A 133,558-nucleotide genomic window follows, 5' to 3' on the forward strand; every position below is an offset into this window, starting at 1 on the left:
GACAATAACAGAGATTTTCAATAGAAATGTAGAAAGTGTCCTGCTGAGAAGAATCAGGTGAGCCTGGCTTACCTGCTCTGTAAAGGCCTTCACTGGCATTAACTCATTAACTCACAAATATAGGACAGCCAAATTTCGGGTTTGTCCTCACAGTACCAAGAACATACTGATTCACATGGGTCACGGGCAAACTTGGACAGCAAAGCCCGGGGGCCTGTCTGTGAATAATGCCTACAACATCAGGTTTGTATCTCAGGGATGTGACTTGCGAGCTCTTTGGGGGATGCTGTTGCTGAGCAATCAACAGGATTCTGCCTGCTGAGTGCTGCTCTGAACCTCAGCAACTACGACTGAAGTCACCAATAAATAAATTGATCGCTATCCTTCGGCAGGCAGCCGCAGCGTGTTTTCTACTCTGCCTTTACAAGTCTTCACTCAGTCATGAGACCTGCTGACTCCACATGCCAAGACAGTGCCCAGATGCTGTGGATTTGCCTTTATTAGAGAGGACTTCTAAAAGTTAAGACAGAGCTTAAACAAGACTGAAGCAAACTATGTGTAGGCCAGATCCTAAATATAGTTGGAATACCACCCCTTAATTGGCTGTCAAGTCTCTCCAAACCAAATTCTTCTTCAAACGCGTTTTTAGTTGTTGGTAGACATTCAGCCCAAGTATAAACCAAATTGAGTTGTTTTTCAAAACACATTTCTGCAAGAAGTGGATGTGGGCACGCAGAGGAAAAACTACCCTTGTAGCTGCACATTTGATTCTCTTACACTTTGAGAACTTGCTGCATCAGACAAAAGGCAGAAAGTGAGACTGCCCAGCGGCCTCTGCTAGCATCTGCCTTTTTGTGACGTGCTTTTAAAACCCATACGTAATCATCAACTGATAGGAAAACTGCCTGAAAGTTTGTCACTGCCAGTTGTGGTCATTTGCACTACGTGCAGTGAGCCAGCCGATGGGAAGTGGTGAATGAATTCCTTGTTTTGCTTTGCTTGCGTGCGTGGCTTTTGCTTTACCTATTAAACTGTCTTTATCTCAACCCACGAGGTTTTGCACTTTTACCCTTCCAATTCTCTCCCCCATCCTGCTTGGGGGAAGTGAGCGAGCGGCTGCATGGTGTTTAGTTGCCAGCTGGGGTTAAAGCATGACATACAGTTTTCAAATTGCTCCTGCAATATTGATCCAGATACTGCTTCGGATTACCTGAAGATACTGGGGGTGTGTGGTATGTGTGTACTTCACTGTAATAGACTTAAACCTAATACAAATAGATTTTAGTCTTTATAAAAAGTCCCAAATCTCATCCTGTCCCCAGCTGTCAGATAAAAATGATAAAGACACTTCCCCAAACAGCCTCACTTAAAAGCTTGAAAAACGGCTGCAGTGTATTGATTTTTTTTGGTTTTCCCCTGATCTGAGAAATTCAGTTTCTAAATTCTAGACCAGATCATTCTTGGCTGCCTCTCAGGCAGATTCAAGATGCCCCAAACAACTCCAATGGCACTGAGGAAAGCAGAGTATAAAGGACAATACGCAAAGCAGCACAAAAGCCTGAAATGTTCTATTTAAAGTGACTTTATTAAAACATTGTTAATATAAAATGTGACCAAGTACATTTTTTTTGTAAGAATGTTTAATAAAAACATATTAAAGAAAGAAGGAGCATCAGCTCTTGTCAAAGCACAGGAAAAACCTACCAGGATAAGTAAAAAGTTCTGCAGCATGTTCTACCAGCTGGTCCCAATGTGTATTAGGGTTGAGTTAGCCGATGGAAGAGACAGGCAGCCCAGGTTCTTCCCTAAGAAGCTTTAAGGTATTTAGCAGAGGTTTAAAATAACACTCCTCAACAGTAGGAGACTTTGCTTTCAGATCTCCCCATATCAAAGTAAGATTATAGAATGTGCATCTTCATGTTGGATTTATAACTTTTCAGCAGCTGAATGTACAGAAAATCAGATTCACTGGTAACTGTAAACCCCAGGGTTAACATTTGTCAGCTTTGAAAAAAAGGTGCAAGTCAATACTAATTATACACCTAAAGAATTTGTGCTAAAGTCGTTCTAAGCTATATTAATGCTGGATGCTTGTAGCAAATGCTAAAAAAGGCCAGCTAAGAAAAAAACCAGCAGTTAAGTCCAGGCTGGTAGAAACAAGTATTTTCTGAACTGCTGAATGCAGAGACAATATCCACGAATTACAGGAGTTTGTACATCTCAGGAAGCATCTAAAGCAGCTTTCAGAAGTCTATAAATAAGGCTACACAATGACTTATACTCTGTGGCAATCTTCCCCTTTAGCTAAGAAACCTTTTAAGAAAACACTAGAAAAACTGGAGGTTTTGGGCTTGGTGGTTCTTTTTTTTGGCGGGGGAGAGGGGGAAGGGGGTAGCTTACAACATTTTCCTTGATGAAAAGGTAAGTATTAATGCTCCGTCAGCATCCTCCGCTTGTTCAGAGCAAGCAGCACACCAATTAGAGGCAAGGATTCTTCCAGGACATCTCAAACTCTTCCTGTAACAGGCGGAAGAAAATCCTGCAGCATCCAATTCTGCACATTTAACTGCCCCTGGCACTGAACCAACTGTCAAGTGCTAATCCATGAGAAGCCTAGCACAATTATGGTCTAGGAGATGGTGACCTTCTTATAGCCTTGGCGGGGACCCATTAGACGCATTAGAGCCCTGTGTTTTGCCTTCTACCCCAAACAAATGCTATGGGACTATTGCTGAGGTAAAGGGAAAGGTCAGACCTTTGGCATTGGAGCAGACCAGTCACTGGCTGTACGTAGGGGGAATTAAGGCTTCAAGGTGAGGTAAACACAGTGAGAGTCAGTGTGTAAATCATGCTGCATTTCAGAGACGACAGATTCAAACGACAGCTAGTCTTGTTCTCTACATTTTAAACACCAAAGATCATTCGAAAGCAGAACTGGAGGCAAGTCTGCTGAGGGCCACCTTGAGATGCCTCTTTGCACCTTGGGAACAAAATGTAACCCAGATGTTGAACGCTGAAGAGAATGTACCCACAAGGAGGAAAAAGCACCAAAGTTGATGAGTCCTTGAGACGATAAGCTGCTTAAAAAACAAAGAAGCCTTATACTGCTATGACCTCCCATAAACATAGTGGTTTCCTGACACAAAGGTAATCTACACTCCAGCACCTCCCAGTGCTGTACTTCCAGCACTACTATTATGAAGAGTTATGCTCTAGTAAGGAGGCAGTGAAATCATTAGGCTTGTGTTCCCTGAAGACAGTTTCTCCCATTCATTAGGTGTTGTCCCATGCCCCTCCACCCACCCCCAAGTCTTTAAGCCAAAGACCAGAAACACCTGTCATTTCCCCAGGTCATTTTTCTAACACTCTTATGCTATTTTAGCAGATTTGTAGGGTACAAACACAGTGCTTCTTTGGATCCATCATTTTGGCAATGCCTTTGCCCTCTTCAAAAGAAAAGTGTTTTCAAATAAGTGGTACAAAAGTTACTTTCAAACTAAATGAAATGCAGAAGTCAATGCAATTCTTCCGTATGCATATTTTTCATACTGTTTTTGCTAGTTATCTGAAGTATGGAATTATTTGCTTATTTGGAACCATTGCATGTGCAACGCTATTTCTTACAAGCCATGCTAGCAAGGTTTCGATTGAAAATAGCGATCTGGTCCTGTAGGTTCCATTTCTAGGATATGGAGACTCTCATCTGTTTTTCTTTAACATGTGCATGGTAACTTCTCCCATCCTCTCAATACAGTAGCTACTAAAAATTTTAACAGATACTAAAAAAATATCCAAATGAAACCACACTTCTATCACTGTTTAAAAAACAAAAACGCATATGGTATTACAAAAGTTTATATAAAGGCAACATTTAAGACTTTGAAAGTTACTTCTAGAAAAAGACACAAATGCTAGTAAATTAACATACAAGGAGATATTCCACTCCTTCCCCAAAATTGGTTTGATCTATTTTGAAGTATCTTTTACCAGTTGTCTAGAAAATCAAAGCCAGTCTTCAAGATAACATTGCTTGTACTAGTCTGCAAGGAAAAAAAAGAAATAAGATGTGGTTGTTAATTATGGTATTACAAACTCAGTACTTGACTGCCTGTCTACAAAAGAAAGTTTAAAATGTTGTCTGCCTATATTTCAAGTTCTTCACCTTGCTCTAGGATACCTATGAATCTACACCAGAAAATGCTAGACATGGAAAAATACTCACAATGACCAAAAAGGCAATTCCAGATAAAAATAAAATCCTTATAGTGGTCTGCAGGCAAAATGTTATTTTTTTCCCCATGGAAAAATTCATAAAGATCAATTTTTAGACTAGAGTGGGAATTGCAGAGAATGAAACAAACACAGAATGTAAGCATCACTAATTCAATGGATTGCCTGTCGCAATGATAGCCAGTTGTTTCCAGAAAACTACACAGTTTAAACTTTGTTGACAAGTTATTTACTAGGCTATCAGGAACATGCTCACTCCTGCAGTGCTGCACTTTTAGCCATGACATTTAAGGTGATTTTAGTGTTCAGGAAGACTATTCAAGGGACACAGCTGAGTCTCTGGATTCTCTTCCTACAGCATGGCTCTCTTCCCCAGAACAGGGAAGCTAATCCAGAAAAGAGGAAACGAAGAAAATTCTGTCATATTATCTTCTCTGCTACTCTGTTCACATTTTGACGTGGGAGGATTGTTTCTCCACAGAGAGAAAAATCAGGCTTTTCAAACTATTTCAGTTAGCTAGAAAACATTCACAAAGGAATTAAAACTGTAACAAACCATTAATTTGTAGGAAAATGTGATAAAGCCTTTAACTAAAATTAAAGGACTACAGCGGTCACAATTTGCAGCAAAACAGCTCAAGAAGCATTATGTCTTAGCTTCAGAAAAAAATAACTAAACATAGGGCTCCAAATACTGAAGTGGCTGAAGTATTGTTCTCTCCTAAGTGCTGCCACTTACTTCTCTTGCAAGTATTTACCTCATCCTGCATCTTTCTGATCTTACATCATCTTGTTCGGAATTTAAACAATCACTGTTGGAAAAATATGGTAGAGAAAAAGCTATGCGACATGCTTAAGGTGTACAGTAATATGTCAGGCTTATGCCAGAGTGATGCTACAGATTCCAAACAGAATGGCACAGCTCTGTTTGAAGAACCACTCCTCTACTTGACAGTTTTCAGGCTTCAGACCTCTTCCTTTTCTTTCCCTCACCATGTCATATCCTGTTGCTCCTTTTCTTTTCTCACAGATCAGCATCTGCTTTTTAAATAGCTTCAATTGGCTATTGAGCTGCTTACAGTTATTTTTTGTTGTTGGGTTGTTTGGGTTTTTTTATTAAAAAAAACATTGAGAAGGCTAATTCTGGAAGCTCATTCCATTTCCATTTTGGACTTTAAGAGAAAACACATTTGAAAGCAGCCCAGCTGCCTGGGACAAAGCACTGGGAAGTGGCTGTTGGGCTACCGCTTAAAACAGCTGAGAAACTAGTTTGCCATTCACCGCTATGCTGCGTGTACCAATAAAGTATCCTAGACTCTAGTTTATGTACTTTCCAAGTTAAAAAACTTCTTTTTTCCATTAAGTGTTTTGCTGTTTCAAGAAAAAAAAACCAACCGCTTGTACTTGATATAGCAAGCTCTTTACCCTATACTGTTAGGTAGCTTGCTGTCAGTTAGCCACCAGATGCCATGTCAGCGTTTCTGGTACTATATTTAAAAGATGCCTTTATCCTATGCACTTTACTACATTAAAAAATACTTGATTGAAACAAACAATAGCAGTTAACGTGTTGGTTAAATAGACTTCTTTAAATTTCCAGGATAAAAAGCCAGCAAGCTTAGCTATGGCTTAATGCTTTATGGAGTCCCTAATCTTCCAGAGTGGCCTAGTCAGATTTTACTGTGCTATACAGTTTTTAAATCTAAGGACAGTGGATATAGCAGTCCTTACCTGTCCAGGCATTTGTGGATCTGTAAGTATAATACCATCAGTATCTTCCTTGTTTGTCCTAGAAGATGCCAGGTCCTGTGGTGGGTCAGGAAGAAAGAAGTCATCTAGAGAACTAGCAGGGAGTTGAGTTGGTCGAGGTTTCTCCCATTCGAGAGATACAGAAGGTAGGCTTGGGGCGACAGACTTTTCTGGTTTAGTTACGCTGGGCTTCTCAGCTTTTGCCATCTCCTTTGGAGCAGACTCTTGTCTGTAAAAAGAGGGAAGGGGTTTCTCTCCTTTCTCCATGGACTTGATCTGGCTGGGAGTCAGGGACTGGAACTCAGACTTGTCTCCTTCAAACTTTGAGCGCTCTGCATTTATCTTCCAGAAAGAAGATTCTTCTTCCTTTCTGGACGCTATCAACCCATCAGAGCCAGGGGTCTTATTGGCCTGAGAAGATTTAGGGACTTGGACGCCAGGTGCTGCTTTAACGGGCTGCCTCTGTTCATTTTGCAACTGGGCACCACCTTGTTCTTGTATAGACAGAGATGCAATGCTGAACTCCATCTGACTCTGTTCAGGGTTAAAGAAAAACAGTATTTCAAAGCCCTTCACAAAGACACACTTTCGAACTTCTGATCTTGTTGCATATAGATAACACCTTTGCCCACAGCTAGACAACTCCCAGACAGTAGATACCACAGCAAAGCTAACTTATTTTCTCCATAAATGTCTATCTTCGTAGCTACCTAAAAATAATAATTTTTAGAAGTCTGAACTGCAAGCAAACGTAAGAGTCCTAGACCTGCTGCAGAGGAGTCAGAGAAAGCAATCGTATTCGAGTTACTCGGTGCCATCCAAGACAGCAGTGCATAGCATGCACAGCACTAAAACATTAGAATAGCGGCACTAAAACATTAGAACAGTTGTGGATGCATTTTGAAAGCCATAGATGTTTTACATGAAAATATAAAGCAAAAAAGCTTTACAGTGTAGTTTAAAAGGCAATCTTCCATTATAGTCTTTGAAATAGTTGGCAACATGTTACAACTCCATCTACTTCCAAGATAAAGGATTAGATGTAATGGGTATGCGCTGATAAGTGTTTTTTACAATTCTAATGCCCCTCTGAAGGAAGAGAAACAACTCCAGCAGGACCAGTTCTTCACTTATTCCAGAGTCCTGTTTTGTTTTTACTTGCAGTGCAGACAGCTGTACTCATTTCTGAGAGGTAACACTGGGTCAAAGAAGCAAGTGACCACAGTTAAAGCATGATACAGATCTTGCAAAAGCCACCCAAAAGCGAACAGTACTTCAAAATGTTCATTTTACTTACCACCACTTCAGTAATCTTGATCGTCACCTAGCTGGACACTCTTTAGGCTAATAAAAGTTAAGCCTTATTTCACTCTGAGGAACATGTAAGCGTTACTGTATTTAGGAGCACAGCACCATAGCAAGTGCTAGCAAAGAACAACCTAATGTCTAGACTTTTGTTTGTAAAATGGAACAAACAATACAAAAAAAAATTAAAAACTGCATTTACTGTTAGAGCTACACTGTTGTCATTATGGGCCTAATTAGTTTTGAAAAAATTCAGAGGACATTTCAAATGCTAGCTTTTTGCTACAAGCGGTTAATAGATACTTTTGAAGTTCATTACAGATTTGTGATATTTTCCCCATTCTACTTCATTACCTGGCCTTTCCTGAATAAAACTGCAATAGCATCTACGGGCCTGAGTCTAAAACAAGTCCTAGTTGCATATCATTTTCACTAGAAGTGTTTGATCTCGAGTCCTACATTATTGTGCATGTTAAGTTCAAAGGGACTCTAGATCTAGCAGGCCTCACACGCCTAGTATTTAATATTCAGAAACTTCTCATCAAAGTGCAAATGTTAACTCAGCAACTGATTATTTATAAAACAAATTTTTTTTAAACCGTCAGCAGCTGACTACACGTAATTTGATTCATGGACTAACATCTGACCTTTCTAAAGAATTAGATACATTAGATATTTTTCCAAGGTTACAGGCAAGGAAGCACCAAGTTCCATGTTTTCATTAAGAATATACTGTGTTATCAAAAGATACAGAACATAAACAAGCTGTAAGTAATTATAGCTCAGCTAGAATAAGGTGAGTGCAAGGATACATGCAAGTCTTATCAAACAGCTCAACACCCCACCCTGCCTGCAAAAAACTAAGAGGAAAAACCTTAGTGCTTCAATTTTTTTTTTTTTTAAAACAAAAGTCATGACGTAAAGAGCAGGAGATTTTTCCTTAGATAAATTCTGCATAAACAAACTATGGACGCAATGGTGTTGAGGATTATTTACAGTGACTGCCATTCCTCATATTAAAATATAGGGATTTATTTCCCTAAGCTCATTTGGCAATACTACCAAATAGAGATTTACCACCCTGAAGTTAAGATGCTTTAAGACTTCGGAACTGATAAAATCCCAACTTAAAAAACCCCACAACACAATGTAAAATAGACCTGTACTTCCCCAATATCCAAGGGGGAAAAAAAATACAAATAAAAAAAAAATTTCCATCTTGGAAGACTTAAGTGCCTTGTCATGTAGGAATTAAAACAGTGCTACTTTCTATCCTTCAACAGTCTTCCTTCTTCTGAGTAGCCTGTCCCAAGGCTCACGCTAGAGATGACAGTAGCTAAAGGCCACCACAGCAGCAGTCAGTTTCAGTAAAATGATTCCTTCACCCCCCAGCCCAAGAGAGAGGGAAGGTCAGTGCCCAGAGGGCAGAGGGGCCATCACAGCCCCAGATCCACCAGAATAGCGTTGGAAACACAATCCAGGAAAAACACTGATGGAAGGGAAGCAGGGGTCTGTTAGAACAAAAATTAGAAAAAGGAAAACTAACAAGATGGCTTTGCCTTTCAACGGCAGCAAGACAGACAAGCAAAGCCAGTCCTCCTAGGAAGTTCTTATGCTGTGGAGCAAAAGCCACTGCCTGTGGTCATGTTTTATGTTCTTTCGTATGGGTCCAAATACCAATTCAGAGGTCTGGTTTGGAAGCGGCAGACTGCTTCTAGTGTAGAGAAGAGCGTTACACTGCAGCACAACTTCAGGCAGTTGTACCCTTTCCAACCCACTCGTGGATCCATGTTCTGGAGAGGATGCCTTCTTTGTCCTTTTAGAACAGAGACCATGGGGTAAACCTTTCCATTTCAGAAGACAAGACCACCCAACATCTAAGATTGCATATTTGTATCACGGTATGCTTTGGAGATCAAACAGTTCATAACCTGACATGGAATAATCTGAATAAAAATACTTCTTCAGGAGTTTCCTTTCTCCCCCAGGGAAGGCGAAGAAGACAAGACTACCCCGACAGGTTCTGAAAGCACTGCGTCTCAGCATGATGTATGTACAGCCCCAAGAGGTCAGATGTATAATTCTGCTTCTAGCATTTAGCTCAAGAAGCCAAGAACTTCTGTGGACCAGTCACAAGTTATTCTATTTTCCTTGAAATATATAATGCTTCTATTTGACTTTCAAGGTTACTTAAGACATCTGAACACCTAAGAAATGTAGTTGATGAAAGAAAATTATTAATCTGCAATATCTTTCAAATCACTAAATTGGCAATAAAATACTATAAACACCCTCCCTCCCACCAAATAAACCAACAGAGCAGCAGTATAAGTAGGGAGATAATTTCACGTAGAGATGGAGAAGATCCATGTGCAAAACACCCCATGCTGACATCTAAGTCATGAGTAGCACTGTACATTCTAATGAGTCACTAGACACTAGAAGCGTGAGTTTAATCAGTGTTCTGCTCTCAATTTCTTACATCAGATTGCAAATTGGCAATTGATTGGGTCAGCAGGAGAGGGAAGGAAACGACATTTAAAAGACAGTTATCCCCCCAAAAACATTTCCTTTTCTTTAGATTTGCCAGCCATGAGAATATCTTGATGCATCTCTCTCCTGGCCCCAATCAAACTTACGGTAGCAGCCAGTCCGTAAAGGGCCGTACCGCACGTTCGCTTTCCTCGGGCTGAGGCAGAGCTGCTGTGAGCTGCAGCTGAGCATTTAGCAGCAGAACTGCACTTGGGGCACTCTACCAGCTGGCACCTTGGGGAAGCAAACACTGAACATTGCGGTAAGATTTGATGGTCAAAAGTGAATTGTCATTTAGGCACAGTTTGGGATTCTAGAGATAGGGTTTGAGTCCCCAGCTGCTTTCATAGATTTTGTGTGACTTTGAATGAGCTGCAGTTTCTGTACTTTAATTCCCCATCTAAGGAATAAAATAATAATACTTTATTTTTCCTACCATTTGTCCAAATTGTATTTCTGGGAACTGTTCAGCCCAAAAAGTCTCAAGAGTTTACAGACAGGCTAGTACAGTCCCAACTGCAATTTCTAGAAGTTATCAGAATTCAAATAAAAGCTATTAACAGCAGTAGCGTTTTCAAGATATTGCAAGAGCAAGTCATTCTCAACACATTAAGAGAGAGACAGTGAAAGCACGCACAAAGTAGTATTTTGAGGCAGAGCAAACCTAGAACTCTGTATTCTTTTCAGTCTTATCCCTCTGGTCCCAAACCACTGCAAGGGTTAAAATAAAGGATGCCTAGGTCTTGGATCATCTTTCTGTCTAATAAATATAAGTAATATTAAAAATTGCAGGTTTTAGGAAGTTACGTGTCCATCTTTCCTTAAAAAGACCATAGGAAGGTATTTAGGAATTTTATTTTTTTGATTAAAAAATTTAGACCTAACTTAAATCTCAAGGCAGGGATAATCCACCAAATCGTAATACTGGCTGTATATACTCATGGGAAACAACGTATCCTAAAAGAGAGGCACCACACACTAAGAATGTAATGATCTAATAATACTGTATAAAATCAGGTCTCAGTTCATAAGTCTATATTAAAAACAATATGACCACAAAGAACCCAGGACCTTTTTTTTTTTTAAGCATCTTATTCACTCATCAGGAATGTGTAGTATTTTACTAAACAGTCAAGCAAACACAGCCAAAACAAATTGTTTTGCTTGGCAGCCTGAAAAATCCAAATTGTTGAGACAAAGACTGCAGAAACACTGTCAAAAGCAACTTGTTTTAAGCACAGCCTGCTACGTGCAGAGGTAAGAAAGCCAAGTTTAAAATGATTTAGAAGATGTCTTTGCTTTGCTGAATGGACAAAACCAAAATAAATACAGGACCCAAAGTAGTTGCAGTTTTTGCTTTGTTTCCTGCACACACTGTGCAGGATCTTTTCAGAGTCAGAAAGAAATCCCTAGGTCAGCAGAGACCAATTGCAAGGGCAAAAATAGAGCAAAGCACTCAAAACCAATCTAAGTAATTTTAGTCTATACAGAAAGACAATGCCGAAGATACATAGTGTGGAGCTTCGGAGGGAATTTCATGATCTACTCTTTGGTGATATGAACAGCATTCTAGTCTGCCACTGTTACTGGCTAGCCTGAGCAAACTCGTACTGACAGTATCTGGTATGTGCATGGTTTTACGTTCAAAAACAACTATCTAAAGATTGATGCAGGTAATTGAATCCTTAGCCAAGAACATCTGGCCATGCAGATTAAATAAACCTTGAACACAGCTACTATTACCACAAGTTGGGGTTTTTTTTGCTCAGGAACTAATAGTCAACAGCAGTCTTACAGCACTGTGTTTTAAACATCTGTAGTCTAGATCAAAAAGGGAAGGGAAAACCCAAAACCTCAGGCATCACTCTTCTCTCCTTCCAAGGAAGCATTGCCATTTATGCCAGCTTGATAATCACACCAAAGCACAGTTTGTAACAAACGATTTTAATACAAGGCTGCTAAGGAAGGAGGGAAAAAAAATTCTTTTCTGCCACTTTCTTCCTATTAAAAAAAAAAAAAACCAAACACAAAACCAACTAGGACTTGTACAAAGAAGGATACTGAAGACTGTCTTTTAGTTTTAGATAAAGGAAACAGTTTGCAAAGCATGTTTTTTAAGTGCAACATTATTTTTTTCTTTCTAAGTCATCGCTGGATCACTTCTGTAGCAATATAATTAGGAAATTCAGACAGGGAGGCAGCAACCAGATTATTGAAGGGATTGAAGCTTGACACTTTCTCTTTTTTTTTTGTTTGTTTGTTTATTTTTAAACACACCTTGAAGGCATCTCTTTTCAACAAATATCTGAGGGCCTGTTGAAAGAAGAGAGTTGAAGGAAGAAAAAGCCAGGGGTTAAAAAGAAAAAAGTACAAAAAGGACTCTCTAAAGCTACCTTCGCAACTATTCTACCTGTATCAAGACCAACAAATTTTTAGATGTGCATGTGATGATTTTAAGCATTTGAAATAAAAACTATTTTAGTTAATAGCATGAATTAGAAATAGATTCCAACTTATTCCCATGCTGCTCTGTGCATTTAATGTGTTAGCTGAGGTGGCAGACTGAAATTATATTTTCTGCCCACTACTAAATTAATTTTCTTTTAAAAAAACCACACCAAAACCAGAAAGTTCTGAGTTCAGGAAGAGTTGCAGAGAAATTTTATTTCCAAACCCAGGCATGATTCTTGTTTTCCATTTATATCTTGGGGTCTGTGTTGAGTTTCACCGAATTTTTACTTCAAACAAACCAAGAAACCTCAAAGGCTAAACTCAGCCAAAATGTTAGCTTTCATCTCACTTAAACCTGAAGACATAAATAGAATGCCCTAAATTCATAAACCTGGCTTTAGCTCCAGTTAAAAAATGTAACCCACATTTCAAGACGTGTTATGTTCATGAGGACTCCACCCATGAACCAAATCACTCCCTCCAATTCAATCTCTAGTTTTAAAATGTCAGTTTATTTGCAGTGCCACCAGAACTCATTGCTTCCCAAGTAGTTTTCCTTCTGAGAAGTGCTACAGTTTTCTACTAAAAAAAATAGTATTTTAAATGCTGTCTAACAGCTAACTCAGCAATTTACATTGTATTTCTGCTTTTTTTGCCTTGTTTGAGGGTTTAAAAATAAAGAGGTAAGACAAGAACTTTAAATACACGTCAAACAGCTAAAAATGGTGGAGATATTCATGCAAGTGTTTGCTGTGATATGAACGACTTAAGCCATATCTCACATTTGTGTTTAAAATGAGAACACAGAAAGGTTTTTTTTTGACAGAATTGAAGTTATCAAGCCCTTCAGCAATGTTCTGCGCAAAATGACAGCAATTTAGTGCACTGTTCTCTGGATAAGTTTGACAGCCATGGAATCAGGGAATCCATTGCACTAGCTACCGTGAGAAAAATTTGTCCATACCTAATCAATTGGAATCACCATTGGCATCACTGTAATAGCTGAGAGAGGCTCCAGCTTGCAGAAAACATGCCCTCCCCTCTTCTCACTACCCTCTCAGTTTTCCTGAAGTTAGTTACAAATACTGATTTTGCTGCTTTATTTTTCTTAGTCTTAATGTTAAAAAAACCCCCAAACTATTGGTTTTACTGATTTACATCTCTGCTTGCTCCTTCTCTGCAAAAGCAGAAAGTGAACACCACATTCCCTTCCTTAGGTAAGCCAGAGCACATTCATGCAAAGCTGCAAAAGAACAAAGGAATTTCATCATCAGGGCACTTAACACGCAAAAAACCAAACCAAACCAAACCAAACACTCTGTATTAAAGGGAGATCAGGGAGAAGAATACTATGGAAAGAATAACCCATCATGGGGTAGAGCTCATGGAATGGAAAGAGCCTAACAGCCTGAAATAACAGTGGGAACAAATCTGGTTCACAAGACACCGAATGTGCATTATAACACGTCAACCTTATTAAACAGCTCATTCAGGTTTCTTCACTGTTTCCCCACGCTGGACCGATTAGGCAAGGATACTTTTTCCTCAGCCGGTACCTCATGGAGAAATTGCCTTCCAATATTATCTTATTAAAGTACTGGTTAGGGAAGAGATCAAAGAGTAAGCATGAAGCAAGACCTTCCACCTTTAGAAATGGAAGACTCAGCAGCTGAAGGATTTGGCTGAAAGACTGACACAATATAAGGCACTGGGGAAAAACCAAAAGGAAGAACCCACACAAACCAACCAACCCACACCCCATAAAACCAGACAAAATGGATTCTCTAGAGTTTTGCTAAAGGAAAAGGTCATGCAACTTTTCAGCCTACAGCTGAGGCACAGCTTTTATCTCTGGTCAGCAAGGAGGGAGGGGAGAAAGAGGGAAGCACAGCTTGATTAGCTGAGACAATTATTTCTAAAGCAACCTCCTCCCCACCTCACTTTTCTTCAGCAGTCACACGAGTGTTCCCATATCATTCTGTGATCCTCCATTCATTACAGAAGAGCATCTATCCATTGCGGTCCCTCATTTTGAGACACCAGGAGGATAGTAAAAATAATCTTAATCAGCAAGGGATAAACCACAGGCTGGGTTGAAAAACACTTCACTAGACATACAAGCATTTAAAAGAAAAGACAACTATCAATTAAAGAGAAAATCCATTTGAGTGAGATGCATCTCATCATGGATGACTAGTCAGTGCATTACACGAAGCACTATCTCCAGGAAGTTCAAGTATTCAGAACTTACAAAATCCTATCAAGACAGAGCTTAGAAATACAATTATAGCTGCCATGTTCCCAAAATTGAGCTTTAGGGTTTGCATCAAAAAGTAGGGGAGAGGCAACACCGCTGTCTCCAACATATGATTTATTGTCAATGAGGTCCACGCTCTTCTCACTACTTTTCTTTTCTTGGCAGCTTCACCCAAGTACATCCATGCTAAAAGCCTCTTTAGTATTATACGAAAAGCTGGTGGCTGCTTCTTCTAAGGGTCCTGAAAGATAGAAAGGCTTGCCTGAGCTACCAGGCTTCCACTGCAGGAAAACCTCCACTGACTCCTGAACCACCACAGCTTATAAGGGAGTTTTAAGGCAAGTGAAGACTGGCAATGGTTTCTCTTAAACTGCAGCACTGTAGGTTGCAGGGACCCAGGAGTCACATCAAGTTATAGGTTAATCAGCATCTGCAAAGCACAGATGGGGTGCTAGCTACACGCAGTGACCTTGAGCGGGGAAGGCTGACAAGTCGTCTAGGGTCAACCGAATTAATTTAGCATTCACTGGCATTTCCAAATAATTACTCTGCATTAGGCTAAGATTATATTCATAAGCTCCTACATGATAATCTACATAGTTCAAGGGCAAAAAATGGAAGAAACAGGGGAGAAGCAGCTTCCTCTGGCAGATAAAGCCAGAAAACACAAAGTCTGAAATGTGTGATTAAATTAACATGCCCACCATACCCGGTTGAGAAAGGCAATGAGCTAGCTGTGTTTTTGCTCCCAGATTTTCTTCAACAAGAAGAACTAAACTTGATTTCCCACTACAAATATGGCACAACTGTATTTCCTCACACTGCAGACTCAGAAAAATGGAGAACTCTGGCTCTGTGTTAGCCTTATGAGAATCCCATCGTAAGTAATGCTTTAACAAAATACCAGAGGTAAAGTGGGAGGGGGTGAAGGGGCAGAACCAAACCCAAAACCAACCCACCACAGAAAAATACATTATTTTTTGAAGGAGCTTCCTTTTGGAGAGGAAATAACACAATGCTTCTAGCATAGCCCCAGGCTAACAAGTTTCATTACATTTTAGTACATAACGAAAAGATGAAGCATCAGACAGGCTTTAAGAAAGAATCCACTGAAGTTACTAGGTATCTGTACCTTTCTCACCCCATTTCCTAGCTACTGTACTCCTGACTTCAAAAGTGAAATGCAGTTACGTCTATACAATATCTGAGACACTGGTCTTGCTAAACATGGAAAGTTGTTTAAAAAGTTTGCTAAACATGGGGAGTTGTTAAAAAATTTACAATTAAAAAAATCAAATAATTTGTAATGAATCAGTTTTACACCTGCACTTGAAGCCAGAACATTCATTAAGTACATTTTGTGTTTCTGTTGATGTAAATTAAAGCACACCAGTCCCATTTCATTTGCATGACGGTCACTTTACACAGCTCTCATAGAATAAAGGTGACATTAGTCTATCAAGTCACAAAATGAAGACAATATAAATGCACAACAAACAGTATAAAATGACAAGCCAACATTAAAAATAAAATTGCTGCATATTTACCTTCGTTTCCCAGGAGAACGGAGCTGAGTGTTCATCTTGCCAAGTTATGTCCTGAAATAAAATTCAAGAATGACTAAAAATCAGATGAGCAGCTTTACCTGCTCAGGAGCACCATACAGATGACATTACATTGCACTGATGGAAGCAAAACAACCACTACCACAGAACTTGCTAAAAAGTGAGAGCACTACTTACATTTTAAGACTGACTGAAAGCAAGTTCTCTGAGGGGAAGATTATCAATTAGTATACTAATCTAAGCTACAAAATATATGAAGGTTTAACCTGGTCTAAACCTCTTTAAACGGTTTCTCTACAAATAGCTTTAAAACATATTGTATTTCCAGTTTTCTACCAGGCATTTTCTTTGGTAGCCACTGGCAACACACAGGGACCGAAATAACAAGAGGAGCAGGGGCCTTAGGGAAATAAAGTCCCATTTCCTCCCCTCCACAGACTGAAGAGCACGTGTGCAACCAGGCAGTCACGTGGCAGCAAAACAGCTGTGCGTCCATCAGGCCAAGCCACAGCTGGATCCAGCCCTGACAAGACACATCATTACGTCACTTCAGTGACGATCAGTCTGAGATAAGTATTCAGTGCTGTTGAAAGAACCACAGGAAGTCCAGAGTAAAATCCCAATCTGAAATAGCTTCTTTTAAGAAGCTATTTTTCTGAAAATAATCCCAATTTGAGAAATTTAAATAATCTCTTCATACACGGCATGCCCTCCAGAAATACATGCGACCCACAGAGAAAAAAGGAGTGATAAATAAATAACTAAATAAATAAACGTTGTTCACATTTGTTCAAGACTTGCAACAAAATGATCACACTTCTATTCCTAGTCGTGGCTGAGACTCATTTGTACATTGGATGTTCACGCTGGTAGAGGTAATGAGTTGCGCCCTCCGTACTGAGTATACCACAGCTTGGCCACCCCAGTACATCAGGGGAGGAAGAGGAGTTGGAACACTGGATGGAAGGAGAAAGGCCAGGAGTAACCATGCACAGGGAAGGAGAGGACAGGACAAGACCTGGAGTGCTTGTTTCACACTCCTGCTGTTTAAAGAAGAACAGGACTAGACCATGTTTTAAGCTAACACGGGAACCCCACATCTTACCATAACTGCCCTTTTCTTCTTATTTCTGACCTCTGCCTTTATAGAAACACATTTCTCAGACATCTGATAGCATTCTCCTGATCTGCCATCTCTTATTTCACCCTAGGTAGATTTTGCTGGCCAAGGGCTATGAAATCACAATTAGAAGTGTCTGAAACCATCTCCTGAACATGACAATGTGTCATTCTCCAACTATTACTCATCTGTGAAACACAGGGTTTCCAGCAACAAAGTATTTGTGGTATATATGAGGGTGATCCCAGGCTCTTGAAAAGAACTGGGCTGATAGAGACCATCTGAAGCACGCATGACAGGAATCATGGTCCAGGAGGGAAGAGAGATGGGAGAGCCCAGGCACTGGATTGAGTCTCACACACAATGTATGACCGTAACCCTTCTGTCCACATGGGGTCTGGACAAATCAGTACTCGACTTCAACCACAGCAGTAAAGGACAGAAATGAAGTCCAGCAAACAGTGTGACACTCCTGCATGCTGTCACAGCACCTTAAAGCTCCAGACATGTAGGCATAGCTGTCAGTGGGTTTTACCTAAGGTTTGGCACCGGTTGTTAAAAAGTTCTTGTCAGAGACAAAATCTAAGCCTTTCATAGATTATTTCAAAAGATGGAAGTAGTAGACACTTGTTAGGCAGAAGTAGTTCCCTGAAAGAAAAGGACCATAGATTTTTCTTCTTAAAAGGATGGCTCATTGTATCTCGGGCTGCACAGCCCAGCACACCTTGGAGCCAGTAAGTCTGAGGAGCTTTGCCCACATTCAAGAGATCTTCCATAGGATCCAGCAAAGGATAAAATAGGATAACACATGGTTTCAGGATACAAAGCTTCAAGGAGCTGATGTCTGTGGTTACTTGAAGTGTACTTGAAGCTAGGATGAAGGAGACAGTTGTCAGGTTCTGTCCATTGTCAGGGAAGGGAAGGAAGTTTGTGGCCTCCACCTCTTGTGCCCTCACACAGAGGACATGCAGAGGACAAAGTGAGAAGCAGGAGAACACAGTTCAACAACTTCTTGTCTGATGCACCTGATTCATATTTATCACCAACAAAATTTGAGAAATAACTTTGCTTTCCGTAGAACAAACAAGTTCTCACACACTTGAAGAAAATGGGAGCAGAAGTATCAACTATTTCAATATTCACAAAAGTAAATTATGAGTGGAAATTCTAGAGAAAAAGGCTTCAAGGCTATTTATCATCAACACAGATTAGAAGAGATCCATATCTGATCAGCTTTTGTTTTCAGCACACAACAAAGCCTTCTTCCAGAAACAAGGCAAATAAATAAACTTTTGTTCATCAGCATTAAAGAACCTATTTGTAAGAAACGGGACCTCATACAACATATTTCATAGCTAAAAAAAGAAAAAAGAAAAGAGAAAGAGAGAGGCAAAAATCTGGTCATACACTTGACTTCAACAACCAGCTGCAGAATATACAAAAAAGAATCATAAGCTACGTTTGCTATATGTAGGCAGCCTGTAGCAAAACAGCATCTGAATTTCAAAATGGAAGACACTGGCAGAAACGTGCCAGTGTATCTTGACATGAGCATTGCTCAGAGCAGCTGACAGTAAGCAGGCAGTCACAAACCCACCAACAAATGCATCTTAGAAGTGTTATCAGAACAGGACTTGCCGGTTATTGGGGTTTAACTGCACTCAAAAACTGCCCTGCATTTTTCATTTATTAAAAAGCACAAGTCTATAACAGGCCCAACATAAAAGTTATTGCTATATTGAATATTCGTTGCTTTAAAGCATTTTTAAGTAGGAGATGAAAGGGTCGATCCTCTGGCTTGGTACCAAAGCTCTTAAGGCTAAGCAAAACAAATACCATATCTGCCTTCAGGTAGATAAGTCAAGCTTCCCTATTAAAAGATGATGAATGAAGCTAACCGAACTCTCTTACCTGTCTTTCCTCCACATAAAATGCTTACCGCTTCCTAAAGCACATGGCATTTTCTTCAATGAAAAGTTTAGTTATTTCAAGTCCAACTCTTTGAGCTGCTGAGTACTGCTCAAATACTCAATATCCCTTTAAAAAAAAAGAACTAAAAAAAAAAAGAAAAATCAGACCTTAAATCCATGTGTGTGTCACACACTTGTGGATAAAGAGGAACAGTATTAAGAGAAGAGTGAGAACTTGTTGTAAACTGAATATCTAAACTATCTTTCACTGAACTAAACAGGGAGGATCCAGTGGCATCAACCAACATCAAATCAGATGCTTAACACAAGCTGACCACTACAGCGGTCAAAGGGTGGTAGCCTCTCACACACTGCTGTTTTTCCACCTATTCCCCTCATGATGGCTCATAATTTATGGCGTATTTCAAAAATAGCCCATTTATATTACATTTATATTCAGTCCCGGATTCTATTTCCAGATTTTCCCCTGCTCAGTTAACCTTATTTTCGACCACTACGAGCATTAGACATAAATGGAGAAATGCCAGCAATTGGAGGCTTGTTGGGAAAGAGGAAGCTCTGCTTGAAGGTTGCAGCCTCCCAAAGCCCTCAGCCAGAAGGCCTAGGCTGTCTAGACACAGAAAATGATGGTGAAGCAACAAATAGTCTCCTGGTGCTGGGCCCATGTGCAATGATAGCAAGTCAATCTTCAGCAAACAGGACAAAGCTTTTTTCATGGGGGTGTTAAATGACCCTATTAGCCTAGAAGAGATGAAAAATATATGCATGACCTAGACCACACAACTCTAGAAAACAGAACAAGATAGAGAGGCAAGAGATGTTGGGTTTCGCTAGGAGGAGATGTTGGAAAATAACAAGGCCTGCAACGCCATCAAGGTTATTGAACTGGTGTATTCTGGGGTCTGTTTCAACTAGGAAGTCTTAACTTGACACTGTGAGGCCGATGGTGGACACGTAATGGCTGGTGTTAGCACCTGCGTGCATCCTCACCATGACAGCACGGTGCACACAGGTAGATGCCAAGTGAACTGGGTGCCGCCCAACCCAACTCAACTCTGTGCCTCAGAGAGAAACGCTGTTTGGGGAATCAGGGAGCCCGATTCCTGTACTTCCACTTCTTCCATCAAGCTTTTTGAGACTTTTTAAAATGCCTTCAGTTCTTTGACAGCAAGATGGGAGATTAAAAAAGCAGCTCTGGTGTCCTGGCACCGATCCTCTTTAGGAACTGCATTCACAATGCATGTACAGCGTCAGTTATTAACTCCATGACTGGCAATGCCGCAATGAGGATAAGATAATGGAAGAGAAGAAGCAGAGACACACAGCTGACTCTAGGCATTTGCTAAGAGTCACACATGGTGCTGCAGTGCTCTAGCACTACGAAATGACTGCATCATGGCTACAGGATGCCACGGTCCTGTTACTGCACATCTATTTTCTGTCACAGCCTTCCCACACAGCCAACACACTGAAAGGTGTTTTGAAAATGTAAGAGATGCTGATACTTTGAGAGGTTACAGTCCTGGGCTACCAGTTCAGGAGATGAGTTTGGTGTTAGAAAAGATATATGGGAAACAGTGGGGGTGAGAAAGAGGGAACCAACCGTCCAGAGATGGAAGACCACTACATATATCCTCTGGACCACCTTATCAAAGTGGTCACATGCATGAAAGTGGGACTGAAATGGTGAAAGTCCTGTATGGGTAAATCAGTACCTTCAGCATTCATCCTTGTTTTGCTTTCTCCCAAGTCCTCCAAAGAACACGAGATGAAAGAGATCAACTTTCCATGCTTAGGCAAGCACAGGTAGATCACTACAGATTTCAACATCAGTTAACAGGGAAGATGAGCTGCGGCTGGAAACATGAAGCTTTTGGAGCAAGGTGTCAGCAAGAACCATCATCAGACCAAAACACTGACACTGAAAGCGCTGCAACATCAACAAGTGATTCTGAGGTATGCAGACTACTCTGCGTTTCTTTGCCTCAGGATACCATACACCACCAGACAGGGACAGCAGCCAGGACCAGTCTAATTGCCCTGAGCGAGGGCTGGGTGACCATGGTATGTGCAGCAGTTACGCTTTACAAAGATGGCAGTAGTACGGCTCAGTAAGCTGTCAGACCAGAAGACAGCAAGATAATAAAGCTCTGTAGGCAAAGCATTTGCAAGCCTGGAAAGTTGAACCGAAATGGCAAGAGACGGGCCGCAGTGGCTCTGTAACAGCAGGACAAGGAGCCAGGGCAAATGCCCAAGAATCAGGTCGAATGCCAGCAAGGGAGCAGGAGGCGGGGAGAGGAAGCTATCAGATGAGGAGCCAGGAAAGGCTCCAAGGCTCAACAGTGCAGTTGGAAGAACTAAAATGGAAATGGAGGATGCCAAAATGAGTGGATTCTCTTTTTCTTCAGAAATACAATTTATATTAACTTCAGCTTGGAAGTCAAGGAGGAAGTCAGTTGAGGCAGATGCTTCCAAAATTAAACTCTTTGCATCAAGTATGTTGATGAACCATGCTTTCTTTGGTTAATGGCTACATAAACACCACCAACAACATTATTTGTATCACAGCTGTATTTCGGGGGAAGAGGGGAAAGAAAACAACTTGCCAAATTTCAGATGGACTCTCTAGACATTTTGTCAAGCGGGAAATTATTATTTCCATACAGCGCAGCACAACAACCTACAACAAGCTTGCTTTCCTCCCGGATCCACATAATTCAAAGCAGAAAGCATAGCAGAGCTGTCTGAGACTGGGAAAGCTGAACATACTTACTTTCCACAGTCATTAACCTAAATCCTTTCGCAACCAACTTCAGGTTTAGGTCTCCCTTCAAAGGCTGCTTGCACAACCAAATGTGCTGTCTTGCATCCTTCTATACCTCTTTTTCACCAGGAGTTATGGTCTGTTACTAGCAAATATTTACCCAGAATTTCTGGTATCACGGACTAAACAAAACTGAGCTTGACCATACGTTCTCTAACTCTAGATACGATGTGCGAGTGGCACATCGTCACACCTTCCTGACAGGTGAAACACAGGCAGCAGTCTTCTAGCACAAAGCTGGTTGGGAACCACGATGCCGAGTATCTATGTGCTTCAAACACTTCTTACAAATCCCACTGCAAGGGATATTGGTGAAGAGGCTAAAAGCAGCACTGTTCTCTTTAAACTGGATTGATGATTACAAATGCAGAAGCAGATTATTTTTTTCTGGTAGAAGCCACATAAGTTAATTAACAACAGGTCACTTTAAGATACTATATGAACATAGTGAAAGATACCGGCTCTGTAATCATACCAAGATGTAAAAGAAAACAAAACAAATGAAGTCTCATATGCAGAATAAGAGAGATACAGTATCTGAAGAGCACCGTCAGGGCTTTGCAAGCATTGTTAGACGTTCCTCTTCAATGGATCACACTCGGTAACATGACCCACTGCTCTGGAGCAGGTACCCTTATACCTATGGATTTCTAGAAGGGCCGCCATGCTTCACCATTAGATAGATGGCTCTCAAAAGCTTCAAAATCCATACTTTTTGCCATCTTATCTTTCCACACCCTTGTTTTTCCTGGCATGTGACATGGAACAGGCTGCATTTTTTTAAGGTGTCAAAAATACCAAGAGCTGGAATGTTTTCAGTGTTGTATTTTTAACTGTGTCTAAAATTAGACACAAAAAGGAAGAGATTTAATTCAGCATAAACATTCCCTACAGCCCATTTTCAGCACAGGACTATTTCCAGAGCTAGCCACAGCCATGCCCCGCTTTTGGAGGGAGCTGGTACCGGCCTCTTCTCTAAGTCTCCGCTTTGCGAAATCCACTTCAGAGTTACCTCTGCTTATCTCAGACGAACTCCGATTTGGTGCCTTTCCTGCTTTTACGGTCTGACCGAGTCCCCTCGCCTACAGTGTAACACCCCGCCCTCCTGCACAGTCACGGAGCGGGGAAAGAAATAAATCGCATCACCAGGGCAACTCCCCCGGCGGAGTGGCCAACGACGAGAAACGCCCGCTCCTCTCCACAGCCGAGCGCCGGCTCGGCGGCGGCACACGCGAGCAGGAGCAGCCGCGAAGCCGGGGCAAGGCTACGGCCACCCCACCCGCCCCGCCCGTGCGGCGGCGGCGACGGGCAGCGCCCCTCGCCCCCAGGCCCCGCCATGGCGGACCCCCCCCCCCCCGCTCCCTCAGGCGGCCCAGCCGCCGCGCCCAGGCAGTGCCGACGGCCCCCGCCCGGGCGCTGAGGCGAGAGGGGCGGGCCCCGCCGGCGCCCCGTTCCCCCCCCCCCCCGGCCCCGGCCGGTACCTCGTCGCCGAAGTGCACCACCTTCTGGCCCGTGTTGAGGCGGAGGCTGGGGTAGGAGGCGGGCGGCGCGGCGGGCCGGGCGGCGCCGCGGTGGGCGGCGTAGCGGGCCTGGACGTGCGGCTCCACCAGGCACTTGTCGATGATCTCGTCCTGCTGGCGGGGCGGCAGCCGCTCCCACTCGGGCCCGTAGCGCTCGCGGATCCGCTCCTTCTCCGCCATGATCTTGCGCGCCATGGGGCTCAGCGAGGAGAAGTAGCTGAACCGCTTGCGCTCCCGCTCGTCCAGCGGCCGGTTGCCGTTCATCACCGCCGTGCGGGAGGCGGCGATCGCCGCCGCCATGGAGGCCATGGCCACCCCGCCGCCGCCAGCCCCGCACGCACCGAGCCGGGCGCACTCGCACGGCGGGAATGGGAACCGCCTCCTCCGCCCTCCTCCTCCCTTCCCTGCTCCGCTCCGCTCCCCTCCTGCAAACGCCACCTCCCCTCGCTCCCTATAAAGGCCGGGCCGCCGCGCCGCACACCCCGCCTCCCGCACGCCCAGCGCCCGCAGCAGCCCCTGCCGGCCTCCCCCGCGGCGCCGGCCGCCCGCCCGGCGCTCTCGGGCGGGGGGAGGCCGCCTTTCTCCCTCTGCCTCGCAGCTGGCGAGGGACGGAGGCCGCCTCCCGAGCTCGCTTCGGTGTCGTTACGGTCGACAGCGTGGGGCTGACCGCGTCGGAGCCAGCCCCAGGCGTGCCGAGCCGGAGCCGCGTCCCAGGCTGCGGCCACGGCCGTGCCCGCCCGGGCCCCGCGGCCGTCAGTGCCCCTGCCCGTAGCGCTCCTCTCCCACAGCCCTTCCCCTCCCTTCCAGAGGAGGCAAGCGGCAGTATTCCCACGCTGCCGGGGCCAGGAGCACCAGGAAACGACTTGCCTCAGCTGGCAGAGCAGCGCCAGAACCAAGAACCCGCCTTTACCAACTCCTAAATAAGTCTTACTTGTTTCTTAACGCGATAAAAGGTCCGGCAGCTCCTGTCGGAAGAGCCATCATGCCTGGGATGGGCTATTTCATCCACCTCAACAGGTTCAGCAGCAAGTCGGTCTAAAGCCTCTATTATTTTGGTAAAATAAAGTTGCAGCCCGAGTGCAACAAGTCCATGCAGTAGGCATTAGTTATATCGGTAAAATAGATTTCCTATAGGCTGAAGGAACTAGGTTTTTTGGTCTTAGGTGTGCTGCAGGAGGAAGAAAGCTTTCTTCCAAATGTTCAATGAATTAGGAGAATGGGGGGTAGAAAGTAGTTGGTGAATAATTGCAGCACAACATCAACATCTTAAAACAATGTTTCATTGCCAAACTGTTCCAACTTTCTGAAATCAAGTTGCCAGCATTATGACCAGCTTGTGTCAGTAGTGTTCTGTTTAGCCTTAACTTTTTTCTCTGCGTCTATTTTTCTGACTAATGTACTTACAGGGAGATCCTGTGTTAAATCAACCTTCGCTCCAGCATCCTGCTCGTTCTGTTGGCCTTTCTCCATGCTTGGTGCTGTCTGAAGTCATCTTTATTGACCACAGGTGCCAGAGTTGTCCACCAGAACTCCCCAATACACCAGTATTGCAGAGGACAGCCCATCAGTGCCATGTAACATCTTTAAAAAATTCTTGACTATCTTTCCTGGCATATGCGAGGGTTTCTATATGCCTTTTCCACAGCCACCTGATCATAGCAGATTTTATTAGTTGCAACTTGTATTACCCGAACTTGGAACTCAGTATTTGGAAATTACAAAATACTTGGGATGAAATTGTATTCAATAAAATAATTTCGGGTACTTTCAAATGTTGAGTTCTCCCTGCTTGCTATTCTGTGCCTCATTTTGTTAACACACCCAAACCTTCCATAACCTGCAAATTTAATCAGCAAACTACACTAACTAGCCTTAGCTTGCCTGGCAGCCCACCACCTGGTTTCTCCCTTTCAGACAGCTCCTCATTCACTGTATGAACGCTCTCTTTTCCTGTATCAAGTCCTAACTTTGTGTGTGGTACCTCAGCAAAAGCTTTGCCAAACTCCCAAAAGACCCCCAAGTCTCCTGCGGGGGAAGCATAGTTCCTTTCCACAAAACCAAAGCAAGCTTACCAAAGACAGGTAAGTATGTCAGAAGATTTATCTGAGACTAAATCTATTTTGCCTTTTGTCCTAGGTAGTTGCACAGGAATTTTTATCATCTTCAAAATATATTACAAAGTCACACAAATATTGAGGTTCAGATTAATGGGTTTTCATTGCTTAGCCTAATTTTTTTTCCCCTCATTCTGCTTTCTTTAATATTATTCTTAATAGATAAATGGTTGGGGCTGCAATACATTAATGTTCCCATTTAAGAGTTCAAATGATATCGCTAGACCAGCTGTCTAAGATGACACAGAAGAGGATGGAAAATGATAATTAGATTTCTCCACATATCTGGTTCTTAGGAGGTAATTACAGTTCTCCATGTCATCACACACCAGCCCAGTTATATAATCCTGTTTTGTTTGTTAAACTTGTTTGAGAGCATTTGACTTGAGCTCGCTTTCTTTGTCATCTGTATCACGCCCAGAGAAACAAGCCTTTGAAACACGTATACACACACACACTCATAGAGGTGTAATACATGTTACATCTACCCTCCCTTGATCTCCCATTAATATCATCTTTTTGTCTGTCAGCAGGGGGGTGGGTACGAAGTCAGTCACAGCAGTAAGAGAAACGAGGAGAAGGAAACCCGGACAGCTGTACATGGTTTTTTTTGTCCAGGGAATTTTCTTCTTTCCCACCACCCCTTCTCCACTCCCTCTGGTCTAATCCCTGAAACAAGAAACTTCTTAATTAATAGTTCCAAGAACTGCCTGGTCAGTGCCAATGTAGTTTTCCCCTTTCTCAGTGAATAATACAAGGTATGAGAAAACTTACAGGCTTAAAGGAAAGATCATACTATTAGAATACACCCAAGGCATAAAGTTAGGCATCTCTTCCTGGCTACTGTACCTGTTTCTCCATCAGGCAGGCAGAAAATAACAATTCCTTTCCTCCCTTTCCTCCATCATGAAATCTAATAGAGGTTTTTGAAACTTCTAGACCTTTAAATAGAAGACACCACAGAAGCAAATACTGCTTACTTCTAGTGGGGTAGGGGAAGGTATTCAAGCAAAAAGAAGGGTGGGAAAATACCTTTGTCACAATTGGACAGCAACCCAATTCTTTCAATGAAAACTCACAAGCCCCTTTTATCCTTACTTGGAAAGAAATACCTACTTTTGTCCTTTACATAAATTCTGATCAAGAAAGTTTAAAATGCACGTTCATTAGTACCAGCCAGCCAGGTGATCACATTTGCCTTTATTATGGTTTGGTTAATGAACCTTAGGTCTGCATATGAAACTCTGCTGCTTTTTTGGTTTGTTTTTTTTTTTTGATGAGTTTTACTTACTCAAAATTATACCTATGTACTGTAACAGCAGTTGTTCTTAGGGAGGAAGAGTTACTACACAGCCAGCAACATTTGTTTCAGCAATAGATGGTAAAAGGCGTTAAGTGGAAGCAAAGCACATTCTTTCCCTACCCTTGTATTTTCAACACACGATCTTATATTCTAAGAGTTCATGGAAAAAAGTTCCCACGGGTATATATGCACCACTGGTTTAATTTGAATCGGGAGCACACTTTTGAAGCAAGTCTCCTCATCATCTCCACTTACCACGTTTTGGTTCACAGTGCAGACAGGTTTCAGAATACATGTTGTTTCATCCAAAAGACGTCCAAACTGGAAGATGCATTGCTAACATGTACTCCAAATGCAGTGAGCAGCCAGTTCATAAACTAGACAAGCAGACAAAAGTAAAGCCTCTGAAATGCATAAAATGTGGCAAGTGAGCTACTCATACTGGGTGGGATGCACTGCTTGCTAATATAGACATAGTATGCATCCACTTTCTGGGATTAATTTTCTATCTCTATGAAAGTCCTTCATACATGTAAACACTCAGGTCTCTCACTACCCATAGCTGTCCTATTCTGCCAGTGATCAACGTAACAAATAGTGAAATCTAACTTTAAATCAACAGGGCTTTTCTTATAATGGATGTCAGTATTCACAGCAGCTTCTAACTTACCTTGATGGCACTTCCCTCTGCCCGCCCCGAACTTAAACACACACATAGAGTCCACTTTGAATCTGATAAATACTTGTGTGGAACAATCAAGAAAAGATGCTCCATTCAATAAACCCACCCTGTTTTCAGTCCCACTATTAAAGTAGGTCACCTATATCAACATTCTTGATGCTTTGCTGCATTTCTTTTTTCTTTAAAGAGGGGATTGAGATTGCCCTGTTCTGTAGCCAGAGAAAAGCAACCACACCACTACTATTGGTATGCTTGGGGCATGCAGGATGTTTTCCCCTCTCACTTGGTAAATAACTTATTCTTTAGCATATCTCATATTACATGGTTAGGACAGATATTTGCAATTGCCCAACAAATCCCTAACCTCTGGAAAATTGGAAGCAAGCAAAGTAAAGAATAGAGTATTTGTGTAAAAGATGACAGCAACAGAATCACGGTTTAGACCATCAATATTAAACAGGTTGAAACCTATATCTAAAACATAACAGTTTTGTACACTTTCTAAAATGCTGAATATTCAGGCAGGAGCCACTGAGGAAACCAGACATTTGCCCCACCACTGCTTGCTGTTTCTGAAATCACTTAACCTGATAAAGACCTCTAAAGTCACAGAGCTCAAGCTAAAATGAGTATAATTCAGTTAGGACTCACCAGAAATAATATCATCACTATTACAATCAGAAACTGGTTCATGATACTGTCTGTGTTGTTTGAACTGAATTAGCCCTGCCTTACAGCAAGCCTGCCTTTCCAGAACGCTGCCAGGCCCTTCCAACAAAAGCAACCCAAGGAGCCCTGGCTAGCTCTCCCAATATACTGTCAATCTGTTGATACCTTTTGCCAATCACCACCACCAATGGGTACTTGGAAAGGGAGACTGATGTACAGTTGCTGTGTTTCTGATATTTACTCACCAAGAGCCTAACTCCAAATATGTCATTTGTTTGTTTTTGCTTCCAAATTATGTTTTCCTGAAACCCGTTCTTTTAAGCTGACATCTGTTCCTTCACTGATTGCATTACCTGAAATGCCTGTGTATTTACCAATTACTCACACATGTACAGCTCATGAAGTTTTCCATGCAGAAGACAGAGGCTTTGAAAAAAAACAAATGGAAAGTAGTATAGTGGTAATTCTGACACAGATTACTTTTCCCTTTTTTTTTTTTTAAATAAGTTTTCACCTGCAGTATGTTCAGATCATAACTGTGATCAAGTTTCTTAATGCCCTTCGGTTTGGCCCCTGAACATCTGTATGTCCTGTTAGAGTATGTCTCAATACAAGAAATCGGCTGCTCTACTTCTTTTTTCCTTTTTAATAGTATCGGTCATGGAAAGATTCCTTTTATTCTAGTGATAACTAGTCAAGTAAGTTTACTCTATTAAAACAAAACAAAATAAAACCATTTTGACCACAATTTCCCCTTCAAAATAATTTATGAAGCAGTACCTCTTGGCCTTTTATTTGTATAAATTAAACAACAACTATAGCTTTTTTTAGACAATGAGACGAGTCTGTATTTAGTACTTCAATCATCGTTCTCAGGGTTGGAAAAGTCTCTGATACTGATGGTAGGCTCTTGTAAGAAGGTGAAATACTGAAAGAGGAGACAAAAAGAAAATTATCTTTTGCTGAGTTGTATGATTTACCTGGAAGTTAACACATTAGCTTATACTTCTCTTCACCCCCTTCTCCAACAAATTTGGGACCTGAAGTCAAGAATCTGCTGCCCACAACCAGCTCTTGCTTCTCATGACTCCTCACTCACTGAGGAGTGAAGAGTCATTTCACAGAATGAAAATAATGACTACATAAAAGAACCTTTGGAAGTGGCAGAAGTTAAAGCAAAATTTTCTTGCTTTAAGTCTTCAAGCCTTACTTACCTTACCCACTATTATTCTTCTACCACAGACAAATTAGCCACTCAGGTTAATTACCTTCATATTATTACTTCAAGTCCTTTGAGCTGTGGTTCTACAGATATTTTTACTCAGCATCAAGCAAAGCCAGCTTTAGTATTTTCTCCACTCTGGCTCATTCCTCACCCATTAAACATCTCTCATTTGAGCCAGCAATACTATCGGTGGGACTATGCTACGAAATGGTCTCGCTTAAAAATAAATTTTGGTTTTGGCAAGGTTATTTTTAACACAAATCAGTTGCCTGATCTGGTTTGCTATGGACTCCCACAAATTTCAACAGTACAACTGAGAGGGTCAGAAACACATAGGTGGGGTTGAAATGGCTTAAGCTGACTTTGCTCCCAAGAGAGAAGTTTCCCTTTGGTAAAGATATGTCTCAAAAAAAAAAAACAAAACCCCACCTAAACCCCCAACAACAAAAAAAACAAACAAAAAAACCCCCCCAACAAAAAAACCCAAGAAACAACAAAACCACCATGAACAGAGGATTAAGAAAGATGTTGAGTATATAAATTGGGAGATTTACAGTAAAAAAATGTGGGAACCATAAATATTTTATATTTCCAAGACAACCAAGTCACAATATTTGTGCAGACTACTTTTAATAAAAACCACAGCTTGCTACACTGTAGTTTAAAAATGTCACTCCTTAATAAATGCTGAATTTGACTGCATTTACATGTAGATTTTTAGCCTGAGTCTGACAAAGAGGTCCTTGAGTCTTCTTAATAGCCACCTTCATTTAGGAAGAGATTTTATAGTCTAGTGAAATTCACCAGGCTGAGAACCACTGATAATGAAGTTAAACAACACTAATCAGTATGAGATATTTGGCACTAACAGCAGCTGCAGAGTTCCTCAGGCTCTCAGAATAACTCAGGTTGGACCAGACCTCAGGAGGTTTGTGATCTAACATCCTGCTCAAAGCAAGGTCAACTGCGAAGTCAGACCAGGGTATCGGGGCTTTATCCTGTCAGGTCTTGAAAATCTCTAGGGATGGAGACTGCACAGCCTCTCTGGGCAGCCTGCTCTGCTGCTTGACTACTCTCAGGGTGAAAAGATTATGCTCAGTCTAAACCTCATTTCAATTCATGCATGTTGCCTTTTGTCCTCGCACCAAGCACTGCCCGGCTCCATTTTCTCAATACTAACAGGTACTGCAAAGCTGCTTGTAGGTCAGAGCCTTTGCTTCCCCAGGCTGAACAAGCCCAATTCACTCCTGTTAAGGCATATGCTCCAGTGCCCTGACCATCTTGGTGGCTCTCTACTGAATTTGCTCCAGTTTATCATAGTCTTTACTGCAGCTTCCCCCAAACCAGATGCAGTATTCTAGGTGGGGTCTAAAGTGCTGAGTATCCCCTAAATCTGATTATCCAAACAGCTTTTTACCCATCTAGCTGTCCATTCATCCAAGCCATAATGTGCTATCTTGGTATGAGAGTATTGTGGGAGTCCTTGCTGAAGTAACAATAAATAACATCAATTGCTCTCTTCTCATCCCCAAATCTAGTCGTTTTATCACAGAAAGCAATCACATTGGGTCACACAATGTCTGGTAAACCCATGTTGACCGTCCCCAGTCACTTCTCCTTCATATACCCTGAAATGCTTTCCTAGAGGGCTCGCTTCATGAGTTTCCCAGGGACCAAAGTGAGGCTGACCAGCCTATAGTTTCCCTGGGTTATCCTTCCGGCCTTCCTGAAGATGGATGCAAGATTTCCTTTCCTGCAGTCACCAAGAATGTCCCCTGATGTGCACTGCCTTTCAGAGATTATAGATGGCCTTGTAAGGACATCGGCCAGTTCTCTCAGCACCCTTTAACTGTCTTGACCCTGACTTGAAGGATACTAAAACTGGTTTTGTCTCTGGCCCGGTTTTTAGATTTGGTATGTGGAATAACCACTAAGGGACAAATCAAATGCACCAGATCCATAATATTGACAAGGAATTGAGGTGTTCAGTATTAAAAAAATCCAATTCATATGAAAATCAAAATTTTAAAGCATTATACAAAAGTCATGCAGTTATACTAAGTAATGTAATTCTGTATATTCAAAACTTCCATCTACTTCAAAAATACTTATTCTCCAAATTAAAATAGCACTAAAGGATAAGTAAATGACTTTCGATATATAGTTTGAAGAGATCCATAAGAATGGAAAAAAAAGTTAAAATTTTCCCCTGCTTTGTTCATTCAATCGCCAGATTTACTAATGATAAAAAAATAATAATAAAAAGGCAAATTTGACCACTGGACAAAATGAAGAAAATATTAACCCAAATAATTTTCTCAGAGGATAACACTCACATAACTGAATGTCTAGACTACTAACCACTCTGCTAGACTAGAAATAAACTACTGTGTTTGTAAATTCAAATCTTATCAATTCCTAAACAGTCTTAAAAAATACACTGAATCATTTACTAAACTCATAATTTCTAAGTAGCATTTTTTAGTATAGGTTTAAATTTTACATATAAAGTCTTTCATATTTTATTTCCCCACCCCCCATCTGAACAAAAATATTTACCTTTTTAGATTCATCCAGCTCCTTGCTATTTTGCTAAAAGCTTCAGACCCTGGTGCTGTCATTGCTTCAAAATCAACCAGCTGAAAATGCAACAAAATATAAAAGATCTTAAGAAATTAGATAAGTTTGAAGTTCTCTAATTTCAGGAAGTTAATCCTCAAACATTCTTAACATATAAATTCAACTTTAAAAACACATCCTTCCTTTTGTGACAAAATCCAGTTATTTATTTTTTCATCTCTTAACAAGATGTTTATACTAATGAGTCAGTGCCAGAAAATATTGACTGTCTTCAGCCCTTTATTACAATGTCCAAATAAAATGGGGATATTTCTACATACTGTATTCTGCAAAATATTGTATCACGATTAGTAGATTTATATTGGACTTCCCAGGCCTTCTGTATTATTTCTTTCCACAGTGGGTTTTCAGACCAGTTTGACTACATATAGCCAAGAACTCTGTGCAACTTCGTATCTATAGCTGAAAATAAGTTTTCAGCAAAACAATGTTCAGTCAAAAACATTGGTTCACTAGTACTGAAACATTTTAGCTGACATGTTTCTGGTTCAGTGAACTTTGGCTGAATTCAAGGAAGGGTTCTGAGAGCACGCTACCTATATTCTTGGTAAGACAGGAGTAAGCTTACTAACTAGTCTGTGCCCAGACTACTTTGTCCCTCATCACCAGTTTGGAAGTCAGCATGCATGCCAGGCGCTAAAACTCTGTGGGTCTGCACACCCCAGCACAACCAATACTGGAAGCTACGCTGGCTGTGGCTACTGCCTGACCTGCCAGACAACAACAGGACTCTTGACTACTGGGCATCTTTGTCTTCAGAGCAGTCTGACAATGCACGCTGTCATAAGCTTGGGACTAGAAATACCCTTCTAAGGAATCTGGCAAAAAAAAAAAAAAATCCCAGTTTCATTCAACTGGGGAAAACAATTTCTTCCAGCTGGTGAAAACTTTTCTAAAAAATGGTTTTGTTCCAATTCAGGCACTCTGTTTCAGGAAAAAACCTCAAATGTAAAAATGTCCCCAAGGCTTCCCATAAGTCAGAAATCCTGCTTTTTAGTAATCCTGAAACTCTGCTTGCCTGCGTAAAATCAGTCAGCAAAATACACTGCCCTATTAAGTCCTAAGAAGATGCATAAGAAAACCCACATAAGTCTTTTACCTTAGCTTGAACTCTCACAGAACAGTGAAGATACCAGCTTAATGGCATACTGAAAAGGAAGCTTTCTTGCTACTAAGCAAGTGCTGTTTGCTCTTAAAAGCTACTAGGACGTCATTGTACTGCAAGGACAAACTTCATTGTTTTCACAGGGCTTTCTAGAACAAAAGGGAGAGTTGCTCTTTCTTCAGTTATCCACACAGGATATTTTCTTCAACAACTTTGACTCTCACTGGAATTTCACTGATGTTTTGACAATACATTAGAGAGAGAGGTGCTCTCACTCCTTTCATGCTGAAAAGGTAACACAGCTAACAGACCAATAGTTGAATAAAGAAAGGGAAGCCCTTTATTGAGCAAGGTGGTATAATATTCAAATGTAGTCACTTAAAAACTAGGACTTATTTTAAATTAAGCAGAATACAGAGGGGAAGGAGAAATCAAGAGAAATTGCAAATACATTTCTACTTACCAAGCCCTAAATGCTCTGGAATACATTGAGAGCAAAGACAGAAAATTTCTGCTGTGTGCTAGAAGAGTCACTAATTCTGCCCAGGTATTCTCAGAACCCTTCTCAAAGAAAGCTGGAAAGAATAGCCCAGCACACTAGAAACGCTTCAGTTACAAACACGTAATTACCGTGGGACACAAACCACTACAATTTGACTAACCAGAATTACTGCACATACTATCTCTAAGTCTCACCTGCTGTCAGAACAGAAATGAAATTTTCAAAACTCTCTCAGGCTGCAAGACTCCATAGTATGCAGCTAACCTATCTCCAGTAAACAGGTGTGCAACTTCTGTTCATTCTTACAGCTCCTTCCTCACATTTACAAGTATTACTTCCTCCATCAAGGCTGAACCAGTGTATTTTGATACTTGCCTTTCCTTTAGGAATTTTTCCTGATACTTCTTTTCCACTTGCCATTAGTGCTCCCATGATCACTGAATATGCTATCACACTAAAAAAAAAAAGAAAAAATCAAAAACAAAAAACGAAGTACAGTAAAAATCTTTCCATAATGCTATTTTAGACTACAAAACAAATAGAATATAGTAGTGTTTCATAGAAGGCTAGTAAAAATTACTGTGCTAGTTACTTTATTTTAGAAGTAAAAACAAGCATGAAACACTTAAAAAGTGAAATCACTGTTACTTTCCAACACCACTGGAATGAAGTTATGATTCTGTGGAGTTTAACTACTGAAGAGCACTGTTTCTACAGTAGTCAGAATCATAATTTCAGACTTACGAGTTCTTAAGACTCTACAGAGCTGAAAACAAAGCAAACTCCTGTTCCCAAGAAGCTTAGCTGTAGCCCAGAAGAGTTTATGAAATCTACTGCAACAGAGCTAAAGGCACTGTAAAGCTGTTCAGTTACTTAATTTTTTTTTTTTAACTGTGAAACTCAGACAGAATTTCTGTTAACTTTTATATTCTGTAAGATAAAGACAAAGTCTGATTATAAAAATGAAGTCTCAGGATTTTTTAAATTTTATTTTCTACTGAACTGTGTTTAATAATAAGCTTAAAGATCTGAAGTGCTTTGTGGAACAGAGATTCATAATAGTCTTGGACGTAGCCAGGTTTGAATTAAACTAGAATTTCAGTTGAAGAGATCTGTGACATATGGGACTTTATTCTAGGGTTTCATTTGGTGACCCTAACAGTTGCAAGAAATTACTAAAATAATATTTTAGTGTATTTTATTAAAATAAGTTATCTCAAAGTATATTTCATCTTAAATACATGTTTCGGTAAAGCTTCTTGAGTGAAATTACAGTGGTATAACATAATATGGATTAGGAACCCAAGCATTACAATTTAAAAATGACACTTCAATCTGTGAGCTGACGTTTATAAATACAGACTACTCATCATTTTAAATATACGTGCAGCTATGAATAGTTACCATCAGCAATTACAAACTAGCTTTTAAAACGGTACTAAGTCAGTACCCATCATCATGGCAGCACAAAATGAGAGACTGTGCAGGACACACAGCTCAACCCAGAGCTTTTTTAGCTTTTTTTATGTTAAAAAATATATTAAGATACTGCAACACACAGACATTTTACAGTGTGCATCCAAGATAACAGACATGATAAAGACAATCACTAACCTAGATCCTCTTGAAAGTGGCATTAAATTATAGAAGTAATAAACTAATGACAGGATCAAGTTGCAAACAGCATCTACTTCCTAAGCAAGAAAAAAAAGTGAATTAAAGATAATTTAAAGCCAGGTAATGCCATATAAAGGAACACATATTGGAAAGTCTTACAGTACTGTGATTTTTTTTTTTTTTAAAGAACCATTTCAAATGTGAAAAATGTCAAGCTGAGAAGTTGAAGTCTAATTAACATACATTTAAGCAAATTATTTTGTTATATCTTTAAAATTTAGGTGAAACACAGTTCATCTACACTGTGTTAAAGGATGAAAAATGGAAAGCACAGGCTCAAATGTGGTCAGGTACTCACTGCAATACAAATCAACACAAACACAATTCTAGTGCTTCTCATGAATTCGTGTTAATTCTCATCTTACATGTAGCCACCATGAGCCAAATCCTAAGCAGTGCCTTTAAGGATGATGAAACAGTAAACACAGACCCATGAGAAAAATAAAGAAAATAAGGCGGGGGGGGAGGGGAGGAACACACTGTGATATTGAGACCTTGTCTGGACTCTTTCTATTACTGCAGCAAAGCATAGCAAATTTTAAGGTAACAGATAGAATTATGGCAACTTCTTATGGTATTTGTCATAATTGGGTTTAAGCAAGCAGTCGAGTTTATTACTTAAGATGTCTGTTAAAAATTATTAGAACAGTGACTGTTAAACAGAAGGTATAAAAACAGAATAGAATTTTATCAAGGAATTCATCATTTCCATTAAAACAGCCTTACCCCCAGCTCTGCAGACAGAATCAGAATTTTTCCTTTAGCTGTTAGATCCTTATATAGTGCATCTATTTCTGCATGATACAACTGTGTTCTCTCTTCTGTTGTCTGAGTTTCTACCGAAAATAATATATTCCCCACTCTATCAAGTAAGCGAAACAAGGCAGGCAGTAAGAAATTTTCTGAACGTAACTTGATGCATAATCTAATATCCAGGGTAAGTTACAAATGTACTACAGTTAAATACCACGTCATAACCTTTTTCATATCATTTTTACTTAAAGCAGGAGGTTATGTGCATTGCCCCCCTTTTGGTTTAAAAAAAAAAAAAAAATCACTGAATTAAAAACGTTTTGCCACATTGTAAGTTTGTCTGAAAGAATACATAAAGATTGCTGTCTAATCACAGATGAAGTATTTCCATTAGTGTTTCACTTAAATGTAGGTAAAAAATGAGACATGAAATGTTAAAATATCTTCATGGGTTGAGATCTTTTTATAGAATGGAAAGTGTAGTTTTGTTAACTTTTAAATTACCAAAATGGAATTGTTTTGATATAAAAGCATAGTTACAAACTATGGATCAAAACAGACTGACTGATCCAGAACAAAGTTTGTGCAGAACAAGTTATATAGTTTTACTGACACCAAAATACTTTCCCCAAAACAGTGAGGCCATGTATTTAATGCCATTTCACTGTATATAGGCATATGACTTAGAATGTAAAATTAAAAACCAAGAGATATGTTAACATTTTAGAAGAGAAGTTTGGCTTCCATGCCACTCATTAGAAACACACAAGTTTTGGGAAAAATTCTAATGCATAGAATTTTAAATCCCATAAGCCAAAGTTTTCAGTTAGTAGTAGGACACAGTTTCTGAGTTTCAGATTAATGCTCATTCTTCAGGAAGACAAGGAGCCAGTATCCATAAAGTGAGAAAGTTACGCTCATTCTTCAGGAAGACAAGGAGCCAGTATCCATAAAGTGAGAAATTTACTATCTCACCTAAAGAGTGGCCCAAAGCCTCCTGATTGTACCCTCATACATTCATGTATGATCTAAATTGGCATTTGCAGATAGAAGGTCTGCAAACATCTCAAAAATAAACATAAAAAAAAGGCCAAAAATCCAAATAGAAGAGTCTCTTCCATTCTTAGATCATAGAAATTTCCATTCCATTCAGGACTTTTCAGTCACCATAACAGACAAGGTCTGACAACAAGAAATGTATTTTGATATGGATATAGACTGAGATTTTTGAGATTTTTCCCCTTTAGGCATTTTATAGTCTAAGATGAATAACAAGGTCTCTCTTCACTTTTGTGCTATATGTTAGAGAATCATTTCAACTGGGCCTACTCCATCAATGTTATCCATATTCCCTCTTTGTTAGGGAACACAACAGGAATCAGAAGTCCTCAAATGAACATATTTTTTAGTTATTTACAAAAATGCCACTTGTGAAAAACAAAACCCACTTTATGCAAGTAGAAATGGCATTTGAGAAGATTAACTGCTAATACTTCATCTTTACTTAATGTACCTGAACCCCTGAAAATAGCAAACATACTTATCTCCTGTTATTGTAATTGTGAATCCATCATATTCTTTCCCTTGATCCTTGAGGCTGGGGACTTTTGTGTTCACAGTAAATCCATCTCTTGTTTTACTGTTAAACTGCTTTCAAAAGAAAAAAAAAAAAGTAATATTAGAATGAACAGAGACACACTGCCTAGCTATTGTTTTGAAACACCTAAAATACATGGAGCAGAAATGGAAATGGACAAACTGAGGGCACAGGAAAAAGAGTTACTGTCAACTACATTATTTCATTTATCCTTTATTTCCTACTGAATGGAAATCATAAATATTGAATGAGGCATATTGACATTCAACATTATATAGCGAATATAAAGCAGCACTGTTTATGAAAAGCAACTGTACAAAGCAGTTTGAGTTGTACAGATTTCTCCCCAAGTTGCATGTTGATAGTAACCTTTTGGTGTAACAATGTAAATGCAAAAGCAGGAATTTGAGAGCCTGTTTTATGTTTACACGAAGAAGTAGCTGCGTTAGTCTAAGTGTGAATTCCAGAATACAGCTCACAGCAACAATTTAACCATGATCCCATTAATGTTTATCCTCCAATTTTACAAAGCTACATTATCTAAGTGTAATACTGTAGCCAAAGAGTTGTATAAACCAGGCAAAACTGTATTTAAGTAAAGCCAAAAGACCAGCTTCTGACACACAACATTCCCCAGCTACCCAGATAACCAAACTACATCAATACTAGCAGACATTCATTTTATACAGGCACTATTAATGACTATTATGCAATAGTGTTGAATTAATTACTCAGGCAATTATTTATTTTAAGACAGAACTTGTGATCCAGGATGTTTTCTTTAAAGAGAATCTGCATTTATTTTAAAGAAACCAATCTAAAAGCCTCTGATGAGAAACAGCATTCCACTTCGATACAATTCGGAATGGGATACAGGAGATTCAAACCAGAGCAAAATGTACAGCTTATGAAAACCATGAAGAATATTTGCTGCCAGTTGAAACATTTATTTTGAAATAAGTCATGTACAGTCCACTATGTTTATAAATTTTCATCATCCTCTTGGAGTAACCTATATTTTTAACTCCACTAATAGCATTTTTTCTGGCCTACAATTCAACAGTAGCCATATTAGGTGCTCTACAGGGCCCTATTTGCACATTTGTGTGTCAGCAGGGAACACTTAATTGTCTATCCACCCCAACATCTACCACCTCTTCATCACAAGTTTTTGTTTAGGTTCAGTTAGTATCCACTTGGCTTCATCTTTCAAGGCCAAGAACAAGACAGTAATATATAAAGGACCTCCAAAACTATGGTATGTTCTTTGAAGACACTTATATTAGTAATACATATTAAAAAAACCCATAGAAAAATTTAGTGCTTGAGCCACGTAGCTTCTGTAAAGATATCTGCAGTGCACAAGCAAGTAAGCACTACTACCATGAACAATCCAAACCCAGACAGTCTATCAGTAGTAGCAGTAATATATCTTCAGAGAGCTCTCTATGGCAATCCGTCAGCTTTGCTTAGATATGAAATTGCAATGTGGACACACCCGATAAGAAAGCGGTGAGTTTGTCTCTATTTAGAATGACTGTTTCTTCCCAAATTTTATTCTATTCTAAATAAAATTCTGTCCAATCCTCTAAAAAGAAATACTTTGTAACAGTGTTTCCCCAAACCCAAATACTTACACATGGGTCATCCTACATTAATTTGGGGGAGTGGGGGGGAGAGGGAGAAGACCTTTTACTTAAACCCAGCTCAAGCCTTATTACCTAAGTTGAGACAAGAGTATAAATCATTTTGCATGTCATATATCCAAAGCCTTTCTACAAAGATCGCCACCAGCCAGAAGAAAATGTAGATTTCCCCACTCCTTTTCTGACAGCCTTCCAAAGCACAGGAACATAAACCAAGATTTCATTTCAGATTAGCTATCAGTCACTAAGGGCAACTATTCCCCCATTTGCCCCTGCCAGCCCCACCATGTACTGACCTGCACCAGTGAACCCAACGTAAAAAAAGCTTCCATGTTCCTAATCTTTCAGACATATATCTTCAATTTTTTCCTTCATACTGTACAGGCATACTGTGAGCCCATTATGGTGGATCTGACCATAAACCCTCCTGGCTGATAAGGCTGGCTTCAAAGAATTACATTCAACATTTTGTTTTCCCATCATTTCTTTACCAATTTGCAGTTAGGCCAAGCCTTTCAAATATACATCACATGTCTGCATATATCAAAGGGAAGGTCATATCCTACATATGCAGATTTGAAATAACCTGAGTTAGTGTTTCCAGTTATTCATCTTAAGCTTATACACAATGGTTATATTCTGAGGAACTGGATATCTCCCAGAATACATTTTATTATTTTTATTATATTTTGAAGTTTTTCTTTAATTTACCTTCATTATGGGAAGAAGATCTTCTACTTTATGTACCTTTTCCAAAGCTTCTCGAACCTCTAATAGTCCTTTTGGATTATTAGCACTGGAAAAAAATTAAATATGGAATCGCAATAGTTGAACACATGTAGCATTTCTGGAAATCCATCTAGCTTTAACCTAATTAGCCATAGTGGAATAAGTTATTGAAAGTTATTTACTTATCTCTTTTCTGAAAATTAGTTCCTTCATACTTGGCCACATGCTCTCCTATTCTTCAAAAAGTAATTTCCTCCTATATCAGCTCAGCTTATTTTTTCAGCTTCAAGCCTCAACTTCAAACTCCAGGTTTATCTTACTCATTTGCTGTTGGCCACTCTAAAGCATTAAATAGTGTTTGCATGAGTGCATGTGGGCAGGGGGTTGTTGATGAGGAAAGATGGAAGAAGAATAGAGTTAATGTTAGAAATATTCTTCTCAAAATGTATGCATCTCTGTAGCCTCGAAGGTACGTAAATACTACAGATGCAGGCACAGCTGGACCATGAAGAAACCTATTGAACTAGTGCTCTAATGTTTATTAATTACTGTACCCAGATTTTAAGAACAAAATTATTTTAAAAATCACAGCACAAATTGCTCTGGTTTAAGGTCAAATGCTGCTGGCTCACTCTGAACAAACTTTCTCCCAATAGAGTATAGACTTCCCAGTTACTACAGAACCTAGGTATCTTCAGCAACTATCATAAATTTTCTAAAACTTAAATGTTTTCAACTGTTATAAGGATTTTCTGTGCTTTCATTTTTTTGATATTTAAGTAGCATAATGAGATTGAAAAACGGAACTCAATAATTAATAAAAGTTACCAGGCCAAAGAAAAATCAGGGGGTTTAAAGCTAAAAGAGTTTCTTAATTTTTAAAGTTATCAGAACACTGTTGCCACAAATGAGCCACAGGTGGGGAAGACATTTTACTCATAAAAAGTTGATCAAAGTTTGAAATAGATGACAACATCAATTTTCAGATTACCTTTAGTCACGTTCTTTCATTCAAGATTCTACAACTGTCTTCTGTTCCAGGACAAAGTCTACCAACCCATCTACGTAACAGGTAGTAAAGATTCTCTGCTCCTTTAAAACTACTTGTCAAACACCAGTTTCAATTAAAATTACCTTCCATATCCTCTTTTCTCTTTTTTCCTCACCCCTACTATTTAATAAATTAATCTCAATATTCAGAGAAACTGTACTCTATTCTACCAGGAGGAAACCCAACATCTTTAATAAATCATATTTTTAGAAAGAATTGAGATGCATTCATGCCAAAACTGTGGGTACAAATGCAACACCGTTATTAGTTTCTAGGTATACTGTAATTTACAACATTTTTTCCTATTAGTTTAAGTTTCTTTACATGGGAATGAATAGGATTTTGCATTTCCAATAGGAAATAAGACAATTATAAATACTAAGAAACTAGAACATACTAAAATTAAGAAAATATACCTCAGACTTTCTGAAATGAATATTATGTAAATTTCAAATCAGTATTACCAGGGAAGTGAAGCAGGGAAAAACATATATCAGTAATTTACCCGTGATAAACAAGGATCCTATCTTTGATAAAATGAAGAATTTTCTCAAAATATTCCAGGTACCGCATATTAATGACTTGTCCCCTACAAAGAAAATAAAAGGTTTTTTAAAGTCTTGGTTTTTAACCCAACATTCCAGGGCTAAGACACAAATATTACTCATTAATATTTGGCAGAATTATATCCACAGATGCTTTGTAAATTAAAGGAAAGAACTAGAGGTTTGTCTGATGTGGTGAATTGCCCATCCCCCATTTTGAATATAGATTCCATAGTGAACTTGAAAAAGCTCATGTATCATTAGTGGTGGTGTTCTCTGATAAACTACATTTCATGCATATTTCCCCATTTTTCAGTGTGCCCATGTCCAGTAAATCTTATCTATGTGATAATTACCAATTTGTACATGGATATAATCTTTCTTAGACAGTTATTTACACTTGTAGATATTGCAGAACTAGGAGAGAATTCCCAGTCTGCACATTGATTTGAGAACCAATGATCTCCAGTTTACATATTTGCCAATATATATGCTGATCTGCTCTGACAGTCCACATACATTTTTCCTCATTCACCTATGTTTCTCTATTGAAATAATTTTGCTTTGACTCCTAACAGTTACAAAAACATCAAAAGGGTGTTCTTTTTTCCATTGGACTACTAAGGAAAAAAATATACATTAAAAACTTGGTAAAAACCTGCTAGGATTATAACCACTCAGAGGAAAAATTACATACCATTATTGCATTTGTAGGAGTCCTTCCTCTTCTCCCAGTCTACAAAACAAGATTTTATAAAGCAAACGTTATCGCCCTCTGAGGAAGCAAAACCACTGTCAATCACAGGAAGATGTGTACACCTGGCTTTTTTTCCACTCTAAGTGATTTTTAGCAGCTTAAGTCCCTGTCTAATGTCTCACTCAACAGCCTCACACTTTAGTAGGCCTAGCCTCAGAATAATGGCAGAATCAGTCTTTAAAAACTGAACAGAATTAGAACACATATACGTATCTGCACATAGGAAAGGGAGGCAGGGAAAGCAGAAGGATGAAGACAAATCTATATACATAATTTGCCCTTGTTGTACGTCCCATCATTTTCCATCTGTATTAACAAAACATCTGTACAACAGGCAGAAGCGTGTCAGTATAAGGAACTGGATCTTTCTTTAGTGGCATCTTGGAAAATACATCCAAACCAGACCTATCATTCTGTAAGGCCATCTAGAAGCACTAGTACCAAGAAAAGACTTCTGGTGGGTGGTCAAAAGTGCTTTGTGTTTATACCCACTCTTTCTCCTTGTGTAATAAACACTACCACCAAGAATTCAAAAGTAGCAGTCTTCCAGAGAGTGTCTTCATCTTTTTTATAATAATATTCAGTATATCATTAATGTTTAGCTGATCCCTAATCCTTGTTTTGCCTATGAAAATAACATAAGCCTTCAAAAACATTTTCTCTATTTTAAATGAAACTTGGTAGCTTTGATCATTTAAGACAGAAAGAGATAAACCAAAGTCGCACTTGTCTATAGACCCACGAAGTAGTGACAGCCGATATACTTGCATCTTGAGAATGTTAAGATCTGGAAGTCTATCAAATATCGTGAAGTGCAAGATGTTTCTTATACACCTTTAACAAAAAGTCCCCAAATTGACTTAAAACAAACAAACAAAAAGTTTTTGTTTTCTGACACTCTCCAAACATTTTGCCACTCTGGAAAAGAATCTTTAATCCAGCAGCCACTGAATGCTAGTGCCTCCGTGCCAAGACTCATTTGACAGGAATCACTGAACAACAATGGACTTTAAATGCAAAGAATTCCGAGTAAAGAAAAAGATTAGGTTAACAGATACCTAATCCAAATATTTTTGCACACAGAAATTACTGGTGTACAATTTAGATCAAAGAAAACCTAGAGACAGCTTGAGCTCAGCATGACTGGATCTGTTACGAATACTAAAAGAACACCCAACTGCTATTGTTACACTTCTTATTTGACTGAATAACTTATATCTTTGCATATTTAATAATCATGAAGGCTGCCATTTGTCAACCTAAATAATCTACTGTTACACCTGGTTTTCACGTAGCCATGCTATAAAGAATTCAGCCTTAGTCATACAGTTATGAGAATAACTTTCAAATCGTAAGCCAAATATAAAGCAATGTATGTCTTCCTGAAAAACAGTCAAAAGACCATAAAGTGATCTCAATTATCAACAAAAAGGTGTTAGCTGTGTAGCCTATTAATATCTTCAATCAGCAGCCATTTTACAGTTGAGTAAAGCAAGAAGGAGATTATACAGATCTGTATAATCCATTAAGAGTAAATTGTCATTTAGAAATCATAATTGACTAGAACACGCTTCAAAAGTAAAATAAAATAAATAAAAAAAAACTATTAGCACTTAATATATTTCTTTCTTTTATCCTTCACCTCATGTGAAATCATTGGGAGTGAATCCAAAAGCAGAAACAAATCACTACGGAAAACTGACCAATGAAAGCAGCTATTACTTGGGATGCAGAATGATCAAACAAGTACGGGTTTCCAGAATCAAAAAGGATGCACTCATCATCCAGTACTAAAGTATGATCAACTCTTAAGGCAGTGGTATTTAGGCTGCTTCAAATCTATTGTTCCTTCCAAAAAAGTGCCAGATCAATAATTTTCAGAGCCACTACCTAGCTATCTAAAAAGTACAACCAAAATGCTGATGAGATCCCCAAAAGTCAAGGCTGAGCCAAAACCAAAAGGTTAGAATTAGATTCACTGTGGGCCTACCATTCTGAATGTTCATGAAGCTTACTTCAGATTTCTGTGAAATCACCACAACAGCTGGAACAGTAAATCATGAGTTTTGCTAGCATTCTCTGATGAGAGAAAAACAAGTAAAGTACTTTGGCCAGTGAAAAACAGAGTTGCTGACACAGAGATCCTGTACAGGGACACATCTCCCCAGATTAAATGTTCAATGTTATTTTCAGCATGGTAATCAAGTGTTGTTACATGAATGCCCTTCTGCCAGCAAAGATCACCTAGAAATTAAGCTTTTACTCTCCCATTTAAAATAAAAACAGGAAGAAACAGATGAAGTATGAAATGCATCCTTGTCTCAAAGTACAGATGGTTGCGGTTTCTGCCGCATCGTACGTGTGAGAAGAGAGAAATGCAGCAACAAAGATGGACAGAGCTTGGAGCCCAAATGTAACACTAGGCTTGAGGGAAGACAGAAGCCTGAGCTTGACTGTTCAAGAAGCAGCACATCCTGCAAAGCGACTACTGATCTGCATTGGAGTTTAACGCTACATTGTAACCACTCCCTAAAGTAAAGCCGAGGCTGCTACAGGGTTCATTCCAGAAACTGGAAAGAGCAGCGTGGACAAATTCTCATTAGCCTCTCTATGTGAACATTAGAATATCACTGGTTTTCTCTGCCTGAAATAATTCTTGAGAAGACTTTGTTTCCCTTATCCTCCTTTTTCCACACAGATTCTCAAAAAAGAAAGAAATAAATATAAAAGCAGAATGACAGATCAAAGATTCAATACTTCCCATGGCGGGGGGGGCAGGGAGGGAAATAAGATGAAACCTGGCTGCATATTTACTTACACAAACACACTCTGCTCCTGTGATTGACAGTGATGTTGCCACATTGAGTCTCTCACAATTCTACCACTTCATGGGAGGTAGCACTGTCATGACTACAATACTGAGTCTTGCAGCATGGGAGAAGATGGAACGTACAACAGTGGTTGAATCTTTTAAATTTTACCTTTGTTTGAAAGTGCAACTGTTACCTTTCACAGGTTACTTACTTTGTCATTTTTGCTTTACTTTGGCCTGCTTTGAAAACAACTAAAAGAACTATGTTTTTCCTCTCTATTGTAAACTGGTATTAAAGCTAATAGAACAGCATTGTTTCATTACTGCTGTCACTGTCTTTGAGAAGCAGCATTTGCAAAAATTACAACTGTGATGAACTTTTCCTTATATGTAAAAATTAGATCATTTGGGAATTAAAAACAGCACGTAAAAATATGCATCATCTGCATCCTAGTTAGATCTTGCTATAACTCAGTTGTACAATTGAAATTCAGGAAAAAGAGGAAATGTCATGAGGGAAAATTTGAGGTGCACAAACCCCAAATGTTCCATTAGAAAACATAAAATAAATATTAAAGCAAAATAATAAGGACATATACATTCAATACTGTAATATGCTGTTTCATGAACCGCCAGTAAGTTTGGGTACAATCCCTCAGTGTGTGGGGAAAGGCTGTTTGGTAAAACTCTCATACCTGATTAAGTTAATGTGATTATTGAAACCTCTGCTAAGGCTTCGAGCAGGCATTTGGTCCAACCAAAGCACAGGCTGGTCAGGGTCAGCTATCCTACAAAGACAAAGGACATTAATATTGGCACACGTTTCACTCCATGTAATATTTTTAATTGAGCTTTGTTCACACACAGAATAATTTTAGGGAAAAGCTAGAATTCAGAGATCACAAAAAAGGAACTTTTTATTGAAACGCATGTACGATTTTCATAAGAAAAAACCCAACTCATAAGCATTTTATGTTGCTGGGGTTTGAAACTGTTAGTTTTTGTTAGCCTAAGCTGCAAGGTATCCTATGGTCTTTCACAGCTTTGCCTCAACCAGAAAATGCTATTCCCAACTCTCTCCCTCTTTTAAAAAAGAAGAGAAATGGAGTATTTTCAGAAGTGTACTCCTTGTACCTAAACCATTCTTCTCTTATCAGAACACTTTCTAGTTACAGAGTGCTAGCAAGTGTTCGTTTTCTCCTCTGTGACTTCAGCGCTTTGGTTAACTGAAGTATGCATCATTATTACAACCAACATAAGGCTTGTTCTCTCTCTTCTTTTACCATTACCTTCGCCACTTCACAGCAATATCAAACATATCTCTCCACTGCATCAGTCTGGTTTTCCCATTCATCCGAACTTTTGAGTTTGCCCAAGTCCGCTGCACAGCTTGCATTACTTCTAGAGTGGCCAATCCCATTGCTGGCAGTGGGCGAGGAGGAGAGAGGGACAAACAACAACAGAAACAGAAAACCAATCAGAGCCAAACACTCGTTTTTGTACAGACAGGAAAACTGAAGCAGGAAAGCGATGTATTTACAGGAAAAGAATTGCCAACATCAATAAAATCTGGGAGATCATGATTTCTAGTCCCCAATCAGGTCAAGAAACTGCTGACATAATTATTATTTTCATTTTAAACTTTTTATCATTTGAAAGGAACAGAGTATAAAACTAATTTGCAGATAGCAAAGGTATAGCATTAAATTATCACCACATGGATTTTTTTTTTTCTTTCCACTGAAATTTACAGAGCATTTTCAGTATACCTCTATGTATTCTTTTATTTGGAAGAAATCCTGGTGTCTCATACTGCATCATGGAACCCAGATGATCAGCTACACATATGAGTTCTTGCACATCAGGCTTATAGCTTTCAAAATTCTGAAATAACACATCTCTTACAGAAGAGAAAAACATGCATCAGATATAACTTGGCAACAAAAGTCCTGAAAGTTGTAAAACACAGATTTGTTTGTCTGATAATCAATACCATTTGTGTGAGAAATACTTAAAAGCAGTGTAAACACCACTCATTCCTCCTCCTACCCCACTGAACATACACAGTACATGGCAGTTACACTCAATATCTCAAAGGAAATCCTGGTCTTACTGAATTCAATGGCAGATCTTATTACTGTCACAACCAGTATTTCACCTTCAGACTTGCTCATAATAAGTGACACTAAATGAAGTTCACAGATAATACATTATCCTTCAATGTTACACTCACCCTGAGGAACATTAACACTAAGAAAAGAGTATGTATAGAAACCAGAAGCCTTATTACGTAACTTCTCCCTTAATTCTGTAAAAGCTTCTTGTGCTAAAAAGGTAGATTCTATTCCATATACACAAAAGCCATACATTTTTAACTCAGCATTTTTTTTTTACATAAAGTGAATACATGAAAATATATCCAGAAACTAGTTTACAGCAGGAGAAACTGCTATCTTTCCTTTAGCTATATATTTTTGAAGCCTATTCTAATAAATCCCCTGCTTTGTTGACTGAAATCACCCTCCTTCTAAAATACTGGTTATCTAAATTACTCCAGAGAATATTTTTTCCCAGTGAAACCCAGCTGCAATTAGAACTCTATTAAGTATCTAGGAAATTACACCTATAACAAAACAAAAACTTAACACACAACAAGAAACTGTAATAAGGGTGCTACATAACGCTACACTGAGCATCTCAAACTTATCAACTCCTTAACATTAACTGCAAGAAAAAAAAACAGAATAGTTAATCAGTAAGGCCATAGAATATGAAACAACATTATGTGAATATTATTGATTATGTGAAGACAGAAGTGAAGAAAATCATCCTAAGTTTCATTCTTCCTCTTTTATGAGCTAAACCAACTCCAATCCCTATGATTTTGAAAAGGATTTATACACTCAGTGGAATTCCACCTTCACATAGTATTAAACATGCTGTTATAATGCCTTGGACCAGCACTTTAAAAAGTCAAACTGAAAAAATAATTTGGAGTAGGCTTTAAAAAAAAATTACTCACTTTATATGTGGCTGTAACCCTGGCTGTTCTTCATAATTTTCTATAAGAAAAGGAAGGTTTTTGGCCCAGTGGTCCTTGAAATTTCCAGGAAGATCTATATCAATATTATACTCTGTAAGAGGGGTATCCAAATGCGCATGCAAGTATCTAGAATACTCTGGAGGAAAGAAATAAAATTTAATACTGTTTGCATAATCAGCCTACTTATGTAATTACATAAAAACAAAAACCAGATTATATGTTTGTCAGTTATCCAACATGACTTCAATAAGTCATTACTCTTAGATAATTTAATTTTGCTATTAGCTAATTTCCAAGACAGAAATAGGTCTATTTCAACTAAGTATCACAACACTCTTTACCATTAGACAGAAACGTATATTTCATTTGTGGTCCTAGTTTTTAACTGTATGAACAAATAAGAATCAGTGTACTTTTTTTAAACAGACAGACTCAACAGTGCTCATGAGAATGCATGATGGTTTCTTTAAAATGGCCGTAACTACAAGCATGCTTGCACTTTTATGGTTCTCAAAGGATTTAAGTAAATAAAAAAAATTAAAACAATGCCAACTTACCTCGGAGGTATTTCACTTTCAGATATTCTGGGCTGGCCTTCTGACCTGGTAGTGGATCATTTAACATAACTTTAGTCTGAGCTTTTATGCCTTCATAAAACTGTCCCATTGCAACATGGCTGAGACCTTTCATGTACTGGCATACTTCATTGTATGGTTCTAGCTGTAGACATCTCTAGGAGATTAAAGGAACAAAGCATCCATAAAGCAAGAGAGAGAATGAGTATCTTCAAATAAACTAACCTGTTTGGTCAGAAGACCTGCATGAAAAGATTTACTGATTATTAAGATCCACTTCCATCACAATTTTCTTTCAAATGATGCTGAGCACTTAAACTGCTAGCAAATGTAAGAAAAAAATATTTTCAGCTTCATTAAGGGGGGGGGGAAGGAACTGCCAGTGCAAATGTGCTTTTGATCACACTTTAATTGTTATGAAAATAGATCACGTTTGCTCTAATGATATGAGCACTACAGAAGTTTCAACATTAGTTGAATGAAATTAGACAAAACATACTCCTGACAATATTAGTAACAAGTCATTTTTGGCTAGTTCGACATATATATTGTGCCGTTTCTTCCATCCATATCTTTGCTAGTTCTTGCATTAGTACACTTCATTATGTTAGTGAACTATTTACTATATGTTAAACACATAGCAAATTCATATTTATCATTCAAAATCAATGCTCTGATTGTTCTAGCAATTACACATCATTAGAAGAGCATCTTCTTCTTAGAAGTTGAAATATCTTTTCAATTACACCAGTATCTACAAATTGTGTTATAGAAGGTGAATACGTAATAATGCACATAAAGTGTTGTCCTTGGGATAAGCACACACTCATTCAGAAAGGGATGTAATTGTTTCCACATCTTATTTCATTCCTTGTTCTAAGGATATAGACATATGATTAACATATGCGTTTATTGTTCTGTCTACAAAATGAGGCCATTTAATCTCCACTAATGCCAATGGAGAGAGGCAAAATTTTGTTTACCTATGGAAACACACCCATTTTTACAAGCTCAATGAATCGCAACATATTCTGAGTTTTTCAAAACAAAGAAAATGCCTCAGAAAAATTAGATAAATATTGGAACTTTGTATGCTTATTTTAAGCTTAAAATTGCAAAGAAGACTACATTCCTTCTTCCGTCAGATGTGAAAAAAACTTTAGGTTTCAATCCAAACTAAAATATTAGCAAGAACACAATTACCAGTTTAAAAAAAAAAACAACAACAACAAAAAAAACACATTTCACCCAGAGCTTGGTTTTAGAAATTCATAAAACAGTTAGAGGAAGTATCTTAGTTTTAGCAAAATTCAATTTTTAATTAAAAACTGTAAGGTTTTATACATCTTTTAAGACAGACTTCACAAAAAAATAATTTTAGTTCAAATGCACATACACATTCAGAATGAAAGCCTTTGACATCTGTTCATTTTATTGCACCTGTTGAATACTAGTCCTTGTTAAAACATTTTAATTTTGTATTTACTTAGGGCCTGCTTACCTTAAAATTCTTTAGTGCTTCATCTAAGCTACCATGATGATAAAGCATCATTCCTTTGAGCTGTAATGTCTGAACATGATTTTGATTTAGGAGCAAAGCCTTCTGGAAGCTCTCTGTAGCAGCATCGAAGTTGCCAAGTTCTCTAGGCGATTCCACAAAGTGTAAAGTGAAGAATACAGAAGGCAACAGTGACAACAAAATTACTTGTTAGAAGTTGTTTTAACGCTTCCAAAGGGGATATCATTAAAGAGGAACACAGTATTAATGGAAAATTTCTTTAACAAAAGCAGTAATTCTGCAACTGTTCTTCAGTGGTAATAACAGAACAGCTGCACAGAGTTTTTCACTCCCAGAAATGCGTACTCCGAAATACAACCCCACAAGACCACAAATCTTCACAATCCCCAGCGGACATAAACCATAAAAACACATACCTACGGTATTTCTTCAGAAACTAAAAGAAACAAAACTTCCACAGAAAGCATTCTTGGAAAACACTATCTATGACAGGTCTTTTTAACTTATAAATATAAACACGTTTTTAAAAATATACTAACTACTTCAATGCTGAATAGAAGAAAGCATATGGTGTTTGAAAGCTGAAACTAACTAAAAACGTATTGACTGAAATTACTGCATGTGCAGGACAGCTTTTAGTAAAAATAGCCACAGAGAAACTATCATGAAAAAAATTAAGATAGAAATAGTACACAGTTTTTTTTATCCAGTACACTTTTAAGATCATGAAATTCTTTCCACATGAAATTATATTAGATGAAATTAATCCAAATAAGAGCAACGCTAGAAAAAACAAACAAGATTTACTAGTTTTAAATACATTTGCCGAAAAGAATTTTTAGACAGAACAGTGGTTAACCACAGCTCTTCAGTTTCAAATAAACGCGCAAACACCAAAGTCACTAGATTTGAAGCAGGAATTAATAGGTAAAATGCTATAACTCATGTTGTACAGAAGGACAAATCACTCAGAATTGTCTACTTCCACTATAAAAAGAATTCTTTAAAAGGTATTTTTAAGCATTTTATTTGAAACTTGACGCAGAAGAAAGCGTGAACTTAAAATACAAGATTTTAGAAAGAAAGAAGAATTTGACAGCTGAAGTTAACAGTGCCCTGGAGAAATGAGATTATTATTTCTGCCTGTTTTAAGACCTGAGTGTTCATGGGAAAGTAATTCAGACTTTTCATAGTTTGCCACTAGTTACAGTGTCCTCAGTTTTTAAACAATATTCAGTTCAACTTCAGGCCTTCTCTAACTGCTGAGCATTTAGAAGAGTCAACAGTAAGTGTGCTTTGTACATTAAGTTCTTTAAAAAAAAAAAAAAAAAAAAAAAAAAAAGAGGTAGATTTCTGTATATTCCTTCCCTTATTATTTCCAGAGGATCAAAGAACTTTTGGAGGCAGGGGACAGTGAGAGGGAATAAAAGCAACAAATTTAAGTGGATTAGGAATACTCTGGTTAAGTGACTTTTGCTTTGTAAAACAACAATGCACTTGAATGTGCTGGTTTTGGCTGGGATAGAGTTAATTTTCTTCATAGTAGCTGGTATGGGGCTATGTTTTGGATTTGTGCTGAAAACAGTGTTGATAATCCAGGGATGTTTTCGTTATTGCTGAGCAGTGCTTACTCAGAGTCAAGGCCTTTTCTGCTTCTCACCCCACCAGCGAGGAGGCTGGGGGTGCACAAGAAGTTGGGAGGGGACACAGCCGGGACAGCTGACCCCAGCTGACCAAAGGGATATTCCATACCATAGGATGTCATGCTCAGCATATAAAGCTGGGGGGAAGAAGAAGGAAGGGGGGGACGTTCAGAATTATGGCGTTTGTCTTCCCAAGTAACCATTACGCATGACGGAGCCCTGCTTTCCTGGAGATGGCTGAACACCTGCCTGCCGATGGGAAGTGGTGAATGAATTCCTTGTTTTGCTTTGCTTGCGTGCATGGCTTTTGCTTTACCTATTGAAACTGTCTTTATCTCAGCCCACGAGTTTTCTCACTTTTACCCTTCCGATTATCTCCCCCATCCCGACACGGGGGGAGTGAGCAAGCAGCTGTGTGGTGCTTAGTTGCCAGCTGGGGTTAAACCACAACAAGTACAAAATGAGACATTTTAAGACTTGCTTTTTTCCCTCCTTCAAAATAAAACTTCTTCAGATTAAGGTTTCTTGGGCACAGGGTAGAACAGCTGATCAACTAGAGAGGCAGTCCCACATCCAAATACAAAATAAAAAAGTTAAAGCATTTATTGGAAATGTAAGAAGGCAACTGCCCATCTTCCAGGCTAAATTACGGACTATTATTTAGCACCTTGAAAGTACTTACACATCACAATAACAAGTACCACAGAAAAATTCATGAGGAAATTAGTGATTCTACATTGAGTTCAGAATTTAGATACTGTGGTAAATAAGGCACAAGTCCACATAGCAAAAAATAACAAAAAAAATATTTAATTGACACTGCCTTCAGTGAATATTGCATGTTTTGTATGCTGAAGGAAGCATAAAGCCTGAAGAAAAAAAGCACATGATCATGTAATGCTTGCACACCAACCCTACCCAACTTAACCCTTGCTACACAAAAGCCATTTATGTTGCAGCAGCATCTATAGTGTAGATTAGTGCTTTCCAAAAATAAAAATGTAAAATTGAAAATAAAAAGCTGACAAGACACAGCAGGTTGGGAAAAGAACTACAATGGGCAGAGATATTCGGTTGCTGACTATTTTATGTTCTTGTCTTGTTATATACAAGCTATATGTACTTTTCTCCTTCATAATTATCTGCAGACCACCTTTAAAGTAATACATTTTATTCAACTATAAATTATTTTATCTTTAAAAGTGACTAGTTACCTTACTAAATAGAGATTGCTTTTTTAAGTATTTGAGTAATAGGTGAGAAACGACTTGTCTATATTAAAAATCCCCTAGACAGGAAATTAGCTAAATTCTCAGAACTGTAAATCTCTTTGGTGAGAGATTAATTGATATAGGATCTAGCAGTTCTATAAAATGATATGCACTATGCAATGAGTTTTTCATGAATATAAGTAGCACAATAATCTCAGACAGCAACTAATGAGCATATTAATCAACAGTTCATATTAAACATTTCCATCATTTAAAAATCATTTAGCATACCTAAAACACATCTTACTGAAATCTGCCATTTACCTAATCTTTGAGTCTTGGAGACTCAAAGAGCTACTGGAGACTGAATTAAAAATACAAAGCAAATCTAGAAATTATTTATATTGAACATATCCTGACATAGCCATACTGGCTGTAGAAGCTACCAAATACACATATGATTCCACAGAGTTTTGTAACAAACCTGTAAAACTTGAAGAGCGCATTTTAAAGAACAAAATCAGATAGAAAACAGACTTTAAAACTATTTCTGAATGAAATTACCTGTAGGCTTGTCCCAGACTTTTATATGCATCTATAAAGTCTGCTTTCTGCTTCAGAGCTTCTTTGAACGATTCAATGGCTTCCTACAGAAAGAGACCAACAGAAAAATTTGTCACTTACTGCATTCGTTTAATTTTAGCATCCTCAGTAGTTACTAGCCACAGATTTACAGTTATTTGTCAAAACCTTTGGAGGAACAAACAAGGCATGAATTTATTACAAAATTTATAGAATAATAATCATCATATAACAAATGAAATATTGCAACATTCTTTACAGTCATGACAGATTTAGCTGGAATTCCTTTGTCTAATATGCTATGGGAATGAGTGATTCTTTTAGCATTGTAATAGAATTCAGAGATTAAATCCCTTCAGAATTTGCTTTCAAAGCTGAGTCTGGTCCCTAAGGCAAAGCAGTCTCTCCTTACAGTCTTCCTTCTTCACTCATAATGCACCTCTTAATTTTTGCAGTCCAAAAGACTCCTTCAAATCTGTACTCCACCTTTCATTGTTTTATTGCATTCTATGTTAGTTGCACGCTTAGCAAACTTAAAACTCTCTTGAGGGATTACAGAATAAGTGATCATCTTCACACAATAGCATGTACTGCTGCTGTGAGGAATACAATGTAATAAAAATAAAATAGTTAAAAATAATTATATGCGTACATTCAAACAAATTCCTCTTCAAAGGATTTGATAAAGAACTCAAGTTTTTACACTGGACTGGCTATATAAATTGGCAAATGCAGTACCGAGACTTAGAATTAAGGATGGAATAATCAACTACTTCATATTATGAAGGAATGCCTGAAAAGTATCTTGAAGTCTATAGTGCAAGAAATTAAATGCTGTAAGAAAAGAATCATTAGTATCTTCAATTTAGAGATTCTTATTCAGAAAAACTATCAAATATATTCCAAGCACTACAACACACACAAAAATATCTACTGAACAAAATTATAAGATAATCACCTACCATTACTGATAGGCTCATGTCCTCTAGATAAGTTTTAAATCCAGGAAGATTATTCTCAAAAGCAATGATACAAAAGCAACAATCTCTTTTCACTCAAACACTCTGCCACCCTCACCCCAAATCTCAGTTTTCAGCAAGCCTGGTAAAACCTAACAGATGATGTGTATAGCCTTCCTTTAAGAGGCAGTCTGAACCTGACTTGAAGCTAAGGTATACCTGGGGATGAAAAGCCACTCAGTCACAATCTCTCAGAACTTGAATATTCAAGAGGGAAGACACTTCCTTTGAGAAAAGAAATTGGGGGGAAGGAGGTGGTGGTGCAGAAATGTATTGATCTGCATATCAGAAAGAAGAAAACATTGCTTCTATTTTGCAAATTGAGACATTATTTGTCCTTGTGAGTTATATTTCCACCATCACTTTCTAGGCTTTCTGCTGCCTACACCAAAAATCAGAAATTCAATCAGACTATAATTTGCAAGTAACTCATTTGACTGCAGTAAGATACAGACAGTAAGTTCAATGACAGCCTGAAGTTCTCACAGCATACACTGAGAGAGTGGGAAAAAATACCAGCTTGGGTACTAAGAAAATGGAGAAGTAGCCTGTTTGCTAAAAAAACCAACCAAACAAAAAAAAGGTGCAGTGATTGCCTATGAAAAATACTGGACTGAAACTCAGGAGTCCTGGGTTGTCTCCAGGTTCTGTCAGGATTTCTTCCTACAACCCTTAATGAATCCCAAGCTCTTAGCAGACGTTAAAAAAAAAAAAAAAGCTTCCACTCTGTTGGAATTTAGGAATCACATAGTTGCACCCTCACTTTCCAAACTGAGGATTTCACACAACTTGTCTAATACTCTCCCCTCAGAAAAACTGCAGCAGTATCTCTAAATACTTTAGAAGCAAGAAACAGGTGTAATATTACTACATCTAAAACATAGAGAAGTTTTGAGTCAGAAATGGTGAAACATCAAAAAAAGCATGGGAAGAACTTACTTCCCTGCTGATTTTAGAATCTGAGGGAGCAACTCTGTTCCCTCAATTTAGATATGAGCATTTCAGAATCAACATATAACTGAAATACACATGCACAGATGCAGGGCGCTCTATCAGCAGTTTCCTTGATTATCTTCTAGCTCATTCGAGGAAGAACTTAAAATTATTTTCCTCTTCATCCCTTTCCCCTTCACAAAACCTAGGGAGTTTCTATTTCATGGAAAGACATTTTAAATATAACCATACAGATATTAGCAGAGGTGCCAAATACAAACACCTTTCAAAGCACTCCATAAACACATCAGTTATTACTGATTTACCAAGAACCAGCAAGACCAGCAGTATTTACATGTCATACCATGAAGTATTACAGTCAGCAATGGCACCTTTTCATTTTGCTTGCACTCTTTTGCCTTAAAAAGTCTTCCTTATGGGAGAGAAAATACGTATATCAACACCTATGATATTTCTACTATTTTACAGAAGTAACTTCAAATAGTGTATTGTTCTATATGAAGTATTACTTAACATAACTTTACCTTCAAAAGTCCTCTGTGAAAAAAGGTTAAGCCTTTATAAAGCATAGCTATAGGCTGATTTTTGTTCAGTTCCAATGAGTGCTGAAAATCTTCATGGGCTGTTGCATAATCCTGTGATAAAGCAGATTTTAGACGACAGAGGAAACACCATACAAATAAAGAGGAATACATACTTTTATTTTCATAAAAGTAAACAACAGAATTTTGTTTAATAGATGAAGGCAGTCTCGGGGCTAAGCAGGAATGATTGTCAACTGCCAGTCAAAATATCAAAGAATAAGGAATGCACAATACAATTCCAACTTTTTTGGCAAGTGTTATATAAAATGTAGTAAAGTAAGTGGAAAAATAGCTGGAAACAGAGTGAAATCAGAATAATAAAGTGGGAAATCAGCTACTCAGTATTCACACAATCTTTGAAGATAAAGTTACTTGTTTTACATTAAAGCATAAGAACAACACACACAGATTACACAGCAAAACAGGATGTTAGCATTTTTGTAGGGTTTGTTTGTTTGTTGTGTGGTGGGTTTTTTTTTTTTTTTTTTAAGTATATAGGGCAGTTACTGCCTTGGCCATAACTGTTTTCCTTTTTAGACTTGCATTTAACAATAGTACTTAAATGCAGCTGTAGGTTATAAATCAAGTCAAATTCTTTATCCATACCCTACTCCTCAAACGCACAAAACAATCTGAGATGTGCATGAAAAGTACTTGCCCTCTGATTCTCTGCATTAAATAGATATGCAGATGAAATACTTGAAGAATACCTCTGAACTGTCAGAAAGTCAACTACAGGAAAATCAGGGCTTTTGTTGTTATTTTGTTTTTTAATTTAAATAGGAAAAAAGCTCTTGAACAAAAGTAACAACGGGCACAAACAACAAAATAATCAACAACATCCCCACAAACAAAACCAAACAGAATCCCCAAAATCCACTAACCTCAGATATGAAGTAAAGGGTACCTCTGTGCCTATAGAGACGTGCTGATGGTTGTAGCTGAATAGCTTTGGTGAGATCAGATAATGCTTCACTGATTCGTCCTAGTGGGGACAATATCTAAGAGTATAAAACAAAAACATAGTTTAGAGCAAATAGCCTGAATAGATTTGTTTTAGAAATATGAAGATTATTCTTTTTCATGTTCAGCTGTAACAGAGTAACTGTGTTTGCTAGAACAGGCTGGAAAGTTCTACTACAAATTTCAGTACTCATTGCTTTTAAACCCCTATCAAAGGGAAAATCTGAAAGCATTTTTCTCCAAAAAACTACCAGTGTACGTGAACATCACCAATAACATTTGCAGAAACCTAGTATTCCAAATAAAAACAAGTCAGCCAAAGCAAAATACTCTATTTCAAGTTATTTCAACACATTCAACTGAAAATGTAATTAAAGTATTCTCATAAACCTTTTTATTTGACAAAATATTCCCCCAATGGAAAATGGTCTATTTTCCAATTATTTGAATGTCTTTCACATTTTTAGATCAAAATTATTAAAAAAATATATTAACAAATCATTAAAAACATGAAAATTGTGAATTATAATTTCATATTATGGCAGTTATTATACAGTATGGTGACTTTAATAAATATTTATGCTTTTGATTTGTCTACAAAGCTGCTTCTTGAAATCCATTTTCTGTAATTTAATTGGCAAAACAAAACATGATTTTCAAAACGAAAAGTGTCTGTGTATCTGAATGATATTTAACTTATGCACAAATACAAAACCAAAACATTTGATTAAAAACTCATTCTTTACAAGTTTGGCATTTTACCAACTAGTCCTAACTCCTAACAATAAATTTACTAAGGTGACACTAAGTGCAAACAGTAAGGTTCAAGTGATATTTTGATTCATTATATTAAAAAAAAACAAATCCACACATGATCTTGCTATATAGTATGTCAAAAACTACTTAGACATAATATATGCTATTCTCTTAGCTATAGTAACTCCATATGGTGTATGTTTCATTTTAAAAATACACATTTCACAAATTACACGGTTTGAGAGCAAATACGTATATTTTAAAAGAAAGGAGGAATGTTCACAGGAAAACACAGATAAGAGCTTTAGTCATTAAACCAGTGAAGAAATACTTGAAAACACTGTGTTATTGCAACTTCTCCAAAAATCTGAAAAGAGACAAAAAATGCTCACTTCTGCTCGCTGTTCGAATACTTCAGGATGATCTGGTTCTAGACTAATCACCCTACTGAGCTCAAAGAGAGCAAGTTCAGCATTTTTCATATCCTGAAAAGGAGAAAATTAAACAAGGTAAACAACTGTGCATGCTTAGAGTAATATACTCTGAAGACTGAAGGACAACTAGATTGGCTAAGTTTCTGAAAGTGTATCAGTTTACATTAAAGCCCTTCACACTTCTGCTAATAACATTAAGATGCAGTATTCTACAAATACCTGAAAAAAAAAAACCCACCTATCTGCTATAAACAAGAAAAATAAAGTTTGCTTGTACACATCATCTTTGTGCTGTACCTCTGATAATTTATTAACCTTGGCAGCAAAGCTGGCTCAAGCTCTCACATGCACTCCAACACACATGCATACACTCCCACCCACCAGTGTTTTCATCAGTACTGTCTGTAACTTAATCCAAGTAGTACTGGTGAATGGGTTGATGCCATCAGCATCTTGCCTATCTAAATTTTTATATTGTCCTCAATAAACTGCAGGATGGAAGCAGTTACTTAATTGGAAAAAAAAAAATCCAAACTGGTTATATAGCAAGTTCTGTATTAGATTTCATTGATCTTTTTCTTCTTTTTCAAGGCAAAGAAATTTTGCGTGTGCTTAACATAATCTTTGTGTCTTGAAAGTGTTGCTCACAGAAACTTTTATGAAGTGAAGCTGTCTCAACATCTAGCCGAACCAAGAAAACACACTCATGCTGGTGTTAAAAACATGCAAATATGAAGGACTTCAAGCTCCTCTCAGCACCACTAAAGAATTAAATATTCTGCACAAAGGAAATTTTCAAGGAGTTATTCAACTATTCTTTCTTCTAGAATTCCAGCAACCATTCAATCACAATTCAACAGGCCACAAACTACAAGGACCATAGTCTACTTTTAAACTTATTTTTGCTCAAGAAATTGTTTGAAATTGCTGTAACTGTAAATAATTTAACTTTGAATTTTTTTGAACAAATTCAAGGTGGTATACGTATCAAGAGGTACAGGCAATCAAGAAGCAATATAAAGCCTACTAGACTGCAAGAGCTGACGATGTTTCCAAGTTGCAATAAAAGACTTTTTTGTTTCCAAATACAGACCAGATGTGGAGACAAATTCCATGGGACTTCATAAACCTGTCTCTCAGAGGCAAGATACCGCCTGTTATCTTATTAGGTAACTCTTTCAAGTGGCTGTGGCTCCCAGCCTTACTATCCACCACTCACAATTGTGCCTATGTTCTCCTTTGGCTCCCTTGCTTCATGCTGCTTTACTTCCACAGTCCCACAAAGCAAATGTACCCATGGCTTGAGCAGTATGATCCACTAGATCCCTCCATATTATGGAGCACCTACCAAGGGATGGACACATCATTATAGTAGGACAGCACAAAGACTTTGGGATGTACCTATCAAGTTCTAATCAGTCTAGCTCCTCCTGTTACATGCCTTCTTATAGTTTGGATTCAAATAATTCAGTCAGATATTAATTTAAATAATTAGGTACTCACATGTAGTCCTTTTTTTCCATACGCTATCCCTCGTCCATAAATTGCACTAACCAGCTCTGGTTCTTCCTGTTAAGATTAAAAATGAATGCAATAATCAATTGTGGTTTTTCTTTTTTAAAAAAGGTATCTTTCTTCAAAATGTATTTAATTCTTGCTGATCTTAAGTAGTAAGCAATGAACAATCACAGTTATCATGCAAAGAAATTGATTGTATTACAGTCCATAATTTCATATGCTCACAACTTCCAATTCAATTTACTGGAATTGTTCTGGAGTATTTGTCTGGAAAATGAGCTAAACAGAGTGCAGTTATAGTGTTTGTCAGTGACCACCTATCAGAAGCTATGTACACATTAGTATAGTCTGCTGTCCAAACTTCATTAATTGTAATGTTATTGGTAATTATATAACTTGTTTTGTCTAATGTCACCAAAGTGATAACAAATACAATTCAGCCATTCAAAGCTTGTTTTGTTTGTAATTTAAATTTAACATTTAAAATTAGGAAGCAGGAAATTGTGACATCCTGATGAAATTTGTATTCAGGCAGCAACTAAAACTAGAGCTATTCTGCCAAAATAGTTCTGCAAAATTCAAACAAACCTTCCTTGGGTTAGATTTAAGTCCCTGGCTTTCCAACTCAGGCACCTAAGTGGACATATCTTATATAGTGAATCTATATCTTGTTCAATGTTATTTACTCCAGCCATGGTTTCCCATCCAAATTTGAAGAACATCAGCAAAACCAGTTTTCTTGGCACAACAATGCCTATGCAGTCATTTTCCCTGAAAACCAGTCAGGAATTACGCATTTTCACACCTGCAACCAACACAGCTGTGCTACAAAAGTTTGTAGCATAGATCTGAACCCATTTAACTGGGACAACTGCCAAGAAACAAATTATTTCATTGACAAAACAACAGATAGGTGGCACACCAATGCTGGCAGCTTGCCACACTTGAGCTGATTCCAAGTGTATACTTGCCAATGTCAACTTCAGGTAACTTCCCTACTTTTAATACAGCAGCTAAGCAAGGCTGTTTTGTTCTGTTAAATGTTTTAATACTCACTTTATATGTATTTAAAATTGCCTTATGGAAGACAGAGTGAACAACCATAATCACTTTATAGCCTTTCAGGCATACAATAAGCATGATATTCATTTCAACTGAGATGTGTGCATTGCAAAGGTACTCTATTATATACATGCTTCTCACAATATCTTTCTACAGGCACTGTATCTTGCTTATCTTCACTTATATTAAGTTTCCTACTTAATAAAGACAAGTCCAGTGGGTTTTGAAGTAGGATTTCTCATTAGGGTTAAAAAAAAAAAAAAATCATTCCTCACATTAAAAACAAATCAGACAGAGATCACTAAACACCTAAAACAAACAAACAAAAAAACCCAACAAAAAACATTCTGGTCCTCTGATGAATTCCCTGGAATAACTCCATTAAACTGCCACACTTTCACTCAATTTAAGTACAAGCCATATGACATTTGAGTTAAAAAAAATACATGCTAGTATTTGCAGTATTACTTTCAGCTTGCATTTGTGTACTACAACCAGTTTAGATCAAAAAGCAGGTCCATGCTTCTGGTAGTCCCAGGTTCTTAGCCATAAAAATACAGTATTTTGAAATCAGCTTTAGTTGAAGCTTTTAAACTGCTGGGATTGGTTTTGTTTTAAAAGTGGCTACCTTCTACTTCATAGAAGAAGATTCTGAACTATTTACCTTGGTCAGAAAAAAAAAAAAGTCAAACTATTAATTACGCTTTACTTATATATTAAACTCATCAAATGCTTACCACTGAAGAAGGATAAACACAGCATACAAAATAATTTATCATCGTGAAAGCAATGCGTTACTTGCCACAAGCAATAGGTGATCTCTGTCAGGTTTTTTTTTGATGTTACTGGCAACATGCTAACTGTTGCCAAAAAAATCCACATTAAAATATCTCAGCCTACACATTAAGAGGGTGATTAAAGGAACTTCAATTTTGCACAGGTCAGGTCTCTGAAGATGCTTTATTTTTTGTCAAAGTGCCATAGAAAGTTTATTCCTACAGATGAGAAAAATGCTCACCAAATAACCAAGGTACTGAATCACCTTATTTTAAGAGTATGCTTATGTTTGGATGGAAAAAAATGAACAAATAGAATAATTACTCTCATAGAATAATTACTCTCATTTTAAAATGCTTAATTGAATCCTTGTTTTAGTAAAAGCCATATGTTGTAATGGATAATTTCATAAAGTGATTTTTTAGAGGTCCAAACAGAAAACTTACCTGCAGCATTGTTGAAAAATGTCGTATGGCTTCATCATGCAAGCCGTTGCCAATCAACACGTAAGCAATTGCTAACAAAACATTACAAATGTAAACAAGACAGCAAAAAAAGGTCTCATTTTTTTTTAATACATTTTACAATTTGGTTGTATTTAATATAAGTTCCTACATTGCACTGAAGATTTAAGTATTCAAATGATTTCTCAACTGCCACTGAAATGACTTCCCTCAACCATTACCTAGCATTCGTTAATTATTCAATTCATACTGTGCTCATCAGAATTGTTCTTGGGTTTTGTTGTTTGTTTGGGTTTTTTTCTCTCCTTTTTACAAGTTGTTCAGGAAAGGGTCCATGTTTGCTTCTAAAGTACTTAGGACCAGGAAAGGTACCATGATCCTATTTAGTAGCCCTAGATGCTTTCTCAATTGTAAGTGAGCCTGGCTAACACCGGCTAACTTTTTTTGATAATTCCATTAGATAACCCCTGATTGTACTTGTTCGTACACATTTTGCTAAACTTTACAGGCTCACAATAAGTTTTTCCTTCATTTGAATTATCTAGAAAAACCTCAGCTGATTCCATTATTTATAAAAATGAGACTGAAAAACTACAGAATCTTTACCCATGTCAAAATTCTGAAAAGCTTTTAAGTTCTTGCATATCCCCCCGCTTTGGAGTAGAAGCCAAGTGTTTGAAAAAGAAACAGACCTCCGTTTTAGAAACATGTTCCTGCAATCTCCACAAGATATAAAAATACAGTCAAGTCAGAAGACTGGAAAGCTGTGGTTGTGCTTGCATGACTGAAGTTCAGTTCTGACAGCTGAGTATCTCAAGATTGTTTCATTTTGCATGTTTTCATCTCTCACAGTTCTTAACTCTGGACTAAGCTCTGTCCACACTGCCCACAAAAAACAAGTATCTTGCAGACCAGAGCTATGAAAGTTAAACTACAACTTTTCTCCAGGCAGTTCACACGAATGGCTGACAGTGGAACTAAGAGTGGGAATTCACCTTTCCCCGTACTTCTAATGGGTTTTAGCAGTCATCCAAACAGAACGGAAGAGGCACCTACCAGCTAAATTATTTACTCAAACACGAGAAGAGACAAATAAGCCAGTTAGAACAAAGGTATTTTTAATAGGACACAGACACTTATCTTTCATGCAGGCAGAGCCATATTGTTTTGGCATTGTTGCTACGCACTGTTCATTAAAGGAGGAAAAAAGTTAAATGAAAGAGAAATAAGAAATGTATTTAATCCAGAGCTTGCCTCATTCTTGGAGCATTTCTATTATGCAGAAGGAAGTATTTGTGTGTAATATAAGCTTTTTCCTCAATACATAAAAAGTTTCTCTTGGTACAGATACATAGCATTGCCAAAAAAGGAAAGAAAACTGGCAGAGTGAAGGACAGGTTGAAGAGCTCTTGAATTTTCCTCATTTCATTCTCCTCATTTCATTCTCCTCCAAGACTACACAGTTCTTAGTATCATCTTTACAGTTCCAATCGGAGAACACAGAACAGTTGGCACGTAAAATAAAATCAACTCAACCATGCCAGTATTAAGGAAAAAAGTGGAGAAAGCAAGATAATGAAGACTCATTGTCTTGCTGATGTTGAGTTTATTTTGTTTATCCAAGACTCTTGACAAAACACAGCAGGCCGTAGACTATGTTTGTAAAACTATGCCAAGTGATTGGCAGCTAGTAGTTGATACAGTATCAGCTTCTTTTAAAATTTTATCTCTTAATCTTTTCATCTTTAATTAAATACTACAAAAATACAAGTAAGTACTTTATTATGAAAAATCAAAGGGTTAACAATGGTCCATTAATCCAAGTATTTGGGTACCAACATTGCTTCAGAATGCCCCATACATTTCACGCTGCTTTTCCTCAGAACAGTTAAAAGTAACACGCACACACAAGAAGGACCCAGGCTCCTCACACCATGACATACTTGAAATAAAGGGGGTAGGTAGGTGCCAGCCTACAGGCCAAACATGCGGATAGGGACCTTCTGGCATAGTCTTCCAAGTCTACAGAGCAGATACTAAAAGCATCAACTATTTTCTGCTGGATGGAAGTTCGGTATTCCCTGCAGGATTCTATGAACATAGTTAGGTATGCTAGGAATATGAAAAAAGATTAAGCTCCCAAATTTTCCTGGATAAATCCATGAAGGCAGAAGTTATGTCAACAAAAAACTACTCAATTGTTTTAATTTCGTTAGACAACTTATAAGTAAAGTCTCCCTTTGCTTTTATATAAAAGACAGTCTGCTGCCTTCCTTGACATACAACGTTAACAATCTCTTTGCTGCTTCATAGCACCTCTGCTTCCTATAGAGGATACCAGTTTGGAGAAGCAGTGCAAGTAACTCCTTCCTCAAGTCCTTTGAGAAAAGTATTTCCTGTTGCTTTACTTGAAATGCCTCCATTTTCTGCACTGAGTGTGCTCTGAAAAAAACATCAAGTAGCAGCCTGTATAAGGACATAATTCAGAAAGCCTTCCTGCTGCCTATAAGCATTGATGGGAAGAGTGTGTAGAGACGGGAAGACAGATCCAAAATCTGTGCTTGATAGAAAGCACATTCCATTGGTAAAATTTTCTGGATGTTTCAATAGTTTTATTCATCAATAATGACAGAAAAAGGGAAGCAGGAAGTAGCTGAGACTGTTTAACAGGATTTAATCAAAATGCTTTTTGAAAACCTGCTTAAGCAGACATGGTGAAGAATTCTAGTGAGCAAAGAAGAAAAGATTTTTAGGAAGAGAAATACATATTTTCTTTGTATGACCAGAGAAAACTCGTTGTATTTTCAGGCTTATTAGGATCACTTTAAAATTAATGCATCACTAAGGAATCATCAGTTTAGTTTCAAAACATTCAGTGCTAATAATTAGCACGTAATTCACCTGCACAAACCTTATATAAGGCATCTTACCCAATTCTTCATTTGTGTTGTCATTATCAGTAGCAAATGGAAATCGTTTTTGCTCTGCAAGCAACTTCGCTTGACTCTGTAAAACATCATGTTTTTTAAGTGTTCAGCAAACAACAGTAAAGAATTTAATAGAAAACCCGTGTCTTAAATCCTTAAGAGAATGCCTTAAATCAAAAAGTTAAGACTAATGTGATTGCTTTAAGGTAACTGAAATCAAATTCATTTCTAGTCTTCCACAGGGAGAAAAATTGCTCTTCAGTCAGATGCTGCTGTTACCCTCTCTAACATAAGGCTAACCAAACCCTTCAGATGAAAGGAGGATGTCAGCATTTTACCAGTGGCTGATGTTTCTATATTACATCTGCTTAATATGAAGTTTTGGAAGTCTTTCTAAGACACATGCCACTTCATAGGAAAGTTTATACTCTTTACCCCATTAATTAATCCTTTGTCTCCTGCAAAGGGAAGGGTACTACAGAAGAGTAAAACACTGAAAATGAAACACCGAAAAGAATATCGCTCCAGCAATAAAGACAAGTTTAACTTAACAGTGCCATACTAAAGTAAAAAGGCTGTCCTTTTAACAATAACTATCTATCAGTTATAGACTTTGTTCAGCCAATTGTAGCCTCAGCTAAGATTCCTGCTCCCCAAATAATGCACCTACAGACACCAATGCTGCCTAAGACAACCCCTCAGAAACATAGAAATACTCTACTCTGTTCATTTTCACAAGTATTTTCCATAGACAGCTGTAAGCCTACCAGAGCCATTTATGCTAGAAAAATACAAAATGCTTATTTAATTAATAGGCCTTTCAAACTGTTTTAGGAAGCAAGAAGGGGACAAAATAACTTTTCTCACTGCTCAGTTCTCTTCTTTTGCTTCAGCTAAACAGCACATATACACATCTTTAACTTCAGAGAAGATAGTTAAACACCTTAAACTTCAGGGAACATATTTAACTCATTTCCTCTACTGAGAGGACTGCACTTTGTCGTCCTCCTCCCTTCCACTTTTTTTGGCTTGTTCAATCAAAAGTAGCCTTGTTACTTGTGTCCATGGCACAGACATTTCAATGACCTACAAAGCGCAAAAGTAACTGGCCAAATCCCACTGCACACTTTATGCTCTGTTCATCTAATAATCTTAGGAATGAGAAGAAAGTTGGTCTGCTCTAAAAACTTGAGTACTTTGGAGGGTATGAACGATTAGCAAATTGGATTTTACAAACCTTGTTTTTACTGAAATTAGAGATCATGTATGAGCTCTACATTACACTATGATGTTTTGAGAATTATTACTCCACCTACTGCTGCACCTACAGTAACAGAATGGAAAAGTTATTCTCCTCATAGAAAACAGTCATTAAAAAACAGCAAAAGAATGAGCAGGGTTCAACAGGTATACCAATCAGAAAACTAAATCTACGTTGCAGACCATATATATTTACAAATCACACACCTCCAAACACAACCTTTTTATATCATCAGTGGCCTTCAGGTAATTTCCAGAAAACTTACTTCAGAAAGTGATCTTCAATATTTAACTCTGTAAAACATTATTCTTCTATCATTGTCTTAACATTAGAAAAAAATCATTTTTACTAAAATACAACCTCTTCCTTGGTGGATTTACAAAAAAGGTCTACACTTCTTTGTCCGCAGACAAAAGATAAGATATAGCAAGATTCCATGCTGGGTATTGGAAAATAAGCTATAATCAAAAGAATCAGGCATTACATTAATATCCTATGAATTACAGAGCTGCATTTCACACTCAGCAAGAGAAGTACTACACAGTTTCCCCTGCCCTCATCTACCTCGTCTGTTTTGTTATCATAGAATAACAGAATAGTGTTTGGTTCTTGGGGTGGGGGAGGAAGGGGATTCATACTTCTTCAACAAATTCTGAATCCAGTTATAGGTTAGACATCCTGCAGCTCTACGTGCAAAAATTGCGAGTCATTCTGCCTTCAAGAAATGGGAGAAGAATTTTCATCACAGCACCAGCTCCCGACAGGTTGAACTGTTGCTCTCTTCAAAACAATTTTTTTTTTTTGAAACAGGGAAATTTCTTACAAACTAATATACATTTCACTGCCTTAGAAAGAATTGCTGGTACTTCTAGACTAGACAGAAGATCTGACCAATATCTGATGAAGTAATGTCTAAGGAGAATATTCAAGTTAAATAATTGGCTTGGTGGATTTGCAGTAGAGTAGTTTTATTTCCAAATGCCACCTTTGGAGATGTTGCTTCAAATTAGAATATTGTTTCCATGCTCCCCCATAGCCAATATTTTCTACAAATTTGCCAAGGCTTCTTCGTATATTCACATGTGAATTACTTGAAGATTTTCAGTATCTGTGACTCTACTGGACTGAAGAAGTAACATCAAACCTGCATTCGGATATAGACTGAAGATTGTATTTGTTCAAGATCAATAGGTTAACAGTACTGTTGCAAGAAAACCCAAATTCCAAAACAATCCTCTTGAAGTCTCTCTACCAAGAGATACTCTTCTTTTGTTAGAATATTCTCCACATACCATGTCTGCATTACATTCAGTGAAATATGGTCTGAAGCCTCTATCATCTGTGCACAACATTATTTCTGTAGAAATTGCAAGCTATCACTCCTACTCTTACATGCATTTTGTGGTAAACCTCCTCAGGTAGTTAATCTGGATAAAAACTAATACACCTTTCTCTTTTTCAGCCATAGCCCCTGCACCTCTAAAAATAAAAAATTAATTGGTAGACTAATCCAGGTGAATGTTAGCCTTCAGTGGAAACATCAGCTTCAATTAGTTGAAACTTCTGACAGCCCTAGAGACTCATGACGGAGTACTACGAAATCATACTTTCATGAGCAACTTGAGTTCATTCATACTTAAGCCTTTTGAGGACCTATGACTACTGATTAATAGATTCTGTTTGTAGTTACTTGCCTGAACTTCATTCTAACTGGTTATGCAGCTAAAGTGACCTGCGACTTCAACAATCTATCAAAAATTGCTTTGTACTTTATATTCTTGATAGCATACCAGAATTTTTTCTGTGTTGAGAGAAAGCACAGATTCACAAGATGAAGACCCTCCTATGTCACAATCCGATTCATGGAAGTGCAAAAATGATGAATCTGGGGGAAGAAGAGAGAAAATACCTTTAGGAACTCAAAGAGTTAGATGTATGTTCTGTTATCACATCTCACATTTCCTCATGTTCATCTGAGCAGCTTCCCCATTGGGCACTCCACAGGGCAGAACTTTCATTAAGTGCTTTCTGCCCACAGCCCCTACATCCACACAGCCAGGGAAGCAATAGTTGACATCACTGCTTTTATATAATTCGTTCTATCACTACTTCTGCTTATGCTTTTGGCTAAAAATACATGGGGGGGGAAAAAAAAGGTGCTAAAAAAAAGGAGGGTGGGATAAAAAGGGAGTAAGCTGGAAGCAAATAAGAAAAGTTTGGGGTAGACATGTCCCCATTTGGCATTATGATTCCATTCTGTAGCCCAAGAAATTAAAGACAAAATTATCATTCCAATCCCAGAGAGGAAAATAAATGGAATGGACCATACAAAGTTAGGGAAAAAGCTGCTGCTGGAAGTCCAGGAAACAGAGGTAGAAAGACTGTAAAAGGCAGACAGAATAGTAAACCATAATTGACTGAACATATATAAAGGTCCTCACAGGTATATTAGTAAGAAGGCCATTACAAAAAGTATGAGATGGATTAAAGTCTATGAATAGTCAAACACAGCTTGTTGACATAGCAGAGAAAAAGTTTAACACAGGAAATAAATAAACAAGTAACAACAATAATCAACAAAACACCCCAGACTGATAGACTATAGAAGTCACTACTTCACCTACATGGTGCTTTAACTGCTATCCCAATGGACCTGTTAGCTTTTAAAATCTTCAGATCTTAAAGCTTCTACTAACTTGAAATACTTCAAGAGTAAACAAGAAAAAGCAAGTAAACAGTATTATCTCTTTCATTCCATGTCACAAATACCAAATTTTATCATCTCCCCTAACGTTTGTAAATATAAGCTTGATGCTAAGTTTGAAAGGCTGGGGGGCAGCGTGTGTTTCTAATTCACTTTTACAGGCAGTGCCATTCTTATATTTTGATTACATAAGGGTTGCAGTTAGTTAACTCCCCATTTCTCACAAGTACAGTACTAAAAGAGAAAAAGAAACAGTCGTCTTATAAAGAGAAGTCAAAATAGCATCTAAAATCATTCCCTGTAAATAGAAACTTGGAACTATGTTAAGCCATAAACAATAACTGGCAGGAGAAGTTTTACAACAGAAGCAAGAGTAGTGAAAAGCAGAAGGTCAAAGTTTAAAGTCAGAAAGTCCTGTAAGAACAGTGGCTCACCACCCACAGTTTCCAGAAAAAGCGTGGCCAGTAAGAGGTTTCAACACTGCCCTTTGTTCTTCACGTTGGCCAAACCCTCCTGTGCTATGGTAGCATTATTAACACATTACTTGTTCTGTGCTGGTGCTCATAAGTGACAGTTAAGAGGCATCGCTGTGGACTCACTGAGTAATTTTTGCTTCACAAACCAAAACAAAGATGTACAGGCACGGCCTACCTCCAGAATAATTTTCTGCATAACAGCAAGAATTTAGTGAAGGAATTTTTTAATAAGGTGGCAGGGAATAAGAACAGCCTATCTGTTACAAGCTATAGGGGGGAAAGGACTCTTCAAGTCTTGCAGTTCTTGGGGCAACAAACTGCTTTACTCATAGGGAAGAATGGATCTGCCTTTGTCTGCAAGTTAGATACAGTCAAACCTGTACCACACTGCCTCAGTAACAACTTTATGAAAAAGTAGAAACACCAACCAGAGAAATTACCCTGGACCTTGTAGTAGGCTACAAGAGAAACTATTTGAGATAAAGATTCCCAGCTCCTGGGAAAGTTGTACTAAAACAAAGACTGAGAGCTTAAGGGAATTTTTCAACTGGCAATTTATTTAGCCACAGGATTTAGATAGCAAGGAGTGAACTGGTATACAGCTATTTCAGGGTAAGTATGGTGTTCTGTAATTAAGGGCTATCTTATTATCAGTGTGTGCTAAGTACCCGAGGTACCTGATGATTTAAGCAGAATTCCTTATATCAATCTGAGTTACACTGGTCTCTTTAAAACAACATCCACTATTAAATCAAAATCTAATCTTCCAAATACACCTCTGAAGGAGTATCCTGAGTCAATCATTCATGTCCTAGTAACAGAAGAGATGTAATCAAATGCTTTATCATTTATTAACCTGTATGGTATACAGATTTTATCTCAACACTAGGCGAAGGTCTTTTTGGTTTTATGCTTAAGCTTGAATGATTTGGAGCAATGGTCACCTGAGATAAACAGTAAATCAGATCGTGAAAGTTATGTACTATGGCTCTCAGCCACTGTAGCCACCCCCCCCCCCCCAAAAAAAAAGCAGCTGATGTAAAATACCTACTTAACACAGCTGATACAGATAAAAACTAACCAAAGAACTTTAAGCTGTGATAACAAAAGCACACATACAGAGGGAAAAAAGCACAGATGTAGGAAACTCATAACAAGGTATTTCTAGAAAGTTTGTAATTTTGAGTGGATTACACTAGCTGTACACGGTCCCCTTAGGGACCACAGCAATTGTTCATATGAGCGCAGACTTCATGAAATAAGGGAAAAAAAAAATAAAACCCTGCAGACAGCCAAGCAGTCATGACACATCACTTGTTATTCTCATATAAATAATTGAGTGTCTATATTGCATTGAATTGAGAAAACCTTTTTCTTCATCTGCATTACACATACATTGTGATTCAGACTGGCATTTTTGTATAGCACATTCACACTATGCTCATGATCAAAGATCATGACAGATTACTTAAGTCACATGATCCTGATGAAACAGATATTTAAGCACATAAAAATAGTTTTAACTGTGCCTGTATTACAAGCCACCAATTAACTTGAAAAAGACCAGAAGATCTGCTACCTGAACTTAGCACTCATAAAGAAAAGCATCCAGTTCACCAGCAAAATATATATAACTGTAGCTGAAAATAAATCAAGCCATATTCAACTCAATAACATGAGCACAAGGTGTTCGCATGTCTGTGTACTACTGAGTGCAGGGATTAAAAAGCACGCAGAGTCCAGCAGCTAGACTTGGCAGGTTGGCGAGTGGGACAAGAACCCTCCTGCGTGCTACCATAGGCCCTACGCTTTACCCGTTCAAAGGGTGAGAGCTTTTCCTCCGCTCCGTGCCACAGCGGTAGTCTCTGCTCCGCACTACACAACGGCACAACGCCACTCGGGGGGGGGCGGCTTACACAGAAGATGCCTCAGTATGAGTCAGCTGAACAGCAGCAACGCGTACAGCCGAGCCGCCCGTCTTCCCGCCGCCGGGACCCCGGGCCGGCGTCGCCTCGGCCGCCCGCCGCGCCTCAGTGGGACGCGAGGCCCGGCCGCGCTTTCCTCTTCTGCTCCCGCCGCCCTCCGCAGGCGCGAGGGGAGTGGAGAGGAGGTGGCGCCCACCCCGGCGCGCCCCCGCCACCACCCCCTGTCTCAGGGCTCCGTAGGGCCGGCCGGGCTCCGCGGTGCCACTGGGCTAACGGCCTCCCCGCCCCGGGGCTGGGGGCGGTCACCACGGCAACGCCCCCCGACTCACCGCACTCGGCCGAGTACTGGTCTGCCCACTCCCCCGCCGAGGCGCAGCCCCGCGCCAGGCCCTGGCGCTGCCGGTGCAGCTCCTGCTTTAGCAGGGACAAGGCCGGGTACTGCTCGGTCAAGGCCAGCGCGGCCCGGGCCAGGGCCAGTACGGCCAGCGGCACCCACAGCCCCCTCACGGCCCCGCAGCCGCCGGCAGGTGCCATCTTCCCACAGCGCATGCGCACCGCTTCCGCCTCGGCCGGGGACAGAAGGCACCCCCCCCCCCGCCACGGGACCGGCAGGGAGGAGGGCGCCGCCGAGCTGCACCCTGGGACATGCAGTTCCGCGCCGGCGCGGCCTGGCTGACTGCGGCAGCAGAAAACCACAACTCCCGGAATGCACCGCGGCGCGCGTCCGGCCCGGCTCCACCCCCGAACGCGGAAGCGAGGCGGTTTGAAGCGCTGACAGGCCGGGGCGTGCTCTCGCGTGCCATGGCGGCGCTTGGCGCCTACCGCTGCATCGAGTGCAGCAGGGAGGCGGCGGAGCTGTACAGGGACTACCAGCGCGGCGTGCTCCGTATCTCCATCTGCGTGAGTCGGGGCGGCGGCGGCGGCCGGGCAGTGGGCGAGGGAGGCCGGAGGAGAGGGGAGGGGTGCACGTGGGAGGTGCCGACGTCAGCAGGCGGCGGCGGCGCGCGGCACGTGGTGGCGTGCCCGCCCGCACGCGGGCGCCTCGGTCCCGCGTGGCCGGCTCGCCGCGCCCCTTGGCACGCCCGGCGCGGCGGAAGCTCCCCCTGCTGCCGGGCTCGGGCCCCGGCCCCCGGGGCGCCTTGCTTCGCGGCGCGGGCCGTTTTCCCTGGATCCGGGTGTAGGTTTGCCGTTTGCCGTGCTTCCCGCCGCCATCTCCTCCGGTTCCTCGAGGGCACCTGCGTGGTAGCGCTGTCCCGAGTTGGGCTGTGCGCTCCTGTGCAGGGCGCTGCGGCGGGCCTGTTGCTGTGCTCCGTGGCTTCTCCTCGCTGACAGGCAGATCTGAGTGCGGCTCCGCGGTCAGACAGCTTCAGTGCCGTTGGGGAAAGAGTTGGACCTCAGTGTCAGGCTTTGGCTGATGATGATTCAGTGTACGTGCGAGGACTTACCCTGCTACGGTAGTTGTACTTTCCGAAATGGCATTGCTCTCCCTTCCCACTCTGCCTCCCACAGTGTTCTTTTTTTTCTCATAGTGTTTTCATAATGTTAAAACAACTTTCTTCTCTTTTAGTGTCTCCTACGTTTTCTTGGAGATTTTGATGTCGCAGCAAAAAAAAATTTACCTTCTTAAGCAGTATTTTCAACTATTTCTAAATTACTGTTTTCAATTTTTGATAGGGTTTATGTAGACTTGTCTCCAGTGGTTAGTTTTGACTTTTTTTTTTTTTTTGGTAGTGTGTCAAAAAATTTGGATGGCTTAGCACCCTGTATTTCAGTGTGGGGAAAAAAAAAATTTTGAAATGGTAGGATCTGCAAATAGATCTTGACTAAGCCTTTGCTTTGTGTCTGTGATGATTGTGTTTCACAACATCCTGTCTGCTCCTTATAAAATTGGGTAACCTCGTGCTTGAACAAATTGTTGAATATTTTGTATTTTGTAAGGAATTAGTTGTGTATCATTTAAACTTCCTTTGTGGTTGTTTCCCCCTGTTTTATAGCCCTTGGCATTTTGAGAATGCTGATAGAAGATGGGTTAATTTACTAACCATGAAGCTATAAATGTAACAGATGACCAGAAAGCTTTGTATGAAACCTGTGCTGAATTCCTTTACGACTTTATAACTTTGAGTCATTCAAGCATTTCTTAGGTCAAAAATAGAGATCGTAGGCAACCAGATCATAGACGTCTGTGGCCAGTTTATATTTGGGGAAATAGTGGTTAGCTCAGGCTGAAAGATGTACATGTTAGATCTCAGCTTCTGTTATCAACAAGAGGCTGTGAAAACAAGATATGTACAAATTACTGATGATAGTGGAAAGAGCGGATTCACATCCTTCTCTTTTCCCAGCCCAGCAGTCAGTTAAAATGGCTTGTTGCTGTAGAGCATAAACCAGCTGAAAATGTACACAAAAATCTCTGCAGACATTTGAAAAACTGGAGAGAGCACCAGTTTTCTTAGGTGAAAGACAAACAAAGTAATAGAGATTGATTTCTGCTGGCTTTAGACATGCACACTGCAAGGAAAAATTGACTTTTAGTTGCTTTGTTGTGTTAGTATAATGTATCATGTTTAGTAGTGGATATGAACTACATCACATCATCGGTAGTCAAATCATGTAGTCAAAATTCATTATTGGTACATGATAAAAATGTAAATGGTTTTCTTTGGAGCTCTTTCATGTGGAGCTTCAAACTGGTCTTTGAAATCAAAGACAAGCTGGATACAAAAGGACAAGTGTAAAGCTTATGCCTGCAGCCATATCACATAAGATTTAGCACATCTTGTAAACTCAGGTCATCAATTATGGTTATTAATTTGGCTATGATAATCTCTAAGGCAAACTGGGAGCCAGTAGATGGCACTCGTTCCTCTTAGCATTTAACCATTTGAGGACCGAAGATCCTGGTCTTCCGGAGCTGTCGCATCCCATGTAGAATCAAAGACTTAAGTCCCAGTTGCTGTGTTCATCACAAATGCCAAACTCTTACAAAAAGAGTGAAGAACAGAGTAAAAGAAAGAGCAAAGAATCACATGTTCCTAGCAAACTGGAATTCTGTCTACCTTTCTTCATGAAACTCTAGATCGGTACGATTTTTCACTTACTCCTACCAGTCTGTTTCCTCTGTCTATGTTGTGTGTTATCATGGTTCAGTTTCAGTCTTAGTCCTAGTTGCTCTTATGTGACGTGTGTCATATCATCTCTAAGCCTTTCTCTCCATTTCTGGCCACCCAGGAAGTGCCCAGAGTAGGTGCGGTCCACATGAGGAACAGGCAATACGAAGCACATTAGTAAGAAGCACGTTGGATCATGATTAATAAAGTGGAGATGAGAATGTTAGAAGATTGCCAAGATCAAAAGATTCCTTCAATTGAACGGGTCTGAATTCAACTTTATTTGCGTATTGCAGGAAAGCACTGCTGTTGTCTCCAGCTACCAAGACCTTATGGTTTCTAATAGGGCGATTCTTGTTGTACTTTTTCCTCTTAATCTGGAAGGATAGTTTTGTCACTGCACTAACCCTTTGCAGGCGTTCTACTCCATGCAGGCAATGCTGTGCTCTGGCCAGAGATCTGAAAAGTTGGTCAGCATCATGCTACTGACAACAAAAAATAGTCAAGTACAGAATGTCATTTGATACACTTCACAAACTTTCACAAGCAGTGTTATAATGAGATTGTCAGTGTTATGAATCATGTTAACCTGAAAATAAGGATAGCTCAGAAGTCTTCTCCACTTCAGAAAATACAAAGATCCCACTTACCAGTGTGAAACATCGTTTATATCAGGTATTTATAAAATTTAGAGTGTAGACCTCTAAAAACTTATGAAAAGCTGAAGATATTTAAGCAAAATTGAAGGTCTGAGGTGAGATTAGAAGGTGTGATCAGCCAGCCTGAAAACAGTTTTCATCTGTCTTTGTGGAATTAGAGTATTGAGTACTGCTACTCCATTGTAGTTTAAGAGAGAAAAAGTAAAAAGTACGTAGAAAGATTGTATAGTGAGGCCAATGGACGTCGTCTAGATAATTTTTTTGTTAAAAAGCTTTGGGATATTTGTGTTTCATTCCCATTTTCAAGTAGTACATGAAAATACTGACACATTTAGGAAAAAAAACCCCAACAACCCAATGTTTGTTCCGTATGATATGTAACATAAAGGGCCTCAGAAAATTAGGAACAAGCAGAACATTGCCGAGATCATCACTGTTTTATACTGACCTACAGACTTGCCCCAATCCTAGTGTAAAGTTATCCTTGATAAATTAATAAATCTGCATCTAAAAGGTCTTTGCCATTCTCAGGATGTTCCTGTCATTCAGCACCTTTTGGGACATCGTCTTGAGGTTGAAGAAGCTAAGTTCTCCCAACAGCATCTTCTGTCTAGTCCTACATTTATTTTTAGGATGTGTCTAACCTGATCTGGGCATGATTTTCATGTGGAAGATTTAAATTTGAATGCCTAAGCAAAATACCATGATTTTGTATTCTGTTATTAATCTGTTGAAGAGAAGAATGGATTTTTTCCAGAGGCAAATACTAAAAGCTTCCATTAGGGAACATATGTTTCCAGCCCACAATATTAGAGTACAATTTTGGAAATTCAGCCTAATATTCATGGTGCTGCTCCAGTTTAGTTGCTGCAGTGTTTGTTATTGCTCTTAAGATAATTAAAAGTTTCTTTGAACTCCATATTGTAATTTTAATGTGGGCAAGCATTAAAGACCTCACAAGTGTTACTATCCACTCTGGAAACAAATTTGCAACGGATACTGAAGAAACTAAAGAAACCTTCTTCTGTCAAACACAGAAGTCCACACAGTACCATGAAACTCTGGATGGAAAGGTCACGTCTTCTGTTAAGAGCTCTGCAAGGTGGCTAACTGCCACGAATTCTTCAAGTTCTGTAACTTTTTAAAAATCTTTTGTTTAATCAAGGCCAGTTTCAGCAGAAGCCTAGCCCAGACCTCTGGTATTGTACATAGCTTCTTGCTCGAGATTTGCATTTAGTGAATTAACCTTTTGCTATGGAAGTGCCATTACAAGAGGCAGGTGGACTATTGCTCCTTAAAAAGAAGTTAAAGGTACTTAAAAATGGATAATAAAATTCTGAGGAAGCTCACCTCCTCAGGGAGACCTGTTCAATATGCTTTTTCTTCAGTGTGATAACTGGGGGGTGGCAAGGGGTGGGATGGGGGGGTGGGGTGTGCAGGCATGTTAGGATTGCCTCCAACAAGGGTGGCTTCTGGTGGTTGCTTTGCAACTCATGGGTCTGGTTCTAGTCCTGTGCTGTGAACGTGCTGATGTTTTCCCTGTTCCGAACCAGAAGTGATGGTGACAGTAAGCCTACGTGGTTCTTTGTAGATGAGATTTTTGTTAATTATTTTGAGATCCTTAAAACTTAAATGATCTGTAAATAATACAGCAGATCTTCACTGAATATATTACAAACCAACCATTAACAACAGTAACAAAAAATACTGTTCAGATAACATTGTCACTATAGTATTAATGCTGTAGGGGAAAAAAAACCTGCATTTGGCTAACCTGGAATAAATTCTGCAGTCAAAGTGCAATGAATATAAAAGAAAATTAGCAAACTTGACTTACTCAAAAATGGAAGGAAAAACACGCACGTTTTTTTTTAATTTGGTTTTAAATTACATGTATGTTGTTGTGTTTAAAAATAAAGTTTAAAAAATGTTAATCATTCCAGACCCTAACAAAGGGAAAGAAATTATTCATTGCAATATGTAGAGCTCAGTCAGGATCCCCCTTGTGTTTTGTAATAAGAAAGCCAAATTGCCTGAGCAGTGCACACTTCATTTAGCTTTTCTGCAATTAAAAAATAATTGAAAAGCTCTTTTATTACAGCAAGGCTGAGAGACTGTAAATGCTTTGAATGCAAAGCATTTATGTGGTAAGGTAAAGAATCTGTCGAGTACAAAGATCATCCTGGAAAATAAAGTATGTTATTTTTCTTATTTACATAACTCAATCTACAGACCAACTCACTACTGGAAAATGTATCATATAGGAAAAATTATAAAACAATATTTTTAATTTCAATTTTCTGAAATTGAATGCATCTGAAACTGGCCTGTTTTGTTTTTCAGCTTATTATGACACTTAGCGGCATCCCTAATAAAGAACCCATTCCTGAAAGCAGCACAGCTAATTACATTTTATTACTTAAGGGTGCAACTGGGATTAAGGGCACTTTTGCAAGATGATGGGTCTGTGTTAGTTTGCTTTATGAACCTATGTAAATGGACCTATGTTCATGTTGAAGCTATGTAAATGTTGTTAAAATTTGCTGTATATATAGTCCAGCAAAAAATTGTAGCTTAATTTTGCCAAACTCCAAACGCTGGAGAAAGGAATACTAAAATGAGGCTGTTTAACTGGTATTTCTAATGTCCAGAGATTTGCAAATGTATTCCTGGTGTGGTTTTCATGGTATATTTAGTTTAGGAGCTTTGCCCTTCAGTGACAGTAGATATTTCCTCAAATATTTGTACACTGCGTTGTATTTGGCATACATTTGTGAACTGTGTTTGCAGTTGAGTATTTTTGAATAACAAGAGGTATGTCATTTGAGTAGTGTTTTATAAAAGGCTGATGAACATGCAGTCAGAATTAACATTTCAGTACTTCTTTTGTCTTATTTAATACAACTGAGATGTTAAAACATGTTACTTTCCTTAACTGTTTTGGATTGCTTTAATCAGAAAGAATCTGATACACTACACTATGAAGAACATGGTTACACTAGCTTTTGAAGATGTCTTTTTTTCTTAAAGCTGCCTTTGCTCATTTTTAAAATTTTTTTTTTAAGATAACTAAGCAAATTTCTAAGTTATGAAAATGCAAGCTTTTTTTTTTTGAAACAGCAGACAAGCTTAGTCAAATATTCCTAAATATTTGATTAGTCAAACCATTCCTAAACTAATATCCATTTAAATTCATTAGAATATTGAAGTACATTCAACACCCTTTTTTTAGGGCAGCACAGTATCTATTGGACTTGTGTGTGTCAGTATCAAACATTTGTAATTTTCCTCGAATTTACCTATTTAGAAGATGCATAGATAGAATTTATGGGGTCAAGCTTGAAGTTTCTCTTCTGCAACATAATCTGAAAGTACCTTTTAATCAAAGTAATGTCTATTTTTTCAAGGAAAGAGACCAGTTATTTCCTGTTTCTGATGTCAGTTACATATTTAAGGAAGAAATTAAAAACTGGTTAAAAACATAGAGAAATCTAGTTACTTCCTTCTATCATTTTAGAACTGGTTATGATAACTGAGGCATTTCTTCGAGAAAGCCCAAAGAAGATTGAAAAAGCTCGGTTTTGTTAAAGATGTGCCTTCATCAGTCATGCTGAACAGGCCGTTGACTACAGCTGTGCAGAACCGCAATTGGGAATGAGACGTGAGCACCAGTATTGTAGTTCACTCTAAACTGCCTGACTAAAACCTTAAAAGTAAGCATGCAAGCGGTTCTCCATAGCTGAGCTGCTCATACTGATCTTCTCTGAAAGTGTTACTGATTATTGATGTCCGTAAAGTTATATCACTTTAACTAGATATAGCTATCTAGTTAAACCTATGTGTACTTAAACTGCATTAACCCTTGTTTACATTGATTTTGCTGAAGTCAGGCTCTCATCACAAGTTTCCTTGCTAGGCAGATTTTCTTTTCCTGTTGAAGTAACACAAGAGAAATAGGATTCTTAAATGTTTGGTGGTGGTATGCTGAAATACTGAATTAAACATCATTCTCACAGCTGCAGAAGATTTGGTTGTGGCTGCCAGAAGCTGTGGAGCAGAAGACCCATTCTTATGGGTAACAGCACTATTTGTGTATTTATTTGTAGCAGTCTCCTTATATATCTGCAGTAGAATTTCTGTATCGTTGGTTTTGCCTGGAGGGTTGGTCTGATATATTTTAATTGTCTTAAAATTCATGTCAGCTGCCAGTGAAAATTTTTCAGTACCTCTTAACTGCAAGTTTTTTGATCGGTGTTTGGTTGGGACCCTCTACTTGAAAAGATCATTCTTTACTATACTCAGAAAGATTTTTGACCCTTGTCAAAAAATGTTCGGTTGTAGGAAAATTTGAGAGTATAATAAATCCTGGGGTATGTAGGATATCCTTCATCTAACCTTTATGACACCCATTGTGTTCAAGAATAATCTTTTGTATGTGCTTGTCCACTGCTTGTGTGAATAAGCCTATAAAAAAATTGGAGTTTTCCTGTGCTACATCAACCCAGAGATTTGACATATGTAAATTGCCACCTACAAGAATATCTGTTCGTGATTTCCCTGTAGAAAGAAATGAAGCAAGCCACTGCTTTTAATTATAGTTGCAATTTCTTCTTCACTCTATTAAATCCTGTCACTGTGGTCTTCTGTTAATTATGTCCTTTCTTCCATCTCACTCACTTTAATTTTAAACCTATCAAACTGTTGGTTAATTGAGTCAATTTTTTAATACATTACCTCTAGCTTGTGTACTGTCATACACAGTATTTTCTTTTCTAATCTAAATGAGTTTGTTGGGTTTTTTTCTTGAGCTGGACCAAGAAACACTGATAAGTGGTAGCAACATTCCTTAGACACTCTATTCAACTTACGCATTTGTTTGGATGTTTTTCTTGATACGGATGTTGGACTTCAGAGTCATTTGCTAGTGAAATTTTATATTCTCAAATTCTCCAATAATAATTGTGGTAAATAGCAAGGCAAAGTTAACTTTGAACACAAGGAATCCCTGTAAAATTGAAAAAAACTTTTTGTTCTTTCCTGGGAGTTTGTCTGTAGGTGTGTGTTGTCTAATGCTGCGTTTTTGACTGTCACAGCATTTCAGAAAGCTGTGTGCATAGATTTCTCTTCTGGCAGTGCACAGCCGTGCACTCATTAAAATGGAAATAGAGATTGTTTGTATGGCTGTTGTACTCTGAGCATGGCAGCTAATGTGAAGGCTCAGGGGAGTGGGATTAGCTGAGGACAGGTTGGAGGAAACAAGTAGCTGAACTGGAGGATCGGCAGCAGGAGAAAGCTGACCTGCAGGCGAGCACCCTTCTGCAAGTGCACTTGTTTGAGCTGAAGTGGTTGCTGTCATCAACTGCTGCTGCTCCTCAGCTCTCTGGTTGAAGTTGTTTCCCCTTCAGGTCTGCCAGATGAGCCTTTTTGTAAAACTGTTATTTAACCGTCCTGTTCACAGTTAGTATAATAGCCTTTTGTTAGCCCTTCTCATTTAACTCAAGTCAAGGAGTGATCACCCATGCAGGTAAGTCAATAAATCTGAAGGGGGTTGACAAGCAGTTCCCAGTGGTCTGGGTGAAATAACCTCTCTAGTAGGCACAGCAGGAACCAGCAGATGAGAGTAATGGTCTAGTGTCTTACCACTGTTTAGTAGCAACTTCTGACTCTTTGGCTATACCTGTGTGTGAAAACTACATTATCAGTATTCTGACTATATTGGTGTTTGTTCAATAATGGAAAATGAGTTGAAACAGCCAGACAATTTACCAGTACAGAAGAACAATGCAACAGCAAAAAACATTTACTGTCTTCTTGAAAGGAAGAAAAAGGTAGGAGGGGAGGATAAAGCATCTCTGAAAAGAACGAAATTATAGAAGAAATTAATTTTCTTTACAAAAAATGCCAAAACCCAAAATACCCAGTAGACGAGCCATGATCAGTTAACCTTTAACAAGGTACTGCTGCATTTCTTGAGTCTTGGGAAGGTAATTTGTTTTTTTGCATCTCTAGGGCACAAAATGATAACTAAGTACATCCTTGCATAGTTTATTATCTGTGTTAATCTGAAGCCTGTAAAAATCAATAATGTGTCTTTATATTTTATAAGGAAGTCTGTGTGTCAACTGTAGCGTCAAGGGAGGGGAAGCCATTTTTCTGGATGGATTAAAAACCTATTGAAAATGAAGATTACATTAAGGAAAGACTAATAAGAATTGAATAGCTAGTTTGGATTTATGCAGTTGTGCTAAGATTAGAGGAACATTTCATAAACTCTAGCTCCCCCCGCGCCCCCTAATTCTTGTTATTTTGTGACTTTCAGAAATCCTGCCAGAAACCTGTGGACAAATACATTGAGTATGATCCTGTTATCATCTTGATTAATGCTATTTTATGTAAAGCACAAGCATACAGGCACATTCTTTTCAATACAAAGATAAATGTAAGTTGCTAAGACCTTTCCCGGTGACTTTTTTTGGTTAAAGATATACTTAGATTTGGTAAGTTGATTGTAATAGTTGTAAAATTTTAGAGACTGTTCTTCTGCTGCCCTTCCACAGGTTCCAGCAAGCTGAACCAGTTATATCATGAATAGAACACATGAAATCTCAGCTCCAGCTGTTACTAAGGAAGTTATTGTCTCCACAGTAGTGATGCCACAATACCAGCAAATACAGCAGTCATCTTACATGTTAAAGAGAAGAGAAGGAACTGTATGGAATTGTTCATGCAGTTTTCTACACCCTCTAATTTGCCTATCAAATTAATTGATGTTAAAAGGATGATATGCTAAACTGCATTGGAAGAGGAAGATCTAATTTCAAATTAATTTCCAAATTAAATTTCTGTTGGAAACAATTCTTTCTGAAATGAGCTATAGTAGTATAACATGCCGTATTAACAATACTATGCCAATTAAACCTACTGTACTAATTTCTCATGAGTTTCTTCCTGAGTAATTAACCATGCCCTCAAAACCATAGCAAAAGATAGTGGCTTTCACGTGAAGCGTTGTTGGTGCAGAGTTACGTAGTCACCTTAGTTGTGCTGGCCAGGCTGGAGTGTAGAGGTGTAGCTTTTCTGACAGAATTGCATATTTTTACTTGAAGGATTGATTTCCCAGGAGAGGGAAGCTAATCTAGAGCAAACTATCCAAGCATAAGTGTATGCTGTGTTCACGTTGATACCTCTTCACCAGTTCAGTGTTAAGCAATGTAGCTAAATATACTTCCCTCGTCTTTCAAGCATAAATCTGACTGAAGATTTTTAATTAATTCAATGCTTCTGGAGACTGGTAATGATGTTTTCTGTGAGGCTTCTGGAAGAACTATTCCATCTGTGGAAATTTCATCTATTCAAATAAATTGAGTTGAATTTTAAACTGGCTTAGCTTGTGCATGTATGTGCAATTGGCATAACTAGTCTCTAATGGAAAAAGTCGAATCCGCGCACAGAAATTGCAGTGGTTTATTTAAATCTGTATAAAATCAGAATTCACCCCACATACACACTGGCTTATAGACTGTTTAATGTGGAAACATGCTAACTATGGGCCCTCACAACATCATTTTTGCGGTCACTTCAGAGGATATTTTAAAGTTTTGTTTGGTTATATTGCTCCATTTAGTTTTGGTACCTCACCCTTATCTGAACTAAGAAATGTTTCTGATATAATCACACTACCAGTTTCTTCTAATGGAGATTGTCCCAGGGAAGAAGAGAAACAAGGCTATTTAAACCAGTTCACTGAATGGAATAGTTGCCCTTAAACTGAAATTTTTGATAGTATAATTCTACTAGCTATGGCACAATTTTGTTTTTATATTCCTAACTGAAACAGCCTTCCCAATTTTAAAACAGTATAGAGCAGGCTTTAGAAACCACAGTTATATACCTTCTTCTGTATGGAACTGTTCATGCAGTTTTCTACACCCTCTAATTTGCCTTATCATGTTAATTGATGTTAAAAGGATGATGTCCTAAGCTAGTGGCTCAACAGAAGTAATTTGCTTATATTTCTAAACAAAAATAATAAACCTGCAGAGCTTGTTTGTGTAGAGATGTTGAAATGTATTTTAAATACCAATTTCATACTAATGCTTTAATTTATGATGATTTAATACTAATGCTTTTATTATTCTTTCCTTTACCAGATTCATGGGAAGCTCTGCATATTTTGTTTGCTCTGTGAAGCTTATCTCAGGTGGTTGCAACTACAAGATTCAAGCCAAAATACAGATCCTGATGACTTAATCAGATATGCCAAGGAATGGGATTTTTATAGAATGTTTGGTATAGCTTCTTTAGGTAAGATCAATGATTAGTTTCATGTCACTAGCTACTCTTTAAGCATTGAATAACTTCATGAGTCTTTCAACAAGCCCATATTGCAAAAATTAATACAGAATGGATGTCATGTCCAACCCAGTGTGGTTAAACAATTATACACATACTCTCTAATTTGCCTTCATTTAATGCAAATGCATATTTTGATCCTGATTACTGTTCAGACTGATATGATCAACATTAGATATCAAAACACTGAAAAGTGGCAGTATTCAGAAATCTTCATCTGAATCCATTTACAGTTTGAAGACCCATGTGGAGCTCAGCCTTGTTCCATATTTCATGTTGACTTCCAGGTTTATTATTCATTAAGGTGATAGAACATTAAGGATGATCCTTACAGAAGTAAACAATAATTGGGAAAAGCTGTATCTGTTTGTTGTTTTTTTTTTTTTTAAATGAATACACAAAAATACAGAGCAGTGTCATCACTCATAAAGAGTAAATACTTCTGTGCTCTAAGACTACATTTGAAGGCAGGGGACGGTTGTTGTTTTATTTTGGTTAATACTTCTATTCTCATACTTTTTCTAGTGATAGTGTTTAAATCAAGCCCGCAGACTAAAACTAGTATTTCCCTTATATATTCAGAGTTTAACTTAAGTCATTTATTGTCTAATGTTGCTCTGAGTAGGTTTTCATAACATGTCAGTAAAAATGTTGGAACTCATTTTTCAGTAGTAATTAATCTGTTACAGTTGTTGTGAGAGTTGCTTTGACATCTGCATTAATTCCAGTGCTACACAGGGACGCAGTGTCGAAAAAAGTCTAATAGCTCAATGACATTTTCACCTTAGTGTTCTTTCTCATGCTGGATGGAAAGGGTTCCTTGCTGGTGACCTTTTCAAAGAAGATAAGTATTGATTTTGTTTTACAGGCTAACAGACAGTTGAAAAAACCCTCTCCTTTTGTTAAAAAGGAAAAGTAAAGAGGTTCTTACACTAAACTTCCTGTGCTGTATGGTGTCAGAAATTATGAGTATGACAATCCTACAGATAGAATTCTGTGATAGAATTATTCTGAATGTCATGATACTGAATTAGTTTAAGTAATAGTAATATTTGCCTATTAAAGTGGACACAGGAGATCGAGGACATGTTCATATTTGCATATGTCTTTTAAATAGCAGTGGCTCAGTTGTATTTGGGATATGTCATTTCACTGAAATTCATCCAAAAAAGGACTTGATTTTGGTGCTTCATTCTCTCTTTCCAACCTCTTAGAACAAACTTCATTTTTGGTTGGCATTTTTATTACCTTATGGTGGATGAGACCTGAGATGCTGAAAACAAAGTCTGACTTCATTTTACTTCTCAAAGCACTGCTGTTGTCCAGCTATGGAAAGCTTTTGCTAATTCCAGCTGTTATTTGGGAACATGACTACACGCCTTTGTGCCTTGCGTTTATAAAAGTGTTTGTCTTGATATCAAACTCTCAGGCAATTAGAGGTACGTGTTTGCTTTTTTATTACTACGTTATTTGTATAGAATGTATGTGAGAGAATGCAGCTGTTACAGAAGTCATTATTATTGTTATATTTTTTAATCGGTATCAGATATGTGACTGAAATAGCTCTGGCTTAAAACTGTGTTATTTAGACTTTAATAGAAAGTGAATGAAACAAAACACTTCAAAATAAGAAAAAGCACCTCTTATCTCACCATCATCTCTTTGTATATGCTGTATTATATCCATCAGATCCGTCAGTTAGAATTTGAGACAACTCATCATGGATCATTGAAACATAAAACAGAATTCTTTGTGTGTCTGGAAAATGAAAATTTCATGTTAATTTTATGCATGGCTTTGGAATGCAGACTTTTAACAGATGTGTGTGGCTTCTTATACCTACAAATTAATATGAATTCTCACATGGTTTCTATGATCTTCTTAAATGGCAAGTGATAAATTTGTTCTGTTTTCTTTTGCAGTTACATTGAACTTGAACCGAATGCTTCCTTGGTTGGCCATCTTCTTTGGATTAATTTTGGAAAATGCTGTGGTCTGCTTGTTCCAGAAAATGGGATGGGATGTTTGAAACGTCAGCCCAGATCTGAAGAAATACCAACAACATGACGATCATTTTCTCTGCCAGCAGGCTCCAAAACCACTATTTTCATAGTGATAAAGAAGGTGATAGATAACAAAAACTTGCATTAGTGGTGAGTGTAGACAGTTTTAGGATGAGTTAAAATGAGAAACTTCAGAAGTTTGGCTATTTAATGTGGTGAGCCATAAAACTTCAGCCTTAGCTTGTTTATTTTCCCATTAAAAAATATGAAATGTGTCACTATCCTAATAGCTTTATAAATCTGGCTGCATAGCTATGGCTGTAACAAAAAAGGTACACTAAAAAAATTCAGCACTGCTACCGATCACTGCATTTTGGCAGAAAGAGGAGGATGAATTGTTCCCTTAAGAGGAAGGAAGAGAGTCAGTGGAAAAATGTAAAAGCCAAAATTGGTATTTCTGCAAAAACAGATTTTCAGAGAGAGAAGTAAACGTGCAAACAGTTTATTAGAGAAAAGGCAAGTATTGCAGAGTAAAACTACAGTGGGAAAACTAAGTTGCATTCTCTGGAATGTTTATGTAACAATCCAAAATCATAAAATATCTAGTTCTAGAGTAATCTCTAGGAACTATAGTTTTAACTGGCTTAAAATTTTATGTGATCTCATAAATGCTGCTGCTTTGTTGTGAAAGCTGAAAAGAGAGTGAAAGGACTCTGATCCCCAGCAGCATACATGGTCGGTTGGGATACCGCTGCTTCTGCATTTAACATTAAGCCACATCGCCTGCACCCAGCCCTCATCTGGCAGCAGGTTTAGTGGAAGCAAAAAGTGAAGTATGAGGCTGCTCAGCCATAGAGTAGTAGTTGTTAAAAAAAAAAACCCAAAACCCAAGACATATTTAGGCCTAAATTGGTGAAGAAACATTTATAGAAGTTCTGCACCTTTTTCCCAGCAGGCAAAGAGAGGACTAGGTGGCCCACAAAGGAACTGGCAGAATCGGTTTCCACAAGACAGTAATTAGGACACGAACCTACTTCTTTTGTGCAGAGCAGTTTCCATTACGTTCCATCCAATGTTTAATTCTCCTGCTTCGGTTCTGGAAGGCAGTACTATCTATAGGTGCTACTTCCATTCTTCATTTTCCTCAGGTGCAGTATCCTATCTGTATTTTGCAAAATGCATCAAATAACGTTTTGCAAAATCTTCAAGTTACTTCCAAAGAGGTTTAGAGTAAGTCTAGTTTATGACCACAGAAGACATCAGACACGTTTGTGTTACACTTTACATCTTTCTGAGCATGTAGAGAAGGCAAAAACCCCCAAATTGCAACCTCTTTAAGTACATGAGACAGTTTAACGCTACAACTGCCCCAGCAAGCACATAGTTGTGAAGGTGTCTGAGGGATCCACCTTGCTACTGGTGTGAATCAGTGGCCAAACAATTGAGTGTAGGTGTGCAGTTGCTCACTGGCTGAGCAGCAGCTTTGTCAACATGGTACCTAAAGCATGCTTTGCTTTACATAATTAGATTTAGGGAGATACTCCGCCCCCAAAAGCTTTTTTAAAAACAGTATGTTGCCAAAGGTGCTTTGAGTAGTGCTCATCTTCCTTCCACAACACCAGCACACAGCATTGCAACAGAGGCTGCAGGTTGAGAAGGTGCAAAGGGCAAGAGCAGTAGATCTTTTAGAAAAGCTTCAGGGGTGCTGGTCTGGCCTGCTTTCGTTTTCCTCCTTCACCTTCTGCCTTGAGTTTAAGAGGGAATGAAGTTGTGCGGTAGCAGAGGGGATGACAGAAGAATACGCACTAGGAAAATGCTGGTACCTGCTGAGCCAAACCCTGTTTGTTATTGTAGCTGTCATCTTGCTTTTACCCAGCTCTCTGTTCATCTTAGTACGACCTTAGCATTGCAGCTGATAAAAGTTTCTCACTCTTGTATTGGGTTTGTGTGGCAAGGTTTTGGTAGCGGGGGGCTACAGGGGTGGCTTCTGTGAGAACCTGCTAGAAGCTTCCCCTATGTCCGATAAAGTCAATGCCAGCCGGCTCCAAGTCAGACCCACCGCTGGCCAAGGCCGAGCCCATCAGCGATGGTGGTAGCACCTCTGTAATAACATATTTAAGAAGGGGGGGGGGGGGGGGGGGACGGACGGACTGCGCAGCAGCAGTTGCAGCCAGAGAGAGGAGTGAGAATATGTGAGAGAACAACTCTGCAGACACCAAGGTCAGTGAAGAAGGAGGGGGAGGAGGTGCTCCAGGCGCCGGAGCAGAGATTCCCCTGCAGCCCGTGGGGAAGACCATGGTGAGGCAGGCTGTCCCCCTGCAGCCCATGGACGTCCCGGTGGAGCAGATATCCACCTGCAGCCTGTGGAGGACCCCACGCCAGAGCAGGTGGATGCCCGAAGGAGGCTGTGACCCCATGGGAAGCCCGTGCTGGAGCAGGCTCCTGGCAGGACCTGGGGACCCGTGGAGAGAGAGGAGCCCACACTGGAGCAGGTTTGCTGGCAGGACTTGTGACCCCACAGGGGACCCACGCTGGAGCAGTCTGTTCCTGAAGGACTGCACCCTGTGGAAGGGACCCACGCTGGAGCAGTTCGTGAAGAACTGCAGCCCATGGGAAGGACTCATGTTGGAGAAGTTTGCTGCTGGGAAGGAGGAGGTAGAGAAGATCAGGAGTAAAGTTAAGCCCAGGAAGAAGGGAGGGGTGGGGGGAAGGTGTTTTTAAGATCTGGTTTTATTTCTCATTATCCTACTCTGATTTGATTGGTAATAAATTAAACTAATTTCCCCAAGTTGAGCCTGTTTTGCCTGTGACAGCAATTGCTGAATGATCTCTCCCTGTCCTTATCTTGACCCACGAGCCTTTCATTATATTTTCTCTCCCCTGTCCAGCTGAGGAGGAGAGTGATAGAGCGGCTTTGGTGGGCACCTGGTGTCCAGCCAGGGTCAACCCACCACAGCTCTGTATGTCCCTCTTCAGGAAATGTACGTTCTTTCTACCGCCAATTTTGTTTTTCTAATGATGTAACAACAGTGCTTTGGTTTGTTCCTCTTAGGTTAGATTTTTTTTTTTAATTAATCATCTGTGTCATGGTTATACACAAAAGATTCCCCCCCCCCCCCCCCCCCCCGAAATTTCTCCCTTATCTGCTCTGGGACTGGTTTCAGTCTAAAGGCTGAGTGGAGCACATTTAAGTGTGACTAATGCAAGGGGAAGATTTTGCATTACATGTAAAGTAAATATTACCTAGTCAGCAGCAAAATTGTAAATACAATGTATATAAATTTTGTTTCGGGACAGTTTTCCTAAATTAACGTTTATTTTGAATTTTTAAAAATTGATTTCAGGACATTTTCTGAGTTTATTCAGAAGACCTAGAATGGACATGAACACATTCTGAAAGAAGAAATGCTTATCTATAGTGTCACATATGCCAATAACATATCAGTTATGCACTCTGTAATGCTATCAGGAGCCACCGCTGTCCTTATGCAACTTTGAGGCTGGAGAAGAAAATTAAGAGCTAGAGCTGTGGAACAAAAGCAGCTGTTGTACAGGTTTTCAGTCTTCAGGGGCATCATTATTGTCTAGTAATGTAGGACATTCTGCCTTGTGTGGTTTTATGGCTACTCATTTACTAGAACTAACATGACAAATACACTAATATTTCATAAATCTAGGGGGAACTTCACAATTCCCAGGGCGGGGGGCTGTGGAGGTGTGTGTGCATTTTTGATGCCTTTGGAATAGGGGTTCCATATGGTGCTTCAGAGAGAACCGAGACTATTTTAAGATTCTGCCTGTTTAAAACAGTCATCTCTCTCACTTTTATTCCTTTTTGTCTTTTGAGTTCCTCTTCTTTCATAAACTCTTTGTAATGAAATAGTCATCTGTGCTGGAAGATGTATGACAAATAGCCTGCCCTTCTTATATATCTTTAGTTGCTTCATTAACTTACAGGAAAGGATTTACTTGCGTGAAAAATACAACAGTCTGCAAATGAACCCATGTAGACTCTTTGAGTTTTGCTTGGAATCAAAAGGGATATTGTGGCCTATGGGAAATTTGTGGGCCTAAGGAGCAGAATTCTGTCAGATGAAATGCACAGGAGAACCAGTGATGTTATTCAGACTTGGGTTGAGCAGTGGTTTAGTGATTGCGCAGTGGGAGCTGGGAACTTCAACTGGGTCCATAGGTCAGGTAACAAGTATTTAGAAATTATTCTGTACAAAATTGGAGAATCAGAGTATAAGCTAGGAAGGGTTAAAAGAGAATGTAGGTGTCAGGCAGACTTCTACAAAATGAAGAGTTGAGAAGACTATAAAAACTAAGGGGATGGGATAGAATCTCAGGAAAAAATAGTATGTAAGAAAGGATGCAGTATAAATGAGTGTATGATAAGCAAATACATGAACGTCCTACTTCTAAGTTTTCAAAGGATGAACATGAAAGAATAATATTATTTATTGTAGACATTTTTGTAATAGTCTAAGTGATAACATGAAATGGCAAAGGATGGCTTCCAAATAGTAAAGTCTATGGGTTTCCCTAGAACAGTTACTGATAAACTCATTACTTCAACGGTTTGCACTCCATCCTTGAAAATACACTTTTATAAGCACAATTACCAATTGTACAGAGATAGAATTAGTCACTGTGAGTAGGAAGAGCTGTGAAACAGCAGAGCTTCTCCATTCTGCAATAGCGTGTGTTGCATTAGATTTTGCTGGTGGAGGCAAGGGCTACTACCCTTGTGACCTCGTGCAAATACAGACAAGCGAGTCCTTTCTTCCACGACAAGTTGTATCTCAGGCACATAAACTGCCATTTGTTAGCCCAGTCTTCACCGAACTGAAAGTAAAATAGGACATCTGCACTGGAAAACTATTAGCAGCTGATTTCTCATAAAACAAGAAACCCGCTGTTTTTCAGGAGTTTGCATGCTTTTGCAATCCATCCGCTCTCCCCCAATTGGGTAGTGCTCAGCACCACAGTGCCATCTGGAGTTGAAAAGTAAAGCACTATTGTTTCCAAAACTGGAAGAAACATAAAAGCACTGTAAGTACGTACTCTTTGATTAATTTTTGTTTTGTAAAATCACAAATTCAAGCTTTTAAAATTAACATTCATTTTCAGTTTGGAGAAATGTTAGAGTGAAATTAGTGCTGAAAAACAGGTCACAAAACACTTGGTTTGGTGACTTGGTATCAAGGTCAATTCAATATATGCACCATGAAAGCTATAAAATGCAAATTATTTTAGCACGGCATCCCTTTGTTTAAGACATAAACAGTCCTGCAAGCTGGGATTATTCTGAGTAGCCTCGCTGAGCTCAAAGAAAAATCATGTGGCAAAAGACATAGTGAATGCATTCCTCCGCTGCTAAAAATCAATAGGAATTTTGTTGCTGAATTAATTTGAAACCCAGGTTGCTGCAGTTAGAATTTGCAGGAAGGTGTACATAACAAGATTCCTGTTTTCTCTCCTGCTTCTTACAATGCTGTTCTGACCTTCTTAGTCTTTCCAATAATGCTTACTATATTACTGAGGTGGCTAGAAAGAAGATCTGAACATGAGGAGCTTTGTAAAATCTTTTTTTCCTAAACATGATCTGCTGTCCTAAATTTGTGCAGCTCTTTTGAGCCCTGTATAGATAAACAGCAGGTCTGCAAAGCAGCTAGGAAATACTGCCAATGATGTTTTAATTGCTATTCATTAGGATAATACATATTGTTTGGGGTTTGGGGTTTTTTTTCCCCTGGGTAAAAATGCAGTTTAAATTCCTTTACATAGTAGCATAAGAGTGTGAACTCATACAGTTTGTGCATGTGCTGGCTGCTACAGAAATAAATCCAAATGACCCCCGTGATTTCTTATAATCTCTAACTAGTTCTGAGTACATTTTTAGGCAAAAGAACTGTTGTCCATAAGCTGCACAGAAGCGGCTGCCACAGTTATCTGAGCGAGGAGCGGGGACCTGAATTAAGACCTGAATCCTAATCCTGGCTATAAGACCAACTACTGCTGCGACCTTGAGCAAGTCATGTATGTGGCTCCATAAAATGATTGTACCTTCACCATCACAGGATTTGGAGGAGGATTAATTTGTTCATATTGTTCAGCTTAAAAAGATGAAAAGCATTAAGTCCTCTCAGCTGCAGGTTGTTGGGAGTCAGTCAACATCATGAATGTCAGATATTGGAACAGACATGCCAGGAGCCAGAGAATGTGAATATTGAAGGTGACATGTTTAAGTCTTTGTTATGTTAAGGTAAGCTTTAATTCTGATCCTTGCTGGCATACAGTTCTATAACATACATATCTGAAGATTTTTAGGGGAGAGAGCTGGCACATTAACTGATCTTACTTTCAGCTAGCTGAATGGAAAATTCAGGTATCTTATTTGACAGTTTGAGGCTTCAAGGTAGAACGCACAGGTAGGTCTTGCCTTTTTTTTTTTTTTTTAAATATTACAAACCATTGGTATCTTTTCAGTAAATGAATCCAGTAACATTGCACAAATTTAAACAAGAAAACAAAATCTCAACAACACAGAAGCACTTCTACTCGCCTTGCACTCTCTTCTCAGAACTGCTAATTCACTCTGTAAGCATCTGTGGGTGTTACCTTTATGGTGATTCCCTGCCATGCAAGCTGTAGCCCATCTGATGCCGTCATACATGCATCACTCCTAAACTTTGATCCCTTCTTTGGTCTCTCACTTCACCTCCAGTATAAAGCTTTGGTTCTAACCTTCAAAGCCACCAATGATGTACCATGTCTTGGCTACAGCAGAGATAGCATCTCTTTCTCTCAGTACGACTACAGTGTTCTTTTGATCACCAGAAAGCAAAAGCCAACAAAAGTGTAATAATAACTAGGAAGAAAACATTGTCCAACAAGAGCATCCACTGCATAATAAAGTGCCACATACCAGCACAAGAAAAAATGGCTTGAACTTTGCAGGATAGAGAGCAAAAGTGAATGTATCACTTTGAGCATACTCCTTATCAATTTTTTCAACAACAGGAATCTCTTTCCCTATGAGGACATTCTCCTACTCAGTAGTGTAGAAATAGCAGGTGGGTTGCACAGCAAGGAAAATACAATCCATCTCTTACTCATTCCGTCCTGGGAGAGAGCAAAATGAAAATAAGACAGTGCTGATATCAGTGAAGAATTTTTTCAGCAAGGGTGGACAGATTATTCAAACCCTTTCCTTTGGAAAAGTAAATTAACTTTGCTGTGGATGAACACAATGGTAGGTATTCGTTTCCTTACATAACCACATGACAAGACTTAGTTTGTATTAAAACTTGCATCTTTTCAAACTTTATTTTACACTTCTTTCATTTTAAGTGGATTTTTCCCTAAAAGCTTTCCTGCTCAGTTGTGCAATGTATCTAAATGATGTGTGTGTGTGTGTGTAGATGGAGAGAGAGGGAAGGTCAATCCTATTCTCACAGCCTGTGCATTTTCTGCCTTATCTATGTATGAAATTGTGCAGCTTCTGACCACATAAAGGTCCTACACTGAAAGAAAAGGCCACCTGGGAGAAAGGCACCTTATCCCCACAATAGTTTGACTATTGTGCAACAGGACAGATTGTATTTGTTTAAAAAAAAAAAGTCATGTCCCTGATAAAACAGCATCAGAAACATGTACAGATCACGTCTCCCTTCCCTCATTGTTACTCATCTGCTTTCATTTAAAAAAATGCCAGCATGGTGATGCTAATCTAATTCAGCTGCAGGAGCGCTTTGATAGAAAGTTCAGAGACGTGTTTTTAATCCTCTACGATATGTCCTGATAGAGGACGGCAAAACAGGAAGCCCTCGTGTGCAGATCCTTCCTCACTGTAATGGCAGGGTGGAAGGTGCCGTCTGTAATTTCATGCCATTATACCGAAAAGCACTGGCTCCTCTAAACTCGCAGCAGCTGCTCCTGAAGGCTCAGCTCTTTGTCCTGAGCTGGCAGCTGCCTCTGCCACCACTGATGGGAACAGTTTTGTTTTCACAGAATCGGATGGGGCTAGAAGTGAACTCAGAGGTCATCTGGTCCTTCCTCCAGCTGTTAGGCTGGGTGGGCACTCTTGACAGATGTTCTCGCTGGCAGGCAGAGATCCTGGCTCTGAGAGACCAAAGCTAAGCTGCCTTTCCTAAATTGGGAGACTTGTCAGCTCTTACTGCATGCAGTGGCAGTTTGATGCCCAGTTGTTTTTCAACTATGACCATTTATTCAAGCAATACAATTTTGTGTAAATACAAGATTTTACTTGAGGACTCCATTGTGAAGATGGTGGCTTGACCTTCTAGTAAGTTTGTGTCCTCTACTTTTATTCTCCAGGTTGCACGCTTCCAAGTCCCTGCTACCCCCTGCAACAGCCTTGCTAAGCCAGCAACATGAAAATCCATCAGACAGGTTCCTTGGCTGTAGGACTGCAAAGCATTTAAGACTTTTAAATAAATAAGGCAGCCTGTACCTCTTCAGATCTACTACAGGCTTCTTGTAAGGACTTACACACTGCGTTACACAGAGTTAAGTTGAAAAAAAAATATGATCACTGCCTACAAATGAAAGCATTTAATTCAGAGAATGAGAGCATGGGCATGGTGAATTGAGATCTCTGTTCCTGGAGAATAAACGCATCTGTACAAACTCCCTTCTAATTTGCAAAAGAAATTGTAGTGTAAATTTCCATAGTTGGCACACTTTTAAGCAGATGCTCTTACAAATTAATGTCTGCGGTAATAGTGAGATATGCTTGGCTTCTCTAATACTGATTGACGTATTCTGTCTGTACACACCTGCATGTTAAAGCATAGAAAAGAGTTTTATTCTCTGTGAGAAGAAGTGACATTGAAAGCCTAGAACAGTCCTACATTTGCAACAGAAATAGAAAGGACTTTTTGAATGACTGGCTAGTGATAAGTGTCGCAGGAGAAAAAAGTCCTATTGTGTAACCACATAAAGCACTGGAGACAAGACAAATCTATTTACATATGAAAACTCAGACCTCAAGCAAATCCTAAGGAAAAGGACATGAGACAGGATAAAAGAAATGCATAAAACAGAATTCCTTTTTCCCCACAGAGATTACCGGAAATTTCTACCTCTCTCATTTATCATTAAATTTTAATCCTTTATGCAAGCGTAATGACTGTGCAATGATGGTCCCCAAAATACACTAGAGTTTTGTTCATAAATGTCTTTCCTCTTCTAAAAATGCACACAAAGAGAGGTATAAATTATATAGTGAATAGGTGCTATATATTCCATTTCTCTCTACAGGTTATATTGTATGATGCAAGGTATTTAAGGAAATGCTTCTCCAATTTGAGCAACATGACTAAGTGTCAGTCAGAAAGAGCAAGGGTAATTCAAAGATACAAGCCAAGATTGTGTATGATTTGTACAATAGTAAACAGAAGAAAAAAGGAATATCAAGACTTTTAGAGATAATATAGACATGCTGTGTTCATACAGGATAAAAACCAAATGGTAACAGGACTTCAATATTCTAGCACTATGAGAAATTAATTTTCACTCTGATTTGATGTATTTTCTTTCAGCTGATTCTGATAAAATTTCCTTCCCCTATACCAAACAACTATTTTAATATTTCAGTAGTTTACCTTTTGTGTAATGTAGCATATAAAAAATAATTTTATTCCATAATATGTACAGCCTATGATGTTATTTAGTAGTAATGGAACAAGTTAGAAATGTGGTCCTGTTTAAGCTTGTACTTTACCTGTTCAAGACTTTGCATCACTCCTTATTAATTCGCCTCTGCATGCCCTGCTTGAACTTACCAGTATCTTAAGCAACCCTAATGAAATTGTAGGCCGTGAGGGCTACAAATAATTAGTGCTACAGGTTTTTGTTAAATTCCAGATTCAGTTAAACTGAAGACACTGTAAAGGGTTGAGTTGAGAGGAAAAATAATGAAATGTACTGTCCTTATCGTCCAGGTGCTTTTATAACTGAAGTAATGACTTTATTATGTTGCCTTTTTGTAAATGATTTAAAAGGTCCTGCTGCTTGACGAGTCAGAAGAGTTTAAGCAAGAGCTGGTAGGGCTCAGACAGGCAACTTTATTGTTTGTGACAGTGCCTGGTATCCTGAGCCAAAATGAGCTCTCAAACTCTTACTCATGTGTCTAGCCAGATAATCACAGGGACATTTCTGACCCATGGAAGAAATGCTTGTGATTTCTGACAGAGAGTAGTTAAAACTGCAAGGAGGATTGAACTACTTCTGCTAACATGAATTTAAGGCAGTGGTTTGACACAGGATTGAACTCTCTATGCACTAACAATTCTAAACAGTCTGCTTCGGTCACATTTTTTAAAAATTCTAATAATCCATGATTTGCATGGGATTTCTCCTCTCATTTTAAATGGAGGAATTCTCAAAGATTACATTCTCTTGAAGACATTATCTTAATAATGTCTTAGCATGAATGCATTTAAAACCTGTGGCAAAAGTTCAGTGAAGAGCTGAAATAGTCACAAGCCTGTGTATTTCAATGGCAAATGGGTTTGTCTCTTTAAATTGCATACCAACCTTATCTGAAAAATGTAAATTCTACTGCTAAAAGCACATTCCTCTGAAATCAGATGTGGGCTTCATTACTCAAGGCTGGTTGTTTGAATGTTAATGAATTTTCCTGAATAGAAAGGATGACACGGAGCCAAAAAAGTAAGGGAAACAGACTTCTGCAGTGAATATTCATCCCTTCCAAAGTTCCTCCGTCATTTAAAAACAAATGGCCAAACTCACTGCTGGTCATCTGGAGTGAGAACTCCTTGCTAATCCTACTGCTTCCTTACAAGGCATAATTGCTCGGCAAGCTGCAGCCGCCAGTCCAGCACACTGCCAGTCCAGCACACTTCGAGCTTCACCTATGGTTTAATCCATCACATCTGCCCTGGAGCACATCTGGGTTCTGTGGGGCCACCTCCGCTCTTCCAGACAACCTCAGCTCGGGAGAGTTTGTCACTGTGCGCGGGCTGCATCTGTACAGATCCCCCGGGTTCTTTGAGCCACGGCAGAAGCTAGTCCTCGGAGCAGACCCTGGACGTCTGCAAAGCTAGTTGCAGAGCTGGAGTCGCCAGGATCATAGAACAGCCAGTTAGGAAGCTTTAGCACGTAGTTTAGGGAGCTTTTGAAACTCCCAGAGAATGTTAAAAATCAATGTAAGACAACTTTGCAAGGAAGACGGAGCTTTTAACTAGTTTGCTAAGAAAACGAACGAGTTATTTCCTTAGGTCATGCAGTGTTGTCTAGAGTTAAATTTAGTAGCTTCACATAAACCAAAGATAACAATGGATGGAAAAATGTACTTCTGAGGAGTTGTTTTCTGAGAAAATGCATGTAGTATATGAAAAGCAACATGGACCTCAAACTGCTGTGGTAATGTATCCGCTACAGGCAGGCATCACGAAAACAGGAGTAAATTCTTTCAAAGTGGCTGAAGGACACAAAGCTGCATGAAGAAAAGACCTGTTGACAGGATTCCCTTTGGCACATACCGGATTAATCCTCCCATTTCACATTCCTCCCCAGCAGTCAGCTGGACGACAGAGTGGGGGAATTAGTTCCCCTTGCCCTCAGAGCAACCTAATTCCTCAAGCAAAATGAATGGCTTCAGCTAGGCAGCAAGGCAAATAAAATGCGTTCTTTCCAGTTAAGCAAAACTGTGTACCTGCAACAAATGACTGTAACATAAAAAATACATGACAAGTAGCGTATACCCAGACTCTAAAACAGGTTGAAAGAGGACATGAAAAATCCCCCAAGTTGTCAGCAGCAGAACTAATGAAACACGGGATCTTAAACAACTTGTGTCCCAGGACCTCAGCATCTCCTTCCAAACTGCACAAAGCTCCAGCCTCCAGAAACTGTGACATCCCTCGCCACAACACTCACCCCTTCCAGCGTCCCATTTAGTCCTGAAGGCAACACCTGGGGGTCTTCCCTGGGCCCCTTGCTGTATCCCCAGTTTTCATCCTCACTCACCAGAAGATGTGCTGAAGACTCTCGCCTCCTCCCCACACCACCCACTGGCACCCAGCGCCGTGGAAGATACGGCATGTGCCCTGGCTGCTGCAGAGCTGCCAGCAGCCCAGTGACCACCCGGCTTTTAATTTCTGGCTGCTGAGTGGCCAAACAGAATCAAAAGGTGAGTCTTACCCGTGATCCTGCCTGTGGAAGCAGCAGTTAAGCCTCTCTCCTCCTCCAGCTGCTAATTTTTACAAGGTTTGGAAAAACAGAGCAACTTTCCAACTTCTGTCCTATCAGATGTGGTTTATAGCAAACAGACTGACAGAAAATGCATGGACAGAGTCATTGCGTAAGCCTTGTTTCCTCAGGAACTAGCCTAAATACGAGGCAAAACCTTAGGTTTGCAAATAGGTACTAAGTGGATCAACTTTTTTATAAAGATGCTGGGGGCTTTCCTACTCTCTTCGTTGCATTTAAAATTTTGCAAACGGTATTACAAGAAAATGTAAACGTATTTTTTTAAAAAAATTATTTTAGAAGGTCACGCAAAATGATTTGGTTACCTATGATTAGGAACTAAATTAATTACAAATATTATAATAATATTTGCATAATCCTTCTCCTAGTCTTCCAATTTCACATGACTACACTAAATTTCGTTTTAGCGAGCATCCAAGTCCAAGCTACCCATAAACAGAGTGTAATTTTGCCCCACCTTTATTGGAAAACTCTTTCTTTGAAGCAACATTGATCTTTTTTACAAGTTACTCAAATGATTGCCTACTGCATTTCACTGCATTACAAAGTAGTACCTTTGAAAACATTTGTAGTGCGTATTTGAATACCTCTTGTATCTTAGTATAGATACCATGCAGCTCTTCCACAGTCTTGGAAATAAAAGAGACCAAGCAGCAGTTCTGATTTCAGGAACAAGATCCCTGCTTCGAAGTCCATCCCCACTAAAATCAATAGGGCTGACAGTGAATTCACCAGGAGCCAAAGCTGAACCTAAATGCTCATCTGTCACAGCTGCCAGGGCATCAGCCACCCATTTTTTATGACACCCGCTTTCCCCAGAGTGGAGGACTTTGTCCAGACTCTTCTCTTTTTGTGGACTAGGAACATTTCCAAGGGACTAGACCGTAATATAATTATGACTGTATGACTCTGCAGTTGTCATAGCAATAAGGGTGGTATGTTGTTTAAAAAAAAAAAAAATCTTCAAATACAGCTAGCACAGACCTAATAATTCCTTATTTCTAACCCTTTTACCACACTTGTAGGCCCTTTGGAGAAAGGCCAGTGAAGAGTTACCCATGGTAGATTGCCTTCTGCACCGCTGTACTCACAGTTTTCCATCTCTGAGCAGCAGGAGCCTGACTGTCCTTGTTTCCTTGTAAACCTGTCTTTTCCTGTGCCTGCTCAGTACTGGCTAAGCTGGCTGCGCTGCGTGGGACGGAGAGAGTTGTGCAGTATTCATGGGGTAGGGAAGTTTTCAAGAGTTTCTTTCGTTACACACTTAAAAGCTATCCTTAAAAGGTTACATGTAATTCAAATTGGGGTTACGGAGTAAAAATGGGAAAGGGATTGTTGTTGGTATGTGGTTTGGACCAAGGGTAGCAAGCTTTTGTAGTAACACAGCTTGTTCTGTCATGCACACAACCAAACTGACTTGAAGCTGCATGTAACAATTACTCAGTATTTAAGCTATACTTTCCCACCAAGCACCTCTCTTTCAAAGCAATTTCCCTACTTCATGCTGTTATAATGTGGTCAAGAGATACAGCTCACAACTGAAACACCAGGCACAGAAATCTGCCTCTGGAACAACTGCTTATTGACTTCACAACAAATTTACTGTTTTTAAAGTCTTTGTCTAGCTAGATGGCCTTCACAGCGTTTGAATTTGCCTTAGGAATATAGACTATAACTTCTCTCCCATGCAAGAGGGTGTTATTAAAAGGGACAAGGTGCTGAAAACTTAGCAAGTCCTAACAATCCATCCTTTTGCCAGTGCAGATAATGTTGTGGAGTGATGCCTTGAGACTTTTATGCTTCTCTTGGTACAGCGAATACCAGCCAAACATTCCACGTTCCCCAACGCACAAGCATGCTGCATTAAAATTAGAAACATAAACAATTTTGCTTTTTAAGTTTCATTTATATAAGAGAAAGTACCGTGAATTTTGCTCAAGTCCATTCTCACCAGTGGGACTATTAATGAATGGCACTGTGTAAGGATTTGTAAAACAGAATCTTTAATTCTAGTAGAGACAGGATTTTCTCTGTTGAATTCAAAAAGTAGTAAAGTCCAATTAAGACAGAGAAGTAGAAAATTCCCATTCCAGATATAGGCAGGTAGAACCTTTTCCACTGTAATTTAAAAATTGCTTGCTTCAATCCAGGGGTGATGACTAGTCCTAGGTTTTTTAGGGGGAGGTTGGGAAGGGGGGAGGGTTTGGATTCACTGAAATGGTAAATTAAAATACACACAACATTAAAAAGTTATGCTAAACATCATGCTTTTTATTTTTTCAGAAAGAGCAAGAAAATAGCAGTACTTCAACAGACTACAAAAAGCCTTATCTAAATACCAAAAGCACAGCAAATTATATTCAAAGCTAATACATTCTTAAGTCAAAGCATAAAGTTGTATGTACATATGTGTGTATATATACTCATATACACACATATGCCCTCAACTTTTTTGAATATAGATGTAGCCATTTGGATTATCTGTGTTTGCCTTATCATTCATTTTATTTTTGGGTGAGTGAAGTAATTAGACCAGAATTAACATTAAAAAAAAAAATCCAACAATTGCCACAGACTAGATTAAGAACTTATACACATACACAGTTACAGCACAGTCTTTACTCTTGTGGCCTTTAAATTCCACTAAAATATGCCAGTTTTAGAGGGAATGCACAAAACTCCACCCTGGAAGTCTCTTGGCTTTTATCACTGCAACATCCTAGCCTTTGCTAAAAACTAAGGGAGGAGCTACCCCAGAATGTGATCTCCAATTCTTTCCGTAAACTGTACGCATGCCAGACATGAACCATGCAAAACCCCTTTGAGATTTAAGCCCTTAATTATTAGCTTGTGTCAAGATTCAGGCACTGTGCTTTACAGCAATCTTTAGAATTAAAGTTAAGAAATGAAAATTGCGTTGGGAGCTGATTTTACTTAAAATAGAGAGGGGTAAAGACTCAAGATAGTTGGCAACTCTCATTTTCCAAGCTGATTAAGCATTACATGTACACGCTATGAAATAATAAAAACTTAACTGAGTGCTTTAGTAAATTCTGAAAACAAAAATAAGTTATACTTCAAAGAACAAGTTAGTATAAAAAGTTTTAACATATGCAAAGTATGTGCTCAAAATACTTAATTTGCATTTTTAAAAAGAGCTGTAGTCTACCTTACAGAAACAAAGTTCACCCAGTATAAAATATTGCAATTTGTCCCATTGTGTCATATGAGAGGTTTCCTTATTCTTCATATGATCGAGAACACTTGCACAAGAGTTCATGTTATTCCAAGCCACATAGTGGCAGACAGACAATGTTTGAATCTGTGCTTTTACTATGCAGTACAGTAAAAGCTAAGCAAACCATTTCAGAACAGAGTTTAGCAGGTCAAAGAGCTATGCTGATGCGAGAAATCCAGACAATAGTATAAAAGTTAATGCCAAGTGGCAGTACCAAGAAAGTGAATTAGATCAACAGAAAAAAACTGCTGATAACATTCACTATCACATGTACAGCTTGTAAGCTAGGAATACGGAAAAGTCAAAATTAGCTTAAGGAGAAAAAAAAATTTAAACTGTGTAAACAATCCACCCAGTACAAAACTGGATGCAGCTGGTAAGAGCAGAACTAGCTTAGTAGAGCTGAGGATGTGCGTGCATCCACACACCTGTTCAAAATGCATTTATCAATACCGTTGACCAAAAAAAAAAAAAAACCACCTATAGCTATTTACACCACAGCGGAGGCTTCCCTCCCCTCTTACGAAGTTATTACAACTCGGGAAGTCGCTGCTGTCTTCTATGATTAAAATTCCAGTTATAAGCTACCAACGTTTGTAAGTTGAAAACACCCACCTTGCAAATTAAATTGAAAACTCTTGTCAAGCATGTCTGAGGACTCTTCAAAAGTTAGAGTACAGCACTTTCCTCAAGTGGTATTTGCATGAGTAACTTGTATTGACAGCCTGTTAAAATAAAATTTAACACAACTCGGGGTAGCTGGGTGTTCCTCCTCAGGAAGGGGGATCCACACAGATTCCAGTTGTTCTTGCTGAGGTGTGTTACAGGGAGAGAAGGACAAAAGAACCTCGGTCAGCCTGGAAGTGAATCTTTCTGCTTCTAGAAGTATTCCTCCTCTTCATCAAAAAAACCATTTTCCAGAGCATACGTGCAGTCTGCGTTAGAGTCAGCTTGGCAGGCACCTTTGTATTCTTGAATCGATTCATACAGGGAGTACAGCTGACACAGTAATGACATATCTAGCTGCCGAAGGCCAACCTGAGGAAGGAAGAATTCAAACAAACAAACAAACAGTATTACAATTTTGATTTTACTGGCAGTATAATGCTGTATATCTTTTGTTGCTAAACAAGAGGATCAAGCTTCTTTCCACCTTGAACAGTTATGAAATATGCAAGTATAATTCATTTTCTAAGGTGACAGACTCCCCACGGGATAAACTGGGCAAAAGAACAAGGAACAATGTGATGCGATACAGCAGAACAGAAGCAAACTGTTCTTCAAGATTTTGTCGTATTACAACAACCTGCTTAACTTCCAATAAACAGTTCACTCCTATCCGAAGCATTACAGATAAATTCATAAACTCTATATTCCTCATTATGCAAGAGACATACTTTTCCATTAACACTGTTCGTCTTTCACACATCTGTCTCACACAGTATCATAGGCTCTCTGGTTTTGTTTCAAACTGCCTGGATTAAAAGTTGCAAATGGAGCTCTGGCTGGTTTTCCACTTCCCAGCTAAGTATCTTCTACTATAATTTTCTTTTCTGTGTCGACATACATAGGCATCTGACAAGGCTAGGTATGTCTAGCACAATATAGCATGCTACTTGAAGGCAGCAAAACTAAAGCAGAAGTGAGATAAGGACATACATTGTAGCCTGCAAATCTTCAGAGTATTTTCACGTGCTACTCAAGCGTAGGCTTGATTTATAATTAAGCGCCTAATATTTTGGTCCCCAAACTGCTAAAATATTAGTTTCAGAGCTAATTAAAGATTTGGAGCAACATTAAAAAAAGGTTACCTTGTAGCCTGCATCTTTATGTCAGGTACAAAACCAGTACGTTGCACCGCAAAGCAAAATAAAGCTACTCATTTAACTCAAAGCAGTTTCCCTCTCTGGCAACAAAATGGAGAGTTCATTTCATATTGTCACCTATCCAAGTCAGATCAAATTAAATCTAGATTTTGTCTTGCAGTAAATTAAAACCACCACCCACTTTAACATTTTCAAGAAACAGCCATTTCTGCCTAAATTTTCAAATAAGTGTTAAGCTGACAGGCTGTTCCTAGTGAACCTCAGTTTCATCAAATGAAAGTTTTGCTACAACTCATGTTCAGAGGAAGAAAAAAAAAAAAAAAAAAAAGCTAGCAGCCTTTACTGCAGCCTGAATGCCAGGCTACATTTTACCCAGAATGGGAACTCTTACCTCAAAAATCTCTCCTTACATGTCTAAATTCTAAGGACAGATACACTCGGCACACAAGAAAACCACAAGAAGCTAGCATGAACATCTTCCTTTGGCATTGCTGAACTATTCTACCAGCTCCTTTTTCTGAAGATGGAAGGAGGATTAAAAAAAAAAAAAAAGTATCATACACCACAACACTGTTCCAACTCAGAAAAACAAGATACGACACCTTTTAGGACCAACACAAATTACTTGGTGAGGTCATGAAGCCAAGACATGATGTCCTGTACAGACCGAACATGAGGACTTTAGGACAAGACATGGAACAAGACGTGGAATGCTGTGCTAGCTGCCAGGACGTTACAGACAAGCCTTTCCACCACCTCGGATCTATGCTGCTTTTCTTACCCATCTCCATTTTCCTCTTTAACAAACACGACAACTTTCTCTCCCCTTGTTGTTTAAGCATGCACTCCGCAGGAAGCATACGCTACTCTTCCTTGCTCTCTATTCTGTAAGAGGAAACCAGCATGTGTGCAAATCTCCCTCTGCAAAAATTGGTAAAACAAAAACCAACCAAACGAACAAGACTGCAGGAGGGAAAATAAAAGGGAGGTATTTGTACCATATCCAGACCTCTCCACCTAGCCCTGCTGAAGTAATTTCTTCAGACTTGTTAAGCTAATGACTGTTTACCTGCCCAAGAATAAAGTCTGAACATCAACCTTTGGAGGTGGCAGTTGATGAAGTTTGGCTTGCACTACCTAAGCAAACTGCTCGCCTCAGGTAAGAAAGGATGCTGTGAAGCTGGACTTAACACTATGACACGCGAACATGAGACCCACCAGGTAGACTTGCATCAGAGCTAAATGTTTGAAGGACACGACTGCGATGAAGAACTGTTCAAAGAGCGATTAGGAGTGAGTTGAGCCAGAAAACTCAACCTGGAGACAGACAACCGGTTCTTCATCTCCTGAGGAAAGCAGGAGCATTTTCACCAGCAGCTCTCCCGTTTCAGCTCCATAAAGCACTTCAGCGCTTTCTGTGAAGATCAGTTCTACGCCAAGCGCAATCTCCAAGATGGAAATTGCTCAGCAGAATTAACTTAGCAGGCCTTAACACCAAATAGTTACGTTTAATATCTTATTCTTCTGTAGCTGCTGCTAGTGCCAAACAATCAAACAAGAACAATAAGTCTATTGAGAAAAATGTAGCCTCTAGCTCTTCACAACTTTCAAGTATGATCCCCGAGGTAGCAAAAGCCTGAAGAAATGTCCAAGCCTGCTAGCACAAGCATAAAGTTTTTAATCCCAGCCAATCTGCATTTGACTCTCCAGCTTTATCATAGCACCTACAAGACAACCTATAATGCACAGTCCCATGCAACTAACTCTTCCTCAGGATCACAGTTCAGAAGTGACCTCTCCTTTCCTCCCTCCCCCTCCAAAGCATCTAAATCCATCACTTTCTCATCTTTAAAAACTTATGTGCATAGTACCTTGCTTGATCATGCAGGGAAAGATGCTGCTATGCATTTCTTCCTCATTCACTATTGAAAATTTAAAGCAAGCTCATTACTCAATAGAAATGCTATCTTTGACTGCTGCAAGAAAGAGTATTCAATATAAATAATAAAGTGCTATTATCTACTTGATGAAAGACAGCCTGTTAGTACACGAGAGTCTCTCTAATTTGTACGGGCCACAAAAAAGTACACCTGGAACCGAGGAGACTGTTGCTTGAAAGTCTTTGATGTGTTCAGAGGTCAAGTTTTTTTTTTTCTTCAGAAGTGTTTTAAGGAATTATCATCAAGGACAACAGAGTATCAAAGGGGAAGTCTAGTTGTCAAATGACTTTAACAAGCATCTCATTTGATTTTTTATTAGGAAAAATAGATTAGACCTTTATAACGAGTTATCTTTGCTTTTTTGGAAAGGATTAAGACGACTAAGATCATATCCTTGTTTCCCCTTAGAGCACTGTAGAAAAAAGCCCCAGCAGTCGATAGCCACTTGCGCGTCCTGTGCTTCAATGCAAACTGGCAATTCTAATGCACAGTTTTAAGAATATCTCAAACTGTATTTGAAATACTTCTTGAAACACTGGTGGCAGACTAAGATTTCAGCACACTACATTATCCTTCTAAATGCACAGAAGGGTCTTTCAACAGAGTTTCTTGTGCTCAAACACCTTTTTACCATGAGACAAAGGCCTTAAAATGGGCAGATTTTCAGCAATATCACATTTTATATGTTTCAGAATATGAAGTGCACAACACTTAGGTTATTATTAGTCATTACAACCACAGCTGGCACCAGCAAAGCACCAACACCCAAATTAGTGTTTAGTCAAAAGGTGCGCCAGGTCGCCCAGAGGAATTTCATTAATAACACCGCGCTACAGACTCAAAACAAAGTCCTGAACAAAACTATGTTTAATTGCACTTCACTTGAACTGACTGAATCAGTGCTGATACTTTTTCCTTTTTTTCTTTTTTTTTTAACCGACAGCCTTTTAAAATGGGTGTCAGGTTCAAATGGATGCCACTGAACGAGGCCCTCGTTAAACGGCTCTCAATCCCCAGATGGAGGAGCCCCACCATTACAGACGCGGGCCGGCGGAGCCGAGGCGGGGTGGGGGGGTCCTGGCTCTCCCTCGATACCGTTACCGGTACATTTCACGGCACCTGCACCCCGCAGCAGCCGGGCCGGGTTACGTGGGGCTGCACCAGCCCGGCCCCGCACCCCCCGCCCGCCCCGGTCCCAGCGGGCTCGACGGGCCGCAGCCGGCGCGGACCGCCCGCTCCGCCGCCGCCGCCTGCCGCCGGGACCGGGGCGCCCTTCCGGCCCCGGGGAGGCCGTTGGGCGGCGGCAGCGCCCCCCGCCGCCGCTCGCCACGTCTGCCGCCCTCACTGAGGCCCGGCCCGCCCCGCCCCGCTCACCATCTCCTTGCGGAGCAGGGCCAGCGCCGCGTCCAGGTTGGGAGGCTTGGGCGGCCGCGGCGAGCCTCGGCCGCCGCCGCTCAGCTCGTCCTGGATGCGGGACTTCTGCGCGTAGAGCCGCTCCAGGTCCCGCCAGCGCCCGCCCTGGCCGCCGCCGCCGGAGGAGGAGGAGTTCAGCAGCCCGCTCAGGCTCTTGGGCAGCGGCGGCAGCCCCGCGCCGCCACCGGGCCCCAGCAGCCCCGGCCCGCTCATGCTGCTGCGGCGGCGGCGGCGGCGGCGACCGACGGAAAGAGCCGCCTCGGCCCCACTGCGGGAGGCGCCGCCCGGAGCCCGCCCCGCCTCCGGGCCGGGGCGGGGGGGAGAGGCCCGGCGGGCGGGGCGGAGGCGGAGGAGCCCGCGCGGGGGTGGGCGCAGGGAGGGGGCTCCTCGGCGGCGGCCGAACCGGGGCGCAGGTGCCCGGGGGCGGGGGCCGGGCCCGGCCGCCGCGTCGCACCACGCCACCGGCGGCTTTGTGTGAGGGGAGGGGCGGCACAGCGGCCGGCGTCCCCTGGGGCGAGGCCCGGCTGCCTGCCGGCCTGCCTCCCGCCTCAGCCTGGGGGCTCGGGCCGGGGCCGGCGGGCCTGTGCCCCGCAGAAACACCCCCGCGGCAGCCGCCTGCCCTGGGGCTAGGAGAGGCGGGAGGCCGCTGCGGGGACCGGGCTGAGCCTCCGGGCTCAGTCCGGGGGTGCCGGGGTGAGGTTGGTGGGAGGGATGAAATGCAGTGAAAGCAAGCAGGAAAGCTGATTAAATGCTCCAGGCGGAGGGCAGCCAGTTCTGCTGTGGCGATGGTGTTGTTTCAGTCACCTGATTACACGAAAGTGCTTTCCCCTTCCCATCAAGGTGTTTCCCTTCGCATCCTCACAGCCAAGCTTTGTATCAAAAGTCCGTATCTCCAAGCGTCGCAACTAAACAAACTTCGGTGTATCTGCTCTGTGAATCAAATCAATCTGAGAGAGAGCGCTCTTTATTCCAGGTTTATTCACAGAGCGGTTTATTGCTCTGGCTTACAGAATTACCCATGCGCTTTCATGAGAGGGTGATGGGAAGGGTGCCACGCTGCAGGACAGGGAGGATGCGGCATGGGAATCCCTGAAACTGCCGACGTGGCCACAATTCTGGATTAATGGAAATACAACCTCGGTGTGCCAACTCTTAAGTGCTGTTTCTCCACCTTTTATTTTTTCCCCCTTTTTCCTTGACATGTTTGTATCTCTGGAGTCTCTTGAATAAATTATGCCAATTTGGGATCATTAATCTGACTCTGCGTCTTTGAGGCACGCCCGATGTCAAGGCAAGTGGATTTTTGAAAATGGAAAAAAGTTAAAACTTTACACAGTAAAAAGCTTCTTGACTTTAAATAAAACAGTCTCATCCTTGTAGTATGTGTATACCCCACATTAACTCTTACGGCTTCTGTCACTCACCAAGCCTGACAGAAAGATCCTGAGGCTTTTTCCATATTTCTACAGCAGCTCAGAGATGGAAACTGAAAAATCCAAACTGGAGCAGGGTATAAAATTTGAACGTGCTGCCATTGCAAAGCCAGATTATTTAAAGGTGCAGTCCTATTGCCACAACCCCACTTTGTTTGTGGGGTTTTCAAGAAATAACCAGATATAACAATTTTGAGTTAAGCCTCTACATTATTTTCAGTTTTGTTCCCAGACCTTCATGGGTTTTTCATGGTTTAAATTTCATCAAGCTTTGTGACAATTGTTTTAAAACCGCCTACAGCGGAGGAAGCTTTTGCCAGTCTTCCTTCATGTTTACACACTACTTCAGGGATTGATTTTTCAAATGACCTGATCTGCTTTATAATGCTTTGTACTTAAGAGTCAAGAAGAATTGTTTTTTCCCCTGTTTGTCATGATGCCACTTCTGCCCAGGTTGATTGTGAAAAATAAAATAGTGCTGATAGCTTTTATAAAACTAAAGGCATTTAAAACCATCCCTACTGTAGATTAAAAGCATCAACAAACCCCTCATCTTTGCAGGCCAATAGTGCCTGACAGCAAAAATATTGATTCAGTTTGCTAAGGATGTAGGCACTGGATTATCTTCCTGCTTATTAACGAATATATTTATTTGTTCTCCTTCCAACGCCCTCCCCCTTTTTTTTTTCCAGATGACAGCTATTTGGAAAAGCTTGTGAACATTCTTATTTTATCTAGACTAGCTTATCTTAATTATTTTTTTTCAGCTTGCCTGATCTCATTAGATTCTAAGTGCATTTTCTTCACACTTGGGTCCTTTAGGTACCTTGTTGCCATATCATTACTATTGCAAAAATCTTTATGCTGGCTTACTGCTCAACTTTGTCATCTGAAAAATAAAAAATTTTACTTTTTGGGTCCTCAGTGACCCTTCTCTCAGTTGGCAACCTTATCGAGCCTTCATTCATATTAAATTCATAACTGTCCTTTAAAATCTAAATCTACTGCTTTATTTAGTCTGACCTAGTTATAACATGGTGATAACGGAAGCTGGAGTCTTTTGCAGTTATGTCTTTTGGTTACGGAGTAAGCTTTCGTTAGCTGTATAAACCTCTTGGTCTTTGTTGGTTCCTAGACTTGAACCACAGAAATGTGTTACTCATCTTAACTGTCCTTTGTTAAGGATGTTACCTAAAAACCCCCACATTAAAAATACATGTAGTTTATGTCATAAGGAATTAGCAAGTGCCAGAAAAGAGGTGTCCCATACCATTTCCTTACTCAAATTCATTATGGTATATTTTTATTTACATATTCATATGTGATGTTTTTTCCTTTCCTCATTCATTAGGAGGATACACAATGCCTGTGTGTCATTTGTACATCATTTACTAACATTCCTCTTTCCAAATGCAGTGATCTATATGCATTATAGTGTATGTTGAATTGATAAATTAATATCGTTTCCTACAGCCTTTTCTATGTTGCTTTCCCCTCTGATAACTGACTTATCTACAAACGTTAATGAATTCTTCCTTATGACATCCCTCTGATAGAAGGTGGTATTGTTATCCAAAGTGTGAACCAGGACACGGGGAGCTAAAGTCATGGTAAAAAACATATACTGATTTTAAGTGCCTGGTTTGTGATTCCTAGGGATGATTTTCTGCCCGACAGAACTGACAGAACGTGTGCCTCTGCTCCAAGCTACCCTGCACAGAGCAACACCTTTCCTTAAAGCCACCTTCATTAGAGATTTAAAGTAAGACTCCAGATTTTGCAGTGATGTGGCTAATGTTACATTTTGTCCGCTGTGCAGCAGGGATATCTTAAAACTTGCCAAACAAGATGCACCGCAGCTCATCTATCAGTGCCATCGGCCTTTTTAAGTCCTTTTTGTGTTTGCAAGATGTCTCATTGGGTTAACTTGCAGTCAGGATTGCTTGTCCTGATCGGGATCCAGATACCGCAAACTGGGCATATGCAAGACAAATTAATAATTAGTGACACATGCTTTACTCTTCCCTTTGCTCCTGTAGTCAGAGTGTCTGAACATACTCTGTTTCTCATGAGGCTTATGGTTTTTATCACTGATGTGGAGGAACAGAGACCACGCTGTTCTGTGGTGCTCTGGAAATGATGTGAAATTTGGTCCTTTGGCTAAGGAGAATTTAGAAGATGCTGGGTATAATTAGCATCTGATATGCGATGCCGCATAGTGGCATATCCAAACAGAAATTAGACTTTCAGCCAAAGATCATTCAATTCTTAGGCATCATTTTTCATCAGAAAATTGGTTTTAAATAAAAATGGTTGAGTCCTAATTTTGACACTTTTTTCCCAAGTATATTTCCATATCTATGCTTAAAAGGTGAAAGCCCAAGTATATTCTAACACAGAATATCACAGTGGCTTCCAGGTAGGTCCCTAGCAAAGTGGTATCCTTAGATCTAGAGCAGATATCCTCCTATTTAAGCTACCTAAGTAAACAGGAGCAATAGTGGGCTGTTACCTTTGTTATAGGTCTGCTACCACATAGGTAGATACACAAGAAGGACACCTCAACCTTTTTCTGCAGGGTTCAGAACTAACTGCTAGAAACACAGAAATATGGAGATTTAGGGATCCAGGCTTCAGTTTAAAGTTCTTGATGAAATGCATTCTTGTGCTTATAAACCCTTGTGTGTGCCACTTGCTCTCCCAGCCTGTTCCTCTTGCCCTTGTTGCTGGTTTTTCACCAGTTCCTGTCTTTCTCCTAGCATGGACGCAGTTCCAAACCGATGCCCCTTAGCTATGGTCTCTGATGCCTTAGTTCCTATCCCTGCCTTTTGCTTTTGCCCCTCTTGCTTCAGCCGCCACGTGTGCACTCTCGCTGCTGCCTTCCTCAGCTTCTCTTCGATATGTAATGCTGCCCTTTAGCCCTCTGTAGTGAAGTCAGACTGCTAATTCTTTTTTCATGGAGAACCAAAAAAAGCAAAATTCTGACAACAGGAGAGAAAAAATGTGTCTAGGGCATGGGGGGTAGGTATGACAGAAAGGTGATTAGGACTGGGCAGAGCAAGGGCAATAGATTCAGAAGGAAGCAGAAATCGGAGGTCACATGGAGGGACTGGTCTGTAGCGATCTGCAAGTGTGTGTGAGTAACAGTTTCACCACTGAAGGCATCTTCCAGCCAGCAGTAATGTGCACGTAGGGTTATTTTTTTCCCCTTTTTGTTTGCAAGTGGCAGCTACTCAAAGCAGAGCTCTGTTCCCTCTCTCCTTTTCACAATGAGGATGGTATGGATTTTTGAACTAATTTATGCCCAGCACAAAGCAGTGAGAAGCAGTATGGAAATCCGAAGAGCGTGTGCATGTGGCAAATAGGCAGTTACATTTCTGCAGTGATGAGGGGTCCAATTCCTCTCTCCCACTATTTTTTTTACATTGCAATCAGTTACCAACTGCTGCTGGTTTGTGTTGTGAAGGGGAAAAAAAGAATCAAAGTCTGTACTCTCATATCAGAAATTCTGGTTCAGGATTATAGGAAGGATCATGCTCAGGAGAAATAAGGACTTGATCTGATAGTAAAGTTGATGGGACTTACAGTTAAGGTAACCAACCATTTACTTCCCTGACGATGCCAAAATCTGGCTTGTTCATATCTCTGTTTAACCTTAGGCCAAACTGTAAATCTTCTCCACAGTACATCACTCAGTGCTCTGCAACATTGGTTTTAAAATCTTCTCACTCTGTCCTCTCACTTTATTAAATTAGATGTAGCGGTATCAGTCTTTTTTTCCTACCTCTCCAGTCTCAGATTCTTCCCCATTATGTGAGCTCTAGCAGAAAAAAGAGTTGCTGTTTAGACCACACCAAATTCATATTCCTGCAATGTTCTTGTCTTGAGGATTTCTGTTGTAATTAACAAAGCAAGCCATTTTAGTATTTCATATCAGCTGGTAAAAGCAAATCCACCAAAATTACATGAGAAACAATGGAAGGTTGTAGGAGTTAATCATTTCAGTATTATGTGAAAATTCATAGGCATGAAAGAACCCAGCAGTTTTGTGAGATAATTATGTAATAAACTAGCCTCATGCCCACAGCTCTTAATGGCTCTGAACATCTTCCCTTCATCTCCTTTTACTGTGTCAAAAATACAAAAGAAAAGAAGGACTTCAAAGTGCCTTTTTAATACTTTTTCCCCCTTTCCTATGAGTTCAATATAGTTCTGATAAGCATTTGCCTCTTCAAAAAGATGGCTTGAGGGGGCATTTATTAGCGCTGCTCTGCCATTAGTTCAGTTTGTTAGCCTTGCAACACCGCGCTTCTTACGCTTAACAGTACCAACGTACAGTAACAGCTTTCCAGAATCTGATTACTGAAAGCAGATAGCCGGGGGATCAGAGCTACAGGCTTTAGGGGTATTTGTCTTATTATCCTAGTGACACTGAGCAGACCCTTTCCTTTAGTGAGATCTGCATCGGGGTCAAATCTGGAGGATGCAGTCTAAGCTGGGCCGGGGTTGTCTGAGGTAAAAATGACGGGAGTTCTAAATCTGCAGGCAAAACTGCACGGTAGAAAGCAAGCGCTGCTGAACAGGGATGGCTGCTGGTGTGCGGAAGAAGCAAGAAGGATTTGTGCTTGCAAAGTGCAGAATATTGCAGATTCTCCAGCAGTTTGATATCTGCCTTGGAGCATTTTTGAGTGAAGAGTAGTAGTCAATCATTTTTTAAAAAGAATTATTATTTCTCTGCAAAATGGCCATTTGTAAGCAAACATGGAAGTTTCTATATACTATTATGTTCAACTAATGTTAATAAAGAGATCATATTTCTTGCTTCTTTCTTTTGCGTTCTCCCTTAGTAAATGTATATATGAGATTTTTTTCCCAGGCTGAATATGGAAATCTGTTAGGTAACATATTTCTACAAGATAGATGTAGATTACACTGCTCAGGAGATAAACACTCCTCTTCAGCTGTGAATGGCTGTAATGCTTGCTGGGGAGGGGGGCATAATTTTATATTCAGAGGTACCTGTGTTCTTGAAAAATGACCTTCCTCTCCCACAATGCAAGTAGACAGACTTGTGCCTGAACTGAATTGCTGAATAATCAAATGCAAAACTGAGGCCATAAAAACCCCAGTTCATACCCTTCAGTTCAGCTGGGCCAAATGCCATTATCCCATACTGCCCTCCGCCTGCGCTGGAGGACTACCTGGCGGTGCAAACAGTCTGTGCTCCTGTGCAAGCTCTCAGAAGGGGAGAGCGATGAGCAGATTTCAGTAGGGCCTCTTTCTTCCAGCAGCTGGGGTTGCGCAGGATGGATGAGGCTACAGCGATGCCCAAGAGCACAGCATCCGGAAGCCGAATCGAGGCTGGGCCAAAGCTTGTGTGGAGCATCCTTGTACGGACCTGGATCTCTTTGTCTCATGCTGAAATTGAGCCGCCTCTGAGGTGGGATAAGGGCAATAATTTAACAGTGCATAACATTATTTCTAAACAGTTTAGAGGAGAAAAGTACTCTCTGTAATTGAAAGTTCATTTAGGTAGACAGAATGTAATTACCTGGCACAGTTAGAGGAGCAAAGCTATTGTGAGTCTCTGATGAAAGCTGTCATCAGTTATTTAATGGCCAACAAGCGATTAGAATTTTTGTTTCATATTTCATACAAGAACAGCACATTCAGCAGCCCAGTGACCCCTAAATTCAGTGCAGGGGCACTCGGTAATTACTGACTCAGAGGCAGATGTTCTGCTAGCTGAACTATGATCATTGTTTCTTGCAGCATTTTAGTATGTGGCACCAAACAGCAACAACACCGAGCCTTATTTAGTATGAACAATCAACTTTTATAATGGTATAGTATGGGCAGTCAACTTTTATAATGGTACAGGCAAAGGAATAACTTTAAAATACTGTTAGGATTTAAAAATAAAATATATTCCATGCAGCAAATGTAACGCTTGAAAATACCTTCTTGGCATAAGTACTTACAATATCAGATTTTTACCTGACATGAACCTGTCAGAGAAATACTATCAAAGCGGTTCACATTTCAAATAGTACAAAACCAATGTACTCATCTTCTTTCCCTCTTTTTCTATTAGAAATGCCCCTCTCAGGCCCTGCAAACTGAGTAGTTGTTTCTCTCACCCCTACCCAAGAACTGTAGCTGTGCCTGTCAAGAGGGAGGATGCTCCCTCTTATCATGTGCTGAGCTCTTGTGTGCTTCACAACACCATCACCCTTCTCAGTTTATTGCAGCCAGATGTCATTGTCCCAGACAGATGCGTAGACCGAGAGAAACACATCCAGAGCACTGAGGCTCCGTTCATCTTCCCTCCCTGAAGTCCCTCCAGCTTTTCAGAGTTTTTCTTCCTTGGCAGAGCCATTGGGGAAGAGCTGTAATGCCAACAGCCGTCACTGCCAGGTGGGAATTGTGCTGGAGTGCAAGGATTCCTGCGCACACCTTAGGCACCTGTTGTATCTATCATTGGAGACAATTCACACATGTGGCAGGATCCAACCATACGATAATCCAGTCATTTCTTTGCCGTTTTACAACTTGATGCTGTCTGGAGCATGGCACAGACAGAGCCTAAACCAAAAAGCAATCATCTGCAGTATCCATTAAGGTTGCAAAAGGAAACAAAAACTAAAGTAAAACAAAACAAAAGACTAAAACTGCTGCAGGGGGAAATGCAACAACAAATATCCACAAAGAGGGGAAGCTGCAAAAACCAAACATCTGTGCTGGAAATGAGATCAGATCAAGACGATCACTGCAGCCGTAAGCAGTCGCTGACAGGAACAAACAGGTATACAAATGAGTTAGAAGGAAAGAACAGGGATTTCTGAAGTATTTTTGGCAAGTCTGGAAAAATAAGAGTCATCCTGCCTAGGCAAATGTAAACTAAAGGATTCTTTGTCTTTCTTTGCTGAATTGGCCAAGGAAGATGGAAGCCTACAGAGACTGCCTGAATAGCAGCCATCAGAAATACGATTGCAAAAAAGTGCAACACTTGCCGTGAAAATGAACTTTTGATAACGTGACATACAAGCTTATTGTTTCGTAGACTCCTGTTTCTTTATTTCTGTATGCTTAGTTCGTCAGTAACTAGCAACTTTGTACTGATGTATAAATGTAGGTAATAGTAAAACATAAGTCCTAAAAGTCAGTTTTAAGGCCCATCAATAACTTGATTTCCACTTGCATCCCTAAAGAGTGCTAATGAGACAAAAGTGGTGGAGATCTATTGCAGCTCGTGAGTTTACAGGTCTGACAGGCAAAAAGAACTTGTTCCTTCTCACTCTCCTTACTCTCTCAGCTTCTTTTTTAGAAACTGTGACAGGGTAAACCAAAGGTAATTTATACAAGGCCACAAACCCCTACAGTGTGAGAAATAAGATTAGGAGTGCAAGGTATACATGCTTTGAGTGCAACTTACCATGTTTACATGGTCACTTTTGGAGTGCAATTGCTTTTTAATTAAGTGTGAGTTTTCAGAACTTTTTGGAATATCAGTGACCTGAAATAACTTTAAGATATCTCACAATTCTTGTCAATTTTCAACTGTAAGCAAAAAATAACAAGAACCAGCTCTTTTATGTTTCAGTGATTATGAAAATGTTTAGAATAGAATCAACATAATTCTGTCAGTGCTCTGAAAACAGGTTACCTGCGTCCTGTGGCACTCACTCTTTTGATGAAGCCATTTATATTTACCAACTTTATTCTTGTCAAGTCATTCTTTGCTCTGATATTGCTTTGAGGCAGAGAGAGAGAGAAAAGATGACAATTTTATATCACTTTGGTGAACTGTCATAGATCAGAAGATAAACAAGTAATAACTTATAAATACCGTGATTTTTTAATCATTTCAGAACTTAAATACTTTGCTGTCTCTGCTCTAGACTTGATTCTGAAAATGAATTACTTTTAATTCTCATTCATTTAATGACATATCAGCAAAGCCCTAGCTAGTTAAAACTGCCAGAAGCGTGCAATTTAAGATAGTTTCTAAGATTTTCATAGGAAGATGCTTTCTAATATGTTCTGGAGACCTCTGGCATTCCTAAGACAAGCCCCACGAAGCCTGATCCAAATCTCATGGAAGTCAGTGACAGTCTGTTCACTGACTTCAGCTGTAGAGGGGATTGGGTTAGGTCCTAGGACTGAAATAAGCTCCGTACCAAAGGCCTGTGCATGTCCTGCTCATTGAGTAAGTGATACTCAACCTCAAAGACGAGCTTATGTCAGTTTTTAGTGGAGGCAGCAGCCTGGTTGTCAAATGCATCCCAGCAGCAACGATGACTTACAGCTGTTCGTAATACATAAACACAACACAGCACAGAATGAAATCAATGCATATGGGGGATTTTTGAAGCCAGCATCAGATACAACTGTATTGTCAAGGGAGGTACAGCCTCTTTAGCTTTTCATCCTGTACGTCCACACCTTCCTGAACTACAACTTGGACTGTTCTTGGGGAAAATGGGCTTTTTGGCACTAGTGCAAACCTGTGACATAACAGCCTGAGATGATAGGTTCATATAGCCCTGCTGAATCAGTGCAGTGATGGTGTTTGGGGTTTCTTGTTCACCTCTGGAAGGAACAAGGGTAGATTGAGCTGGAAACAGTTGGTCACACAGATCATTGTGACCAACCACTTCTCCCTGCTCTTAAAAAGCGACTGGATGTCTGTGGTGTCTGAATGTTGAATGTTTCGGAAAAGAGCTGACGACCAAACTTGCTGTCACCCTTTTCCCTAGGGGAGCTAGGTCCTTAGAGCAACACCAAATAGAGCTGGGAGGTGCGTAATAGTCACATAAACAAGGATCAAGAAAGACAATGTCATTTGTAATACTAGCCTGTGTAAAGGACACCATCAGATAGTTTTATCACAGAAAATGTAGGGAATTTTAAGAAGGATTTCATTAAACTAAATATTAATAGGGATATTTTATCACATTTCACAAATAGGCACTAAAATGTGGGGGTTTTTTTAGCTGAGGGCAAGCACTTAACATGTGATTTACAAATGCTACTTCCCATACTGGCAGTGATAGGAGATGATCGGAAGGACTGCAGGTGACTGTGCCCTGGATTGTTGGTGTACGATAACATCACTGTTTCGCTGCCAAACGCCCAAGCTGTGCAGGTAATGTGTCTTTAGTCTTGTTCTGATTGGTTTTCACGCTGTTACTCCTTCTTGCTGATACAATTGAGTGTACTTCGGCCTTTCTCTGTTTTAATTTTCATCTTTCCTCAAGTCTTTTCTTTTTTTTTGTTTTGTCTTGTTTGTTTTGTTTTGTTTTGTTTTTTATAGCTATATAGCAATACCTTTACTATTGTAGACTGAAAAGCCTGGTTTGATATCATCACTTCTTTTCCTCAAAACTTCTAGAAGTGTTAAGCGTGCTGCCACATCTATTTGAACCTCAGCATAGCAGGACTACAGCAGAGCAGTCAGGTTGCATAATGCACTTCTCTAAATCAACTTGAGCAGATGGGAAGGAAAATAGCTTCAGCTAGCAAAGCGCAACTCCCCTTGGGCACTTTTCAGATGGCAGTGGAAGAGCAGCCTGGCAATGCCCTACTGTCTTAATTTTGTCCTCTTGGATGGCAGAGGCCACCTAGCCTGAACAAAGGATTATTCCCCTCTGGTTCTTCCTCTCCTCCCAGTTTACAGAACTGTTCAACTACATACTTTTAAACATTGGTAATTTTTCCTCAATCATCACACATTGCTTCATTTCTACTGGTATTTAGGCAAAAAATAAAATAATGCATAAATTAAAAATTAAACACTCAAGTGAAATATAAACAAGAACAATGTAGGTTAAAAGATGACTAAAAATAGTGGTATTAGTAAGTCTTGTTTTATACGTATCAGGTAGGGAGCCCACAGCTGTAAGAAGAAATTAGACCTTGTCAGTTTATTAAAAACCCAAGATCACAACTAGTTAATTTATCAAAAACAGAAGGAAGGGAACACTACCAAGCGAGGCTAAACACATCACTTAATTCAACTCCACTGAAGTCATTAAAGTCATACTGGCATTAATTTGTGTTTAGCTGACATCATCTGTTCTCTGGTGTAGAAGCAAATGGTTATGTAAAAACAGTGGAAAAATCAAGTTAAAGCTGACTGTTGCAATGGACCCTTAGAGAAAAGAAGCTACATTTTAAGACAATTGAAACAAACTCCATTGGTTTTGAGCAAAAGCTTCACCTGCAGGATTTGTTAATGCAAAATGAATTGCATACATGAATGTCAGTGGTGGTGTCATGGGTTTTAAAGTCGCGGGTCAGCTAGTCAGTGAAGGAGGGACACATCCATGACCTGGCTGGAGGTGCTGCTTGTTCAGGCTGCCTTGTGCTAAAAGGAGGAAGAGCCCAAGTCTGTTTAGCACCCTTGCCCCAGAGCGAGCCATGGCTGTACCTAAGAACCTGCCCAAAGGGCTATGAGAAGATCACAGATTTTTCTCCTGTCCTTGCTCTGGTAAGACAGCAGCAGTGCCTGCCCTCTTTTTCTTCTCATACTTCATCCAAAGATTCAGTTCATTTCCAGCCCACTTTGCTCATATAATTTATTGATGTCAGTGGTTGGGAAATTGCTAACTACTTTAAGCTTTTACGATTTTCAAAAAAACTACAGCCCTGTGTGCAAGGATATTCCCTTATGTGTGTCCTCTGCAACTTAAAGTGTGCTAGACCTAGTTTAGGATGACGGCAATATGGGCCAAAGAACTGATAAAGCTACAGAGGTTTAGCGTGTCCAATACTTTATAGTCTACGGACAAACATTGACTATTAGACAGCCTGGGGCAGCAAGGTGCTGAGACAGATTTAAGCCTTTCTAAGCCAACTTGGTCCTGAATGCCTATATATGCAATAGTTGGGTTAACTTAACTTTGAATTTCCAGGCTCTAATTCCTTCCAATCTCCTTTTTTTCCTATGAAATTTCCTAAGTTTTATACCATTCTGCTCTGTATCACCCTTGCATCTTAAGTCGGCACTGTGTATTTCCTTCACATTTCTGAAACTCCTTTAAATGAGTCATTCTGCAACATTTTGCTATGCTTCCTTGTCTTGCAAAGGTTGAATATATTTTTCCCTACCTTTTTGAAGCTTCAGTGTAATGTGAAGCACCAGGGGAGCCCTTCTGGCTTCTATTTTCTCTGCAGGAGTCCGTGCTTACTTTATCGTCTTTGCAGGATACCATGTGAACAGCAGAGTTCATGACTGACATGGGAGGCTCGAAAGGACTATCGCTATCAGCGCAGGTAGAGCCGATGCATATTTCATCACTTTGGCAGGGGTTTCTACAGGTCTTGTGATCTTTGCAGGAATCCTTATGGGAAATTCAAAGAGGAGAGTCTCAGGAGAGCTTGGAAGACAAGAAACATAGGGGCAGCTTTGAGGTGGTTGTGTTGGTGGTGGAAAAGAGAGATAATGACATTGAAAAAGAAGCAGTGAAATAAGAAAAAGGTAAAGAGAGAAGAAGAGCCTCTTGTGAGGTTAAAAGACCTCTGCAGGGAATAAAGACTGGAGTTCAAAGATCATTGGGGCTTTGGCTGGAGCAAAGATAATGGGGAGGAATAAGCAAATCTGAAGTGCACGTTCGGGGGATATCGCCCCAGCAGTAGAGCGAAGTGTGTAACCAGTGAGACAAAGAAAGAAATAAAAAGAAACATGTGGCAAAGGGAAATAAAAGTTTGCTGGAAACAGTGCTGAGAAAAATAGCACCCTTAAAGCAGTTATTAAAACGGTCAGCAAGACAGAAAGGAGAAGCCAAAAGAAGGGGAAAAGGAGAAAACCAAGAATGGCTATGCTGAAATGCCTGCAGGGGAGAGGGGGCTCTGATTCCCCCATTTCTTCTACAATTTCTGTTTACGTAGTGAAGAGCTCTTATTTTTCCATTCACATCTCTCTGTTTGCACCTTTGCATGTAGCTTTTCTATGTTTACCCATATATATGAGACTAACAGAAGGGGTTACCCCATTTTGCATCACTCCTGAGAGTTTTCAGAGAAGTTACAGCCTCAGCAGAACACAGCTGTCAAAACTGTCTGATGGTTTGCAGTGTGAGCAATCTGATGGGCAGCAACTGATGGATGTTTCTGACACCCCATTTCTCAACAATTGCAGGAGTTTCTTGTTTACTTCTGAATATACCTCAAGATTTGATTTTTGACTGCTAAAGAGTCAATTCTTTCATTAAGAGCTGTTGGGGGTTTACAAGCCATGTGCTTAGGTCTAACGTGCCACGACTATGCAACACTCCCAGCGAAGACCTCCTCTGTGCCATGTCCTAGTCAGGCAAGGACTGTGGAGTGGCTTTCCGGCAAAGGCTACAATTTCATCTCTTTCCCCAGGTCTTTGTCTGAAGGAATATGGAAGGATTGGATAGATGGGGGATGTGTTTATTTCAGGAAATACTGTGTCTTCTGTCTCTGTGAGGGAATACATTTGCTGATGTGTTATTGTTAAACTGTATATGTGCTCTCTGGAGAGTCTTGTACACAATGTACCATATCTGTCTGTAAGAGGAATAAACAGGTATATGCTGGTACAAAGCTGGGATCTGTAACGAGAACTCAGCTCTTCATTGACATGGAAAGTGCAAGTGACATTTGTGCAGGACTTTGCAGCAGCTTCTCACACAATATTACACAGGTTGATTAAAAAACAGTCCCTGAAGAAACAGATGAAGACGCGTTCCTCAGGGATTACTGTGTGACGAGACTTCAGGAGCAGTGTGCAGCATCAGTAGGCAGCGTCCCAAGAGCAGTAGCAGTCCTCTTGCCCAAGGCACTGCCATCACAAATGGGCAGCCTCCCTCTGTAAAACTGGGGGGAGAGGGAGAATTAAAAGCAAGCCTTGACATTTGGAAATTAGTCAGCCACTCTGTCTCACTCCGGCTTGCCTGCGTGTTTGGCAGTGGAGCAGGCTGGTGAAAATGTTCCTCTGATCACAGACAGTTTGGAAGCAAACTGTCAGATCTATAACTGGAGCACGTGTCAGCATTACCTTCAGTCAAAATGCTTCACTAAAGGATTCACTTTAGTAGCACAAAAAATAAAGGCTTAACGTTTTGTCCCTCTCGTCCTCGTCTTGCTCCTTCCCCTGGAGAGCAGTTTCAAACAAGCTTCTCACAAAAGAGCCACACTCCCCTCCCAAGACTTGTACCTGCCTCCCCCTGGTTCAGTCCCATCCCACAATTCTCCCAAGGCACCCAACTGATATTCAGGATAAATCAATTCCAATCCCAAAATCTGGTTTATGTCCTTCTATAGCCCAAATACGAACTCGAGGCTCTTTCTTCTCCAAGTTGTTGCCCATCTCTATGTCAAATGCTGCCACTGCAGAAATTCTCATCCCAGTTAATCACCTTTTCCTTCTCCCTCCCTGTCCCACTGTTTTCTCTCTGCAGTACCACATGTGGCTCAGGCTCTTATCATCAGCTCAGCCTCCTTCCCCGTGGAGGTCACAAGTCCTCAGGGTGCAGGAAGCTGCTGCTGAGAGATGAGGAAGAGCCGAGAAGCAGTGAACCCCTTGCAAATGTGAGCTGGAGAGGGCTCTTTTCAGCTCTCCGCTTGCTCTCAGATATGCTTCTTGTCAGTCTTGCAGCTCTTGGGAGAAAGTGGCAGAAGGGCTTTTTTTGTCTCAATTTGGCAGGCAACCAGACAGTCAGGTAGGGCAGAGGGGTGCGTAGCTACAGATTAAGAAACGAATAAATATCTGAAGTCACTGGAATAAAGTTGCACGAAGCCAGAGAGAGATTGTGAGAAACAGAGACTTCAGACAGCTTCACTCTACGGCAGCCTTCACCATGCTGGAAAATAGTTTTTTGCCATTGTTGTAATAGAAATGTTGGGCTTTGACAAACATGTCTTTCAACTGCTTGTTTCTTTTTCCTCTGACAGAGCTCTCTTTCAATAATTCAAATAAATTCTCCTTGGGAGCTGCATTTCTGTACTTGAATAATTAAGATCTGAGATTATTCCCCTAAACTGTTAGGCAGTGTGGCATCAATCATGTCTGTCAGCAAGACTTACCTCTGCCATAGCAGCAGGAGTATTGGCTCAGCAGTGGTCTGCAAACACAAGAGAAGCAACATAGGTAGGGAGACACAACACTTTTTATTAGACCAAATGACAGACCTGAAGAAAGGCCTTTGTATCAAAGTCACCCATTTTCTCCAATAGTGTGTGCTGGTCTAATAAAAGACAGGATTTCTTCCTACTAGCCTTGTGTTGCTTACATTACCTGTGCTTTGATCAGGGTCTGCAGTTCGCTTCAAACACTTCCCCAGGACGCTTGCTTGTTTTAATCACCACTGGCTGTCTCTTTTGCTATCAAAGGAGCTCCTTTTGCTAGCTTTTGATGTGGGGAATGCATTACCCTGTAATCAAAGTGATGTTTAACTCATCCCTGAGCATCTGGAAAGAAACCTTGAACAGCAGTTACTGGCTAAATGTAAAATACATATTTATTAACAGCTGTGCAGGCTGAGAGGGGGTGTGTGTCTATATTTATATGTGTATGGTTTGTCATGCTGTATTTGTATTGCTGGAATGTGAAGGCAGCTGCTTTTTATATTCCAGATTCAAGGCATACTATCTTTACTTTTTAAATAGAGATGTAAAATTTAAAAAAAAAAAAAAGCACAGGAAAAATAGTTTGAATTTCTTATTATATAATACCATTCAACTGAATGTCTTAGAACATCACAAAAACACACTTTAATACTTACAGTGATCTTGTGTTTATCATTGTAATTATTAGTAGTGGACTGACAAATGGCTCAGTAAAAATATTTGAAATTTTAAATATTAAAGAGGAAGAAGCAAGTGGAAAGTGCCCTTCTGGTCTCACTGGGGTCACCTCAGCAGCCCCTTGCAGAACTCCTGCAGACCTCATTCACCCCTGATTTCCATCTACCTTCTCTGGGTTGTGGTGGAGCTACAGAAAAGCAGGCTGAAATTACTCAGAGCTGATCAACAGGTATGTCTTATGTACATATACTCACATAGAACAGGTTTACATGCATGAAAAAGAATTCTACTACTATTTTGAGACCTCTGTTGTCTCAAATAATGACTTCACCGATGATGCCACTACATGTTGTCCAACCTGTGTATCACCTGAGTTTTAGCTTAGAATGTCTTTTGCCTGAGCAGATGTTTGTCGGTGGCAGTTGCACCTTAGATATTGAAATACAATAACGGCTTCCACTGAAGAAATGGTTGAACACATTGTCCTACCCAACAAGCCACAAAGTGAGCCATCCGGGATTAGTAACAATTTCTGAGAAGACAAGGAAGACCAAGGGAATGTCCTTCAGCATGCAAGAGGCAATAGAGGGGACCAGTGACCTCAACAGGGCTGGGGCTGGACCAGCTCCATGGGCCGGAGGAAGGCTGCACAGCCATGCGGCTGCTCCCGGCCGCGTGCCTGGGACAGGCACCACGGAGGACGTACAGTTTCATTGAACCCCCGGGCAAGACAATGACAGGAGAGATGAAGGGCTCTCCAGACAAGGGTGCATGGCCTATTTCAGTGTATTTATAGCGTAGCCTTTCTTTGTTCTGCTCCATGTCCTTGAGGGATGAGGGTCAATTAAGTCTGAATGTCAGAGCTAGCATTGCTACCCACAGTCATCATATGAACAGAAACAGCTGTCAGCAAGGCCAGAAATAACCTGACACCCAGAAGCAGGCAGGACAGTGAGCAGAGTGGGGATCTGTGGTACAAACTGGTATTTTGCCAAAAGAATGATGCCCCACATCTCCTCCAGCATTTGTGTCTGCAGTACCTCTCCAGCCGCTAGCCAGGGGTGCTGCTGTCACTTTAGCAGGCAAAGTCCCCAGTGACAGCATTTCCCTCATCCAGCTTGACCCACCTGAAGGGTGGGTGTCAGGTCTAACCTTGCCAGCTGCCTGGAGCGGCACAGGTGGGGTGGTGGGCGGCTGGTCCCCATGGCCAGAGGTGTCTGTCCCGCAGCGGGATGAGCCACGCTCTCAGGGTGAAATGAATCCCACCCTCCACCTCTTGCTTGCAGACCTGCGCTGTGCGCAGATCACGAATGGAGACTCAGTTTTACCAAATCAGAAGAAAACCCCCAACCCAGCAGCGTTCAAATTGGACATACTCCAATTATTAGGAGCAAATAGAAATCACCGCGCCCTCCTCGTGCAAAACATTTGCGGTGCTGCTAAATGAGCCGCTGCAAACATTGTAATGTTCCACTGATTTTTTTGTTACTCAGCAACTACTGTGGTGGTTCAGCAGTGAATAGGCTAAACGGAGTTTTCCTAGCAGAAAAATAATGAAAGAAAATGGAAAGCTTGAGATGTAGAAAGGGACTGATGACACTGGTGGCACAGTGGGAGGCAAATGAGGAGCAAATGGAAGTTTGGCAGTCTGGAAAGGTTAGGTTGCAGGCAGAGCTCCTGGAGCGGGATCAGGGGGTCACCATCCTATTAGGAGATCAAGGGAAGGCAAGTTGTGAAGCCAAATGGAATAATTTAAAAGAAGGCTAGTGAGAGGGAGAGATGAGGACAGCACAGCATACTACTAGGGCAGAGATCTGCCTGGTTTGGGACAAAGGAGTTTGATAGGACTGCTAAAATCTTAATATTCCCATTAACTGAATAACAGAAGATGCCAACACATACTTTGAAGATACACGATTTCTGCTTGCAGTTAAAACTGGTTGAATCTTAGGGGCAATATCTCAAGTTAAAAGAAAACAAAATTAAAAATGAAGGGACGGCCAAACCCCTGCTGCTCTGCCTCTGCAGGCAGGAGAACTGATCTCCATCGCTGCCGTCAGGTAGGGGAGCACTCATGCACAGCCAAGAGCGCTGCTCCCTGTGAGCACCGCTCCTGCTTGGAGCTGCCTCTCTAGAAATCCATGTGCACTCATCCATGGGAGTAAAGCCTTGCGTGCACTGATACGGTGCATATACAGCTGTCTACAAAACTAAGGGAATCATTTTAGTTCCTCCACCTGCCTTAACCTATTTTTCCTCTTCCTCAAATTCTCCTTAGGATTTTTTTTCCCATCTGTTTTGTTGCACTCCTATTTTGTAGTCCTCCCTCAGTATCCATTACTGGCTGCTGTCAAAGACAAGGTGGACCAGGTTCATCGTTAGGCTGACGTGATATGGCCTTTTTTTATGTTCTTCCTTGGGTAATGGCTTGCTGAAAATTAAATCATTTAGTAAAAGGACAAATGAAATAATCAGCTGGGGTTCTTTTTTCCTCGCATAACATAAGAGCATGTATGTTACATTTCGATTGAATTAAGGCTATAATCACATAGACGTTGCTGAAACTGTTATGTTTCATAAAGTAGCCTTATTATTTTCTGCATATTTTTCTTTGTGTGTGGAGCTTTTTCTTTCTATTAAATTGCATATCCATGGAGGATTTTGGGGGCACTCAGCCAGTCAATCCAATTTGGAGTTGGACGGTGGTTGTAGTGGGCTAAGTCCCTTATCTGTCCCCTTCAGCTGTTTCACTTCTCTGCTATTGATGGAAACATAAAATTAAAAGTGGAATCAATTCAGAGGCAAGAGCCCAGCAAGAGACTTAGGAGGGGAAAGTTGAGGGGGAAGATTCTGACTAATCTTTCTGCAGCTGGGGTAATGTGCTGACAGATTCGGTTTTAAATATGCATGCAGTAGATTGGGTATATTTCACAAATATTGCCATTTCATTTATCTTTGTGGGTATCAAAGCAAGTATAAGAAGAAAACTGAAATCAGATTGGTAATGGCTGGGGTTTTTTTGGAGCAGTGGGATTTATGGAATTCTGGTTTCCCATGTGGTGTGTACTGGGAAATGATGAAGCTCGAGGAATGAATAGGAGGCCTGAAAGTGGATTAGCCATTCCTACAGGATGATAGCAGAAGCATAAAGAGGAACTAGTCAGCAAATATACTCAATTCTGTGCATACTTCATGTTATGTACACACTACGGTGAAAAGCAGCTCATGCTATTGAAATCAGTGGTTATAATGGTGCAAAATCAATGTAAATAAGAATTTGAAGTTGATGGACCAGACTGTCTGGTGTGCTTTGTAGGATTCATAGTTGTCTTTGTACCTTCTGACTCTGGACCAGAGAGGGCCTTGCATTTCTTCTAGGTTAGTACTTCCCAGAAGGCTAAATGGTGACAGCTTCCACATCCCTCAGTGACCTAGACTGCTGGAGGTGCACAGGAGTTTGGTGATGCTGCTTTCTTCATGCAAACCTCTCTGCTGTGCTTCTGTTCAGGGGCTGGCATTAGGGAATGCACACTGATGAATAAAATCTCTTATGTGAGGGCTTCTCCCCAGGGAGGATCCTCTGCCTCCTGTATCACAGCAATGTGAAAATGAAAATCTCATGGTCAGCATTGTACTCCATGAGCTGGCTGGTCCTTCCCCTGCAGTGAGGGCAGGAAAAGGGGGATTCTTTAGTGCCTGAGGGACAGGCAGGCAAATCTTCCTTCTCTTGAATGAGAGTTTCTTGCCATAGCCAGTACAGAGGACTGACTGGATAAATCATGTTCTCCAGATCGCTTCCCTCTTGTCCATGGGGGAGACAAAGGTGCACCTGGGGCTGGGCTCGGTGTGAGGCGGGGAACGAGCGGAGTATTGGAAGGAGGAGGTGTCTGTCTGGGAGAAGGGCAGAAAGGCTGCGATGGGTGTCAGGAGGGGAGGGTGAAGGAGCAAGGGAGTTTCTCTGCAACAAGGGGAGAGTGAAGAGTAGTGAGGGAAAGCATCATAAGGAAGAGAGAAGCAGAAACTCTGTACTTATTTAAGAATATTAAAAGATACTATCATAGGTGAAAGGAAAACATAGCAAAGGGAGAGGACAAAGGCAGAAATAAGTTGTTTTTAAAATCGGAAAATGTAATGCTAAATGAAGCAAGAAAATACTTTGCTGGTGCAAGTGCGACTGATTGGGCTGACATCTATTTTCTCCCTCCTACTGGGCAGCTCAATGAGCTGCTGAAGAGAGGGGCGCTTAAATCTTGGGTAGGTGAGGTGTTGCATCGATGAAAAAAAGTATATAAAGCTTGGCATCTTGTGGACTTGCCTCCCCACCTGATGGATGCTGATGCCTCCGGCCACGGACATTGCTCTTTGGATCTGGTACAAATTCTCAGTGGTGCTGCAAGGGGCCACTCCTCCCACTCCTGTCCTTGTGTAGGCACGGGCGTCTCTGAATCAAGATGCTGGTGCTGAAAACTAACTGTCCTGGGCTGGATTAATTCTTGTGGCTGTGTGAAAGCTACCGTGAGCGCAGGAGAGGTGATGAGAATGGGCAGCTAGGGGTGGTGGCAGAAAGGACCTCCCTTTACAGCGGTGACACAGATTTATGCCGGATTACAGTGCTTGTCTCATCACCAACTGGCAGGACACCAGTCCCCATGCTCATAAGAGGCCTCTCCTGTCTTGATTCTCTGGTGCATAACAATGTAGGAGTTCTTGTTTACTTAACAGAAACCAAGCTGAAAAGAGAAGGGGAAGCCCAAGGCAGCCCCCGTTTCTGCAACCTGTCAATCTGGCCTCACTTGCAATTACCATCTCCCACATTTCTCCCCAGTGATCCTGTTTTCTTGGCTCCTACACCTTGTTTCACCATGCAGCTTCCAAGTCTCTTGATTTTCGATGCTCCTGGGTGACACTGCAATAAATAGAGGTGGCTTTGGTCAAACCCACTAGAATGCCATGTAAATTTTGTCCCAGTAGCTACAGCCAAGGCAGGTTTCACAGGTCTCCTGGTCTTTCAAATATGCATTCAGGGCATGGTTTCTGGGGGCCTTCTGGGAGGTTCTGATCTCGAGCTACTTGCAGAATAGAAAAGCAAAGCCCATCTCAGGGTATTTATAGATCCTTCATGGCTCAGGGAAATTTCCTCACTAGTTGTCTTTTGCTAAACAACGATAGCACTTTTTATCTTTTCTTATGTATAGTAAAGCTGTAGAAAAGCTACTTGGGCCTCCCTTCTTGACAAAAGACCTTTCTCAGTGAGTCACAAATGGAACAGCTTCCTAGCCCAGTTCACAGAATACTGCCTGCCCTTTCAGGGACAAAAATTCAATACCCTCTTTATGTAAGGATTTTCTTTACATGTGGAGAGATTGCCACATGGTGGCAATTTACCTCCACTTTACAACTGTATATACAAGTACCTAACCCAGTCTAGCTTCTTTTCCAAATGTCTGTTTCCTTTCAGGCTATCCTGTGCTCTTAGGAAACGCTGGCACTTCAATGTTAAGATTACTTGCTCTTCCTTTGTTTTTGTTGGGGGTGTTTGTCCCTCTGCTCTCTTCCCTCCCACCCCCAAATGCTTAGGATGCCATTACTTTTTCCTACCTCCTTCTAGCATTCCTACTACAAGAGAATATTGGGACAGGTTTGGATTTTATATAAAAAAAAGCCAGATAAACTTCTTTTCCTTACAGGCATGAATGGGATGACCATAGGGACAGCTGGGGAGAGCAGGGAACCACAGCAGGACGAGTGTAGAGGGTTGAGACAGACTGCAAGTCCGTGCTCAGGACAGCTTCCTACAACCCTCTCCTCAAGTGGGCACGGGGAACAAAATGAGGAACCATAACCCAATCTCTGCCATAATACCATTGAAACCAAATCAGCTTGGTGAGAAGTGTACACACTTACTTTAAAAAAAGGGCAGCAAACGCGACAAGAGCTCTCTATAATAATCGTACTGTGAAGATGCTGATCATGATCCCGTTGTCAGTGGTATTCTGAAATGGGTCCAGAGCAGGGCACAATTTCCTGCTCTCCTTTACACGCAGCTGCTCAGGCTCCAGCGCTCTCGTCCTCTCGCCTCTCAAAAGAGCAAGCACCCTTCTGAGGATGCTGCCTGCACGTTAAACTGTAGCAGCGAAGGAATGGATCTCACTCCACTGCAGGAACAGCAACAAAGAGAGGGCTTCTCGCACAGCAGAAAAGCCAAGATGTCCCTGGAGTAATTCCAGAGGCTTGTAGGCCGAGGTATTTTTACAACATCACAGAAACATGAAATCTTATTTTTCAAGAGTCCTGATTGTAGGTTAGTGCCTTTTGTGCTTTCTTTGTGCTTTCTTTTCAATACAAATTTGTTAAGAAGTGTTGAAACCGACCTCTTACTGAAATTTGTCTGTGCCAACCTACCACTTTTTGTTGGCGTATATGCTTAAAGCAGTATTTTCCTCTGTATCGAATTTCATTCATAGATTGCTGAAATAGATTTAGAAGTGTGAGTATTTGTCAAGCAATGTTTAGGATCAAGCATCATTTTTTGCCATTTAACCACCATAACAAGCATATACTCAGCAGACAGTCTGAATAAAATTCCATTGTATAGAATTGTCCTCTGTTGTGAATTATATTTTTTATGGCAGATTTACTCCTCTGACAGAGAAAATTCAATATGTAGCTGAATTTCTATTACAGATACAGTCTTCTGCTAGCCAACAGATAAGCTTTTTATCAGCAGCCATGCTTCTATGGCACTCTTTTGGGCTCCTGCCAAGCTCTGCCTTCGTTCCTTTCATGAACAGATCAATGTGCAAACATTTGAAAACCCTAAATAACGTAATAGCTACTTGAATGCATGCTCAAAAAAACCCCCAGAACCAAACCGATTTCAAAACTGTTACACCTACATAATGTACCTAATGCAAATCTACAAAACCAAGGAAAGATGGGAAAGAGGTAGCACATAGCTACCATTTCCAAAGCTGCCCTGCCCCACAGACTGTATACATCAGTTTTTCCTCTAAGCCATAGTGGAAGCCTACCCTCCCATGCCTCTTTGCCACATCACCCCTCAAACAAAACATGCAACACCAGCATAAACTGGAGCTGGTAATGTTGGGAAGAAGAGTTTAGGTAAAGAACGTGATAAAGAACAGGCAGAGAGGAGAGATTACAGTGTGGTGTATTGTTTGTTACGCGTAAGAGCAATTCCAAGGTGTGTGTGGGGGGTGTGTGTATCAAAATACACAGCCACTGGTTAGTACTCCAGCCTAAAATTCAGAGATGACCAGCAGCTGCAGCTGCATTGTCCACAGTGGTTGCTGAGGGCATCCTCTGCTGATAATTGAGCACCATGCATTTATAACGAGGCAGTGAGACTCTTCTCCTTACACTCCCACGTAAGCTGCTGGCATTAGCCCACATGCATTTTGTCTTCTCTGCTCTTGTGAACTCTCTCTCTGTCCTTTTTGCAATGGAACAAGCACCTGTGGAGATAAGATCCTTTTTTTTCTCTGTTACCCTTCAAATGAGAGGATGTGTGCTTGGAGTGATGCCCGTTAGCGGGAGCGATGCTGGAATACTGGAATCAAAATGTTCCCCATGGGGAAACAGCAGTATTAAAAGAAGAAAACTGAAGAAAGTGAAGTGACCTTGGTGGACAGCTATTGAAGGAAAAAAAGGAGACAAGAAAGAGGGAAAACTAATTGGAAAGGGGTTGATGTGTGAGGGTAATATAAAATATAAAAAGGTACAAGAAAAGGAATGGGAAAACAACCAAAAAAAAAAAAAAAGGGAACAACAAACAGAAGGAGATGACATAAGCAGTAAAACAAGAGAGGCAAAAAGATGAATCAAATCTCTGTCCTTACTGAGGGGCTGTACTGCAACCTGCCTTATCTTTTTTTTATATAAATTTATAAAAAAACTTCATTAGCTTTTTTCTTGTCAGGGGGGATATAAAAGATGCTAATAAGTTCTTACAGAGGGTAAATAGTTTAAGGGGCTGATACTAGTGATACTGAAGTATTAAAATAAAGATCAAAGCCAGGACTGCCAGAATAGGGTTTCTAGGTTATCCATACACCGTTACAGCTCTAACAGATTAAAGACTCATTTGAACATAAAAAGAAAAAAATCATAGGGATCATCTCCATTATAAAAACAGCTTGATTACAAAACATAGTAAAGGCCCAATTCTATCAGGCTCAGACCGAACCATGCTTTATGAATAGCTCCATTAAAATCAGTGGGATTGACTCAGTGTGATCTGTTCCTCAGCAAGACCAAGGGTGTCCAAAGTCAGTCTGCTCAAGCTCAGTGGCATTTTTCAATGCTTAGATCAGCTTCTGTTCTGGCCTCTGGAGCAGTAATGATGACAGCGGTGTTTTGACTGTTCATCTCCATCATCAGTAGCGCACTTACAGTTATATAGACAAATATTTGTCATAAGGAGGAAAATCTGTGCTCTGCAACGTAAATCCATCAGAGCATTGAGTATCATTACAGTAGGTGCTAGTTCCATCAGCAGTCTCTGGTGCCATGGGGATGAAGGTTTCTGCATTCAAACTCTACAATTCCTTAGAAACAAGAGCTGTTCTGGGATCAGTAGGATAGGTAAATGGGTGCACCGGACCACGCAGCTCTCCCTTCTCTCAAAGCCATAGCTCTCCCGGGCATAAACACTTCAGGCAAACTTCTGAAGTAGGTGGAAAAAGATGTTGAATGAAGTACAAGTCACACCACAGTACAGAGAAGACCAGATTACTTTTTCATCTCCATTTCAAATGTCATCTGTTATGGAGATATGCTCTGAGGCCAGACCAGGTTTGTGGAGAGGAGGAGTAAAGTTCAGTTTGAAAGAGAGCGGTTGTACTTCAGAGATGGTTTATTTCTTGCCATTCCCCTCTGTAGTCAAGTGCAAACAATCCTAGGATTTTACATAAACTCTAGAGTAATGGTCAAAATGGAAATGTAAAATTCACTGTATTAGAACTAAATACCCGGCTAAAAAGCAGCTATAAAGGGGAGCTGGTCAGGTTTGGTGTTCAAACCTTTTCACTTCCACCACTTCTTGTCTGATATGTCCAGTTTTGCCTGGATGTCTCAGACCCAATACTACCATTACACGTTACGATCACTGTCACCTTACACACAACACAAGTAAAGAAAGAAAGCAAAAGTCCAGGAAAAAATCTACCGTTTCTTCCTAATTACCTTTAGGATTATGACTTCCAACATAGACTTGAAATTTGTGCCTTAGATTCACCTATAGATCTGCAAGAAATCTTTAGCATACATCCGCTCCTGCTGCTGACAGATGGTAGAGCAGAGAACAGAGACTATGAAGATAACAGCATTTCACCCACAGCTTTTTTCTTGCGATATAGTAGCATAAGGTAGCTGTGAAATCAGTGATGTTTCAGAACATTCCTTGCACTGCTGAGATTTCTGGCTGGAGGTAGCCCAAACACACAGTCAGTCTATAAACTCTCGATCTCGGCACAGAGGTCACATGAAAGAAAAAGATACCTAGCCAGAAGACAGGCAGGTTTATGTGGGTCAGGGCTGTTTCTTTTATGTGCCAGAGGATGAATCTGCCCCTTTCCACCTTGAACTGGGGAACTCCAAAGCTTTAAACCCCTTGGGACTTTTTTCCCCCTCAGCTTGACATGAGAACGGCTAGGCAAGATACAGGAAGGAAAACAGCAGAGGAAGGACTGAAAAAACTGGAAGCTTTAATATATTCCTGTCCCCATTCCTCCTTTTCTATGCATCAACAGTTTTAATAATCTGGCAAAAGCAAAACCTGAAACTAGAAAATCCTTTCCTACCCAGTGTCACAAAATGCTCATCATGTCGTAAGAAACATTATAATGAGAGGGGATGCATTTAACGTGTTCTCTCTTTTCTTTTTTTCATTTGACACCAGTTCTGCATTTTTTAAATAGCTGCTCTGAAACAACCAGCTCACATTTTAAAACAAACAAAAAATTAAGATCTCCTTATGGAACTGAAGTTAATACAGAAGTGGCTTTTAAACAAGATAGACGAATAATAATAATAAAAAAAAGCAGTGAAATCACTCTTATGTATAATCTCTTCACTATGAAAATAAACCACTGTTACATCCACGCTAAGCATATGTAGAGTAAACAAAACAGATGGGGGATTTCCCACTCCTGGTTTCTTTCTTCTAAGGATGGTTATTTTCAGTTCATAAACTCTCAGCTGTCATCCCTGATTTATCTTCCCGGCAAATTTCTGTCGGGGTTACACGGCTACGAGCTTGGGCGATGCGGCACGTCTCCCTGCCCGCTACACTCTTCCCTCCCTTCCAGCCACAGCATTTGTAACCGGGGTTGGCGCTTCTCTTTTAAGCCCTTTTTCCTTCTTCCCTCTAACAGTGCCTGACATTTTGTGCATCTCGGTTGTGCTCCAGCATGGTGAGATCTGTACGAAGGAGAAGCACACTCTTAGTTTGTTGGAAAGGGTCCGTCCTCCTTCCTCCTTTCCTCGGGGAGGGGAGAAAGGGCTACGAGGGATAACGAAACGCCGCCTGCGTTCAATCCGCTACCCAAACAATGGCTTTATTTAAACATATAAAGACCTCGCTGCATAGAGATCCTTTAAAAAATGTTTTCGCCGTCCCCAGCCGTAGAGCGAGCGACCACTTATTTGCTGGAAAGGGCTCCTCCCGCCCCTTCCTACTCCTGCCCTCCCTCCTCCCCCCGCCTCCCTTCCCCATATATTATTACTCTATGCCACCAACGTTAAAACAGCCCCACCGCGCTCCCGGCCCGAGCCACGGGCGTGAGGGAGCCCTTCCCTCTCCCCAAGCAGCCTCCGGCCGCCGGGCGGCTCCTCCGGCCCCGG

General features: G+C 40.0%; 4 protein-coding genes across 6 annotated transcripts; 1 reads left to right on the top strand and 3 right to left on the bottom strand.

The window, feature by feature from the left end:
* Positions 1–1,564: 1,564 nt before the first annotated feature.
* Positions 1,565–23,826, bottom strand: C3H1orf198 (chromosome 3 C1orf198 homolog). Its single transcript, XM_050893609.1, has 4 exons — positions 23,446–23,826; positions 16,072–16,122; positions 5,962–6,513; positions 1,565–4,040 (listed from the first exon to the last, which is right to left on the bottom strand). Exons 1-4 carry the CDS (start codon positions 23,791–23,793, stop codon positions 3,984–3,986), a joined length of 1,008 nt encoding a protein of 335 aa, XP_050749566.1. The 5' UTR covers positions 23,794–23,826; the 3' UTR covers positions 1,565–3,983.
* Positions 23,827–29,031: 5,205 nt separating this feature from the next.
* TTC13 (tetratricopeptide repeat domain 13) lies at positions 29,032–72,237 on the bottom strand. 3 transcript variants are annotated; one of them, XM_050894547.1, is made up of 23 exons: positions 72,018–72,237; positions 68,374–68,468; positions 65,326–65,401; positions 62,378–62,448; positions 60,078–60,143; positions 58,533–58,625; positions 57,306–57,422; positions 56,362–56,472; positions 53,847–53,929; positions 50,411–50,552; positions 48,892–49,066; positions 48,314–48,470; positions 47,061–47,191; positions 46,581–46,713; positions 45,987–46,079; positions 41,683–41,766; positions 40,109–40,193; positions 37,695–37,804; positions 36,128–36,263; positions 35,339–35,418; positions 34,100–34,178; positions 32,037–32,116; positions 29,032–29,180 (listed from the first exon to the last, which is right to left on the bottom strand). In XM_050894547.1, exons 1-23 carry the CDS (start codon positions 72,235–72,237, stop codon positions 29,057–29,059), a joined length of 2,541 nt encoding a protein of 846 aa, XP_050750504.1. In that variant the 3' UTR covers positions 29,032–29,056. The 3 variants fall into 3 exon arrangements, with proteins under 3 accessions (XP_050750504.1, XP_050750506.1, XP_050750505.1); XM_050894549.1 differs by lacking the exons at positions 68,374–68,468; positions 72,018–72,237 and adding an exon at positions 66,560–66,623 and having other exon boundaries at positions 37,695–37,801; XM_050894548.1 differs by lacking the exons at positions 68,374–68,468; positions 72,018–72,237 and adding an exon at positions 66,560–66,623.
* A 252-nt stretch (positions 72,238–72,489) lies between these two features.
* ARV1 (ARV1 homolog, fatty acid homeostasis modulator) lies at positions 72,490–87,918 on the top strand. Its single transcript, XM_050894651.1, has 5 exons — positions 72,490–72,588; positions 81,777–81,896; positions 83,608–83,761; positions 85,024–85,248; positions 85,732–87,918. Exons 1-5 carry the CDS (start codon positions 72,490–72,492, stop codon positions 85,836–85,838), a joined length of 705 nt encoding a protein of 234 aa, XP_050750608.1. The 3' UTR covers positions 85,839–87,918.
* A 12,415-nt stretch (positions 87,919–100,333) lies between these two features.
* FAM89A (family with sequence similarity 89 member A) lies at positions 100,334–106,703 on the bottom strand. The gene is made up of 2 exons (XM_050894652.1): positions 106,452–106,703; positions 100,334–102,349 (listed from the first exon to the last, which is right to left on the bottom strand). Exons 1-2 carry the CDS (start codon positions 106,701–106,703, stop codon positions 102,191–102,193), a joined length of 411 nt encoding a protein of 136 aa, XP_050750609.1. The 3' UTR covers positions 100,334–102,190.
* Positions 106,704–133,558: the final 26,855 nt, after the last annotated feature.

This window comes from Gymnogyps californianus, chromosome 3, assembly GCF_018139145.2.
Source record: "Gymnogyps californianus isolate 813 chromosome 3, ASM1813914v2, whole genome shotgun sequence".
NCBI classification, from domain to species: Eukaryota; Metazoa; Chordata; class Aves; order Accipitriformes; family Cathartidae; genus Gymnogyps; species Gymnogyps californianus.

Excerpts from the sequence above, each read along its gene's own strand:
- C3H1orf198 (XM_050893609.1), bottom strand. The coding sequence starts at position 23,793 with ATGGCCTCCATGGCGGCGGCGATCGCCGCCTCCCGCACGGCGGTGATG. Across the intron at positions 16,123-23,445 it reads TGGTGCACTTCGGCGACGAG|GACATAACTTGGCAAGATGA; the intron begins GTACCGGCCGGG and ends ATTTTATTTCAG. Across the intron at positions 6,514-16,071 it reads CGTTCTCCTGGGAAACGAAG|AGTCAGATGGAGTTCAGCAT; the intron begins GTAAATATGCAG and ends AACCCTGAACAG.
- TTC13 (XM_050894547.1), bottom strand. The coding sequence starts at position 72,237 with ATGCGCTGTGGGAAGATGGCACCTGCCGGCGGCTGCGGGGCCGTGAGG. Across the intron at positions 56,473-57,305 it reads CCCTTTACTTCATATCTGAG|GATTATGCAACAGCCCATGA; the intron begins GTTAGTGGATTT and ends GCTTTATCACAG. Across the intron at positions 40,194-41,682 it reads AGGATCCTTGTTTATCACGG|TGCTAATAATCCAAAAGGAC; the intron begins GTAAATTACTGA and ends ATTTTTTTCCAG.
- ARV1 (XM_050894651.1), top strand. The coding sequence starts at position 72,490 with ATGGCGGCGCTTGGCGCCTACCGCTGCATCGAGTGCAGCAGGGAGGCG. Across the intron at positions 81,897-83,607 it reads TTTTCAATACAAAGATAAAT|ATTCATGGGAAGCTCTGCAT; the intron begins GTAAGTTGCTAA and ends TTCCTTTACCAG. Across the intron at positions 85,249-85,731 it reads AAACTCTCAGGCAATTAGAG|TTACATTGAACTTGAACCGA; the intron begins GTACGTGTTTGC and ends TTTCTTTTGCAG.
- FAM89A (XM_050894652.1), bottom strand. The coding sequence starts at position 106,703 with ATGAGCGGGCCGGGGCTGCTGGGGCCCGGTGGCGGCGCGGGGCTGCCG. Across the intron at positions 102,350-106,451 it reads CCCTGCTCCGCAAGGAGATG|GTTGGCCTTCGGCAGCTAGA; the intron begins GTGAGCGGGGCG and ends TTCCTTCCTCAG.